The sequence below is a fragment of the Apodemus sylvaticus genome, chromosome 6 (genome assembly GCF_947179515.1).
Source record: "Apodemus sylvaticus chromosome 6, mApoSyl1.1, whole genome shotgun sequence".
In the NCBI taxonomy this organism is placed as follows: domain Eukaryota; kingdom Metazoa; phylum Chordata; class Mammalia; order Rodentia; family Muridae; genus Apodemus; species Apodemus sylvaticus.
The window spans coordinates 136,536,829-136,681,007 of record NC_067477.1 but is presented as its reverse complement, the minus strand read 5'-3'; the positions used below and the strand labels follow the sequence as shown (position 1 = coordinate 136,681,007).

At 44.6% G+C, this 144,179-nt stretch overlaps 3 protein-coding genes and 1 non-coding gene across 5 annotated transcripts; 2 read left to right on the top strand and 2 right to left on the bottom strand.

The window, feature by feature from the left end:
• Window positions 1-2,870: 2,870 nt before the first annotated feature.
• Ppp1r21 (protein phosphatase 1 regulatory subunit 21) lies at window positions 2,871-60,424 on the bottom strand. The gene is made up of 22 exons (XM_052186583.1): window positions 60,165-60,424; window positions 49,071-49,139; window positions 46,288-46,434; window positions 43,964-44,065; window positions 42,352-42,516; window positions 42,175-42,233; window positions 41,074-41,168; window positions 36,985-37,037; window positions 36,134-36,283; window positions 33,257-33,358; window positions 33,081-33,169; window positions 29,414-29,550; window positions 26,637-26,729; window positions 23,602-23,729; window positions 20,212-20,364; window positions 16,881-16,973; window positions 14,810-15,052; window positions 11,831-11,863; window positions 10,051-10,167; window positions 8,013-8,111; window positions 6,387-6,515; window positions 2,871-3,563 (listed from the first exon to the last, which is right to left on the bottom strand). Exons 1-22 carry the CDS (start codon window positions 60,219-60,221, stop codon window positions 3,534-3,536), a joined length of 2,343 nt encoding a protein of 780 aa, XP_052042543.1. The 5' UTR covers window positions 60,222-60,424; the 3' UTR covers window positions 2,871-3,533.
• Window positions 60,425-73,390: 12,966 nt separating this feature from the next.
• On the top strand, window positions 73,391-81,039 carry LOC127686775 (nuclear transcription factor Y subunit alpha-like). Its single transcript, XM_052184812.1, has 2 exons — window positions 73,391-73,551; window positions 80,174-81,039. Exon 2 carries the CDS (start codon window positions 80,198-80,200, stop codon window positions 80,894-80,896), a length of 699 nt encoding a protein of 232 aa, XP_052040772.1. The 5' UTR covers window positions 73,391-73,551; window positions 80,174-80,197; the 3' UTR covers window positions 80,897-81,039.
• Window positions 81,040-88,071: 7,032 nt separating this feature from the next.
• Window positions 88,072-137,892, bottom strand: Foxn2 (forkhead box N2). Of its 2 annotated transcripts, none has more exons than XM_052186582.1 (6): window positions 137,796-137,892; window positions 114,049-114,589; window positions 104,253-104,347; window positions 98,041-98,105; window positions 94,263-94,331; window positions 88,072-92,267 (listed from the first exon to the last, which is right to left on the bottom strand). In XM_052186582.1, the coding sequence occupies exons 2-6, from the start codon at window positions 114,586-114,588 to the stop codon at window positions 91,720-91,722; spliced, it is 1,317 nt and encodes a 438-aa protein (XP_052042542.1). In that variant the 5' UTR covers window position 114,589; window positions 137,796-137,892; the 3' UTR covers window positions 88,072-91,719. The 2 variants fall into 2 exon arrangements, with proteins under 2 accessions (XP_052042542.1, XP_052042541.1); XM_052186581.1 differs by lacking the exon at window positions 137,796-137,892 and adding an exon at window positions 137,571-137,669.
• Window positions 117,425-117,523, top strand: LOC127688265 (small nucleolar RNA U13). Its single transcript, XR_007978659.1, has one exon. It is a non-coding gene; the product is annotated as a small nucleolar RNA U13 (small nucleolar RNA).
• Window positions 137,893-144,179: the final 6,287 nt, after the last annotated feature.

Sequence of the window (144,179 nt, the reverse complement as noted above, 5' to 3'; positions counted from 1 at the left end):
TTCTTCCTTCTGTCTACATCTCAAGTAGACAGAACATTGTTGTGGGGGCTGAAGTGGGAAGCAGAGGGCTGACATGATACGGGTTTCTGGAAGTGAGGGAGAGACAGCGACTTCCCACAACGTAAAGCAGAGAACAGCAGATCTGCCAGTCAGGGAGCAACCAGGACAGACCCCCGTGAGTCAGGAGGCTCCTTGATATAGGCTCAGATGTTTCCTTAATAAGGAGTCCCAAACGTTGCCTAGTCTGACCTCAAAGTCCTGGACCCAAATGGTCCTCGGCCTCGGCCTGCAGGAGCAGGGACGCAGGCGACACCACCACACCCAACTTGAGACTTCTTGAAGATGAGCTGGTGAATGCCCAACTGGATTTGGCTTCACTAAAAGGAGAATTACATACCTGGGGAAAAGCTCTGGAGAAGCGCTTGGGAACAGATTAATGCACCACAAGCAATACGTTTTTTGTTTGCTTGTTTTTTTTTTAAAGGTCATTATTGGTTCCAGAGACAATGAAGATTTATGTAGGAAAAGAGAAGTCATACATTACGTGACTTGGATAACCATGTGCTCTTGAACAGTCACAGGAAAGTTTATATTGAATATCAACATGATTAAATATTGAAGTAACCGATTTAAGGAGGCAGTACTGTGTGAGAGGTGGGGGTGGGGAGGCGCACAAAACATCTCCCAATGCAGGACCAGGGCTCAGCAGGAAAGTCACAGGTAAGTACATGCGATTTGGGAATAAAAAGACCAAACCAGTGAGTGGAAGCGGTTTTCTCTCTACAGAACACAAGGTAAGCAGAAGATTAGGGGACTGCTTTTCTTTGTGTTTCCTCAGTAACATGTATTTTAGGATAGCCTGACTCAAACTGAAGTTCATAGCTTTGGCTAAAGTACAGACAACTTGGGAGCTGGAGAGAGGGCTCAGTGATGAAGAGTACTAGGCCGAGTTCAGTTTCCATACCCAGCTCAGCTCAGCTCCTAACTGCCTGTGACTCCAGGTCCAGGAGATGCCTCTGGCCCCCTGCACTCATGCACATCCAATTATACACACAGAGACGGGCACATAATTAAAAGTAAAAAAAAAAAAATCTTCGAAAATGAAATACAAACAACTTGAAGAAAAACCGCCTTTATGTATTATAATGTTTGGTTTCTTGCCGTGAGACAATCCCAGGACAGGATGAGAACAAGACAGTCGTGACTATGTCCTGCTTCTATTCCCACTCGGCTCTCCAGGCAGCTGACAGAACTGTTTCCCCACCACACTCCACACATGCACTGCTTCTCAGCACCTCAGCACACATGCTCCCAGAACTGAATGATCGGATGAATTAGACAGATGCGGAATCAGTGCTTATGCCACACACAAATATGTGCAGAACTGAAGCATTCAGATGAAATAACCCAGCCTTAAAACAACCCAAGCAAGAAAGTGTGCCTGCAGAAGGAAAAAAAACAAGAGTAGCCAAGTATTTCCAAAAACTGATAGGCACGAAGCTATTCTTTTCACGTCTGTTGTGATGGTTTGTACGTGCTTGGCCCACACTATTAGGAGGTGTGGCCCTGCTGAATTAGGCGTGTCACTGTGGTTGTGGGCTTTAAGACCCTCATCCTAGCTGCCTGGAAGCCAGTCTTCTGGCTTGGATGAAGATGTAGAATTCTCAGCTCCTCCTGCACCATGCCTGCTTGGATGCTGCCATGTTCCCGCCTTGATGATAATGGACTGAACCTGTGAACCTGTAAGCTAGCCCCAATGAAATGTTGTTTTTATAAGAGTTGCCTTGGTCATGGTGTCTGTTCACAGAAGTGAAACCCTAAGATGTATATATTTCAGGACTTTCATAATAACTGATAACAACCAAGTTAATGGCATAAATACACTCAACTTGTTTGGATAGCTGGCAAGATTTGTATGGGAGAGAATATGTATTTTAAAAAGTCAGGAGGCTGAAGAGGTGACTCAGTGGTTAAGACTACTTGCTGTTCTTGCAGAAGACCCGGCCTCAGTTCCCAACACCCACATGACAGCTTACAACAGGCTGTAATTCCGGTTCCAAGTAACCCAGTGGCCTCTTTTGGCCTCTCCAGGCACAAGTGTGGTACATGTATATACGTATCTGTAGGCAAAGCAATAATACACAGAAAAAAATAAAAATGAATTTCTTTTTAAATCAGAACAGAAAAACAATCATGCCAAGGGCTGGAGAGACAGCTAAGAGCGGCGGCTGCTCTAGCAGAGCCTGGGCCCAGCAGCAGCTCACAGCTGCCCAAAGCTCTACCCGGGGCCCAGCACCTCTGGCCCCCTCAGGCGTCTGCTCTCGCAGGTACATAAACACATACATAAGGTTTTTAAATGAAAAATTTTTTAAAAAGAAAAAACTATGCTAAAGGGAAATACTGTATCCAGCCTTGAAAGGAATCTAAGAAGCTAGCTAGCAGCTTACAGGCTTCTGAATGACAGTGTGAAAGGGGAGGCTGGATGAACCCGAGAAATGTAAGTTTAACCTCCAGATACAAAGCTCCTGGAGTGTGGGCCCCATCCAAGGCCTCTTGGTGAACAGGCTCAGGCCTGCTCCTGACTGCGCTGCTCCTGAGTGAGCCTCAGTTTCTCTCTGCAGGACAGTAGCACATGCTGTGGCCTTGGGAGGAGGCGGGGAGAGGCGCCCAGGGGTCTGCACGGAGCAGCTGCTTTCCACAGGGGAGGGAGAGCTGAAAGGGTCGGTCAGTCAGTCAGTCAGTCAGTCAGTTTCGTGTTTGAAGGGTGGTTCCCGGCAAAAGCCAGGGGCCTCCCACAGGCTCACCTGTGCAACTGCTCAGTCAGGAAGGTCACCTCAGTGTCTTTCATCACACTGTCACAGACTGAAAGGTTCATATGGGTATGAATTTATTGACAGAATTTCCTTTAGCAATTATTCGAACAGAGTGTACTGCACAGCTGCAGACATGACAGCAAACCCACAGGCTCGGCAAGGCTGTAAGGCTTGTCACCTCCAAGGGACAGGGGAGGGCGGGCAGCAAAGGGGATGGAGAGAGAGGGCAAGGGAGAGAACCTCTGAAAAGGATTCTGAGACATCTTTTCAATTATAGGAAGAAATGACAATACAGGAAGTAATGACATCTGACAATTTTAGCATTTTATCCAGAAACATATATCTATTCCATAGATACCAAATCCATTACCATATAATTGTTTGAAAATATACAAAATATTTGTTGTTCTTACATACTGAAATTAAATCCTAATTTTAAAAAGTACACAGTAAAAACAGCATAAGGAAACCTACAATATCCATGGATATGTCTATTGTTTTCCATTTGACTGGCAACATGAAATTATGTATTTGCCTTGCTGTTTACAAACATACTTCAAATGTCTCAAGGTCACAGACAACACCGGCTAGTCTACGGAGTCCGACAGCACATGGCTTCCCAGCAGCCACCAGCACTGGTGTCGGAGTCTGGCTCGAGTCTCCAGGCAGCAGCTGCAGCCGATCTGGAGGGGACAGTCACTGGCCAGCCTCGGTCACCAACTACCGACTCCTGTTCTTCTTAGAATTTCCCTGTGCAGAGAAAAGCGTCCACCGTGAGAACCGAGTTTCAGAAGCGTGGTCACAGCTTATAAAGCAAGCTGCCGGGGCCCTGCTGTCCCCGTACGGAGAACGGCTAGCAGACAACCTGCGCGGTGGCTGTTATTCAGTAACTACAAAGCTCTTTATTCCTTTGGACTCTCCCTGATCCCACCTTCTAGACCCAATCTCTCCCAAGGCCAGGGTAGATAAGACAGAAAAGCAAGTGAATGCTCAGTTTACTAAAATTCCTTTTCTTATGAAATTTCATGAAACAAAATAGTTTTAGCCCAAATATTTTTTGTGGTTGTTTAAATAAACAGGTTTTAGAGCAGTGGTTCTCAACCTTTGCCATGCTTCAACGCTTTAGCAGTTCCTCAGGCTGTGGTGGCCCCAAGCATAACATTATTTTTGTTGCAACTTCATAATTGCAATTTTGATATGGTAATGTAAGTTACTGTGTTTTCCAGTGGTGCATGGTGGCCCCCGTGAAAGGGTGACTCAACCCCCCACCCAAAGGGCCACAACCCACTGGTTGGAAGCTACCGATTCAGAGCTTGGAGTGGTGGTACAGAACCCTCTCTCACAGGGTGGTTTCACAAAGCTCTCTTCTCTTTGGAGAGGTTCACATCTTAGGACTATATTCTAATTAAGTCCCTAAATGATGAAGTCCACACATTATTTCTTTTCATAAATGGGCAACATTTGCAGAGTACAGATACTAAGACATTATGACACACATGGTAGAGATTATACTCAGCATCCAGTGGAAATGCTCACTCAACACGAGGACATTACAGCAATATAAATGACCAGTAAGTAGAGGTGTGTGCTGAACAGTTTATGTCAAGTTGGCACAGCTACAGTCATCTAAGAGGAGGGAACATCAGTTAACAAAATGCCTCCATAAGATCAGGCTGCAGGCAAGCCCACACAGTATTTTCTAAATTAATGATTGATGGGGAGAGCCCAGTCCATGTGGGTGATGCCGTCCCTGGGCTGGGGTCCTGGGTTCTATAAGAAGCAGGCTGAGCTAACCATGAGGAGCAAGCCAGTAAGCAGCACCCTCTGTGGCCTCTGCATCCGCTCTGCCTCCAGATTACTACCACATGAGTTCCTGTCTGGACAGCTGTGAAAATAAACAAAGGGTTCTAGTCCACTCCTGAGCACATACACAAAGGTAGTCTGTGATGGTTCGCAGGAGGGGCACTACGCCTGCTGGAGTAGGTGTGTCACTGTGGGTGTGGGTTTTAAGACCCTCATCCTGGCTGCCTGGAAGCCAGTATTTTGCTAGCAGCCTTTAGATGAAGATGTAGAACTCTCAGCTCCTCCTGCACCATGTCTGCCTGGGTGCCGCCATGTTCCTGCCTTAATGATTTTGGACTGAACCTGTGAACCTGTCAGCCAGCCCCAATTAAGTATTGTCCTTATAAGAGTTACCTTGGTCATGGTGTCTGTTCACAGCAGTGAAACCTTAACTAAGACACAGCCATATCCTACACCAGAGATACCCACACATATAAGTTCATCACTGCTGTATTCGCAACAGCACAGGAAGGAACCAGCCTAGAGGCACAGCAACAGACAGAGATGATGAAAATATGAGAGATATAGAATTTGCAATATTATTTAACTGTAAAGAAATGAGATCTGCAGTGAAATGGATGGACTTGGGAGGCATAACAATAGCTAATATTATAATAATATTATAATTAAAATAATACTAGAGGTAGCCTAAACTGAAACAGAAAAAGAACCAAGTCCCCGTCATGTATGGATCCTAGCTGCCTATGTAAACAGGGGCGCATGGACAGGTCTGAGTGTGGAATGGAAGACACAGAGAGGAAACCAAGAGGCTGACACTGAAGGGCGGGGAGGACACTGAGGGGCGGGGAGGACACTGAGGGACGGGGAGGACGCTGAGGGACGGGGAGGACGCTGAGGGGCAGGGAGGACACTGGGGGACGGGGAGGACACTGAGGGACGGGGAGGACACTGAGGGATGGGGAGGACTGTGCAGGCAAGGAGACATGGGATTCATGGGAGATCTTCAGCTAATTCTACTTTATTTTTTTGCTAGTTTCAACCCTGTCAGTTTCTTCTTCTATCTTGTGGTGGATAACTGAATAAAGATGTAATGGAAGGCAGGCCGTGATCCACACCTTCACCCTGGCACTCAGGGGGCGTGGGCAGGCAGATCTCTGAGTCCCGGACCCGGGCTGTGGTCCACACCTTCACCCTGGCACTCAGGGGGCATGGGCAGGCAGATCTCTGAATCCCAGACCAACCTGGTTTATATAGCAAGTTCCAGGGCAGACAGGGCTACATGGAGAAACCCTGCCTTGGAAAAGGAAAAGAAAAAGAAAAACAAACAAACAACAAAAAGAAGCTAAAAAGAACAAAACACAAAACAAACAAACAATAAAAAGGAACGGGTAGTGAAAGCGTAACCCTCCTGAGGCCTGTGGTCTCAGAAGGCAGAGCACTGAGACTCCGCAGGGATGGCGTGTTTGAGCAGCTTCCTGAAGCTGTGTGGGGCTTTTATTTGTGAATTAACTAGCATCAGACCGTTCTGAAGAAAGCACTCTGCTAAGGGTTTCCCAATCACCATGAGGGTACAGAGAGCGTGGCATCCCTGTCCTGAGGCCGGCTGCTAGTCCCGTCATGACGCCAAGAGGCAGGAAGTCAGCCTGCAGCCTAGATTCAGACAAAAAAACTTAATTTTCTTTTGGGAGGCCTCCCAGGTGCCTTCCTCTTACGCGCAGCACAGTGCGGTGTCCCGCGCGGCAGGCCTGTGTGTCAGGCTGCCCCACACACCTTACTGGACATCTTGAGCGTGTCAATCTCTTCCCTCTGCCTGGACAGCGTCTCGTTCATGCTGCACAGGTGGTCGCTCATCATGCTCAGCTGATCCTCGTAGCTCCTCTTGGTGGTCGTCAGCTCATCCTAAAGGGTAGGGGAAAGAGGAAGGGCCGTCAGAGACCCAGCCACCACCCAGAGGCTTCCTGTAGCACAAATCACTGTGTGAGCAGGCCATCGCAATGCCCCGGGTTGATCAGTTACCACAGGGATAAGGCACAGGCTGAATGGAAGTTAAAAGAACTGGGAGAAGAGTGCTCATTACTTATTTGAAAAAATTCAATGGCCAGAGGCTGTATCAGTAAAGTGTTTGCCTTGGGGTAGGAGGCCCCAAGTTCCATCCCTAGAACCCACATAAAAATGGGGGGGGAGGGTTTGGGCCGGAGAGATGGCTCAGCGGTTAAGAGCACTGACTGCTCTTCCGAAGGTCCTGAGTTCAATTCCCAGCAACCACATGGTGGGTCACGACCATCCATAATGAGATCTGATGCCCTCTTCTGTGGTGTCTGAAGATAGCTACAGTGTATTCACATATAATAAATAAGTAAATAAATCTTAAAAAAAAAAAAAGAAAGAAAGAAAGAAAGTGGACCTGGGGAGAGGGAGGCAGACCCCTGAGACTCACTGACAGGCTAGCCAGCCTACTGGGGCAAAGAAACTCAGTCTCAAAAACCAAAAACCAAAAAGGGAGCCAGCTCCTCAGGAGCAACGCCCAAGGTTGTCCTCTGACCTCCACACACACATGCACACACATGCACCTGCACTTACAAAGTCCAAGCCCTCTCTTTGTAGCTGGGAACAGAACTGTCAAACACCTGAAGGTGAAATGATCTTCCAAACCTTCCTGGTTTTGAAGCCTCTGCACAGGCCCCAGGCGTCTGCATCACCCAGAGGGCTGCGTCCTCTCCTCCCGCCACCCGCTTTCCTCAGCCTCTTGAATAGACTGCAGCATTCCTATCTGTCTGAGAAGAGGCTGCTGTGCTCCAGGGTTTTCTCATGCCTACCTCTTGTTGATATCAGGGTTAGCAGGTTATAGGCACCAAAGCCAAGGGCACCCATTCATTCATTCATTCCAAAACTCTCTGATGAATGCAGATGGTGGAGAACACAGGAAATGTGGCCCCACCCTCTTGTTTTAACAAGATGAAAGAGGCCAGCCGTCCAGCTCAACAGGGGTTTCCCCAAAGGCAAGTCTTGAAACTGGAATTTGATTTATCTACTTATGTATTTATTTAATTGCATATTAAATTAAATATGTGTGTTTTGCAGCTGCACTCTTAGGTTTATTTAGGTCAGTTTCTGAAACAAGACAGAATACGATGTATAGCGCCATCCTCCAGCCAATCAGAGTGTTCACAAGAAAGGGGAAAGAACTATGGGTAAGTGTAAATAACAAGCAGACTATGGAAGGATTTAAAACTAACTGCAAGTCAGATACAAATAAGAGGCCCGTGTCTGTCTGGGATGAGAACCTGTTACTCTAAGGTGACAGAACTGAAGTGCTATGTGTGCGTAGCCCAGAAGGCTGGCTTTGCTGCCCGCTCAGTGTCAGTGACAGACACTAATGTGCTGAGTCACACTCACCTGAAGCCTGCTGATGTTCTGACTGGCTAGCCTTGTCTCCTCTGTCAGCGTCTCCTTTGACTTCTCCGCCAGGGCCAGTCTCTTAGAGAGCGCTCGGCACTGTATGATCAAAACACCAAATCTTATCCTTGGAAGGTTAGCAGGTTATACTCACCAAAGCCAAAGGTCACTCATTCATTCACTCCCTCCCTCAGTTATTCATTCCAAAACTCTCTGCTGAATACACATCGTGGTCCAGCTCAACGCTGTTTTCTTAGCCGCAGTCCAACGACCAATGGTTACAAAGCACATCAGAACATTCTCCATTTACACAGGACCCATTTACACTGCTGATGGATAAAGGACAGTGGTTATCTCAAAAGTGGCCACAGGCTGCAAACCATGGTAGCCTTGGGTTCTAAGTTCTTCACTGAAGGTCTCAATCTGAGAACAAGAACATCCTTGTAACCTACCCAGCAGCCTCCCACATCCACCTGGGGAGAGCAAGTGGTTTCTCTAGGAGTTTTACTAAACTCAGATGGTGCAAGGCAGAGGGTGAAAGGAAGAAGAGGAAACCTTATTTCACACTATTGTTCAACAAGGAGGATCTGAAGAGACACGTGTGAGTGCTGTGGACACCAGCCGTCTGTTTGAGCAGCCGCATGAGGTGGTAGTACTTCCTGTTTATAGATGAGAACAAACTAGGGCACTCTAGAACTTCTTGTGCCATAATCGTGCTGACAACATTTACTAAAGTAGGCAGATCTCATGGAAAACAGACAGCCTAAAATCCCCCAGTTACTATTTGTTCTCAAGAGAGTCTCAGGACAGTCTGCACAGTCAACCCAACCGCTTCCCTCTGTGCTCAGCAATGAGCTCCCAGGAGACAGATAACATGAAAGACACAGGCCCCAAGAAGATGACAATCACAGCTGGGACACCAGCCCAGAGGGAAGACAGGGAACCAGAAACGATGGCAACAGTTGTAGGCATGGCTCAAGAGAGAGCAGTCCACCGTCAGCCAGCCCCCACTCTACACTGTGACGAGCAGTCACACACAACCAACCCACCAAGGGTGGGTGCAGCAGCTTCTCAACACTAAATAGACACAGTCTTATCTTAACAGGAAAAACACAAAGCCCTTCTCTTTCTCCTGCAAACTGGGCGGCTATTAACCTCATCATTGCTGCACTGCTGGAGGCAAGCCGAGATAAAGCTAGACCCCAATATAGTGTGCCATCCCTTTCTTTTTGATTTAACAGCTTAAGCAGTGTAATTCTCTGCCTGTCATCTGTAATTAATTCTTACTATAAAGTGTTGAATCAAAGGCTTAAAGACCCTGCATGCACCCACCCAACCTTCTATCTTCCTTATCTAATGATACTTAATAATGATTAAGATAAGTATTTAATAATATTTATGTCATTCACTTCCCCTCCAACACACACACACACACACACACACACACACACACACTTGTAAATATAAGGAAAGTGCAGTTTGGTCCCTGGAACCCACGCAGTGGAAGAGAGCCAACTCTTGTTTTCTCCCGTCTACCTGTGCCTTCACACACACACACACACACACACACACACACAGAGCAAGTAAACAAAGACAAACCACATCAGGGGCACCTGGCTTTTCACCTTGTGTTTGTAAAAACCCCTGTATCTGTGCATGTCCTCTACCACTAAGACAAGCAAGCTCTACTAACCCTGAAAAACCCACAGCAGGGACCAAGGAAAGGCCACAGGACTCCACCTGCACAGCCTGGGGCCATGGAAAGGCCACCGGACACCACCCGCACAGCCTGGGGCCATGGAAAGGCCACCTGACTCCACCTGCTCTCCTGCAATAACTTGGAAATGGCACAGAAGCTGTACCCTTGATTAAAGGAACATTCTGGAGTGGTGCAGACCAATCACCATGAGCTGCAACCAATGCAGCACACGTAGACGGAAAGCACAGGTGATGGTGACTGTCTTCCGGCAGATAACAGAACAGCCGTGTGAGTCCGGCAGGGTCAGGGAGAAGCTGCAGTCTCACCGTGTCCACTCACCTCGGCATAGAAGTGCACTGACTTACTGTCAGCCAGCTGCAGCTGAGATGTGAGCTCCGCGATCCTGGCCATGTAGTGACTCTTGATTAGGTCTTCACGGGACTCAGCCTCAGGAGCCTAAGCAGAACAGGAGTGAGAGGTGCCGGTGAGGAAGGCAAGTCCAGCACAGGAACCAGGGCCACGGCTCCGCCCTCTTCACTGGAACCTCATGAGGTTCTCAAACATCCGTCCTGGCAGGAGAACAGACCACATTTCCTCAGCCAGCCCCCGTGGGTCTGCGTCTTAGCGCGCCCCAGAAGACAACAGCACCGTGGAAGCCCCGTCGCTCACGCCTTCCCAGGCACCACGGTTTTCAATCATCTGTTCATCCATTCATTCTTGGTCTTTGAGGTGTTGGCTTGTTTTTAAGTTTGAGTGTTGCTAAGCATCCAGGACTAAATGCAAATTCACAACCTCCTTCATCAACCTCCCAAGTGCTTGGATTATAGACGCAAGGCACCACACACAGTCCTGACCAGCTTTTAGCAGATGCAAATCTAACTTTCAGAATCTCCATGTTTCTCACAAATATGTCCTCTTTAACTGGAAGAGGGCACGGAATGGGGGCTATTTATTGGGAACACTCTGTTTTGTATTAACAGAGTCATTATATACACAGCTCTGGTTTCAGTTCATATAAGCATCTACACATGTTGCCTGTGCCCCAATCCCCACCCTCCCCTTCTGCCCTCCTCCCATTCGTTCATCCTTCTTCCTATAGACACAGATATGCCTTCTGTATTTTCATATAATCTAGAACCCTCAAATGGCACAAATGTTGTGTGTAAATAAACACAACATTTATCTTTCTGAGCCTGACCTGATTTACTTTACATGATAATCTGTAGTTATATCCCTTTTCTTGCAAACAACATATCATTTGTTTTTTTTGTTTTTTTTTTGTTTTGTTTTTTGCTTCATGAAATTCTACTGTGTCCACACAGCACATTTTGTTTGCCATTTCTCTGCTGACAGACACCTTGACTGACTACATGACCTGACCCTCTGAACAGGAGGCAATAAGCTTCTAGTGTGAACAGTGCCGTGCTGTGTTGACTTGTATGTGGCCCTTTGGAACTTCTAAATTTAGAACAATATTTTTTTTTAATCCTTAAATTTTCTTCAGGAAAATGTACAGCTCTTAAAAATACTAATAAATTAAATAAAACTACACAGTTTTTTACTTATGGCCTTTGTTCCAGACTGGTATTTTTCCTGGTTGCACTACCAACGACACACAATTGATCCAAACTTAAAAACATACAAATCTCAATATTGCCTTTGACATAAATAGGGAAATCACAGAATCTGCCAGCCTCCTAGAACCATAGCATCCACACTAAGCAACAACCTCAGTTACTTCTGTTTCCTTTTTCTAGTCACTTGCAAAACCATGGTCTTCAAGCACTTCGAAATGCAGATGTGTAAGCACACATGGAGGCCTAAAAGCCAAGCCTTCCCAGCTCACACAGCTGGCACAGAGCACAGAGTGACAGCCCACGTCCAGGCAGAGAAGCATCAGTCACACTGTGACAGCTGGCCACTGAACACGACATGTGCAGAACCAGGCTCTAAACATCCTTCTAGCGAGGAAGGACAGCATGCAGGGAGTGAGGGCGCGGTGAGGACGCATCGATGAGAGGAAGGCACTCACTCAGAGACGAAGACAGGTCCTACAGACTCTACCCACAAGTATGCGCCACACACGCTACCTAGCATCACGGTCCTGAGCACACATTACCTCAGGGTCTGGCATCCTGGTTAAGATCCCAACCTAGAACATAAGGAAAGATGCTGTTAGGACCAGAGACTTACACCTCAGACACAGAAGCCAGTGGCCTATAGCGCACGCTCTTCAGTCCACGCTGGAGCACAGAACACTGATAACACAGCTACGGGTGTTCAGCTAGGCTTCTGCTCTGAGGCAGAACCACCACTGCCGGCGGTTCTAACAAAATGCTGACTCACCCAACATATTATCCAGGAAGCACAAGAGGATGATGACTCTGACCCTGTTATATCATTTCCAAAGCAGTAGCCAGAGATAGCTCTATAGAGACCACAAATCTATAAACGTGCTGAACAAAAAACACAACTAAACACTGTATAAAAACTCAAAAGGACCACTACCTTTGTAGAGATATGTGTGGTCGTTTGAATATGCTTGATCCAGAGAGTTGCACTATTAGGAGTGTGGCCTTGTTAGAGGAAGTGTGTCATTGTGGGCGTGGGCTTTAAGACCCTCATCCTAGCTGCCTGGAAGCTAGTCTTCTCCTGCCTGTCTTTGGGTGAAGATGTAGAACTCTCAGCTCCTCCTGCACCATGCCTTCCTGGACACTGCCATACGCCCACCTTCACAATAATGGACGGAGCCTCTGAACCTGTAAGCCAGCCCCAATTAAATGCTGTCCTTATAAGAGTTACCTTGGTCATGGTGTCTGTTCATGGCAGTGACCCTAAGGCAGACGGTTTCTGTGTAAAACCATGGCAGGCATGGACTCAGGGCAAGCCTCCTGGCCTAGGTAGCCTAGTGCCTGGCTTACAAGTGTGCCACTATGGCCAGCTTTCAAGAGTATTACTACAGGGCTGAGTGGTATGAACTAATGCAGTTCCACCCATCTAGCCTCAAGAGTCTTCCATAAGAATTTTTGGTTATAGAAGAGCTGCAATTTCCTCCTTATTGAAGCAAGAGTAGCAATTTCTGTTTCTCTTTAAGTTAAAAACTGCTTAGATTGATCATTTTATTTTGTGTAATCAAATATAATATTTGGTGAAATAAAATGCAAAGCTGTGTCCATGCCCATTCACTTCTCCCAGTCCTTACTCTCGGGCCTGGAAACACAGTACCATAGAGAGACCTGCAAAGGAACGGCCTACAAATGGAAGGGAGGCTATGAAATACATTCTTTCCATTTTTCTCATTTTTAAAGATTTATTTATTTAATCTGTGTATATGAGTTCACTGCTGCTGTCTTCAGACACTCCAGAGGAGGGCATTGGATCCCAGAGCAGAGTGAGCGGGGTGAGCACGTGCGGCTAGAAAGGCAGGTACCCAAGGACCTGAGTGCCCGAGGAACGGTCCGCACCCTACAGACAGCAAGAGGCCACGTAAGCACAGGAGCTAGAGGGTGGGCGGGAAAGCAGAGCTGGCCGTGTGACCTGCAGGGGAGAGGCCTTAGAGAGGTGATGCCCAGGATCCGAAGACGAGGCTGATGTGCACACACTACCACTTGGATGCAGTGCTGCCCATGCACTCTCGTTTCTGCTGTCTATAGTCATGGGAAGCACTCTACCCTCGCCTTCCCCTTCTGTGCATACGCTTCTGAACAATCTAGAAGAGCGCGCCTGGGCAGCAAGGTGGCTCATGGACAACATCGCCTGGCACCAGCCTGATGACCTGAGCGATTCTGAGTCCTACATAGGAGACAGTGAGAACCTCCTCTGTCCCCCCCCACGCACACACACACACACACACACGTGCACGCATGCACACGCACACACATACACGCACACACACACGCACATGCATGCACACACACACATGCATTCACGCACGCACGCACGCATGCACGGGTGCTGCACTGGACATAGGCAGGCCTGACACAGCAGGGCAGTGGTGGCCTTGGTGAGCCAACTGCGGCTGAGCCGAGCAGCTGAAGAAGCCGTGCTGCCTCTGGAAGGGCCCGCTCTGATTTCTCTTGTTCCTGACGTTCCTTTTTTTAAAAAAAAAAAAATAATGAGCAGACTGTAGTAACTAGAGAACTTTATAAAATAATTGTGAACTCTTCAGTGTCATAAGAGATGTTTTGTTTCCTTCTAAATCAGAGTTAAAAAAGAAGGCAGGGAGCACAAGGCTGTGAGACTGTCTGCCCCAGAGATCCCTGACAGAAAAGGCTGAGCCTGAGAACTCCGTTACACGTGCATTCTGGGCTTTGCACTTTCTAGGATATACTATGAAATTCTTCTAAAGCAACGTTAGTGGACATTCTTGAAAAGTTAAGTATTCGTGGGATTGAAAGTAATATAGTACTCACCAGCAAGTACAGGGCCCTGGGTTCAGTCCTCAGTGTAAAGAAGAAGGGAGTGGGCATAGAAAATTATTAAAAGACCAAAAACAAGGAAACTAGAAAGTTAGGTACTTGGTCCTTGTCTGGAAGCACAGCTCCATCTCAGAGCTATTCTCAAGGAGAAGCAGAAGCGCCCTGACCTGACTTTACTGCATCTTCTAGAGATGTAGCTGGCCACAAGGACATCTGGCGAAACCTCATGGAATCTAACGGAGTTGCTCTCTGAAGGAGACAAGCTGCCTCTACTGAAAGCAATAGAAACTGATATGTAATTCAGATGGGCTAGTTTATGTCTCTCTAAATTCACACGTGATGGAGCAGGAGGAGGCTCTTGGGAGACAGCCTGCCTCCTGGATATCCACAAAACAGAGGCCAGGCTGCTCACTCACTACTTATGCATGTGACAACATGGAGCAGAAGGACAGTCAACAGTGACCCGACAGTACACCTCGGTGAACCCGGAAGTACACCCCAGTGAACCCGGAAGTGCGCCTTAGACACACACCTACCTGCTCTTTGGCCTTCCCAGCCTCCTGCTATTCATAAGCCACCCAGTTTCTGCTGTTTTGTTGTAGGGATGGGAATGAAGTAGGCTGGGTCTTTATCAATTACCGATGAAATGAGTCGCCACGAGGGTGCAGGAAGGCACTCACCAGACTGGTGCTCTGCATGGGCTCTGCCGGGACCTTGGCTGCAGCCTCCTCCTGGCTGGAAGCCATGGGCACAGTGGCACTCTCCTGGGCTAGCCCAAGCAGCTGGGCACTGCTGCCGCCCCTCAGCCTGTCTGCAATTCGTTGGTTTTCTTTCTCCAGCTTGATTTTGGCTAACTGTGCTTCTAACATCCAATGTTCTTTTTCCTGCTCCAGCTTAGAAATCTTTTCCAAACTCTGCTGAACCTTAAAAAGCAACAGAGTTTACAGAATGATGGAGACAAAATGTAGTGGAGCAAAGACTCCACCAAATGGGAGCCATTGAAACAGCACTGAAGAAGAACACTGCCCAGAGGGATGGACACCAAGAACAACCCTAAACTCAAAACCTGAACCAAGTACTTAAAAGGCTGTATCCATCAACGGATGTCGTGGGAAGATGGCGTAGCCGGGAAGTGTGCGTCTGGGTTATTGGCTCAGAACTTATGTTAACAGGCTGGACATGCACACGTACAACCCAGCTCCGGGCAGTGGAGAGAGGCAGCCCACATGGTAAGTTCCAGAGCAGTGGCAGAGCTCTCTTGGAAAAAAAAAGGTGGGGATTGCCTGAGGAACAGCAATGGCTCGAGCCTCCTCCGGCCTCCCTGGGTCTGCACACAGACAGGAAAAGGGAGTTCAAAGCTGAAGGTGGTTATGAAAATCATCCAACACAGGCATATTCCATAGAACATGTGAAGAATCCTTCATGGACAGACATGTGCTTCGGTGATACTCAAGTCTTATATATTCTTCCTAAAATTCAAGAAAAATACACCAAAGCAGAAAAAAAAAAAAAAAAAAAAAACGAGCAAAAATGAAAACAAAGAGCCAGAAGCACTAGAATATACCACAGTCACACAGGCCCTGCTTGTCACCAGGCGGGAAGGAGGCACAGCCTCTCGCTGTGCTAAAACCAAAGCACAAAGGCAGGAGTCTGGGACACGTGGACTTCCTCTCCCGAGTGATGAACGCAGGTCAGGCCTGAGGGCGAGCATACGCGCTGCACAGCATGGCTGCATTTACAACGGCTCCATGCTGGCCACCAACAAAACAAGTCTACAGAAATGAAGTTTTTAAAAAGCCAACCTGTGGTGTTAGGATGTAAGACAAGACGCAATGGCAATTACAGGGACCTGCAGAAGGTCTGTGGAGGCCTTGAGTTGTTCCTGAGTCTTACCTTACACTGTGACACAGACTCCGCCACACCCCACCCCGACACACACTCTTTAGAACTTTAGGTTCTGGTTACAGTAGTGAGGCTACTTGTAAAAACTGTGGCATGCATTAGTGATCTGGATACTTTTCTATATTGTGGTTTTAATTTTTTTAAAGTAATTTTTGTGGGGGCAGGGTGGAGAGATGGCTCAGCAGTTAATAGCACTGGCAGCTCTTGCACAGTACCTGAGGTAGTTCCCAGAACCCACATCAGGTGCCCACAGAGGCAAGAAGAGTGCATCAGATCCCCCTGCCACAGGGGAGCTGGGGATCAGACCAGTGTCCTCTGGAAAGGAGCCCGTGAACCAGGGCAGTACTGTGGAAAAGCAGCCAGTGTTCTGAATTACTGTGCCATTTCCCAGTCCTGTAAGGAATATTCCCCCAAATTACAAATAAGTCAGACACTAAAGTAATTTAAATAAATATCTGACAAAAATCTAAATTGATCAGTTTATACCAATTTCTAAAAGAAATAGTGCTTTCCAAGCCATCTACGGCCCCAATTCAACTGACTGGAAAAGGAAAAGTTCTACTCATATAAAGAAAATAACCTGATGAGCACCGCCCCCCTTGCCCTGCCTCAGTTCTCTGACGTCCATCTGGTGTGTACCACTAAGCACCAACTATGACATCAACTGAGGCAAGAAGCCCTCGGTGTCGGTGAGTATTGCCTCTGGTCAAACAGCAGTCTTACATGCCACAGGTGGAGATCCAACTACTGGGGCCATCTGTCCCTTACTGCTCCATCTGTCTTTAAACCTCCCACAGGATTGAACATCTCTGCCTTTTACCAGACCCTAGGGTGTTCCCAGTGCCATACCTGCTGTGCAAGGCCTTCCCGACTCTCTGTAGAGCTGAGAAGAACCCGGCGGTTGGCCACAGCTTCCCCATAAGGCACAGACTCTGCGAGGGGCTGGGAAGAAAGCACTGTAGTCATTAGAGGTCCCACACACAAAATAAGAACGCCAAGTGGCACGTGATCATAAACCAAGATGGCTGCCAACGCAATGATTCCCTTTATTTCAAGTCAAAGGAAAATAAGACACTTGTCATGACAATTGCACACCTCTCCAGCTCTAACTCCACGCTCTTGTATCAAAACACAGGCGGTGACAGGGTGACAGGAAATGCAGAGCAGACAGGGCCCAGGGGCCTCTGCTGTGTGACAAATGCTGCACTCAGCTCTGTGAGGAAAGGAAGGCCTGACAGAGAGTAAGGTGCTTCTCTCTCATGGTGGTCATGACAGATCAGAGATGAAACACTTGAAGTTGGATGAGGAAAACTATTTGAAGAAAGCACAGCTCGTGTTTCTATAACCTTGGGAAGGGGCCTTGACTAAGAACAACCACCATGGAAGAAAAAGATCTACTGGAGGAGAAAGAGAGAGACAAAGAAAAAGAAAAAAAGAAAGAAATGAAGAACAGGAAAAGACCTGTTGCATGAGAAATAACATAAGGATCAAAACTGTAGAATGTTGACCATCTTGGTTGGTGAAGGCTTGGTGTCAGGCCTGACAACCTGTTCCAGCCAAGGGACCCCATGGTGCAGAAAGGACACCTTCGAGAGTCTACATGCATACATGGTTCCTGTGTGCTGCTCCTGTCACTCAAAACACATACAACCAAAAAGTTCTATTCTAAAAGTACTATACCAAAATAGTAGAGAATATTTTCTACATAAACATGATTAAAATTCTTAATATAGGCTATCCAGGAGGTATTGCGATGGATATGACCTAGATATACTACATAAATGTAAGACATTGTGAACAAGTAAATTTTAAATATTCTTTAAAATTCTTAATATATAGGGAACTATTTCAATTTTAGCTAGGAATATTTATTTTAAAAAAGACTTAAACAGAACAAAGGTAACCGTGAAAAGCTAGCCTACCTCACTAGTCAGCAGAGACATGCACATTGAAACAGTAAGGAACTACTCTCGGAGGCAGATGACACCAAGCTAATGCGTGATAGGTGACAGTCATGAGGTGCAGTCTGGAGCACTTGAGGTTGCAGAAGTAGAAAAAATGAAACATTTGTAATTTTTCTAACTACAGTAAGAATCCGTGACGATCACATAAAAAACGCAGGTACATTGCTTTACGCCCAATGTCACCATTCATGTGACTCTCCCATATTAAGACTGTCGACACGCAAAAACCTGACTGAACACATATGCTCATGTGCGCACAGAGACTATAAGACCTAAATGTATATCCTGTTTGAATATACTGTTAGAAGTTTACCCTCCTGGCGCAGTGTGTACACATATTCCACACGTATAGCATCTATGCAGGATATAAACTGTTACAGTGTCGGGAGGCATGTGCGCTGTCCTCGCCTGATGGCCACTGTTCTACTGACTCCCTAGTACTTCAGTCTAGGAATCAGCCAGGCTTTAAGCATTCCGCTGCTGGTGGGTGTGTAGCTTTTGCCTGGCTTTCACCCTTGTATGCAGTGCTTCAGAGAGTATAGTTTGTGTTTTAGGGTTTCAACTACAAAACACATATAAACATTCTTAAAGTACAACATTCCAGGTGATTAGCCCTAATTTCAGCTTCAGTTCAGGGGTAATCATAATTACCAGCTTGATATGTGTGTCTGGACCCTTGGCACATTTATAAGCACCTCTATAGATCTATGCATGCTGTGCAGAACTCCTTGTTGTTGTTTTCTTAAAGCTCAGTTTCACCGTACAATTTGCTCTTCACATTCAGAATGTTTAGGGATCTGTCACTGCATGTGGTGCCCACTGCACCCCTGTTTGAACACTGCACCCCTGTTTGAATACTGCACCCCTGTTTGAACACTGCACCCCTGTTTGAACATTGCACCCCTGTTTGAACATTGCACCCCTGTTTGAACACTGCACCCCTGTTTGTTTGAACACTGCATCCCTGTTTGTTTGAATACTGCATCCCTGTTTGAACACTGCACCCGTTTGAACACTGCACCCCTGTTTGAATACTGCACCCCTGTTTGAACACTGCACCCCTGTTTGAACACTGTATCCCTGTTTGAACACTGCATCCCTGTTTGTTTGAACACTGCATCCCTGTTTGTTTGAACACTGCACCCCTGTTTGAACACTGCACCCCTGTTTGAACACTGCATCCCTGTTTGAACACTGCACCCCTGTTTGAACACTGCATCCCTGTTTGAACACTGCATCCCTGTTTGAACACTGCACCCCTGTTTGAACACTGCACCCGTTTGAACACTGCACCCCTGTTTGAACACTGCACCTGTTTGAACACTGCACCCCTGTTTGAACACTGCATCCCTGTTTGAACACTGCACCCCTGTTTGAACACTGCATCCCTGTTTGAACACTGCACCCCTGTTTGAACACTGCATCCCTGTTTGAACACTGCACCCCTGTTTGAACACTGCATCCCTGTTTGAACACTGCACCCCTGTTTGAACACTGCACCCCTGTTTGAACACTGCACCCCTGTTTGAACACTGCACCCCTGTTTGAACACTGCATCCCTGTTTGAATACTGCACCCCTGTTTGAACACTGCACCCATTTGAACACTGCACCCCTGTTTGAACACTGCACCCCTGTTTGAACACTGCATCCCTGTTTGAACACTGCACCCGTTTGAACACTGCACCCCTGTTTGAACACTGCACCCCTGTTTGAACACTGCATCCCTGTTTGAACACTGCACCCCTGTTTGAACACTGCACCCCTGTTTGAACACTGCACCCCTGTTTGAACACTGCACCCCTGTTTGTTCGAACACTGCATAGTTTTACAATATGGATGTTCCATGGTTCATTTAAACGTCTTCAGATTGATGAGCACTGAGAGTCACAGTCTTGTAAATGTCTTCCAGGCACAGGTGTAGACCGCTGTCGAGCTGAATGTTTAAACTACCTAGTTTGCATGCTTTACAGTTCTCATGCCATCTCTCCTCTGAAGGACATCCCTGGCCATATACAAGGCTACCTGGTACCCTAGAGTTGTCTAACTGACCCCTTTATGACTGATTCTCCCAAAGAAAATTGCTGACTGAAAGTCTGTGAATGCAACGTTCCCAAAGAAAAACAAAAAGACATGCATGCTGTGGTGGACCACCCCACCACAAGACCAGTAAGGGTAAAGGAAGCACATAAACGACTGTGGCAGCTTCTCACAAACCTTTCTCAAAGACTTCATATAGGCAGCAGCTTTTTTCTTGTACTGTAGCATGCATTCCGCTGAAAGGGGACTAATGAATCCACTGGCTGTCTTGGGTCCATAGCTCAGAGAAGCAATGAAGTAGTCCACGTTGTTGCTGAAGAAAGATGCAATCTAAACAGAATGACACGAAAGCATTGTTTTCCAACAGCTTTGCAGTGGTGTGAATGAGAATGGTCCATGGGCTTCTATGTTTGAATGTTAGGTTCTTGGTTCATGGAACTGTTTGGGAAGGATTAGGAGGTGTGGTCCTGTTAGAGAAGGTGTGGACTTATTAGAGAAGGAGTGTCACTAGGGGTGGGCTTTGAGGTTTCAAATGCCCGTACCAGGCCCCGGCTCTGTCTACCTACAACTTTCAGATGTGCATTCTCGGCTCTTGCTCCAGCTCCACACCTGCCTGCCCACCCGACACGCCTCATGGCCTCACCCTCTCAACTGTAAGCAGGCCCCATTTCAACGCTGCCTTTCATACATTTCCATAGTGTTTCATCACAGCAATTCAACTACAAGCTCTCGGAGCATTTTGAATGAAATGAAATTGCAACACCTGCCCCAAAGCCTGCACTCATTTGAGACCTTCATGATGTGTGAAAAGAAGCCCGTGTAAACACAGACTTCAGACATGCCCTGCTCTTTACAGTTTCTGTCCCTCCTCAAAGCCAAGACTGATACAGAGTTAGAATGTAGGTGACTAGCTAACACTCTGTTTTTGAACTCAGTATGTAGCTCTGGCTAGCTTAGAACTGACCACATAGATCAGGCTAGCCTTGAATTCACAGAGATCCGCCTGCCTAAGATTAAAGGCATGTGGCATGCTCAGCTGAAGGTGTTTTTCACAAACTATAACTTCTGTAATGATCTTAAAGTATCTATGTTTAGGCTTTTTAATGTTAACTTTGAATATCTCATATTCCAACAGAATAGATATGACATAGGCTCTTAAATTCATAATCACTACCTAAACTTAGTACTGAACAATCTTAACTTATTATTTATAAACAGAACAGAAAATAAGACTAAGCACTCTGTAGATTGTCATTGGTAGACTTAGCATTTGTTCAATCTATATAATAGTTACAATGATCCACAATGACAATTTTGCTGAGCTATGATTTTGAATTCTACAGTGCTACATGGAATGGAAAAACAAAGAAAATGACTGGCTAAATGTCCTAGCTACAAAAAAGAAGTTCTGCGGGCTGGAGAGATGGCTAGTGGTTAAGAGCACTGACTGCTCTTCCAGAGGTCCTGAGTTCAATTCCCAGCAACCACATGGTGGCTCACAACCATCTGTAATGGGACCTGACGCCCTCTTCTGGTGTGTCTGAAGTTAGCTACAATATACTCATATTCATAAAAATAAATAAATCTTTTAAAAAAAAAGTTCTGCATATACTAACTGGTGTTCTATCTTGTAAATATGAGTCAGTGTTTGTGAGTGTTCAATCTTGGTAAATACTGCCCAAAACTAAGCAACCACACTCCAGTAGTCTACACGTTTTACTTTTTATCAGTCTTTTACGGCATCAAATAAAACTGCATGTTAGGTTCTACAGGACCCATGTGAGTGAGCACTCTGTGGCAGTTGATGGTGCTTGGGAGGATGTGTGTGTGTGTCTTGCTGGAGGAAGCAGGACACCGGGAGACGGGCCTCATGGTAACAGCCCTTCCCGTTCCGAGGGCTCTCTCTGCTTCCTGACTGCAAATGCATTGTCACCAGCTCCAATATGCTTCACAGCCACGGATCCGCCACGCTTTCCCCGACACTGCAGATCTGTCACCTCCAAGGAAAAGCCAAATACAACAACAGACATTCCAACATGGACACAGGAAAGACCTGAGGCCCCAAGTCTACACAAAGAAACACAGGCACCTAAGGGATGTCGAGTCCTCAGAGAAGAGCACACCAGTTAGTGATCCAAGACCAGACAGTCAGCCCTGAACACACACATACGAGGAACATAGACTGAGTGTTGTGGGAATCTTTCTGGAATAAACACCCTTACACTGATGAAAATGGAGGAGACAAGATGCCAGCAGCAGATTGAAGCCAAGACAGCTCCCAAAAGGCTTCAATCCCAAGTCCTGTTCCCATTCTCAGTTTCTGCTCAAACACCAGAAAGTAGGGCAGTGTTAATGTGTATGGCCTTCAGCAGGCTGCTAAGGGCCACACCCACTGTTCCAGCTGTTCCTCAAGGCCATTCTGTCCCCGAGAGCCAGTGAGGTCATGCTCAGAAAACAGACAGTGAAGGAGTGCTTAGGGTAAATCACCAATAAACCACTATCAATGTCTCATGATTGGTCTTTTCTTCCTTACTATACTTCATTAGGGGAGTGTGTGTGTATGTGTGTGTGTGTGTGTGTGCGCGCACGTGCGTGCGCGCATATGCATATACACACACGCTTATATAACAATTAATGAAAAATGAGGTCATGAATTTGAAAGATAGCCGAGTGTGGTATATGGGAGGGTTTAGAGGGAAGAAAGGGGAAAGAGAAATGACTTAATTATATCAAAATATCCAAAATAAAAGCAATAATTAAAAAATGAATCTCTCCTCCCTTTAATTGTTTCTTGCAAGGCATTTGGTCACAGATAAGGAAACTAGCACAGGCTCTGTCCAACAAAATCAGTACTTCAGAGCTAGGAAGATGGTGACTGCATTTGCTGCCAAGCGGCCAAGCTCAGTCCCAACTCCAGGGTCCACAGGGCAGAAGGAAAGACTAACTCCCACAGTTGTACTCCCACCTGTGCCTGGGCACAGGAAATAAAAATAATATACAGATGTTGTTGTATTACAAATGAGTAATAATATATTACTCAAAAATATGGGCTACAGATGTGTGTGTGTTCGCACATTTTTATTTGTGTGTGACATGTGAGCCAGAAGAGAATTGTTTAAGAGGAGGGAGGAGACCAGTGGGAAGGGAAGGGAAAGGAGATAAGGGGGCCACGGGGTAGAATATAACAAAGCACAGTGACAGATATGTAAGAAATAGTATCATGAAACCCACTGTTTTATATATGAAATTAAAACACTGAAAACTCCTTTGGTTTTGAAAAACAATGAGTGACCTGCTCATCCAGCACAGGGCCATGGTCACTGCCACAGTGTCTCTCAGTCAAGACGAGGCTCAGTGAGGAAAGCTGAGAGGGGATGGGCAAGACAAAGACACATAAGACTCTGTCTTAAAAAAGGAAAGGTTGGCGGGTCCACCCGGAGGCAGAGGGTGTGCCCACGGGCGCGCGCGCCTTACAATCCACCGTCCTTTGATCTATCCGGTTTCCCTGCCTTTTTTAAGGGGCACATGGAGAGCTGGCTTCAGCTGGGATAAGCTGGACACACTCACCTTGCCCGCTCCGTTTGTTAACGCCACTGCTGAGGACAAGATGCAGTCATTAGTCGTGACCAGCTTCTGTGTCGCTGTTGGAAGTTCATGCTCTATGGAAGCCTTCTGACTATAGTGTTTGGAAATATCTATAAGAAATGATGAAATGAGAACATTTCTATTCACACACAAGCTGCATGCAGCTAACCAGCCTGATTGATTCTCACAGCTAGCCTTCCAGATTTATTAAGTGCATTTGAAAACAATGGCCTCAAGAATCAAGACTGTGCTGTATCAGCTGATCACAAAGTGAATAGGAGGTGGTGTGTGTGTGTGTGTGTGTGTGCAGAAATGCACACATCTATGTGAGTATATGCACATATGCATGCACAGGTGCCTGAGGAGGCCAGAAGAGGGTACTGGAGTCTTGGAAGCTAGTGTTACAAGCACAGATGCCATCTGGCGAGGGTTCTTGGATTGCAACCCTGGTGCTAATGATTAGGCATCAAGAACTCTTAGCCACTGAACCGTCTCCAGCCCCTGTATGTAACTTCTAATACACTTTCCTGTTCAGAAAAAAGTTACAGAGACTTTCTATATCCCTAAGTAAGTTTTCCTTGCTACATAAGTTACGTTTTGTTTTATTTTTCTTTCAGTAGCAAGGCTCACAACTAGGGCCCCATGTGTTCTGGCACGTGCTCTGACCTCTGCAGCTAGAATGTCCATTTTTACACCATGGTGTGACTATTCTAGTTGACACTATAAAGAACCAGCAGGCTGGCACATGACTATTATGTTCCATATTTGTTTAAATAAACGGCTCACACATGCCAATGCATGTATGTAGGAATCAGGTGACACCTACAGTAGTCCTCTATCTCTCCCACAGCAGGGACTCTAGGAATCAATCAGTCTCAGGGGCTCCAGCCTTCCCGGAGTCCCCTTGCAGCCTTGGTTTCAATTTAATCCCACAGAAAGCACATCTGGTGACTCCCCCTGCTTTCCTTCACTAATACCCCACCAACTACCTACCCGGGCATCCTCCTGACACCCAAATTAGAGCAATCATTTATTACTGTTCAGGGCAAAGGAGAAGGGTAGAGGGCTACAATGAAGGTTCTCTTAAAACCCAAGATTCTGCCAGGCACTGTGGTGCAGGCCTGAAATTCCATATTTAGAGACTGAGGCTACTTTGAAACTGGCCTAGGCTATAGGGTAAGACCCTGACCAAATAAAACAAAGTGCCTACAAGACAACAGAGAGACACTTCTGCTAACGCCAGTTAATACACTCTGTATTTGCACCACACAACAGTCTTCTGAGGTAGACAAGCAGATAGACTGAAACTGTTGCCTAGCAACAAGGCCCCATAATCACGTCCCTGGACTCTTTCTGTTTCCCACCTTTCTCTTCTTTTGCTATATTCATTTTCAAGAGTAGAAACAAGCTTGAAAATGTCATAATGGAACCCATTATTTCCTCACTAAACTGAAAAAGAAAAGTAAATAAGAGGAGAAGAAACAGCACCAGGGCCAAGGAGCCCGGCTCTCCACTGCCCCAAGCAAGAGAAGGAACACGCTCTGTCCTAGACAACTCAGCAGTCTCGACTTCGAAAATGTGCAAACTAAAGTGTGTTAACGGCTTCAAAGCATTTTAGGCTCCTTAGGATGTAACTGATGAATTAAAATATCAATATACATAAAGATATTGTGTCATGCCAATCTTGAGGGGGACACTAATTATATCCCTCCTACACATTATACAAAATACTTTTACATCAAAAAACAAATTATTTCCAATAAACTAAACACTATCAAGAGTGCGGTGAACCATCCAGGAAGTTAAGCTAGTTGCGCAGTCCTGCAAACAGCTCCTTCCTCTTTCCCCTTCCCCGCAGTTTCAGAAGGGAAAGGGAGAGGGGACAGGGCATCTGGAAACAACACAGCTACAAATTGATTAGTACTAACAATCACTCAAGAAGCACAAGAAGAGCCTTAAAAGATGCTCCTCAACCTCTTGGCAATTACATTCTTTTGGGGGGACTCAAGGGGAGCAATACAGGGTTTCTCTGCAGGGCTCTAGATGTCCGGGAACTCATTCTATGGACCAGGCTGGAGTTGAACTCAGAGATCCACCGAGTCTGTCCCGAGTGCAGGAATTAATCTGTGCCACCACTCCTCAGCAGCCACGGAACCAAATGAAAATTGGACAGGCCCTTAAAACAGACATTTATTATTCAGTCATTTGCCTATTTATTTATTGACACAGGGTCTATCTATGTGTGCCAGGCTGGCCTAGAACTCAGAGACCATCCTTCCTGTCCCTACCCCTCAACACTGGAACTAAAGGACTGTGTCGCTCCACCTGAGATTTTTATTTCTTAACTGTTATAGCCATCAAGACTGAAGCCGGCATTTTAGATTCCAAAGCATGAGCTTGGGATGCAGCTCAGTGTAGACACTTACTGCCACCCTGAAGGTCCTGGACTCAATCCCCAGCACTGGGCATCAAGAAAAAGGATGCCAGAGAAATGCTGGGCATGGGGCATGGCACCCCTGCAGCCCCAGCGTTCTAGAGCAGAGGAAGGAGGATCACGAGCTTCAGCTATCTAGAGAGTTCTAAGTAGCTAAGACTCCATAGTGAGGCTGTCTTAAAAAGACAGATGAATATTCTCAGGGGCACTAGGATTCCATTTCTAGAGACACAATTTGGTTTCCTTAATTCCTGCATGCTTGAGTTCTAACGAGTATAACAAATTTTGCTGAATGCCACTAAATATCATGTCCGGTGTGGCCCAACCCACAGTCCATGCTAAATCAGCACAGTGTGCTTCTTGTGAAGCGCTGTGCACAGTTCTGCTCTTTGGGACTGTGTTTACTTTCAGAAGTGCAGCAGATGGGAGGGCAGAGGGCTGGAGCTGGCACTTCCACACACGCCAAATGCGGCTGCTGAGCCTTTTTCTGGGTCTGTAACCCTTGGCAGTGTCTGTTTAAGCAAATGCAAGCGATCTGAAGAGTGAAGGTTTTCACAGACTTGGGTTCCAGTTCAAGGCTCACCTTTCATGACATCATGGAATCCGTGCAGAGCAGCACCAACATTTGTAAAGACGGAAGCGTAGTTTGTTCGAAGGAGTCCATCTGGCTCTGTACCTAGAAAAAAAAAAAAACCAATCACAAGCCCATAAGCATTTCCCTGAGAGGCTGACAGTGTATGCACACATGGGTATACACATGTAACACTGTACTCATACACACAATAAACAAAGAAAAGAAAATCAATAACAACTACAGGAATAGCACAAGTCCGTCATAAGTGAGCCGAGTCTCTCCCCCACTAGCTCAATGCAACAGAAATCCCAACAGACACAGTCCAGTACAGACGTCTCTCTCCTGCCTCGGAGACAGGGCTGGATTTCTCCTCCTTCTCCCAGCCACTGGCTGATGAGGTGAGGTCCCGATCAGGTATAGCCAAGAAGTAGGGAGACACCCTTCCTCATCTCCTCTCCCACCTCTGACACGAGGCTCTACCTTGACCAAGCGCTGCTGAGAATATAGTGGCCCTTGTCACCCCCAGCAAGCCAAAAAGACCTGTGATACAACTGTCCCCAACACTTCAACTGTGGCTCTGAGATTGAGCTCTAGAAAAAAGCAGCAGGGAAGTTATCTCACCTGGGATACGTGAAGTTCTCAAGCCTAAGGCTCTCACTCAATAAACTGGTGAAGGCACAAAAGAAACTGGCCAATTTACTGAACCAGACTATCAGCAAGTGAAATATACCGTCCTCTAGCAGTCAAAAATCATGGACACTAACCTCAATATATATATTGATATATATTGGTTTTTCTAGACAGGGTTTCTCTGTATAGCCCTGGCTGTCCTGGAACTCACTCAGTAGACCAGGCTGGCCTTGAACTCAGAAATCCACCTGCCTCTGCCTCCCAGAGTGCTGGGATTACAGGTGTGCGCCACTACCACCTGGCGACCTCAAAAATTCTACCAGCTAGTTATATATGTTAACTCTAAAGAAGCCTGTATTTAATGCAATTGTCCTATACGTGAAACATGCCCCAAAGCCTTCAGAAAAGCCCAGAGCAACTACCCAGCAACCAGAGGAGCTTAATCCAGGGTCTAATTAGAGAAGGAGAGAGTGGAGAGTCTATCAAAGCACTCACCACCACCATGACTGTGCATGCCCATGCTCAGGCCCATGAGCAGCAGCTGGAGTGCATAAGTCCCAGGCTCCAAAAACTACACTGCTTAAAGAAATGCCAAGTTCATGGATCTGAAGACCTAAGAAGGCATATTCTTAGTATATTTCCTGGGGCTACTATAACAAAGTACACAAACGAGAAAGTTACATTATAGATACCCACAAGCTGATGCTGCAATTCATACAAAGGGGTCCTGAACAATCAACACACTCTTGACAAAGAAGAAAGTAGGAGGGTTCACACTTCCTCATCTCAAAACTTACTACAAAGCAACAGTCATCAGAATGGTGTGTGACTGCACAGGAGACACGTAGATTCAGGATCGGTACAGGAAGTCCAGGAGTAAACTCACACATGTATGGTCAACTGACTTTCCATGACGGTACAGGGCCCTTTGCCACAAAGAACTGTCCTCTCGACAAATGGACCTGAGATGCTGGGCAGCCACGTGAGAAGGAGGAGCCAGAGCCTCACTTTTCCCCACACGCCCAAATTAACTCAAAATGGATCAAAGACCTAAGTGTGACAGTAAAAACTGTAAAGCCCTCAGAGGAAAGCATACCCTCATAACTTTGGACTTGAAAAGGGGTTTTTACATATGAAAAAAGCAGGACCCCTGACAACAGAAAGAAATATCAGTAAGCAGAAAACGGAGCGTCATCACATTTAAAGAACGCTGCAACAAAGTGAAAAACAACCCCGAAGTAGAAGAAACCCAGCGGCTCACATCTCCAACAAGGGAACCAAGGGCTGTGGGATTTATAAAGAACTGCTATACCTCAACGATAAGGGAAACAACCGAGCTCAACTTAAAATGAAGAAGAGATCCAAAAGATGTTTCACCAAAGAAATAAGAAAGCATCTGGCAAGCTGGCCAGCAGGGAAGGGCAAGTCAAGCCACAGCGATGACAGCGACGAGCCAGCCACTTCAGAGACGTCAGGATGGCCAAGACCAAAGTCCGATACTAGCAACTGTTAGTGCGGACATGGGAAAGTAACTCTCACACATTGCTGGCAGGAGGAAAATGGTCTCAGTAACTCCTCAGACAGTTCAATACAGTCACCATCTGATCTAGCAGGTCTGCTCCTCGGAACAGGTGGGTGTCACCAGACCCAGAGTATGAACAGGTAAACCTACATAAATCTTACGTTAATATCTATAGCATCATTGTTAATAGTCAAGCAATCCCAATTTTTTGATAATGTACATGTACTATTTGGTACGTTTAAACAATAGAATAGTATTCTGCAATGAAGAGGTATGCGGCTATCTGACTCAGCTTCCTGGGTTCTAAAACCACAGATGTACCACCAGCCTCAGCTACAACCACAGTGTTCTTAAAAACATCATTGAAAGCCAGGTGGTGGTGGCGCATGCCTGTATTCCCAGCACTCTGAGAGGCAGAGGCAGTCGGATTTCTGAGTTCGAGGCCAGCCTGGTCTACAGAGTGAGTTCCAGGATAGCCAGAGCTACACAGAGAAACCCTGTCTCGAAAAACCAAAATCCAAAAATAACCCCCCCCCCCCAAAAAAAACCATCATTGAAACTGAAGTCCTCAGTATTTTTCTCTAATTAGGCCAAAGGGAAACAATCCACTCCAGCAGAGCTGAGTCTCACTTACTTGGCAAGGCTAGGAGAGCGACATAGGTCTGCAGCTTCTCAAACACGGCCGTCATTCTCTTCATGTCCCGGGACAGCTCCAGGTTCCTGGCTCTTAATGCAGGTGTGCAAAGGGAAGATTCACATTCTTCTTCTAGACTAGGAACAGCAGGGTTTCAAAGGTGAGGGAGCATCCGATGACTTTCTCTTCTTGTCTTTTTGATATGGGGTTTCTCTGTGTAGCACTGGATATCCTGAAACTTGCTCTGTAGACCAGGCTGGCCTGAATCTCAGAGATCTGCCTGACTCTGCCTCCAGATTAAAGGTGTGTGCCACTATGCCTGGCTTCCTTTTTTCTTTTATAAAAATACATTCTGTGTAAATGTTGAGAGAGAGAGAGAGAGAGAGAGAGAGAGAGAGAGAGAGAGAGAGGGAGAGATGCACACATACACACAATTTTTTATTTATTTTAAATGCTTTGCCTGCATGTGTGCTGTGTACCCCTTGTGTGTCTGGTTCATGAAGAGGCCAGAGGAGGTTAACAGCCCTGGAACTGGTGAGCTACCATGTGGAAGCTGGAAATCACACCCAGGTGCTCTAGAAGAACAGAATGTGCTCTTAATCACCGAGCCACATCCCCAGCATGAAAGTAATGGATTGTTAAGTATTAAAATTATTTTTTAACAGAGTTATTTATGTGAGTGCACACAGCACAGTCACAATATGGCAGTCAGAGGCCACCTGCAGGAAGGGTTCTCCCCTTCCATCATGTGAGTCCAACAGCCGAGCAGCACAGGTCGTTCCCTACTGAGCCACCCTGGGACTGTATGACCGTGGTAAAATCGACATGTTTCACTCGGTTCCTCACCATGATCTCTCACAGGACTTTGAGAGTCTAACAGTTCCAAGAAACAAAAGCAAAACTGTCCCATTTCCCTATGGATTTGGACGAACACTGGTAGGAAAAGAGTGTAAGACAAAACAAGAGAAAGCGTGAAGGAGGACCAGGCCACTTCTGTGCAGCTGACACCCGGGGCACAACTGCTCTGTGAACTACGTTGGAGATCAACGAAGTACACAGGGCTGGACGCTCCACGTCTGGAGAGGGGCGGGGCTGGACGCTCCACGTCTGGAGAGGGGCGTGGGGACATGGGTGTCTGCCTTGCTTTTTTTTTTCTGCTCTATGTAAGTGAGTTGGTTTGTTCCGTAATAAATACATAGAACCTTTGCTAAGGGAAAACCTTAAATTATTTATAGAAGACATTTCCTTTAACTGAATTCCTAAAGAGAATTAATTAAACAAAAACTGGTATTGCTGCTACTATATGCTCACATTTAAATGTCCCTAATATTATCAAAAATATATTTTACCATTTTCAACTTTAAGTGGGAACTTTAACTATAAATTTCTTTAAATGTAGATTCTTAATGATGTTTATTTAACAATGTATAGTAATCAAGTAAAAAGGTTCATACAAAACTAGAAAACATGCAGAGCATGCTGTGTGCCTACAATCCCACCATCAGGGGCAGAACGGTGAGCTTCAGGGGCAGCCTGGGCCATGCAGCCAAACTCTGTTCCCCATCCTCAAAACTACAAAAACTCAAAACTACAAAAACTCAAAACTACAAAAAAAAAAAAAAAAGTGAACATGGAGACAAGATTCTATCTCCTCCCTTCCTGGTCCCTTGTCATCTGCTTTATTCAATTCTGCTCCCACCGTGGTTATTTAAAAAGAGTTGGGCCAGCAAGATAGTGCAGCAGGTAAGGGCATTTGCCATCAAGAGAGAGAGGACTTAGCAAGTGCTTTAAAATAAAACCATAAAAAGCCAGATGGGTACACCTTTAATCCCAGCAGAGGCAGAGGCAGGCCGGGTGCTGTGAGGCTGCTGGTCTGTACGATACAGTGAGATCCAGGCTGGCCAAGGCTACATAGTGAGACTGCCTTAGATAGATAGATAGATAGATAGATAGATAGATAGATAGATAGATAGATAGGTAGGTAGCATAAAAATGCATAGCAATAGAGATGATAGATAATTAGACAGACAGACAAATATAAAATGCATAGTCAGAGAGAAAGAGAAAGAGAGAGAGAGAGAGAGAGAGAGAGAGAGAGAGAGAGATCATAAAAATGTATAGCCATGTGAAATAACAAATACCTCTGTGACAAGGTCTTTGCTCTGCAGCACACTAACTTAGAATGTACAATCCCCCTGCCCATTTCCCATAGGGTGGCACTCAGGGTGTACACTGCCAGACTGACTTTGCAGTACTTCTGAAACGCCATCTTCTCAAAGAAGCCACACCAGTACTGTCTATTCTGTTTTAAAGACTTTTTCTTTAAGTCTTTTTTAAAAAGATTAATTTATCCACATATTTTATATATATGAGTGCTCTGTTTTTACATTCACCAAAAAGAGGGAATCAAATGTATTGCAGATGGTAGTGAGCCACCAAGTGGTTGCTGGGAAATGAACTCAGGACCTCTGGAAGAGCAGCCAAGTGTACTTAACTGCTGAGCCATCTCTCTAGCCCGTCTTACAGTGTTTAAATCTTCTCATATGTATAAACTTTAGCATTTGCTTACCCAAATACCTGGATAGCTTAGAATTCAGAAATAAGATGTCACATAAAATGTATTAATTCTTAAAAACAAAACTCTACTTTTTCAAGAAACTTTTTTGTCCCATTGTATTATTCCTTAATTAAAAAAAACAATAAAGGTTTAAGTGAAACAGAAAGCTTTGTAGTTTTAGATCAAATATCAAAGCATTAAAACTTGCCAGGTGGGCCGGGTGGGCCTTAATCCCACCACTCAGAAAGCTGAGGCAGGTGGATCTCAATAAACTCATGGCCAGGCTAGTCTACAGTGCAAACATCAGACAGTCAAGACTACATAATAAGATCTTGCCTCCAAGCAAACAGACAAAAAATATTAAAAGTTACAATAATTTTATCAAGTATCCAGTACAGTTTTATGCCTTTCTAGAACATTTAGGGTAGAATATTAAAGGACCTAGGTCCAGAGCAGATAAAGACTTGACTTTATAATTTAAATAAGCCAACAATAATAACAATAAAAAGATATCATTTCAGAAATACCTAAGAATTAAGATTGAAATGCAGATATTAAATATTCTAATTCCCATCTAGACATAAACAACAAAGGAATAGCCAGGCGGTGGTGGTGCACTCCTGTAATCCCAGCACTCTGGGATGCAGAGGCAGGCGGATTTCTAAGTTTGAGGCCAGCCTGGTCTACAGGCTGGACAGAGTGAGTTCCAGGACAGCCAGGGCTATACAGAGAAACCCTGTCTTGAAAAACCCAAATCCAAAAAACCAAACAAAAACAAAAACAAAAAAAACAAAAACAAAAAAAACAAATAATAAATTTGTTATTTATTATTTGAATAAATAAAATAATAAAAACCCAAAGCCAAGATTTTTCTTCCAAAAAATGTGCTATTCCCAATTATTGAAACCACTGCTTATGACCTTATGCGATGTTAACATCGACAGACTAGAAAGCAGCTGAGTCCACAGCTGACTGACTGACTGACTGACTGACCGACTATTCAGACTAGAAGCAAAAGGTCCAGGCAGATGCACAGTGCCCTCTTACTAGTGTATTAACTCCAGGGCAAGTCAGGTCCCCAAGCTCCCTGGTCTCTAGGGGAATGAATACCTTTTTAACTGATAAGGAAGGATCTTCCTCAGGAAGCGTACATAGGAAGTTAGATGATCTGAAAACATTTTCAATTTCACAGTTGTCTCCTGGATAAAAAAGTAATTTTACAATTAAAAGTGTTAAGGGCCAATAAGAGCTCCCATTTTCTGTTGTAAAAGAAGGAGGGAAATTACCAGGACAGTCACAGTATCCTCTGTAATGCTCTCAAACAAATGCAGCATTCCTTCCTCAAGGGGGCGGACATAAGATGCGTTTTCATGAAGGTATTGGGAGAACTGGAAGAGAGAGAGAAGCATTTGAATGATTTCCCTGGAAGATAAGCATTGCATAGACTAGAGTGTGCTCACTCACTTCTGGAAGCCCCTCTAAAGCCCCAGATAATGTTCCGTGGCCCTCATCCCAGTCCGAACCAAGGACACTCGAGAGGGATGCCGGATGAGCCTCCAGGCATTTGTAGAAACAGGAGGAGACACAGCACAGCACAGCACAGCACAGCACAGCACAGCACAGCACAGCACAGCACAGCACAGCACAGCACAGTACAGCACAGAGGACCAGCATCCCTGAGAAGAGGGCTGCTCAGCAGGGCCCCGGTGAGGAAAACAAGAAACTCTCTGTTATGGACCTCAGTGTTCAAAACAAACCCGCCTGTGGCTTTTCATTTTACTCTATAACTCAATAACAAAATAACTCAATAATAAAATAAAATACTCTATAACTCAAGGTTAACAAATGCCAGGCCAGGACTGAATCAAGATGAGCTAAAACGTTTATTATCATCACTGATATCAGTATGCAAACACAGCCCAGTAGCATATGGTGTATACTTAGCATTTGGGAGGCTCTGGGTTAAATCCAGACATGGGGAGGGGGCATCCACCATATTTTAGACAATTCAGAAACAAAGGGGTTTCACTTACTAAATGTCTCAGCTGTCCACACATGTTTGAGCTCCTGCTTATAGACATACACTACTGTCCTGTCTTCTCCAACACTCAGGTGGCCCGGGGGAACTGCACGGTAGTCCTGTGCTGGACAGCTCAAGCACACTGGAGTCCATTGCCCACATATGTATGCTCTGAGTTCTCCCCTACTTTACAACTCTAGAAATGAGTTTACACATTTTGGCCATCTTTTAGCAAACCTTCAATATTATAGACTTTCTAGGAAAATCAGAGGGGCTTTCACAGGCTAAACAACAGAAGACGAAATGCATGAATTCTTCATAATAATGAGGTGTTCTGCACAAATGTGATTACAGAAGTTATTCTACTGAAGTAGACTTGTGGGATGAGAAGTGGCAAAGCAGCGCTGAGACACAAGGATGGTAATGGCTAACTTCCACCCAGGGCTCACTACGTACCAGCCACTGAGTACTTCATTTACCTCACATGGATCTGGGAAATGGGCATGCCCCTCTCCCATTTTAAAGACGAGGAAACCCACACAGAGGGATTTAAGTAAAGCTCCAAGGTTGACACAACATGACAGCCAGAGCGAGAACCCAAGAAGTCCGTCTTCAGGGTCCAGGTCTTTCTAAATTAGTAAACATTTGGGGTATCTGCAGACATGAGTATATCCAACCCCTAGAAGTACTACACTATGCGTATACACGCTCTCAGTCTCTGTCTCTCTGTCTCTCTTTCTCACGCTGCTCACAGGTCACAAGTCAGGCCCACACAGCCTGCAGCAAGTTCCTTGGCTTCCCCTGTGTGAGCCAGCCTCAGTGACACCCATGTATTCCTGTCTTTGAGCACTTCCTACTCATCCTGTCCCAGGGTAAGTCAGTGTGACTGACATTACAACAGGAATGCCAATGGGGCTAGACAAGGGTCCCAAAAGACTATGGCTTCCACATCTTTTGAAGTAAACTCCCTAAGGTGTTGTGTCATAAGAACATCAAACACCCTCCAGAGAAGGGCACATGAGGAACAGGTTTCAAGCCTCCCTCTAGCACTAACTGGCCAGGCTTGGGAATAAATGTCAGCCTCCTGAGGTAAGTCCCCTAGCCTGTGCCACCTTCAGTGACTACAGACCCAGTGACAGGGACGTTGGGAGCCCCACACTCCTTAGTCAGCCGAGGACACAGCCAATGTCTGCTGAAACTACTAAGTCCAGGGAGTCTTCCTGTCCACTCAGATAAACGATGTCATCAGCATTCTAGGTTTTTAGTTAAATAATCTCTTGCAGACATCCTCCTTATATCCTTTATAGAATTACCTGGGTAGTTGGGTAGACTCTTTTGGGCAAAAGAAAGCACAGGGACTAGGAAAGTAGCAGGCCAACCTCTTCTCCCCTCAGGTCAGCCGCACCGACCCTGAAGAGCCGCCACACTCACTGGCTATGCCCTGTCCCACTAGACACCTCGGCAGAAGGAAAGAGAGCAGGCAGAGTACAGGGGCTGCCCGGCCCAATGACATGGGACAGAAACGAGCCAGCCAATCAGCCCTCCCCCCAATACAACGGAAATGTCCACTGTGCCAACGCTGTCAAAAGGCTGCACAGGCCTCAGTAAGAGAAGGTCTCTGCCTTAGCCCACCCTCCGGGCCTCCAGGAAAGCTCTGCTAGCCTTCATCCCATTCCTCCCCTCCAGGGACTTCACGTTCCAGTCAGAAGTTCAGTCAGCATCTCGTACAAGCCCAACCCACCATGCTTTCCTGCCCCACGTTCCCACCACACAGCTTCTTCTGGGAGTTGAAACAAACAAAGAAACAACAATCACTACCTCTCTTCCTCTCTTTGCCCTTCAAATCCTGCTCAGCCTCCAAGGCTCTCAGATGAGAGCAGCACATGCCCCCTGGCCCACGGGCTCCCACTCGCTGACCACACTGCATACCGGCCACTCGCTCCCTCACTCAATCGGTGTGTCCCTTGATGGCTCACTCGGCAGTTTCCTAATAACTCCTCTAGCAATAATTTTGTAACACCCTGCATTTGCCATACTCTGTTCTCACAAAGACTGTGACTTCTGATTTCTTCCTCGTCTCCCAAAATACCCAGAAAGAATTCCCTATTTGTCCAGGGCAACAAAAGGCATTGTGAATATTTACCTTCTGATTCAATGGTGATATAGCGTCTATGGCAGAGTCAACAGGGAAAATCTGAATCCTCTGTTCGGTATAGGTGTGAAAGTTCAGGAGAGCCGGTACGAGATCCTGAACAAAAGCCAGGGCCTGCCCAGCTATATCTCGAATCTTCAGCTTTAAAATGCAAAGCACACATGGTCAGACAGTTGTTTTAAAGCACTTGAACCCCAGTGATACCACACAGGTCTACGTCCACTTGCTCCCACTTGGATATCAGCACCCTCCTGTCCAAGTTAACTCAGGAAGCCTACCACCCTAAACAAAATCCTGGCTCGAAAATGAAGACATCCCATAATTCAATTCTAATATGACAAAATGAAAAAAATATTTTAAAAATTGGTAGTACTACCATGTTGGCACATGCTTTTAATGCCAGCACCTGGGAGGCAGAGGCAGGGTGATCTCTGAGTTCAAGGCCAGCCTGGTCTACAGACTAAGCTCCAAGCCAGCCAGAGATATGCAGTGAGATACTGTTTCAATAAAGTAAAATGGTCGGTAAAGGTAAAGATAAAGGTAAAGGTAAAGGTAAAGGTGCTTGCGGCCAGCGCTGCCAACTCTGCAGAGTCCAGAACACAGTAAGAGGAGAAAACAAACTCCTACAAGTTGTCCTCGGGCCTCTGCATGTGAGCTTTCTCCACAATAACATAAAAAAAAAATTAAAACTTTTTAAATTCAGTAGCATCTGAACTCAATAAAAGCAATTCACACAATTTAAAGCAATGAGTGAGCGTATCATGTGAGCTGGCGCATGCAACAGACTTAGTGGACGCTGTGTGCACCGTGAGACCAAACACACACCCCCACTCCTTCCTTACCTGGTGTCGCCTATTGTGCAGGGGAACGTTGAGAGCGTTGTACAGACTATACTCTACAAAACAAAAGGGGCATTAGAGCACATCTCAGTCTCCACAAGAGGAGCAACTGCCAGTCAGCTCCCTCAGAACCCATAATGGCAGCACGGGGTGGTGAGGGGGGGAGGGGATATGTACAGGGAACGTGGTCTCTCAGGAAGCAGTAACTGTTTCCTTCTTTAACTCCTGCAGCTCTTGCAGCCTCGAGATTCCTTACAGGGCCTGTGATGGCATCAGCCATTCTACTAGAACCTGTCCAGACTGCCACACTGACCTCCAAACATAGTTTCCCTGACAGAGTCACATTTTCAAATCCACCTCAGCCTGATGCTGCTGGTCCCAGCACCTTGAGTCTCTGTCCCGGATGGTCCAGTGTCCTCCAGTCTCTTCCTGTGCAGGCGGCCACCTGTCAGGCATTGCCCAGCACCAGGCAGCACAGTGCTTGCGGCTGGCTGTTCCTGTGGCCCTTCACCACCTCTCAGCATGTAGGTCACTCAGCCAGACACCAGCCATTCTCAAAGTCCCTTGCTTTGTTCCTCAGAACCCCTGCCTTCTGTCAGTCCCCTGGAGCCTTGCTTCTTGTCCCTCTGATGCTGGCCTATCACTTCAAATATGCCCTTTGTTAATAACACCAGAGGCAGGTCTGCTGCATCCGTCACATTTCTTCGGGGGGCTTCAAGTGTGTCAGGAAATCAGTGTCCTCCCTACTGTCGGTTGGGACCAAGCCAAAGTGAAAGGAATTTTAAAAAAGAAAGTATCTGTGTATGTGAGCGTGATTATATATATCAAACATGTGCAGGTGTCCCACAAGGCCAGATGAGGGGCGCAGACTCTCCAGAGCTGCTGCTTGCCTGAGGTGGGTGCTGAGAGGCAAACTCAGGTCTTCTGCAAGAGAAGCGCATGCGCTTGATTGTGCTTGATTGTTAAGCTGTATCTCCAGCCCAATGGAGATGCTCTTCAACTCCCTGCCCCTACATCAGAGCCTGAATCTACAGCTCAGCTAGTCCTCTTCCTGGGCTCTATAGAACAGCTCCTCCTGGCTGACTGTGAGACCTAGGACATCTCTTCCTCTTCGCTCTGTTCCTCTCCCTCTCCTCCCCTCTGAGACAGGGTCTCTCTGTGGATCCCAGGCTAGTCTCAAACCTGTGCTCTCAGGGTCTCAGCCTCCCCATGCTGGTGTGCAGGAGGCATGCAGCACAAGCCCAGCCGCCCTCCTTTACCCTTCCCATAGCTGATCCCTGCTACCCTCGCCCTTTTCTCTACCCCCACTGGCTAGATAAGCATCGCTTTGTCAGTCCCTAACACCATCTACCTCTGAGTCCTTGTGCTAGCAGCTGAGGGGACATGGAAGTCCTTCCCTCAGACATTACTAGTCCTCTCAGAGTCAACAGCTGCAGTCAACAGGCTCAGCTGCCTTTCCACAGTCACTGTCTCTGCCTGCCCCACAGCCAGGCGCAGCAGTGACCATCTCCGGCTGGAAACACTCCCTTCATGAAAATCCTCACTGTTTCTCTGCCTCAGCCCCTCACTCACCAAGGGCCCTGCCTCGGCTCCTCACTGTGTGTCCTTGTTGTCCAGGCCCACACAGTGCTTAGCAGGGCCAGCAGGGCCAGCATCCTTCTCTCCTGAGCTATGTGAAATGGTCAACAAAAGCAAACCTTTGCATCAACCAAGGCCAAGGAGCACCTCACTATTCATCTCCTGCAATAGCTCAGACCATAGACATCTCCTAGAGGCCGGGGCATCAAAGGTGCTACTGACATTTTATAGTGCCATTGTGGGGGAAGGCACATTCTGGTGAGATCCCATGCTGAAAATGACATCACTGAAAAAGTGTTCTTCAGAGGGATATGGGGACCGTAGCCCCCACCTGTCTCTGCTTCCCTGTCGCCCTTTTGTGTGCCACCATCACGATGCTCTGCCTTAACACAGGCCCCAAATCAGCATATCTGAACCACAGACGGACACCCCTGACGCTGTGAGCCCAAATAAACCTTCCCTCTTTTTGACTGACAACTTCAAGTAGTTTTGTCGAAACAGAAAGCTGCCCATCTGCCTTTTCTTTCTGTCTACCGTAGTAACGCCTTCTCCTTGTACTGCCCCTCCCTCTCCCGTGCCTCCCCTACCACCAGTCTGCTCTTTCCTCTTCCACAAGATCCCCACACCTCCCTGCTCACCCAGGTCCACATTTCCATGTCAGCACCAGGGGCTAAGATCAGCTCTCCCCTCTCCCGCTCCATGCTCCACATTAACCATATGGGTACATAAATCCCAGGACAATGCCTCACTCAAACAGCTCTCCTTGTACGTAAGCCCTAAGTCCTTACCCTAAACCTGCCCGGCCGCTGTCCCGCACACGCCCTGGCCCGAGCCTCCTGCCGCAGTTAACCACTGTTCCTGAGACGTCGAGGCAGCTTTCATCCCATATATGACACTCACTGAAATCCCCTGCTTCTCTTCCCTCTGTTCTTCCCTGCCTCCTCAAAAACAAACAAACAAGCCAAAACAAAACAAAATAAAAACTGGCTCTGCATGCAGGTCTAGATACTTCCTCGGAGAAGGTTCCTCCAATCACGCACAAGAGTGAGCGCCTCCTCCCTCACAACTCCAAGTGGTTCTACATGGCAGAGTCGAGTCTAACCATCTAATGCAGCCAACCTATGGATGATGTGACAACAATCCAAAACTGGACAACAAGGAATATTGGAAAAGGAAGGGTAAGTGCATATGATCCAACAGTTATGATACCCTATCATTAACTGATACAGAGAGTACTGAGGAAATGACCCACAGGGCCTCCCAGCCCAGCTAAGGTACGCTGGCACCATTCACCTTAACGCAGAGGCTGGTAACAGGCACTGTTTTCAAGGGGAAATTTAGGCTGCGGGTACAGAAATGGCCTATGCTGATTTTAATTACTTTATGTGTATGTGTGTCTCGCCTGCATAAATAGTCACAAAACCAGTTACAATGCATGTCTGTGTACCACGTGCACACCCACAGCATCAGACGTCCTGGAACTGGAACTATAAACAGTAGTGAGCTACTGTGGACATGCGGGTCCTGACAGAGCCGTCTCTCCAGCCCCTCAGTGCCAGCGGCAGGGTGCCACCAAAGCACTGCTCTCTTCTCTTTCCTCTTTTTTTCCCTCCAGGCTTTTCTAAGAAAAATTTAAGGGAACTAAAAAATTAATTTCAAACATAGCTGTAGAAAAAGGAAGCATGTATTAACTTGATCATAGGTTTCAAGTTTCAAAGATATTTTCTCTTAAATTTTATTTTTCTAATTTTTAAAAACTAATTTATTTACTGGAGAAAGTGAGAGCAAGCCCTGAATGGCACAGGGATGGAGGTCAAAGGAACTTTCCTGAGTCGGATCTCTCTCTGCCCTGTGGGTTCTGGGGACTGAGCTAAGGTGTCAGACCTGGCAGCAAGCCCTTCTCCCACTGAGCCATCTCTGGCTTTCCAAAGAAATACTGTCTTTGCTTTCAAGGGTTTCACTTCATTCATTCTTACCTAAAGGCTAACTCTCTAAACGGCATACGAGTGCTGTTTTAGAGCACTGTTTAAGTTCTCCTTTGTCACTTCAGGGCGCATAAGCTACGAGGTCATCTTCAGGAGGAAACAGAAGCTAGACTTTGCAACAGCTTCCTGTCACTGGGGATTCCCTAGAAGCAGAAGCTAACAGGCCAAAAAGACACATCTTATTGTAGACACACATACCCCATAACCCAGTAAACAATTTCCCTTATGCGAATGTCCTGCCACGTCATAAGCAGGTAGGTTTCACCTTGGGATATGAGAAATGCAGTTCAAAGAACTCACTGGACATCTCCCAAGAAGCCTGGGTTTAGAGCCCTTCCGAGATTATTTAAGAAATGTAAGAACAGCTGATCAGGAGAGCCAGGCAGAACCCTCCACTGGGTCAATCTGGGTGTTTGTTTGTTTGTTTATTTGTTTGGCTGAGAAGATTAGAAATTATCTTAATGTATTGGCTACCACAGGTAGATTCAAAGATACAAATAACAGAAACTTACGTTTCTGTAATACTTACTTGTATCATTAAAAGGGACTTTTTCATTGATGATTGATAAGGATTCTTCTAATCTACCTGACAAATCTTCATGAAGATTCTTTAACTGTAATTGACTGAAAGAAAAAAGAACCCACAAAACCACATTGTTATCAGTCAGTGAATCGCCAGTTGCTTGTTACCCCAACAGCTGGCAACAAGCATTCAGAGAGCTGTGCCAACATCTGGAACACCCTGCTGAGAGGTGTTCAAAGATGACATTAGAGGCACCAGCTCCACTGCAAAGCCCCAGAGACGTCTAGGATCTGCCATAGCTCCAGTCTCTTACACAACCTCAGTCATAAATTTCCTCTTTACTACCCATGTTTATTCAACTATCACCGTACAGTTTTTAAGTACTATACCAATGTATTTTTTGTTTGAGTTCAAAGGCTGATGATTTCTGTTTCATTTAGCACAGATAAATCCAAAATGAAAAAGAAAAAGAAAATGTTAAGACTATGTCTTTAGTTCATTGCTATGCAATGCTCTGAGGCTTAGAATTAGATCCTATAACTTCAATTAGATCCTATAACTTCAATTTTATTCAAAATGTACCATAAAAAAGTTGGCATCATTCAGTCAGGCTCCTGCTGAGGAATATTAGGCAGTCCCTGTCCCAGGAGAGTCAGAAACACAAATACCCAGTCCAGGAGGCTGAGAGGTGGCTTTCCCAGACCCTCTGCCGAGGCCTAGCAGAGGCCACTTGGTCAAGATGCTGCGGCCCCTGCAAATGGAAAAGGACCCTGCAGGGGCCTACTCTAGTCTCAGCTCAGAGTAAGACAGACAGACAGACAGACAGACAGACAAGAGAGGGGAGAGGGGAAAGGGGGAGAGAGAGGAGGGAGAGGAGAGAGGAGAAAGGAGAGGGAGTGGGAGAGGGAGAGGGGAGAGAGGAGGAGAGAAGAGAGAGGAGGAGAGGGAGAGAGAGAGAGAGGAGAGAGGAGAGAAGAGAGAGGAGAGAGGAGAGAGGAGAGAGGAGAGAGGAGAGAGGGGGAGGGAGAGGGGGAGAGGGAGGGGGGTAAACAGAGCCTTGGACTGGTTCTGATTTCAGGGCCGCTTAGAGTCCATGTTCCCACATACCATTCTTCTGTTCGAAGTCGACATTCCTTGGCCTCCTTTTCTAGAGTCTGAGATTTTACCTGAATTTGGGGAGAAAAAGTTGACAGTTCAGGCTATGGCTGAACCCCCACAGAACACCCCAAATATCAAAGGAGCAGGAGCCAGATCTTAACACGTCACCCTGGGCAGTGGGCTTACTTCTAGCTTTGCCCTGTCATTCTGGAGTTTCTCGATGGTCTCCATGTACTTCCGGGTCAGGCCATCAAGCACTGCCTGGTGCTGGGCAGCCTCTGTTTCAAGAGTGGCCAGCCGACTCCTCAGCTCCGCTTCCACATGCTTGTGATGCTCGTCAGCTTCGGAAAACTAGAAGGAAAGGCATTGTCTCTTCTGAAGGTCCCGGTGCGACAGGGACAGCAGGGACAGCAGCGGCCACTCACCCACGGCCGCAGCGTGCTCACGGGAGGCGAGCTAACGGCGCCGGAGCACACGCTTACAGAAGGAACAGGGTCTGCATTCTTAACCCTCCTCGGCAGAGGCAGAACAGCCTGAACAGTGTGTTACTTGTCTCTGTCTCAGTGTTAAACACAACGGAAAGGACAGTAGAACACGGCAGCCCACCCCAAGCCTGCACCTCCCTTCTCTTAGGCGCCCAAACCTCCACTCGGAACAACTACCCACAGGTAGTTTGCTGGAGGCCCCGCCCGAACACATACACAGCTTTCTTCCTTAATGAGTTTGATACTAATTAAGAGTTATGAATACTTAGATTTAAAATGCTCTGAATCAAATTTTTCAAGATTTTTCTGTAATTACATGTAATTTATTTGTGTGTACACGTGTGGAGGTTAGAAGACAAGTGTCGTCTTAGGATCCCTGGGACCACATGAATTCAAGCAGTCTGGGAAGAAGTGCCTTTATGCACTGAGCCATCGCAGGGACCCTAAGATCTATCAAAGTTGGGCATGGTGATTCATACCTGTAATCGTAGCACTTGGGAAAGGAAACAGGGGAACTAATATTCCAAAAACATTCTCAGCTACACAGGGAGCTCAAGGCCATTGCTGAAATACGGGAAAAGCTGCCTCAAAAATAATAATAATAATAATAATAATAATAATAATAATAATAATAAAACACCAAAAACCTAACAATCCATGAACAAAGAAACGATACACCATAGATCATGAAAAACCCTACTTATTGATAAGGTCCCACCAAATGATCCATCTCATCAGCTCCTAGGTAAAGGACTAGTGCCTAGTATACTTCTGTTCCAAAGATTCTGAATAATGTCCATATTCACATCAAGCTGTGTGTGAGATTTAAGAGCAAATCACAGTCATAGTACATATTTAAGGACATAGAAGATATTAAAAACCTATGCAGATAAGGTAACTACATTAATTTTTCTACTTCTTGGACTAAAATCCCATTTTTTTACGATCTGTGTATTTGATGCGCATGAGTTTCCGTCTGCATGTTCTGCACCTGTAGCACATGCAGACAGTGCCCTCGGGCCAGAGAAGGGCCCTGGAGCCGGAGGTGGTAAGAACTGAACCTGGGTCACTAGAGAGCAGTAAGCACTTTCACCACAAAGCCATCTGCCTGAGACCCTTCTTTAGACATTCACTTATTTACTGTGGGTGGGGGCACATACAATGCACATGTGGAGGTCAGAGAACAACTTCTGGAAGTTAGTTCTCTCCTTCTACAATGTCAGACCCAGGGATGGAAGTCAGGCCGGCAGGCTCGACAACCAGTGCCTACCCACTGAGCCACCTGGCCATTTTGTAAATCAGATTTCTGTCACCTGTATGTGCAGCCGTTCGTTCTCCTCAATTTTCTTCTGCAGATCTTCATCAAAGACGCTCTTCTGCTCTTGACTCAACTGAGAAGAAGAGTCACCACTTTTCTGAAGGAAAGAACAAGTTATGTCCACACAGCTTTGACCCTTTAGAGAAGCACGCTAAGGCACACAGCAGTTCTATGACATTAGCGGTTTGTCTCTTCTATGTGTTCACCAGTTCCAAGCATCCCTACAGAAGTCACACGGTCCATTAATAGCATTGCCTGTGGGACCCAAACTGGAACAGCAAAGACTGCAAAGGTAAGAAAGCTTAAAAGAGACAGAGAAAAAATAAACAAGTTCATCACTTTTCACAGATGAACTCAGGAGTTGCTGGAAGACAGAACAGCAGAAAACCTTGACTCAACCTGACCTTTTAGTTTGGGAGAGATTACATTAGAGTCTGAGCTATTGTTACATTCCTTTAAGAAGTTCCATTTATTTATTTATTATTTTTTATTTACATTCACAAACAAATGAGTCCACATAAACTTCAATTGAGATAAAAAAAAAAGCCATGTTAAAATAAAGCTGCTATACACACAAGAAAAATACTAAGCTTATGAAAAAATTCCTTTCTTTTTTCAATATTAACTTTTCCACTAAGAAGAATGGCAGTATTTAGGAAATCTAAGAATGAACAGTTGTTTCGGGGTGACATGCAGAACAGAGGCTGCATGGGGCTAGCTAACAAAGACACTGTTCACACAACAGTTCCCACTCTCTGCCCTTTCTGCATCTCACTCATCACTTCAAATTAAGTCACCTACTAATCAAACACAAACTGGCGATGAAAGGGTCCTCTGAAGACAGCTATGTAAAAAAAAACAAAAGATACTAAATACCCATCACATTTAAAATACAAAAAATACATAAGACACATTATGGAATGACTTATTTGTAGTCTTCAGTGTTCCCAAACTTGGAAGCTTCAACAAGACTGACTCACAAGTCTTAGGCACTTCAGCTAAACAATTAGTCGGGTCTGTTGGCCAGGCATGGTGGCTCACACCTATAACCTCAGCACTTAGGAAGCTGAGGCAGGAGAATTGCTACATATTTGAAGCCATGCTGGCCCACGTATTTAATACCAGGGCAGTCTTACAGAGTAAGACCCCAGCTAGAAAAACTAAAACTAAAACACCCAATAGTCATGTCTCAAGTCTAGATGGCTGTCCCCCAGGGGTCACCTGGAATTCCAAGCACTTGCAAACTTCCTCATGACTCTAATACGGATGTGGTAAGCCCTCTCTGTACCCTCTCTACCTGAACACCTCAGAGCATTCTTCTAAACAGATGAATACATTTGGGAAAGGAATCACCTATCACGTGGTAATACAGCCTTAGGCACTTTGTGGGATCCCATTTAATCCCGCAAACCTAAATTTCTCAGACCTACTTAACTGATGAAGAAATTAAAGCTAAAAGATTAACAACTTTTCCAAAGCCATAGATTTGTAAACAGCAGGCAGAGGATTCAAAGTACGTTTAACTCTAGAGGAATTGTTCTTGTAGAACTGTTCTTCCCTCCACACATCCTTCTTCGGGGTCTCTGTGTGCTTCTTCTGGTCAGCACAGCCTGGTACACACTTATCGAACAGAGGTCTGTATACCTAACACTTCAGAGGCTTCCCACTAGCCCAGCAGCTCCGTGCTGTCTTAAGCACAGGAACAGCAGTGCAGGGAAGCACTTGATGGCAGAGGCCTGGCTGCTATACCTCAGCAGCCACAGTTGTCACTCACCATGCAGGAACTGAGGTGACACAGACATCAGTTTTGAGCAACATGACATATTCCACTGATTTTTCTCACCTACTACCTCAACTATGTACGTGTTTGTTGCTAATTTAAAAACTAGCTTTTCTATGCAAATACCTTGAACTGCTCATGTGGCACTCACCCGCCATTCTAGCACCAGCGAGGCTCAGATCAGAGGTGAGGACCTGATACCAGCCTGAGATACATGAAAAGATCTTGTCTCAAAACCAGAAGAGAAGAAAGGAAAACACCTCCACATGCTGTGCATCAATAGCAAACACCCGCCCTCTGCACTCGGGTGCCAGGTACAGTGAGAGCCGGGCACCGCGGCCGGGAGCTGCCCGCGGGCTGCTGCTGAAGCCAGCCACACCTCTCCTCAGCCTCACAGAGGATGCTGCTGAGTTTACCTGGGCCACACCTCTCCTCACAGGGATGCTGCTGAGTTTACCTGGGCCACACCTCTCCTCACAGGGATGCTGCTGAGTTTACCTGGGCCACACCTCTCCTCACAGGGATGCTGCTGAGTTTACCTTGTTCTTCTTGCCTCGAGGCTCACTCAGTGCTAGCTCATCTTGGAGGAGTTCCACCCTCTTGGCAAGCTGCAGATTTCGAAATGTCAAACTGTCCATTTCCTGTTGCAGTTTCCTCAAAGACTGGTCCTTCATTTTCAGTTGTTCCTACATCAAAGTCAAACAGTTCCTCACACACACAGTTTTTCTTTTTCAAGTCTTTGTTCCACCAACACAAAATTAAATACCCTTGCTTCAGGGAGTGTAAGTTACATGTTTATCATTTCAGTTATGTTTTTAGCTATTTTGCATACACAAAAATATCTCCAGTCAAACAAATAAAATAAGAAAATATATATATTGAAATAGCAGACCATGGGCAACTTACAGCAAAATGCCTGCAAGTCTGTGTTGCTAGGTCGGTCACGGCAGTGAGCAGATGAGCCATGGGTTACACATTTATAAATGTGGATTTTACAGGAATCCCAGACTTACTAGCAATACCTCTGAGGGACCAAGACTTGCAGGGAATCTCCTTACATTCCTTTGTCTGTAAATCCTCTGAATTTAAATGAAGTCTTCCCCCAGCTCACCCCTTGTTTGTGACAGACCCTAACCTGGCACCTCCTCCACAAACAAGCGCTCCTGCTGGGCTACACTCCCAGACCAGCAGCGCAGGTCCTCTCAGCACACTCATGTCACCTAAGTCTTTGGTCTGTCAGATTTTAAGGCCAATACTAACACAGTACAAGAGCACTTTCAGACTCTGGTCCCCAACAGCTCACTTTCAAGCTTGTGAAAACAGACTTAAAACTCTAAACATCCTAAAAATCTCAACAACATCCTATCTACTGACTGTCCTCTCCTATGTATAAAGAGGTAACAAGGAAGCTGCTGAGAAGTGGTAGTGCACGTCTTTAATCCCAGCACTCAGGAGGCTGAGGCAAGCAAATCTCTGAGTTCAAGGCCAGCCTGGTTTACAGAGTGATTTCCAAAATAGCCAGGTCTACTACACACAGACACCCCATCTTGAATGCATACCACCAAAAGAGAGAGAGCAAAGAAAAGAAAAAAAGTAGAAAGTTAAATAGGCATATTTAGTTTTACCTTATTTAAAGAATATACTATTTTAACTATATTTTACTTACAACTTTGTATTCACTGACAATCATGTAAGTGGCCAGAGTCTGCTATTTAAAGAATTATTTTAATTAATCTCACTCAAACAATTATAAGACTAAGAAACTAACAAACAGATATTCTAACTGTATAGAGCAGCAACCCGAATGGCCTAGACTGCTATGTGTGCTGTTACAGTGCTGTGTGTACTACTGCAGTGCTGTGTGTGCTGTTGCACTGCTGAGTGTGCTGTTGCACTGCTGTGTGTGCTGTTACAGTGCTGTGGTGTTGTTACAGTGCTGTGTGTGCTGTTACAGTGCTGTGTATGCTGTTGCAGTGTTGTGTGTGCTATTGCACTGCTGTGTGTGCTGTTGCAGTGCTGTGTGTGCTGCTATGTGTGCTGCTGTGTGTGCTGTTGCAGTGCTGTGTGACAAGGGCAGCTAGAGAGCCCACGCCGCTGTGCCCTGGTAAGAGAAAAGCAGTTTCTTTTCCACTGGTTACCAGTAAACCCTTAATTTTTACTTGAAGAACAAAGGTACAGATAGGTCCAGCTCAAGTATAAATTATTATAAAACCTCAAATGAAAGTGAGTCCAATCAATGATATTCATCCCCAGCAGCTCCCTCAGGTGCAGATGCAATGACATCAGTCAGAGGACACCCTAAGGCTTGCATCTGGCTAGCTGGCAAACTGCCAGCAGTGCTGTAACCACAGCAACCTCGAAATGAACAGGTGAGAAGCCACTTCTGTACACTGTTGCTATGATACCACTAGCTGAATGATGCTCCCAATGTGCTAGCCATAAACAGTGTCAGAAGAGCTCTGTGCCAACACCTATCTAAAGATCTAAAGCCCAGCTCTGGCAACAGGAATGGTAACACTACTCATCCTGTAGAGTTGTTGGAAACAAGGAGGAAATGGGTGTAGTAATGTGCTCTCTGTACAGTGCCTAGATGTGGATTTCTCTAGTATCTCAGTACCACGGCCATAACCATCCACACATCCCTCCCAACACAGTTATCTGCAGGACCAGCATCAGGAGTTGCCACACAGGACAGGCCACTTGGAGACACTTCCTTAGAAGTGGGTTTGAGGCATTCTGAGAGTCAGTGGTCATTTCTTCAAAGGTTTCAGGAAAGTCTACACGTAACCTATCCATTCAAAACCAAGCCAGCATTACTATGTGCCAGACAGATGGGGCAGCGGTCTCTCCTTTGTTACCCCACTATGCCTCAGCTAACGACAGGCGCTGATGGAGAACCGACCGCTCGAGCAGTGTGCGCGCCAGCACAGGGCATCACTGTCAACTAAGGCAGGCGAGCGAGCGTGAGCCGCAGGTCACACATTTGTACCCCTGGGCGCTGCGGTTGCAAATGCAGACACAGCGCTCAGAGCGCGGCCTGCAGGTGGCGATCAAGAGCTGCATCCGCCCAGAGTCCATGAAGGACCCCGGCTACAAGGAAATGCAGTAAATAAAGTCAGGATTTCTCTACAGTTTTGTTTTTTTTTCCTGAGGAAACACATAATATGTGCCTGTAAGCACGAAGGAACGTGACACAGGGAACAATCCTACCATTCCCATCCCTAGTAAATCAGTGTCAAGACTTGGGACTTTACCCCCAACCATCTGCTTTCCCAAACGTGGAGCAGAGCGACCTTTGCAACCCCAGGTTGCCGCTGCATACCTTCAGAGCCGCAGAGCTGGCCTGCTCATCCACAACACCTTTCTTCAGAACCTGATTCTGAGCCCGAAGCTAAAAACAGAAAGCAAAATTACTTTTAAAATAAAGCAACCACTTGCAGAAAAAAAAAATCGCAGTTACTTCGTAATGAAAACTTTATATCGAATAACATTTTCTTACACTATATACATATTCTTCTGTGTGTGTATGCGTGCGCGTGTGTGCATGTGTGTGTGTACATGTGCACACACACTTGCCCACACACACACACTTGTTTGTGTGAAAACAAACACTATTTGCCCCAAAGGGGGAAACAGATTTAATAACTTGCCCAATGGAACACAGAAGATACGTCTTCCAGTCACATAAACCAAGTCACCAGCAAACGGGTATCCCCTGGCTGAGGCCCAGCGGCACGCAGAGAGCTTGCCTGAGGTAAGTCTCAGGATTTATTAAAAAGATATACAAGTAAATAATAAAACCTAGGTCTCCTGGTTTTCAGTATATCATTCTTTATATGGATTCATATTCTTTATAAGCCGTGGTCCTGAATTTAAAATGATACAATAGAAGAGAAAATGTGGGGCTGGGGAGAGCACTGGCTGCTCTCCAGAGGACCTGAGTTCAAGTCCCAGCACACACACTAATATGCACTTGCATCCTTGTGTGACAGTGCTCGCAGTCCTCACCTCCACTTCAGAGATGAGGACACGGAAGCACTGAACAGCACTGGAATGCTGAGATCAGAATCCCGGCAGGGTTGGCTGTTGCTACAATGCTAGCTACCGTTTGAGTTTTTGAGGTAACAGTGGGCTGGTAAAATGGACCTTCTTGTTGAAATGAAGTAGAATTTGAGCTTCTTCTCCATAGTTACTTTTTAAAATATATGAATAACTATATTATGTGTGTCTGTCTGTCTGTCTGTGTCTGTCTACCCACAGACAGCTTGCAGGAGTCTTTCTACTACGTGGGTCCCAGGGATAGAATCCAGGCCCTCGGGCTTGCCAGCAGGCCCACTTGTCATTACGTGCTGGGCTATCTTACTGGCCCTGTCATGTTAAATATCAAATAAAAAATAAAACTGGTGGTAAATGTTTACTCATATCGCCGGCTGTATAACCCTACCGCCTGGTTCTAGAGGGTAAAGCCCATAGGTTTTTTCCTTCTTCTCCCACAGTAAGAAGTAAGTATTCTCAGTGAAAAAGACTGCGGCACAGGTAAGTGGGAGCATAGGAATCAAACATGGCTGAAGCAGGGGCTGGCAGGCTAATCCCCACAGCTCAACACAGACCTCGATGACTTCTCCTCTGAGAAACAGAAATAGGATAATTTTATCTCTGAGCTTTAAAATAAAATCTATTTCACCAGGTATTCCGGTTCACAGATCTCATAACCTGAATGGCCAAGGATGGAGAATCACAAGATTTAGGGCAACTTGGGCTACACAGAAGGTCTGAGGCCAGACTAGTCTAGAGGAAGACCTTGTCTCAGCTCTATCTCCTGAGAAAGGAGAACAGAAGTGACAGTGTTCTGTGGGAATGTTGAATGCTAACTCTTCATGGGATATTTAAAACACAACAGGAAGCTTACAGTCAGAACAAAGAGACAAGCATCTTTGGCTTCTCCTGTTGGGAAGTGAAGAATCACAGCTCAGAGCTACAACAGGAAGCGCATCTAAATCCATGCCCACCATTTACTAGGCAATATAAACGGGGTCTTCACTTAGACTTCTGAGCTTCAGTAACACAGTCTGTAATACGGGCAAACACATCTTTCCAAGGACGCTACGAGAACCAGATAAGATGCCTACATCAGGACACAGAATGCACAGTGTTCGCAGATGGGAGCAGAGACCTCAGCATCAGAGAGGACCGAAAGATAAAGAGCCTATTCTTTCAAGTGTGTTTATTAGTTTGCACACGCATGGCATTGTTCTAAAACAGTGGTTCTCAGCCTTCCTGATACCCTGACCCTTCAATACAGGTCCTCATGTTGTAGCGACCCCCAACCATAAAATTGTTTTCATTGCTACTTCATAACTGTAATTTTGCCAGTGTTATGAAGTACAATGTAAATACTGGTGCTTTCAGTGGCCTAGGTGACCCTGTGAGGAGCCAAGAACGTGTTGAGAACCATGGTCCTGAAGAATACGAGAAAGAGAAGGAGGGAAACATCTGGCTAGTATTCAAAAACCATTTACACTTGCCAGAGGTGGTAGCTCCCACTGGGACCCCAACACTACAAGGCTGAGGCAGGAGAGCTGCCTTGAGTTTGAGGCCAGCCTACTGTATGGTAGTGAGTTCAAGGCCAGCCTAAGTGAGCTACAGGGTGAGACCTTATCTCAAAAACAGAATTTTGTGACTGAACAGATGTCATGAAATCAGGAATGAGTTCAGATCCTAAAGTGCACAAAACAAGCCAGGCAATCCATACACACCCATAACCCCAATTCTAAGGGAGGGTCACAGGCGAATGGCTGTGGTTTCCTGGTTTCCATTCAGCTAAGGAAATGCGAGCCTTATGTTCAGGGGAGACACTGCCTCAAAGGGTAAGTGGAGGGGCTGAGATAACTGACGTCCTCATGGCCTCCAGGCAGCACCTGCTCACACACGTGTGCAGAGATTCACATACACAGATATAGAGATATATAGGTCCTAAAGTAGAAATCACTTCAAAGGAAACATAAAGTATCTTAAGGTAATTTAGGAGTATTGTACTTTGTTGCTCTTTTCTTAAGTCTAGGCATAATCTTTTAAGAGGTTGGAGAGGTGACTCAGCAGCGGCTGCTCCCCCAGAGGACCCAAGTTCGATTCCCAGGACCGTGCCATGTGAGAGTCCTAACTACCTATAACTCCAATGCCCAGAGGATCTGAGGCCTGCTGGCTTCCAAGGGTACCAGACATCACAGCATTCACTCACATAGACAGAAACCTAAGATATTTAGAAATAAAATTATTAAAAATCAGGTGTTTTAAGGGCTCAGCAAACAAAGGGATGAGATCCGTTGCCCGCTGCCTGATTGAGGTTTTACTGAAATGCAGTTCTTTATTTATGCACCACATGAAGTAAAAGAGATGGGCAATAGCCACAGGATCTTACAGCTTCTTAGGACTAAATTATTTACTATATAGTTCCTTACGGAAAAATCCGGTGGCTCTGCGCGGAAGGTCCAAGGACGAAGACTCCTGTAACATTGACTTTCATTATGTAGCCGCTCACCTCACAAGTCAGGCAGCTAGAAGATAGACTATCATGTGGTCAGCCTGGCCTGGAACTCGTTTATAACTGAACATGGCCTTGAACTCCCGATCCTCCAGCCTCTGCTGCTAAGCACTGGGATCAGCACACCCGCTTTGGTCTTTAGATCACTCTGACTGGTGTGGCATATCTTCTCTGTGCAGTGTTTATAAGTTCCTAGTGAGTACTTTAAAGTCTATCGGGCTTCACCTCTACTGGACTCATCACTACAAAAATTAAAATGTGGTACAATCTTACCATTCATTCTAAGGTACAGTGAAGAGTATTTAGAACAACTGAATAGCCCAATTTGTTAAAGGGGAACTTTCAAGTAACTCTTTGGATTCCAATCTCACCAATTATAACAATAACAACAAAAATACGGGTTTTCCTTTTAGAAACACTGCTTGCTAAATTGGCAAGTCAAAGCATGGCTTCTGTGAACCTAGTCAACGAAATTCCCATGAGAAATCTGTATCTAGAAGGCCGGTGGGGACGCTTCCGGCACTGCACGCTCTCCTGCACCCCAGCACCCGGCTGCAGTGCGCTCGATGGGCCAGTACCCTGATAGCTAGGCTCAGTCTGCTGTCAGAGTCCAGCTTTCCCCTCTCCAGCAGTCACCACGGAGAGGAGGTCACTGCAGCTGTTTTAGAGAGTTACATGTTGACCATCCAGACACCGACACTTCCAGGAGACAGGTATGGAGACTGATTCGTATTGACACAACTGAGAAGCCACTGCCCTGTGTCTCCATGACACAGAAGATGACCCTAAGGACAGCACAGCTGCTCTAGCAGCCGAGGCTCTTCTGTGCTGTGCCGCCAGGAGCCTCCCTCCACTCCTGCTCCTCAGTCCTCTGCACCTCCCCTCACTGCCCACCCAGTTCCTAGCTCTTCCTCACGGTGGCCGAGCGAGCACATCTGGGCGTTCTGGGAGGCCGCTTTTCACTTCTGGTCACACTCATGCCACCATCTTTTCCTGACCACACCCGGAGGCCACAGCGAGCTCGCGAGCTCCTTGGTTCCTTTGACGCTCAGTAGTAACAAGATGGATTTTGTTTATGTTTTGTTTTGATTTTATTTTTTAAAGTTGGAAAGTTTACAGTTACTAATATATGTATGCTGCTGTCGAATACACAACATATCAATTTAAACTTCTTCATGAGAGAAACCATAGTACACCCCTGTACAATTCCTGCTCATGACAATAGATCAATGCCATGGATAGACATAAATGGTTAGCTAAATATTCATATAAAAATAACATACACAGGGTGTCTAAATGTAATGGCAGTAAGAGACTGACATCACTTGCACAGGCCTTTCCCAAGAGGCTTCTCCTTGTCCTGTTGAGGATTAAGAGCCCTCACTCTGCTAACCAGCCTCAGCCCTCAGTCAGGCCTGAGACACAGATGCTCCTCTCGGGCAGTAAACCAGCTATGTCCTCACATCACTCCGGCAATCTCTGTTAGGATCACAGGCCCAAGACCAGGGATGTGTGACTTCACAACCACAACAGCTGCAAGACTTTGAGGGAAGGAAAATTGAGTCATGCACACCCCTTTCCATCTAAACCCCAACCGCCATCTGCATTAGAACCATTCTTACGTGTCTATTTTCATGCATTAAACGTCCTGGCATTTACAAATGTTTACAACACTATAAAATGAGTATTAAATATACAGCTTTTCTTAATCACCAAACACTGTGTGTGAGAGACAACCCTAAACCTCACTATAACCTCAGTTCAGTTTCTGAATAGAAAAGCTGTCTGTAGGTTCTAGCTGCAGTGTCTGGGCAGGATGATCCCTAAAACTCCATCCAGTTCTGAAACATGCTAACCTGCTACCAAAATCTGCTGCTCTTTCTCTCAGACGGTTCTACCACAGGAAGTAGAGACGGGGGCAGGCTACAGACTGAGGATCACTGAGGAGCAGAGGTTATTTTGCCCCTGATAAAGGAAAAGCCTTCTCTCAGGCTTCTCTGCCTTCAGACAGGGAAGAAAGTTAGCTAAGACAAAAGTCCACCCACAAGCCCTGCAAGTTAGCTGCCCCTCAGCAACTAGAGGGAGACTCAGCTCAGCCAGAGAACCATCTGCCAAACCTTGCCTTTCAAGAACAACAGTTCTCAACCTGTGGGTCTCGACCTCTTTGGAAGTCACATAATCCTGCATATCAGATATTTATATTACGATTCAGAACAGTAGCAAAATTAGTTATGAAGTAGTGATGGAACAATTTTATGGTTGGTGGTCACCACGGCATGAGGAACTGTATTGATGTGTAACAGTATTAGGAAGGCTGAGATCTACTATTCCAGAACATTTGATCTTCAGACAGCTAGGAAGGCAGCTTGGAAGAAAATTCCAGGCCTCACCCTGGAGCCACTAGGACAGAACCTGCAGGTTAGAGAGGTCTGCTGACTTACTCAGACATACACAAGGTGCTAAGTCAGGGTCTCAACGAGCACTGTCCAACAGGGTAGCCATGAGTCCCATGCAACTGCTTTAATTATTCAAGAGTAAATAAAATGTAAAGCTTATTTCCTCCACCTGGCTAGCTTCAGCCTTCAGTGCTCATCTTCTGTACATGGGACTCGGGAGTTGGTTCAGTCAGTAAGGTCACTTGTCACCAAAACTCAAAACACAAACTCCATCTGAGAACCTCATGTGATAAAGTGAGAAAACCAAAACCCACAAGCTGTCCTCTGACTTCCACACATCCGAGGCGGCACAAGCATGTGTATTCGTGCGCACGTGCGTGTACATACACATTGACACAAGCACATAATAATAAGTTAATTTCCACACATGGCTGCCGTACTGAACAGCAAAGAAAAAAAGAAGACTGCCCTCCAATGCAAAGTCTTACCCACAGCACTGAACAATGACCAGTCTCACTTGGCTACTGAGATCCACACATCAGGAATAAGGAAAACATGCAATCTGGACCAACCCTATTTCTCTTAGAGCTGGTGATTCATGGGCTCCACGAGGCCCCATCACCTGAAAAGCAAACTGGACTCAAACTGGCCCTTTCCCAAGTGGCTCTGAAAAGTTCCCAAAGGCCATCCATCTTCATAAGTACATGTTTTAATTGCAAAGTAAACTTCAAGAAAAATAAAGAATGTTTGGCTTCCCTACTGGTTCCTAAGACCACAGAGAGAGTCCTGACAAGACTATCTTTATCTGAACAAGAGCTACTTTACTGATAAAAACATTCCTAGAGCTAGGCAGGGGATAAAAACATTCCTAGAGCTAGGCAGGGGTGGCGCACGCCTTTAATCCCAGCACTTGGGAGGCAGAGGCAGGCGGATTTCTGCGTTCAAGGTCAGCCAGGTCTACAGAGTGAGTTCTAGGACAGCCAGGGCTACACAGAGAAACTCTGTCTCGAGAAAAACCAAAAAACAAAAAACAAAAAACAAAAAATAAACAAACAAACAAAAAGTTCCTAGAAAGATGACCCTCAAAGTTTATCACATGGTCAGGTTTAGATATTAAGTGTCCCCTAAGGGTCCATACATAAATCTGGTGTCTAAGGTAGCCCTGGTTTGGCTTTGGTTGCTGTTGTGTTTCTTTTTTGGCTTCTGGTCGTTTGTTTGCTTGCTTGCTTTCTTGTTCGTTTTGTTCTTTGTCGGGGTGGGGAGGTGCTATGGACAATTAAGTGTGAGGGGTTCCTAGGCCACTAGGGACATGGGATTCTTCCTCCAGCTATACTCCCACCAAACGCCTGCTTCTGCACTCATCATCTATGAGGACTCAAGAGGTGCTCACAGTAAGCCTGTATCACTCTACTCTCTGGATGCTGACCCTCCAAAACAGTGAGCTCAATAAACCTTTGTATTGTCACTTGTTCCCTCGGGAGCTTTGCTGTGGCAATACAAGTTTACTACTAGCTTGTGTATTCAAATCCCAGGGGTTTACCACAGCACAGATGGCTGGGTCCCACTGTTGGGTCATTTCAGATTCCATAAGTTCAGGGTAGAGTCTGCATTTCTAACCCATCCCCAGATGGTGCAACTGATGGGACTCAGGGCTCAGACTGCAGACCATTCACCCAGGAGAGCATTAATACCAGGAAGATCCTGAAACTTGCTCACACACTACCATGGTGCAGGCCAAAGTGCTCTGTCAAGGCGAACAGGCTGAAATAGAACAAGCCAGAACAGCACTTTTTACTTGGTTCCGTCATGAGCTGTTCCAGAGAACCCGGAGGGCAACTGGAAATGCTGAGTGCCACATGGTCTTTGATTTTTCATATATACGGTGGCAACCGGGGCCTTCTTTAGCTTTCCCTCAGATCCCAAAGAGGTAGCTTGCAATTTTACCTGCTCACTTCAAAATCCCTCTGGAAACCAACCTAGACAGGCCTTTTCCGGCCCTAAAACTACTGAAGGTGAAATGTTAAGTCTCCAGTGACCTCCACTTGCACAGCCCCTTCCTTCTACCCTCTGTTTTAACAGCCTGCCTACCTGTGGCTTTCAGCTGCTCAGATAACACAGTTAGCTCTTATCTAACTACATTCTCTGTCTCTTCTTACAGTTACTTTGTTGTTTTAAATGCTTACAGGGACAGCCTCAAAGCCCCAGCCACAGCAGAGGAGCACCTGATAACTGTCAGGAGGGGGGAGCAGATCTTCTCTGGAGAGTGGACCCTGGAAGGCTGCTGGGCTCCAGTGATAGCCAGCACCATGAGCATGCAGGCAGCTCTAACTGGACTCAGTGAGGACTCAAAAGAAGACACAAGCCGCAAGGGGGACAAGCTGTGGGATCAGAGGAAGAAGAACAAGGAAGCGGGGTAGATATGATCTAGACACACTTCATAATGTATGAAATCATCAATGAATACAAAGTATTTTAAAGCTGGGTGTGGTGGCACATACCTTTAATCCCAGCACTTGGGAGGCAGAGGCAGGAGCATCTCTGAGTTTAGGCCAGCCTGGACTACACACAGTGAGTTCCAAGACAGCCAGGTCTACACAGAAAAAAAAAAAAAAGCTGTCTTGAAAAATGAAAAATAATAATAATTAATTACTTAGAGTTTTAAAAAATCTGCTGTAATCCTCTGCACTTTTGTTATTGACAACTTTACCATACCCCAATCTCTCTGAATACTCCCATAGTTTACTATCTGTGTTCATTTCGATGCCAGTCTAAAATTAACGTCATTCTCGGGGGGGAAAAAACAAAACTTCTCAGCAGAAAAATATCTGCCCGTGTTATTGAATAAGGAAAGGCCCTTCCCAAAACACAGGCTGAGGTCTGCTGAGAAGGGGACTAGGAGGAATGCAAATGTTCCTGGTTCAGAAATCATGCCTGCTTCTCTCCTTATATATTAACAGGAAACCTTTTCCCTTAACAACATCCTAAATAAGGTGGGAGAACAATACAAGTACTCTTCAGTACCAGCCCACAGTCTGTGCACCAGGGAAGGGGATTAACAGGTAATACATCGCTTCCACAGCACAAGGCTATCAAGGGTAGAAATCTAATCTAGAAACTGCTTTACAGTACAGCTAACAGGAAATAAAACATGAAGTCTTTGACCAATGTGTCTGTCTGTGTATGTGTGAATATGCAATTGAGCAAACATGCATGTGTGTGTGTGTGTGTGTGTGTGTGTGTGTGTGTGTGTGAACACACGCTCCCTCGGGTGTGTGTTTGAGCACTGGTCTTACATTATAGCACAGGCTGGCCTGGAATTCTCTATGTAGCCAAAGCTGGTCTACAGAGAGAACTCACCGCAATCCCCCTGCCTCAGGTTTGAGCCACCTCACCCAAAACAGGTCAGCTAAAACACAAAACGTGTTCTGTTAAACCAAAACTCCTGAAGGCGGCCTCCCCTCTCCATTCCAGTTACACGCTTTACTTAAGCTTATATTTTCTTCCCAGTGTGGTCCAACAACCTAAAATCTCTATTCCAACCTATCTACCACATGCTTACCAGTTTCCTTCCAAAGAGTAATATTACTCCCTTGGAAGCTGGCAAGATGGCTCAACCATTAATGGCGCTTGTCACCAATCCTGATGGTTTCAGTACAGTCCCTGGAACCAACATGGTGGAGAAAAAAAAATCAACCCTCAAAAGCTGTCTCGTCCTCCTCACCGTCACCATCACCCCACCCCACCCCACACACATACCTCACACACACACAAATAGATGGATTGATAGATGGATGGATGGACAGACAGATGAGCGGATGTACAGACAGACAGACAGATGAATGGAACAGTTTCTACGACCTTCCCACTGCACACATCTTATTTGAAATCCACAGCCTTCATGATCTAGCCCACTCTCCCTTCACCACATTCTATCTGCCATGTATCTTAAGGGGTTTTCATGACAGCAAACACAGGCAACTCGATTTACATGGAAAGCTACAACTTTCCGCAGGCCCAGCATCAGTAACAGTCACTTGCCACACCACACCACACTTTAAGAGCTGATTAAAGGTGACTGCAGCTTGAACTCTGGCCTACTCACCTGTGACTGGCACACGGTCTGCAGGGTGCATATGATAATGTGACTTATTTGTTGAACACATTTACATACCCCAAAGAATAAAACCTTTCGAAGTCTTTTATTACTTCAGGAGGCCACTTCTGGAACTCCTCACTGGCCGTTTGGAACAGCCTTTCAAACTTGTTTACCCTCCAGAGATGGAAATCAGTCCCTTATTTTATATGCATGAAACATTTTTAACCAAAAATAGTAGTGGCAAATTTGGGCACTGCCATCCTCCGCCCACCCTCCCTCATCATATGGAACTGTTCCAAACTTCTGGCTCTTTCAAACAAGGGAATCCTCCCAAAAAGACAATGCACTATCTCAGACACTGAGCCACAGAAGCCTGTATTTCAAATGGAAATACAGAGGGGGGTTGACAGTGGTGAATGGGGTAAGCATCATCATGGCTCCCATGTGATGCTGAAGACTTCAGGGTGCATGTTTTGATGCCAGATTCATTTCTTTACACATTTCACTTTACCTTCCCAAATACATGCTTAATAAAATCATAAAGGGGTACATACACTTGATTTTTCCAAATCAGAAAAGGAACTAAATCTTTTCATTGGATCTGTGAATGCCAAGATAATTGAAAATTAAACATGACTATCAAATCATCTCCAAAGGCGTGAGATTCTGCTTTAATAACTTCATTAGAATATTCTTAAGGCAGAAATCCCTACCCAGAAACTGCACCACCCTGGTCCAAGGGAAAAGGTTTCACCATTTGAAAGACTGACACTTCAGAAGGCCAAGTCCCTGTTTTGCGTAATTTAAGGAGAACCTGCTGTGTGCACTGCCCCACTCCAGGTAAGGAACGTACAAGAGAAAATGACATTGGTTCCACCGCCCAAGCTGTCAAAATCAGTGCAGACAACATCTGTATTCTAAAGCACCCATCCCAACGAGGTAGTTTACCCTCCCAAACTGATGTGGAGGCAGTTAGGTCTTTTTATCTTTAAAGCATGTCCCCGGGAAAGGAGATGGTGATCTCCCCATCAATGGGCTGGGCAAACTGAGAGAGCAGAGAGCAAAGGGTGGTCCCACATCCCCCGTCCCCTAAGGCTAGCACCAAAGGCTGAGTCCTGGATTTCTGTCATTCCATTTCTAAGCCTGCTGGTCCAGCGAGAAGGAAGAATCAAACTCCAGCTCCTTTCTGCAAAGACGCACACGAACCCAGACACCGCCCGGCCCTATCTCCATGGAGCTGCAGGTGGAGGCATCGTAATGGTGGAAGCAAGAGGTGGAGAGGAGAGGAGGAGCCCTCAGCATCCCCCACCGTCCCAAATCGCTGCCGTGGCTAGCCGAGGCCACAGGGCCAGGGACCCCTGTCTCCCCACCCACGATGGGTACCTTCGAGTACTCCTGAGCCAGCTTCTGGTACTTCCCCTGCAACTCTGCGGAGGCCATGGCCTCCCCCGCCCCGTCCAGGCCCGGACGCCCGGGCTGCTGAGCCCCGCCCCCCGCCCCCAACCCCACACTTGCTCCTGGGCAGGGCTCAGCCAGCTTCTGCGGCTCCGCCGCCGCGCCTCCTCCTCCACTTCCGGGTTTCCAGGCGGGAGGAAGGTGGAGCGGGCCCGGGGGCGGGGCGACCACCGGGGGCGGGGCGACGTCTTGACATCACTGCCCCACCCTCTGGTGCTCAGGTTCACGCATGTGCCGCCCCGCGGATGTGTCTGTGCGGTGCCTTTGCTCGGCCTGTGGCCCGGGACGCCATCTTGGAAGGGGTATTAAGATGGCGACCGGTTCCGGTGCGAGCCAGAATCAAGCGGGAGGAGAATGAGTCCCCACGGAATGGGTGGAACACTGAGGAGAGAGACAGGGGATGCAAGGAGAAGCATTCTAAGAGCGTCAAGAATTCTGGCTACCCAGTCCCCTGGTTCCCATAGCAACCGCCTGGCTGTCAGTTGCTTGAATCTTGGAAGCTTGTTTTCCTGCTGTCCTCGTTCATTATCTGGATACACAAGACTCGCTCCACACTGTAAACTATCAAACCCACCACATATTTATACCGTTTGCTCTTCTCCTCTTCTCAGATCTGAAAACCTTTATTGTCTTCTGTGTTTTGTCATTGACCTTTCTCGACTCAAATGCCACGTGCCCACTCCTGACCCTTATTCATACATCAGGAACGTTTTAAGTGGTAAAGAACATTAAGAAATTTCTTAGAATTTCTACCACGCATTGAGATGTAAAGAACATTTAAAAAAAAAGGCTAAACTAGATATAATGAAAAACTCTCCTCTTTTTTCATTTAAAATATTTTTGGCAGTTCTGTTGGGAATTAATGTAGCTGTAACATTGAAGTATTTCTTGTTAGAATATTATGAATGAAGAAAAATATGTTTGTTGAGTTATGATAGTTGAAACTAATGAACTACATTTGTACACAAACATAAACATCATGTTAAATGTAATAAGGCAATTGCACTGGATGTAGCTGTATAAGCCTTTAATCTCAGTACTTAGAAGGAAGACAGGCAAATGGATCTCTACTGGTCTACATGTTAAGTTCCAGCCAGCCAGTGAAACTCTCTCTTTTAAAAAAAAAATTGAATTGTAATATACTATAAATACATCTTAAAAATATGAAGTGGAAGTAGCCAGACACGCTTAGTCATACCAGCAGTCCTAGAACTTGGGAGGCTGAGCAGGAAGAAGTCAAGTTTGAGAGCAGTCTGAACTACACACACACACACACACACATATATGGTTGGTCGGTGCCTTTAATGAGAAAAGAAGGAAATGAAACAGACAGGATGGGAACATCAACTTTATTTCTTTAGGGTTTTTAAAGTGTATATTATTACATTTATTATGGAGGAAACACATCTAGGAATGCTAGGCCAGCCCTGTACGTGATTCAGAGCTGTAATTAAAATGAAAGCTGTGCTGACCTAGCTTCTCCTTTATCTGTAGCAATTCCAAAATTGTTCAGCAAAGAGCTCACCTGTATCACTTTCTGTACAAACTAACACTTTCGACTTGCTAATAAACAAGCTCTGTCATCCAAACTTTCAGAATAGTTCCGATGAGTAGCGTTAGTTTTCTGTGGCACCACCAAGTGGCAGAATTAAATATTGTAATGCATGTCCATGGTTTGGATGGGAATGGAAATTTTTTATTGTTTTAAAAATGTCATTCCAGAAATAACATTCCAAAGAAATAATGTAGCACTTTAACCAGAGGGTCTGTATGAATTCATATTACTGAATTTGGAAATTTATTTGGACTGTCTGGCTGTTTGATCAGACACATTGTTTTAAAACTCTAGTTGGTAAATATGAATAAATTAAAATTCTCATTCTCATTCTCAACTAATATTAAAAAGGCAAACCACGAAGGGGAAGACGTCAATAGCGGCAAAGGTGCCTAACAGCAGGCTCTTGTCCAAATCTGTAAAGAGCTCCTATAAATCAATTTTAAAAAAAAAAAGCCATATCTACTTGTTTTACTATTTTAAAGGATGACTGAAGCATGGGGAAAAATTAATTAGCAAGTGAACTTTAATGAGCCATGGTTTAGTGGAAAACTCTGGATTACTGAGATTGAAATATTGTGAAGATTGAATTTAAATGTTCTGGCTGGCAAGAAGGTGGCTCAGATGGCACCCGCCATAGAAACAGATGACTGATTTCAGTCCCAGGATATACCTGGTAGGAGAGAGCTGACTCTTGCAAGGTGACCTTGGACTTCTCTACACAAGCTGTGGCACAGACATATACACACACATATACACATACAATAAAAACTTAAATATGTAAAATGCAATACCATTCTGCCAATCGTTGGTTATCAAACCTAATAAGGAAGGCATAGATCTCTAAAAATTCATAGAAATGAAACAAAGTTGCTGACTCTGATTTGCTGTGTTCATGGTTAGTACTCATTATCCACAAAATGAATCTGAAAATTTGCATAAAATGTATGTGTAACTCAAAGATAGCACTCACTGGGGCATCTGCCTGCAAGTGTGCACAGAGTAGCAAAGATCTGACTGACCCAAGCCTGTGTTCCCAGCTGACATCCCACAAGATGATACTAGGTGAATACTTCTGCATTATTTTGTTGAAAGGTTTGCTATTTCAAATGTCCCCAAGCACAACGATGAAGCCCATTCTAGGCCTAGACAATGTTCCTTAATGCAAAAAGGCTAGTTTTAGCTTTACGAAGATTTAAGTGTGTGACAAACATTGTTAGACTTAGATCCAGAATGCTGGTTGAATATGGTAATGCATGCCTTTTTGTTTGTTTTGTTTTGTGGATTTGGTTTTTTTGAGACAGAGTTTCTCTGTATAGCCCTGGCTGTCCTGGAACTCACTCTGTAGACCAGGCTGGCCTCGAACTCAGAAATCCTCCTGCCTCTGCCCCCCAAGTGCTGAGATTACAGGTGTGTGCCACCACTGCCCAGCGATGCAAGCCTTTAACCTCAGCACTGTGAAGGCTGAAGCAGGAGGATCTCTGTGAGTTTGAGGCCAACCTAGTCTACTTATTGAGTTCTAGTACAGCCACAACCACATAGAGACCCTGCCTCAAAAAGAAAGAGAGAGAGAGAGAGAGAGAGAGAGAGAGAGAGAGAGAGAGACGGAGGGAGAGAGAGAGAGAGAGAGAAAGGAAGAAAGGAAGGAAGGAAAGAAGGAAAGGAGGAAGGAAGGGAGAGAGGGAGGGAGGAAGGGAGGGAGGGAGGGAAAGAGGGAGGAAGGGAGGAAGGGAGGGAGAGAAGAAAAAAGCAGAGAGCTGTTGACCACTGATTTAAAATTAATGAAGCAGGAAATATCTATCAAATAACATGCCTTTAACCAAAGTGCACTTAAAATGTGGTTATGTGTGGAATAGTTAAGGAAAATGTAACCAGATGCTGTCAAGAACCTCTGAATTTTCCCCAGGAATAATGCTATTTGTACATTAATGTTTGCAGTAAAGTATAAGACATATCTACTATGTGTATGTACAAATTCAACTGAGTATATATTGAGAACACTGTAGAACATCTCTTGATTATATAGATAAGCAATTATGCCATGACAGAAAATAAGAGGGCCACGGTGAGTCTCTGGCCCACTGTCATTTCATGGTAGAGTAGAATCACCCGTGTTGTCTTCGTTGTGGGAAGGTTCTCATGTTTGCCCGTGTTCGAAAAGCAAAATCTTCATTCAGACTTGAAAGTGCTTCTCAAGCCCTCCAAATCAGGCAACCAGAAAACAGCAGGGAAAGATTAAGAAAGACAGCTAGCTGGCGGACCTTTATTATAGAGCACACTCTCCTTGCCCAATTTGTCTATTTCTGAGACAGTGTCTCACTTTTGAGTTCTAGGACATCCACAACTACATAAAGAGACCCTGGCTATCCTTAAACCAGAATACTCCCGCCTCAGCTTCTCAATGCCCTGTGTTCAAACTCTAGTACTGCAAAACAAAATAATCCATTACTGACCATCTGGCTTGTTCCCAATTAGGGATGTTGTAAATGATGTATCTATGAACACAGATGCACGGATATCTGTGATGGTTCGTATATGATTGGCCCAGGGAGTGACCCTATTAGGAGGTGTGGCCTTGTTGGAGTAGGTGTGTCACTGTGAGTGTGGGCTTAAGACCCCCTACCCTAGTTGCCTGGAAGTCTGTCTTCCACTAGCAGCCTTCAGATGAAGATGTAGAATTCTCAGTTCCTCCTGCACCATATCTGCCTGGATGCTGCCATGTTCCTGCCTTGATGACAATGGACTGAACCTCTGAGCCTGTAAGCCAGCCCCAATTAAACGTTGTCTTTTATAAAACTTGCATTGGTCATGGTGTCTGTTCACAGCAGTAAAATCCTAGCTAAGACAATATCTATTCGAATCCCTGTTTCCACCCTGCTGTAGAGACACCCAGAAATTCAATTCTGGGTCATGTGGTAACTTTATATTCTAGCTTTTAGAGCCAACCCTCCTATTTACCACAGTGTTTTCCTATGAGTTGCACATCTTAATTCTCTGCATCTTCATGAGCATTTGTCATTATCTATATTTCTTGTCCAGTTGTCCTAATTATTAAAAAGCAGTGTCTCACTCTGACCTTAATTTGCATTTCTCTAATGGTTCTTGTTTAGCACCATTTCCTGTATCTATTGCTATCTTTGGTTTATTCATTCCCTTACTTGCCTATGAACTGCACTTCTTGCCTTCTGCCCATGCAACAGGACACAGTTCTCCGTGTTTATGCAGCTCTCCAAAGTCAGGCTAGCACGGCCTTGATACACAGCTACACCAATAGAACCAATCTTGAGGTTTCATCAGAGGCTGCTGGGCTGCTGCAAAACAGGCCTCCCTATCGCTTCATCTGTCCACTCTCACTTCAGGCCCCTCTCCTCCTCCACCTCCTTCCAGCTTCATAGAGTAAAAGTGGATTCCTATTCCCATAAGAGAAGCCCCTAGCCCCCGGCTCCTCTGCACTGAGCCTCAGTAGGTCTGGGCTCAGTCGGTTCCCCTAGCAGCTGCGGCCCAGTGAGCATCTTTTCCCTTGCTGGCAATGCCTTCTCTGGTCCCTACCACCTCACATCACCTCCCTACCTTTCTCCCAGTGTCTTTTTGTAGTTGTCACCACTGTAGAATTGTGACATTACCAGTATGTGTTTCATGCCCTGTGTTCCATATCATGCTGGGTTCACTCCTGTGCCCCCAATAAAGCAACAAAGATCTGCAACCACTGTCATAGTTTGCATATGCTCAGCCCAGGGAGTGACACTATTAGGAGGTGTGGCTTTGTTGGAGGTGTGTTACTGTGAGTGTGGGCTTTAAAACCTTCATCCTAGCTGCCTGGAAGTCAGTTTTCCACTAGCAGCCTTCAGATGAAGACATAGAACACTCAACTCCTCCTGCACCATCACTGCCTGGATGCTGCCATGTTCCTGCCTTGATGATAATGGACTGAACCTCTGAACTTCTGTGTATTTCACAGCATATGTGTAAGTATATGTATGTATGCTTTGTGTATTTGCATTTATTTGTGTGTATGTATGTATCTGTGAGTATGTGCATGTATATGTCTATCTGAATATATGTGTATGTGTTTATATGTAATAGCAATATGTGCATATGTGTATGTATGTGTATGTATATATGTATTTGTTGTGTGTATGAAGATCAGGAGATATCTTTTCAGAGTCAGTTTTTTCCATCTACTTACTATGTGGGTCCCAGGGATCAAACTCAGGTCACCAGCTTTGGTGGCAAGTGCCACTGTACCATCTGGCTGGCCACAGAATGGCTTTTTTTTATTAAAAGTATTTATTAAGTATTATTTATTAAAAGTATTTTTATTAAAAGTATTTATTCACAATATAATACTCCCAATAGTCCCTCATGTAAGTCCTCCCCCCATTCCCCTTAGAAGGGGAAGACCCCTTCCGGGTGTCAACCCCCTCACTCCTTCACCCCACACCCCACGCTCCCACACCTCCATACCCTACCTCCACTCTACATGTCAAGTTGCTGTGGGACTAAGCGTATCCTCTCCTCTGAGGCCAGACAGGCTGCCCATTTCGGGATGAGGGATCTACAGGCAGGCAGGTAAGGCAGGCAGGTAGGCAACAGGCTCAGGGACAGACTCCCCACTGTTTGGTGGTCCCACACGAAGACCAGGTGGCTCATTTGCTACGTATGTGCAGGTCCAGCCTGTGCTCACTCTTTGGTGGGTGATTAAGTCTCTGGAAGTCCCCAAGAGTCCAGGTTAGTTGACTCTGTTGGTTGTCCTGTGGAGTCTCCCTCTTTGGGTCCCTCAGTCTTTCTCCCAACACTTCCATAAGACTCCCCAAGCTCCATCTACTGCTTAGGTGTAAATATCTTCCTCTCTTTCCATTGGCTGTTGGGTTGGTACAGGAGACAACTTCCTGAACAGAACATCAATGGCTCAGACACTAGAGTCAAGATCAATAAATGGGACTTCATGAAACTGAAAAGCTTCTGAAAGTCAAAGGACAAAACAACAGATCTTCACTAACCTATGTCTGACAGAGGGTTAATATCCAAATTATATAAAGAACTTAAGAAGTTAGACACCAACAATCCAAATAACCCCATTTAAAATGGGGCACAGAGCTAAACGGAGAATTCTCAACAGATCAATCTTGAATGGCCAAGAAGCACTTAAAGAAATGTTCATCAGGGAAATGCCAATCAAATGGCTCTGAGATTCCACCTTACACCATGAGAACAGTGAGGACTTTAAAAAAGGACAGCACATCCTGGCAAGGTTGTGGAGCAAGGTGGATACTTCTCTACAGAACGATCTTTTAAAGCATCAGTATTCACTAAAAGCACAGTGATTCCCGGGGGTCACTCAGAATAGAACGCAGCCCCATCTTGTGGAGGCATTACCCCAGTCAGAATAACTGCCTTCCACCTGCTGGTTACAAAGGTAGCCCAGCTTTTCTCATGGATCGTCACTGACTCTCACCTCCCAGCTCTGAACATCTTCTCCAGTTTGCACAGGTGAGAAAAATACCTCCAACACTTACCCATAGTCTACCCCTGCTACCTGTGATTACATGGTAGGTTTACATGGTGTTGATTCCAAAAACACTGCTCTCACACTAACGGGAATAGAGATAGTTCATTCTAGAGGCAAACTTGAGTAACCAGGAACCAAGATTTAGGCTACCACAAATTCCATGTTCCACTATAAAAGCAGTTTCATCAAGTTTTTATAATAACAGAACAAAGAGTCATAAATTAAGTCAATTTTAAAATTCATTGATGGGTACAACTAAAGTTACAACAAGATGGGAGAATCTCTCACATGGGCCTCAGAGGTTATCTGTGGGCATTCTTAGCTTTTAGGTTGGTGGAATCCAGCAGTGAGCTAAGTTAGTTGACTATAAAAGGTTGCTATCTATTAGTCATAGGATTCTAGTTCCAACACAGAAGAGGGCAAACAAGGATATTCAGGGGGCTAAGGCCCGGGACAAGGTGCCGTGGCCTGCAGTTCTAACCAGTCAATCAGTCTCTGCTAATTCTACAGCTTCTTTCCAAGAATTCCCATTGACAATGGCTACAGATGGAATTATAGTAGCTAATTACCTTTCAAACAAAAGAGATGACAGTGGAAAAATACTTAGCCCAACACAGCTAACTTTGTGGACAGAGGAAGAAGGTCACAAGCCAAGTGATGCTTTTATGGGGGTCACCTATGACCATTGAAAAACACAGATATTTTCATTATAATTCATAAGAGTAACAAAATTACAGTTATGGAATAGCAATGAAAATAATGTTATGGTTGTGGGTCACCACAACACAAGGAACTGGATTAAAGGGTGGCAGCATGAGGGCAGTTGACAACCACTTTTCAAAATGGAAGTGAAACGTTGTATCCATTGAGGAAGCTCAGTTAAATTTAGGATGTAAACAATTCAAAGGCTTCAGGAAGTTCCTGAAACTGACCAGATACAATAGGTTCCTCTCTCCTCAAGCATTTAAAAGCAGTAGGGACTTATGGGAGGCACTTCCAGATTACAGAACCACATGAAAAGACGTTCCTCTGGGACTTGAGAGATGGCTCAGGTGAAGAACACTGGCTGCTCTTCCAAAGGACCTCAGTTCAGTTCCCAACATGGCAGATCACAGCTGTCTGTAACGCCTGTTCTAGGGTACGTGACAGCCTCACACAGACATACATGCAGTCAAGTCATCAATGTCCATAAAATAAAAATAAAATAAAAATAAGAAAAGGCGCCCCACTGTGCAGCTGCCTGCAAGTTGTGCACTGAACTCCAGGGCTCCGCTCCCCTGGGCGGGCCCTGGTGCTGCAGCTGACTTGGAATCACCTCTGTTGCTGTACGTAGGCTCTCGCCCGGGCCTGTGAGAAACCCAAATAAAGCACAGGCCGGAAGGAGGCTCGGGGTTTAAGAGTACGTGCTGTTCTTGCAGGGAAGTCGGCATCTATTCTCTGCACTTACACGGTGGCCCAGACCTACCTATAATTCTAGTCTGACGCCCTCTTCTGGCCTCTGCGGGCATCGGGCATTCATGAAGTCCGTGAGAAGCATGCAGACAAAACATTAACACATGAAAATAAAGACGTCATTAAAAACAAACAACAGCGGGCATTTCCACTAGCAATTATAGACAGCAAGTACCTCCTTGCCTCCCCTAAATGCCAAGAAGCCGAGAAAGGAAGTTGGGTTTTTAAAAGCAGAACCAGGAAAAGTGGTAGCGTTTTTTGTTGTTGTTGTTGTTGTTGTTGTTTGTTTGTTTTTGTTTTTTAAGACCACTGTTTCATAATTTTTAACAGAATAATCAACTAAACGCTAAGGTCATCTAAAACCTCTGCTGACAAGTTCACTAGGGAACAGGGCGTTGGGCAGGGATTGGGCACCATTCTGGCTTATGAATCTGTGTCTGAACTGAGGAAGAGCAGTGAGGCCATCTGTGGTGGTCTGCATGGAAACAGCCCCCACAGGCTCTCAGGGAGTGGCACTCGTGGGAAGTATGGTCTTCTTGGTGTAGGTGTGGCCTTGTTAGAGGAAGTGTGTTACTGGAGTTGGGTTTTGAAATCTCAGATGCTCAAGGCAGGCCCAGTCTCTCTCTCTCTCTCTCTCTCTCTCTCTCTCTCTCTCTCTCTCTCTCTCTCTCTCTCTCTCTCTCTCTCCCTTCAGGATGCAGAACTCTCAGCTCCGTCTCCAGCAGCATGTCTGCCTGCACGCGATCATGCTTCCCGCCGTGAAGATAATGAACTAAATCTCTGAACTGGAAGTCAGCCCCACTTAAATGTTTTCTTTTATAAGAGCTGCTGTGGTCTCTTCACAGCAATGGAACACTATCTCAGTCAGCACTGAAGGGCTTCTGATATGGGAAAGAACTATACAGCATACCTCTTGTGCTGTCACCAAAGGGTTGCCCCTGGACTTCAAATCTACAGTTCACAAGAAACTCGGGGTTAGAGGGACACCAAAAAGGGGTTGATCTGTAGAGCAGTAAACTACTGCTCAGCTGCAGTGGAGGAAGAACAAGAAGTGTCTCAGATGAGGAAGAGTATAGGGTTTTCTTAGAGCGTTACAGACACCATGACCAGCTGTCTGAGAGGAGCAGGAAGACCAAGAGAGATAGGAACATGTGTCCACAAAAAGATACAAAAACACTCAGGTGCTTTGTTACAATAAAACAAGATGTACACACAGATGTGCATGCACACAGACACACAAAACACGTGTGTGCACACGTGCACACAAAGACAAGTGAAAAGACGGAGCAGTTTGATTGATATTATGACAGCTTCGCCTGGAAGCAGTCTAAATGCCAACCAGTGGACTCCACGGATAGGATACAATGCAACAACAAAGAGAATGACCCATGGTGTGTGTGCGTGGCGGGGGGGGGGGGGAGACTCAAAAAATCATGCGGAGTGTGAAAATCAGCACACAGCATCTGTAATTACCTGCTTATCATGGGATTCAGACCAGGCAAGACACCCACAACAAAGAGCCAAGCTCAGGGCTCACTCAGAGGCACGGGGCCACTGTAGGAGGTCACGGCCATGTTCCTTAGCCTGGGCAGAATGAAGATCAGTTGCAATACACTTGTCAAAATTCATCCAACTGTGTGTAGAATGACTACGCATTTGTTTATTAAAACTTATAGCAATTATTTATTTATGTGTCTCTGTGTGGGAATGAGCTATAGGCTCTCACGTGGAGGTCAGAGAACATCTTGCCTGAGTCTGCTCTCTCCTCCCACCATGTGGCCCTCTGGTGATGGAGCTCCGGTTAGCAGGGTTGGCAGCAGGTAGCTTTACCAGCTGAGCTGTCCTGCAGACCCTAGCTGGGCATGTCAGGGTAAGTGGGGGAGTGTTATTTGAGGGAGGGAAGGATGGGTAAAAAGAATGGAGAAAGGGGCAGGGCACAGAATGAAGAGACAGAGCGACACAGTGTTGTATGGACTTCCGGGAGCCACAATCGAAAAATATTTTGAAGAAAATCTCAAGGTGAGCAGCATGCAACACCCGTGGACCACTGGAAGAACTGTGTGTCCTCGATGTGGCAATGGTAGGAAGCACTATAGAAAGGCCCTCTGCTCCAACAACGCGTCCCACCCACAGCCTTTAGGTAAAGTGACGTAATACTGGTGTGGGTTATAATACTGTACAGGGAAGAAGGAAGCACGGTAAAGGGAGTGGCAAAATTGGGGTGTGCTAAACTCCATGTTCTGACACACAGGCACAATAGTTCTTTCCACTCTGCTCTGGTGTATATTGTAAAAATTTCACAGCAAAAAATAATAATAATAAAGTCTTTAGAATAGAGGAGAGAGTTCAGTACAAGTAATGTCAATCAGACCAGAGACCCCCCCCATGCTTCTGCCTTGGGCAGATTATTCATTTTTTTATTAAAATTCATACACTTCGCGGGTTAAGTTGCTTTTTTGTTGGTCGGCTTTGAGTTAGGGTCTCATGTAGCCCAGGCTGGTCTGGAATTGCTACAGAAGCCAAGGCTAGTCTTGACTTCCTCTCACTCTATCGTCCAAGATCCACTCCATTCCCCAGCCCAATCAACAGATATTTATTAGGAAATAACCACCAGCGTCCCACAAACTTACAGCTCCCCTCCCCAAGTCTTATTTTCCATTGGCTTTCTCAAAGTGCTTTCTGCCTGGCATAGCCTCGTTTTGCCACCAGGCGGCGCGCCATCACCAAATTTGCAGCCACTTGAGGGGACACTCCTGAAACTGGTTACCAATCCTGGGGCACGCCCATGACCACTGGCAGCAACTGTTTGGGCACGTCTCTAGTGACTTCATCCCACTAGCCGTGAGTCTTTTTCAGGAAACAATTAGCCTGTTTGAACAGAACAGGTTAGGCAAATTCGCAGCTGGGAAATCAGTCAGTCCTTCTGCGGGGCGTGTTGGGACACTTTGCTCTCCTTCGGCTGCGTTAGGGTGCGGACCTATCCTCACGTGGCGGCTGGGACGGGAGGCAAGTCACCCTCCTTTGCAGGCACAACTCTTTCTTTGTCCTGGGCGGTCTGGGCAGCCTTGGTGGCGGGGAGCACCTGTGACTGGGATGGACAGACTCAAAGCAGGCCAGGGCTGCTGCCCCTCAGCCGGTTCTTTCTGGAACCCAGCGAGTTCCAGGCCACCTTCAGAAACACAGGCGAGGCTTTTAGAGCACAGGGGGCTGGAGGGGAGGGGCAGAGTTGAAGCGCCCATCTCAGTGCGGTTTGCCCGGGCTGTTTCCCTCTTGTTCAAGAAAGGCCTTGGAAAAAGGGGCGCCGCTGGGAAGCCTGACCGCTGTCCTCCAGATCCCAGCATCCAGTCGGTGTGGATGCCCAGCCCGCACCCGCACCCCACCCCACCCCACCCCACCCCACCCCACCGACGGGGCTCGCACTGAGAAGCAGCTACTCCAGCGCTGTCCTCTCTCCAGCCCGAGTTCAGGTCAAGAGTGTTTGGCGGACCCCTCCACAGCGCCTGACTCGCGCTAGACTCGGAGGGACTCGGTGTCTTGTTTGCTTTTTGATGCACTCGTGTAGCCCAGCCCGGATCTCTAAGAATATCCGAGGCTGATCTGGAACCTCGGGCTCCACCCCGCGAGGCCTGGGACCCCAAGAGCTGACCCTACGCCGGCCCGGCAAGCACTGAACCCCCATAAAACCATTTGAAATTTCAAAGTTCCCCCCATCTCCACCATTATCTCCGCCGAGACTGTGCAGCAGACCCCAGGAATGCAGCGCTGGGATGCACAGAGTATATGAGAACAAGAACCACTGAGGCACTGCCTCCCTCCGGGTAGAAAACAGCCAGGGCAGTAAGGGAGAGGGGGGCTGCAAGAACCACCGCTGAGGAGAGCGCGGGAGCGGCCGACAAAAAAATACTTTTTTTTAACCTTCCATAGTCACACCTTTAATCCCAACACTGGAGAGGCAGAGACAGGCCAGCCCGAGAGAGAAAGAGAGAGAGAGAGAGAGAGAGAGAGAGAGAGAGAGAGAGAGAGAGAGAGAGAGAGAGAGAGACAGAGAGAGACAGAGAGAGAAACAGAGACAGAGAGAGACAGAGACACAGAGAGAGACAGAGACACAGAGAGAGACAGAGAGAAAGAGAGAGAGACAGAGACACACACAGAGAGAGACAGAGACAGAGAGACAGAGACAGAGAGAGGCACAGAGAGAGACAGAGAGAGAGACAGAGAGAGAAAGAGAGAGACAGAGAGAGACAGAGAGACAGAGAGAGACAGAGAGACACACAGAGAGACACAGAGACACAGAGAGAGGGGGGGGGGGGAATGCCCAGCCCCAGCATGTTCAAAGCTGAGAATACAGAAGACTACCATCTTTTGTGCCACACCCAATGGGCTGATCTCTCTCCAAAGCCCACCTCAGGCCATCCAAATAGCGCCGTCGTGAGGACAGTGGTCAATGTGATCATTAAATTCTGGGCACTGAGGTGGGGGCTGAAGAATTCCTATACAGCCACAGTGGGGTTCGGGTCCTGAGAAGTCTGTCGTGGCGGAGCGAACCCAAGAGCTGGCTGTGCACATTGCAGAGCATTGCGCACTGACCTGGTGCCGTCCGTGGTGCGCGCTCACCACGCCCTGTGCTGAGCTGTGGGATGCGGCTGTGCAGAGGGCAGTCAGGCGCTTGCTCTCCTGCAGGCGCATTCTAGCGGCGCAGGCTACACTGGGTCAGAATGTTGTTGGCAGCAGAAAAGGCAAGGGGTCAGGGCAGTTGGAAAGCGACAAGTGACACTTGAACGGTGACTCACAACTGAGAGGTAGGTGCCTGGGGCGGGGTCCTGGGCATGGGAGCACTTTTGGGGAACAGCAAGGGAAGGGACTCGTGTGGCTCGGGCAGGGAAGGGAGAAGCAGAAGGCATGGGCAGAGAGCCGCGGGCCTTCCGGGCTCTCACCAAGACTTGTCTGCGGGGTATGAGAGAAGTGGGAGCGGCCAGCTCTGGGGAGCGCGCGCGCTCGCGCGGCTCTAAAAGAGAAACCAAAGCTTGCAGCCTCACTGATTCCACAGGCACCAGTGCAACATCTCTGAGCAGAGATCAAGGAGGGAGGGGAGGGGAGGCGAGGAGAGGGGAGGGGAGGCGAGAGGAGGGGAGGGGAGGGGAGGGGAGGGATCAAGTCTCCGCTTCAGCTGCTCAGGACTGGGCTCTCGGCTCAGCATCTGACTCAGGCTAAAGGGTCACACTTGCTGCAGAGCTGGGGGAAGAGTCTGGGGGTACTAAAGGAGACGGTGGGGAAAAGCCCGGCTCCAGGGACGCCTGGCAGTGGTGGGAAAGCACAGTCTCGGAGGTGAGCGGGAGTGGAGGGTGCGAGCAGCCAGCACGCTCTGATCACGACTGAATCCGCCGGGATTTCGTGGCAGACTGACGGTGGGGTACAAAGCAGAGTTTTTCAGGGAGGCTCCAAGGTTAAAGGAAAGTTTTGGGAAGAGTAAGAGGCTCTGAGAAGAAGAGAACAACTGTGGAAAGCGGGGCTAGTAAGCACACCCATTGTGGAACAACAAACAAAGAGACGCAGCCGCCAAGGCAGCATGGGACGAACCAGCAGACAGAATAGGGATCTAGGACAGGAGCCTTGCAGAGAGAGCTCAGGGCTTGAGAGAGAGAGAGAGACAGAGACAGAGACAGAGACAGAGAGACAGACAGAGACAGACAGAGACAGACAGAGACAGAGAGACAGAGAGAGACAGAGACAGAGACAGAGAGACAGAGAGAGACAGACAGAGACAGAGAGAGAGACAGACACAGACAGAGACAGAGAGAGACAGAGACAGAGAGACAGAGACAGAGAGAGACAGACAGAGACAGAGAGAGAGGGGGCATGCCTGTTTCTGGAAGTATAAACTTTGTAGTGACTGCATTTATTACATAAAGCCAGCTAGGCATCAAAAACTTGCTGTTATTATAGAAATCCCGCAAAATCCCTGTGGAAATTTTGATAATATTTTTACACCTTATTTGTTTGCGAAATGAATTTTACAAATTCCCTCCTGTTTAGCTTTTATGAGATTACAGTTCCTGTTATTTAGACTGTGCTATATAGAATAAATGAGCTTTAAAAGGGAACTCTAAGCACCTATCTGCAGCGAAGTGTTTGGGATGGATGACAATGCCCCTGGAGCGACAGATCTCAGCCACATGGTTTGGCTAACAGGAAATGACCATGATTAAGGCGACTTGGGCTGAAAACATATCAACAATAATAGCAGTGTAAGTTATAAATGCACTTTCTGCTTGCTCCCACAATTTGTCCTAAAAACCCCTTTAAGAAAATCATTTACAAACTGCCTCTATTACTCGGTCAGTAAACAGGGAAGCAAAGGCTGGCCCACAGTCGCACAGCTCCGTCTCTTCCCTCTGTCCGTTTACCGTGCTGGGAAAGTCTTACAGGCAGCAAGCCCCAGACCCACGGCCAGGCAGGGCTCTTGGCGGGTCAGAAGGAAATCGTCCACTAGCAGCTCCGTCTGGGCATGGATGGGACACTTCTGTCGTCCCGGCACTTAAGACACGGAGGCAAGATGATCAGGCATCCCAGACCAGTCGGAGATATGCAGGAATATCTCGTTTCAAAACCAGAAACGGGTCTCTGAGACGGCTGCCGGCAGGTGGCTGCAGGCCGGTGGCACTCGCTGCTGAGCCTGGGCCCACATGGTAGAAGGACAGAATCAAGTCCTATGCGTTGTCCTCCGTCGGGAGCACAGCACGGAAGTCTTTGCACTCACAGATCCCCAGAGCATCCAGGAATGCCAAGCACGCAGGAGACTTTCCCATGGGAAAGATGAAACCTGTTCTTCAGGGCAGAAAGCTGAGAATTGAAAGTGATCAGCAGGCTGGTGCACCTCTTTACCTGTTGGGCCAGGCCACAGCGAGCTCCCACAGCCAGGGCTGGAGGGGGCAAGCAATCTAAAAGACCCTTACAGCCCAGGCTCCCCAAGATCCCACAACCAGGACTACAATACCTAATAATCTAAATGACCCTTACAGTGAGAGGCTCCACCCAGTTCTCCATCCAGGACCAGAGGTGGCTAATGGCCCGGACAGCCTCGATGCTGTCTGTATGACTGAGTCCTGGCCACTGCGTATCTCAAGAACCTATCTTCTAGGAAGAAATACCACAGACTCTGAATGAGTAATTATGACTACTTATGTGCACCATGGATTCTATTATACCAGGAGATGTTTTCCCCCCAAATTATACTGGGCTTAAATATGTTGGGAATAAACCATCCAATAGCAGACTCGGTTAACAAAGCTGAACTGAATTTCATTCTCTTCTCTTCCCACTTGCTTCTCTGCCTGACCCCTGCAGAGACCCCCTCGGTCATCTGACGGCCACAAACATGCGGTAGGACACATGTGACACATACATGGGAATGGGGGAGGGTAAATAAATGCTAATTTAAAACTTTAAAAAATTAATACACCAGCCTGGTCTACAGATCAAGTTCAGGAGAGCCAGGGCTATGTAGAGAAACTCTGTCTCAAATCAAACCAAACCAAACCAAAAAAATACAACAGAAACAAGAAATGTCAAAGCAAAAACAAGAAGCAAGTTTAAGCTAGAAATGACTGAGGCTGAAGGCACACACAGGGCCTGCTGGGTGAGTAGGGGTAGCGCAGTCTTTGCAGAGTAAACAGAAGGCCCTGGGTTTGTTCCCAGCACTAGAGCAAAATAAAGAGAAAAAAAAAGAGCTGTGGCTCTGGAGAAGGCTTGCACACCTGCCTCGCGCGCGTCTGTGGCGGGCACGTGCTGGGGAGCAGGCACCGTAGTCTTCCCTTCCTTTCTGCACTTGAACACAGCCCACAATGAAGGGTTTTCCAGGAATAAAGGTTTCAAAAAGAAGCTGAGGGCCAGGCAGTGGTGGCGCACGCCTTTAATCCCAGCACTTGGGAGGCAGAGGCAGAGGCAGGCGGATTTCTGAGTTCGAGGCCAACCTGGTCTACAGAGTGAGTTCCAGGACAGCCAGGGCTACACAGAGAAACCCTGTCTTGAAAAACAAATGAAGAAGAAGAAGAAGAAGAAGAAGAAGAAGAAGAAGAAGAAGAAGAAGAAGAAGAAGAAGAAGAAGAAGAAGAAGAAGAAGAAGAAGCTGAAACTGTGCCTCTGTCAGTCACAGGGTTGGTCATCAGGCACACATCCTTGTCCTCAGAAACGGACATCTCTGCTGCTGCTGCTGCTGTTGCATTTCTGTTGCCCCAGCAATGGTCAGCTCCAAATGGTCACTGTCAGGACAAAACGCAGGGGCCTTCTGGCCATGCTTCCCAACCTGAGCAGAAAGAACTGGTGATTTACTGAAGACGGAGCCTGCAAACATAGATTCCTGTTTGTTTGTTTGTTTGTTTGTTTGTTTGTTTGACTCTCCTCTTCTAGGTTCAGAAGCAGTCTGTAGGTGCAGACCCTGACATGTGTGTCACTGTGTAGACATGCAAGCAACATTTGTGGATCGCATGGAAGAGTATGGCAAGATTTTAACATATCTGGGGATTTTGACAGAGAGACAGATACCAAGAGGTTAACTGGTGTGTTCAAGGCAAGGACGCAGCTTCAGCCGGGAGTGCCCCTGGCCTCCTGGCCTTGTCTGCCCGGCCATTGCCTGGTTCGTGTGCTCCGGAGGCTCCTGAAGGGAACGAGATGCTGGCCTTGCAGCACTTGCAGCCCCATGCTGCGCTGGGGCCAGGCTGCGTGGGAGACACTGCTTCTTTGTGCTGCCCTCCTTGGCACAAGATGAAATCAGGTGGTCCCCCTTCTTCCTGCTCTGCTTCGCCAAATCCATCTGAACACATTTCCTGTGCCCAGAGCCAGCTCACCAATTATCTGCTCCAATTAAGGACACTGAGCATACCATTAATTCAGCCGTTCCAGTGCTCGACCACAGCGAAAGGCAAGACTGATGATTCCGGCCTGCGGGTCTTCCAAGGGCCCTGGGCATGCTCCCCCTGCCTTCTCTGTAGCCCTCAGGACTACAAGCACCATAAAGGCCTGCGCTCGCCCTACCTAACCCTACCTAACCCCTTGAGCAGCTATGACCGTGAACTGAAAAGCACAGACAGTGCAGCCTGCCCATGTGCTCTGACCTGTATGTGCTTCTCTAGGGAGATCAAATGAGGGCGGAGGGTGGGGTGGGGAGTGGGGTGGGGGGGAGTGAGGGGGTGGGGGGTAGGGAGGTGGTGGCCATTTCTAATCCAGCGAAATGCCTCTCATGCTCACTACCTGTAAGACAGGATAAAGGATTTGACCACTTGCCCTGATTGGGCACTCCAAAGAGAGATTAACATACGTGTGTTTTATGGGAGCCAGTTAACACTGCCAATGTAGACATCACTTTGTGGGTGGGGAATAAATCCTAATTAAGATTCAAAAACAAAATCTAAGATTTCTTTGGTTTATATTAAAGTCAAATTCCCAGAAAATTAGACGTCTGTTATCATACAAAAATTATTGTGCTTATGCATATATAAAATGCTAATATGGCATATTCATAAATATATATCACATATGTGTGTTAGATTCAAAGTACAGATAATTACAAACATTTTGCTGTCACTGTTGTCTTTAAACCTACATGAACATAAACAGGATATCCTATATTTACTGAATGCAGGATACTTATTTCATTCATTGTGACAAAAATTATATAACCTTCCTCCTTCACAAAAATGTCCAAAACACCCTTAATGTTGTCCTTCGGGGAACAATTGCTTAGGCAAGGTAAGGGCTTGCTTTTCTCACAAGAAAATCAACCTAAGAATGGAGGTCTTCATCTGGCTTATCCAAGCCTCTCACCACTTCTCTTTCAACACTCCTAGACTCAAAGTCCACCTTCAAGTTCGTAACTACAGAATGGCGGCTAAGCTCCAGCTGCTGTGTTTGTAATGTAGATTGGAAGAAGGAAAGAGAAGGAAGGGAAAGAGGAGGGTGTGGGAAGGAAGGAGGAGGCTTGGAATTCTCACCTAAGAACTCTCTCTATATCCCATTGGCAGTCCCTATGCTCAAGGCCAACCTGGAGATGTGGTGTTCCACTTGGGTATTACTGTCTTTAATATATTGGGTTCTGCAGCAAACAAGATACTGGGTGGGTAGCTGGTCCCTCTGTGGTAGCAAGGGGATACTGGGTGGGTGGATGGTCTCCCTATGGTAGTGAGAGGATACTGGGTGGGTGGGTGATCCCCCTATGGTAGTGAGGGGATACTGGATGGGTGGCTGGTCCCTCTGTGGCAGTGAGGGGATGCTACCTACCCTCCTATTGTCAGTCCCCATGCTGCCCAACCTGGAGATGTGGTGTTCCACTTGGGTATTACTGTCTTTAATATATTGGTTTCTGCAGCAAACAAGATACTGGTCCCTCTGTTGTGGTAGTGAGGAGATGCTGGGTGGGCAGTTGGTCCCTCTGTGCCATGAATGAATGCAAGGAAACTCGTGTAGCTGTGGTTACCTACCTAGGTAGTCATTCATTTAGTTCTTTACCTATCCATCCATTTGCCTATCCACCCACTCACCCACCTACCAACCTACCTACCTACCAACCAACCAACCAACCTACCTACCTACCTACCAACTTACCTACCTACTAACCTACCAACCAACCAACCAACCTACCTATCTACTAACCTATCTACCTACCAACCTACCTACCTATTAACCTACCTACCAACCAACCAACTAACCTACCTACCTATTAGCCTACCAACCTACCTACCAACCTACCTACCTACCTACTAACCTACCAACCAACCAACCAACCTACCTACCTACCTACCAACTTACCTACCTACTAACCTACCAACCAACCAACCAACCAACCTACCTACCAACCTATCTACCTATCAACCTACCAGCCTACCTACCAACCTAGCTACCAACCTAGCTACCAACCTACCTACCTACCTACCATCCTACATGAATCTTTTTAAGGTTTTTATTTTCTAGAATCTATATGGCTAATTCAAACCAATCATAGAATCTGTGTATTTCTGACCTGCTTATGAGTTTCAGTGTTCAACCACATTAGGACAAATTTAATGACCCTAGATGAGACAGGGGGCAAAGTTAAAGGAAACACTCTCTGAGCTCCACATGACTGTCACCTTCATCCATCTGTGCGCTGGCAGATCACAGAGAAACCTGCCTACACCTTTTAATGAACTGGGGGTTTACTCAGGTCTCAATTTCCTAGGTGTGAAACAGGCGGTGTACTAGCCTAACTCTGAGGTCTCTGACAGGCTGGTGCTTCATGGTGCTTTCTGAGATAGTTCCTCCCACTGCATGGCCGGGGCTGGCCTCACACTCTTGCCTGCCCTCACCAAGGGCTAGAACTGACTGCCGGAGCCACGACTCTTTGCCAGGCTTCTGACAATTTTAAGATGTTGCTTATCTGTCTTTTATTAGGTCTCTCTGGACAGAACACCATGAATGAAATCACTTAACCAGCTGACTCATTCACGCATACAGGTCTGTGCTGTGCCATGCACTGTTACAGAAAACAGGATAGGCCCTGTTCTGGAGGGCTCCACCCCCAGCGGCACCCACCGGTCAGTTTATGATCTGAACAAAAACCACAGAGGAGTTCTCTTAAAGAGATCATCACCATACTATGAAAACGCTAATCAGAAGGAAATAAAGTTAAATGACAAGGGCCCTCAAAAGAACAGCAACAACAGCAGCAGCAACAACAGCAGCGGCAGCAACAACAGCAGCAGCAGCAGCAACAGCAGCAACAGCAGCAGCAACAACAGCAGCAACAGCAGCAGCAGCAACAACAGCAACAACAGCAGCAACAGCAGCAGCAACAACAACAACAGCAGCAGCCACAATAGCAACAACAGCAGCAACAGCAGCAGCAGCAACAGCAGCAGCAGCAACAGCAACAACAACAGCAGCAGCAACAACAGCAGCAACAGCAGCAGCAGCAACAACAGCAGCAACAGCAACAACAACAGCAGCAGCAACAACAGCAGCAACAACAGCAGCAGCAGCAACAGCAGCAGCAGCAACAACAACAGCAGCAGCAGTAACAACAGTAGCAACAGCAGCAGCAGCAACAACATGAGAGCCCAGTCTCAAGGGAAGCCTCACCCTTGGAAGTTCCAAACCCTAACCAAAGCCATCTGAATAAGGTGTTTCTGGGACTCCAGTGTGAAAACAAGATGAGTAGTTCACTCTGGGCCTGTCGAGTCCTGTGCTAAATTCAGCAGCAGAGAAGGGAGGAGGGGCAATTTTGTAGAACTTTTGTTGGGGGGAGAGAGAGAGAGAGAGAGAGAGAGAGAGAGAGAGAGAAGAACAAGAAGAAGAAGAAGGAGGAGGAGGAGGAGGAGGAGGAGGGAGGGAGGGAGGGAGCTTTTTGTGGGCTTCAAGCCACATGCCTAGGCAGCAATTTTGTGCAAGTGAGGAAAAAAAGTACCTCCCCTGGGGGACAAACTGCTCAGGGCACCTCAGGAAGCAATGCATTGGAGATGCACCCCTCTGTCTCCACACTGCCCTAACCATAGAATTTCTCACTAAGGGTGTGCAGGCTGATTTCAGAGACATTCCCTTCTGTGACACGGACAGCCAGCTATGCAGACCAATCAAGGAACCATGAGGAAACACCAAGGAGATCCTATCTGGTTTATACAGCCACTCTTGTTTAAAAGGGTGTGTGTGTGTGTGTGTGTGTGTGTGTGTGTGTGTGTGTAGGTATGTGTGTGTGTGAGAGAGAGACAGAGAGACAGAGAGACAGACAGAAACACAGAGAGGGAGAGAGAGACAGAGAGACAGAGAGAGGGGGGAGGGAGGGAGAGATTTCTGCTGCCACCAACCATTTTGGATGGAGGAGGGAATTTCCCATGTGTCTTCGAGGACCTCTCAGGCTTTTGTGCTGAGGTTCCCAGCAGTCCAGCATCAGCCTGCACAAGGGTTGACCGCTTTAGCATCCTCATCCACTGAAGGCTGGCTCTTGTTGCCTAGTGACTGCTGCGTGGCTCCCTGCTGTCACTCACCTTGTCTCCAGTTATCCTCTCCTCTCATACAGGAAGTTATGATTGGACAAAGGTGACATCATAGCAGAAGGAACTGCATTGCTTTGTCAAGGCAGCACCAATAAGATGACCCAAGGGCTGGTGGCAGTGTGTTCAGATTCCTTTGTTTTAGTGTTTTTCACACTGAGCTAACAAATTAAATGGACATTCTCCTCTGTGTCTTGGAGTATTGCAGTTTTGTGTTAGTATTGCAGGTGTTACTGATAGATTTTTGCCCATAAAAATATTCCTTAGCATCGTGCAGATTCTCTTTACACCCATTTAATCAATGCTGGTAGCGCAGCCAAGACCTTCCCTGCCAAGGTCTCGGCCAGCATTGGGGAAGCTGCAGAGCACAGGCAGCAAATGACTGCCCGCGGCTCGTTACCACAGCCCCGGGAGACACCTGAAGTCTCCTGAAGCATCCATATTAAGGGTGGCTTCAGAGTACAGCTCAGGGCACACACAGGAGGCGTCCAAGAGGACGCCAAGGAAAAACAGTGATTAAAGACAAAAGCTGAGCTACTTTAAAACCGAGCAGTTGGACACATCACACACCGATTAGTTAATACACACAGCTTTGATTACATCTGCATCTGACATGGCACATGTCGGTGCTGCTCTGGGAACCGCGCCTTGTACTCCTCATTCTATCCTGCAATGGACACCATGTGCACTAAATGCAGGTGTATTTCAGCTACCGAAGATGCCCTCTGTGCAATTGCAGGGTTTCTTGCAACCTCACTGTGCTTGGCAGCTGAATTAAATCCTTGGTTAAATGCTCTCTTATCTTGGTAAACATTTAGTATACAGCATCGTCACTGCTGGTATAATTGGATAATTGCTTCCAATTAATGCTCTATTTCAGAAGCTCCAATTCCATAGGAAGTTTGTTGAGCTGTAACAAAGGCAGACCCCCATGAGGAACTAAAGAGAACAATTCTGTCTTGTAAGTGAGAGTGGGAGGGGGGAGAGAGAGATGGGGGAAACATATTCTATACAGCCCTGACAATAACATCCACAAATAATGAAGGGCATGTGTCAGCTGAAACCTGACAGGACGCTCTGCTCTAGCCAAAGAGGTCTGTAAGTAGCTGAATATCGTTATTCCTTGTTTGAATAATCAGCTTCTTCTTAATGGGAATTAAAGCTAGTCATGCATTTCCTGAGGACATTCATCTAAAAAGAGGGGAAGAGCATTTACACAGAAACCAGGTCACAGAAATGCACTTACACTTTGAATTATGAAGCATTTTCCGAAAAAAATCATAAAATTTCCTTTAAAAATTATATTGGAGGGGGTTATGCTGCATTCCTTTTATCTCAGTGCTCTGAAGGCAGAAGCAGGAGAATCTCTGTGAGTTAGAGGCCAGCCTGGTCTACAGAATTGGTTCCAAGACAGCTACAGCTGCACAGAAAAATTATGTCTTGAAAAACCAAACCAAACCAAACCAAACCAAACCAAACCAAACCAAACCAAACCAAACAAGCCAAACACCCCAAACCAACCAACCAACCAACCAACAAAAATACCAGCCAAACAACCAAACAACACCCTCTACCCTTCAAAAAATAATTCAGATTGGGAGTTGGAGAGATGTCTCAGTGGTTAACACCACTTACTGCTCTGTCTGCGGCCCCTGGTTCAGTTCCCAGCACTTACATAGTTCCTAGCTCACAAAACACCCAGTAACTTGTTCCAAGGGATCCAACCAACGCCCTCTTCTGACCTGCAGTGAGCACCCACATGCACATCTGTGTACAGAAGCATATACATACATACATACATACATGCATGCATTCATACATACATACATACATACATACATACATACATACATAACAAGTCTTAAAAAAAAATAAAGACAGGGACTGGAAAATGGCACAGAGGTTAAGAACACCTGCTCTCTCCCAGAAGACGAGGGTTCAGGTCCCAGGACCAGGGGAAGTGGCTCACAGGCATCCTTACCTCCATTCCGAGGCACCTGACCCTCTCTGGATCTCCACGCACCAGGCATGCTTGTGGTGCACTGTGGGAAAACTGATAATATAGGCTGAAGTGCATCATGACTGGGTAGCCTCTGAGCTTGGTGAAATATAAGAGACTCCCTTCTGGTTAGCGGGGCTTCTCTTTCTCTGACCTATTTGTCTTAGTCAGGGTTTCTATTCCTGCACAAACATCATGACCAAGAAGCAAGTTGGGGAGGAAAGGGTTTATTGAGCTTACACTTCACGTTGAAGTTCATCACTAAAGGAACTCAAGCAGGCCAGGAATCAGGAGGTGATGCAGAGGCCATCGAGGGATGTTTCTTATTGTACTGGCTGGTTTTGAGTGTCAACTTGACACAGGCTGGAGTTACCACAGAGAAAGGAGTTTCATTTGGGGCAGTGCCTCCATGAGATCCAACTGTGAGGCATTTTCTCAATTAGTGATCAGGGGGGAGGGCCCCTTGTGGGTGGTACCACCCCTGGGCTGGTATTCTTGGGTTCTATAAGAGAGCAGGCTGAGCAAGTCAGGGGAAGCAAGCCAGTAAGAAACATCCCTCCATGGCCTCTGCATCAGCTCCTGCTTCCTGACCTGCTTGAGTTCCAGTCCTGACTTCCTTTAGTGATGAACTGCAATGTGGAAGTGTAAGCTGAATAAACCCTTTCCTCCCCAACTTGCTTTTTGGTCATGATGTTTGTGCAGGAATAGAAACCCTGACTAAGACACTTGTCCAAGGATTCGAAGCCCCTACAGTTGCTTCTACCTGAGGAATGTCATGTAGCCTCAACTACTTTATAAGATCAATTTCCTTTCTCCTGACAAAACCTGTTCATCCAGCACCTGAGGTTCCTCAGTTGCTTCCCTATGCTGAAGAGACATTCCAGGTACCCTAAGCTCCCTGCCAATGACCTGTGCCAATCCTGGATGTCCTTATTCTTGGTTCCCCCAAAACATTAGAGGCCTTCAGTCATCCTAAGTAAAGTGGATCTGCCTGCTGACAAGCGATCCCAGTGTGGTACTCACAGAGCTTCCAGACCTGTCCCTGCACCTCACTGTCTCTGCTCCCTCTGCCTTTGAGGACTGGACTGGCAGACCACCCACAAGGATGAGGAGACCCACAGCGTACATCCACACAAAACACTCTTACACATAAAAATCTTTAAAAAGAGGGAAGATGGGCTGGAGAGACGGCTCAGCAGTTGAGTGTGTACTTCCACAGGATATGAGTTCTGTTCTTCATGACAACTGTTCTGTTCACATGACAGCTCACCACTGTCTGTGATTTGAAGCCCTTTTCTGGCTTCCTTGGGCAATGCATTCACATGGTGCATAGATATACATGCATGCAAAACACCCATCCATAGAAAATAAAAATAAACAAATCTTAGAAAACTGAGAACGGGGACAAAGCAGCACCCCAGAAGTCTTCCTTCCGTGTGCTTTGGTCTCCACCCTCCTGGGCCCCTCAGACCCGGGCCCTAGACAGTTGCCTTTCTGGTGTCTGTCATGTTAGAAAGGATTTGTGTTAGATTTGTGTCTTTAAACATTCCACATGTGGAGGCTGGAGAGAAGGCTCAGTGGTTAAGAGCACTGACAGCTCTTCCAAAGATCCTGAGTTCAAATCCTAGTAACCATATGGTGGCTTTCAACCATCCGTAATGATATCTGATGCCCTCTTGTGGTGTGTCTGAAGATAGCAACAGTGTACTCACATATAATAAAGAACTCTAAAGAGAGAGGGAGAGGGGGCGGGGAGAGAGAACGGCTCCACATAGCCTCACAGGCAGCAGGGGCTTAGCCTCCCTTTCTCTCTACCCCCCCATCCCTTTTTCCTTCTTTCATATTGGGACTTGAACCAGGGCCATGCTGAGCCAGCACTCTAGCCCTGAGTTCTATGTCTTTATTTTGAGACAGTCTCACTGTTTCCCAGGCTGCCGTGAACTCACTCTGAAATGTGGGTAGCTCTTGCATGTGCCTCTCAAGCTAGGCTTACAGGGCCGGTTCACCAAGCCTAGTTGATTATTTTTCATGCCTAGATTCTGGCTTTGGGAAGGCAGAGCAGACGTGGAGTCCATGTGTTTGGTGTATCAATAGTCAGTGCCAAGAATGTGGCCACGACTGCTGAAGCGTCTAGACAGCCTGTTTGAAGCGGTGCTGGTCAGACTTGTGCACTGGGAGGATGTTCGCTCCCAGCCCCATTCCTTGGCCCAGCAAAGGCTTGGGAAGGAAGTGACGGAACATAGCTTTCAGTCAGGAAACCCACTCTGCTTCCACCGCCCACACGATTCCATGGGATGCTTGCCTCTCATCCTCACTGGTGAGTTTATCCAGTTGTTTGTACCAGATGGACTCATGGACACTTGTTTATACTCCTTCCATCCCCCAGTCACTGATCTTACCATCTTTTCATAGCTGTGCTTTTCCCAGAATGTCATATTATTGGAACACAGCAATAATCCTTCCAGATTGGTTTCTTGTACTTAGTAGGATATATTTATTTTTCCACCATGTCTTTCCAAGGCTTACTTACTATTTTATTTAAAAAGACCCAAACTTAAATTATGGTAGAATATATGTAAAATTTTCTAATTTGTTCAGTTTGTTTTGTTTTTGAGACAGGATTTCTCTGTATAGCCGTGGCTGTCCTGGAACTCACTCTGTAGACCAGGCTAGTCTTAAACTCAGAAATCTACCTGCTTCTGCCTCCCTAGTGCTAGGATTAAAGGCAGGCGCCACTACTGCCCAGCTAATTTGTCTTTTAAAAAAGCATGATTCAGTAGTGTTAGGAACATTCCGTGTTGTGCAACCAATCTCCAAAACTGTTCCCATTTTGCAAAACTCAAGCTGAGCATATGAAACAACTCTGCCCTTTTACTCTCTCCAAGTTCCTAGCAACTATGTTTCCGTCTCTGTATCCTCTACAGGTACAGCATATAGGTGGAATTACTCAGTATTTTATGCTGTAGCTTGCTTATTCAACGTGGCACAACTTCACATTGTCCCCAGTCATGTCACATGTCCTAGCTTTTAAGGAAGAATGTTTTGCTGCATGTTTCCTCTTTTCCGTCTTTACTCATCTGCTGGTAAAATAGTGGACAATGTGGCTCTGTTTATTAGTGTCATTATCAGTGTTGCCAGTGTTTTAGGGCAGAAACCCTGGTTTTGGAAGTCTCAACAGATGACTCGTACCCACTTGTAAGAGTACATCGGACATGAGTAGTTATTAAATGCATGATTTGGTCAGATTAGGAAAAGCAGGGAAGGGGTTTAGTGACAGCCTCCCAAGTCTGCCTTCAAGTTGCCAACATTAACAGACTTTACAGAAGGAGAGGTGAAGGGAGCCGGAGCAGGCACTCCCGCTGGAGCGTGTGATTTTGCCCAGCACAGTGGTCAGACTCATCTCGGTCTGCTTCTGCAAGGGGATTGATCAAGGCAGGATGAGCACCTTTCACTCGCTAAACATCTTTTGAGTACGTGCCGCTGGGCTCAAGCTTGATCACGTTATTTTTGAATTTCTAGAGTAATGTTCATATTGCTTTTCAAAGTGGCCATGACCATTTGGAATTACTCAAGACCACCAGTTCCCCTACATCTTAACACAAATGCTAATAATCTCAATCCCTCTCACTCGCACACATGTGCACACATGCTAAAAGTAATAAAACTTCAGCCTAGAGTAATGGCAATACCTCTGTAAACCAACATGCACGAAGATTTTGAGTTCGATAGTAGCTAGGTCTACATAGTAGGACCCTGACACACACACACACACACACACACACACACACACACACACACACACCAAACAAATAAGCTAAGGATTCACCATCTGCTCATCTGGGAAAAGCATTTGCCACAAAAAATCGACGCCTGAGTTCAAGCCCCTAAAGCCACAATGAAATGACAAAACCAACTCCCCAAAGTTGTCCTAATTTACACACACACACACACACACACACACACACACACGCACGCACACACACGCACATACATTCATACATACACAAACTACTTAGAGATCAAAATATAACATTAAATATATATAAATATATAAATATTAATAAAAGCCAAAATAGTTAACACTTAAGAACTCACAAATAACTGGGCAGGGGTGGCGCACGCCTTTAGTCCCAGCACTTGGGAGGCTGAAGCAGGCAGATCTCTGAGTTTGAGGCCAGCCTGGTCTACAGAGTGAGTTCCAGGACAGCCAGGGCTACACAGAGAAACCCTGTCTGGGGGGGGGGGGGGAGAAAACCAAAAAACAACGCAAAAAAAAACCGCACAAATAACAGAAAGCACAAAAGTGTTATAAAACGACATTTATTCTGCAACTTTATCATAATGAATTGCATCTCTTTGGTAAAAATAAACTTTATAAACATTTAATAGTCAGAGATTAGATACAAAAACTCTGTAAGCTGCTTGTTCAATGAGCAGCGCTGGCGACTGAGCGGTGGCTCATGTGTGGCTGGTCGTCTATATTGGCAGTTAAACTCACAAGTTTTTATGCTACATCAGAAAAGAGAAAACAATAACAATTTTTTTTAAATCAAAAGGTATTCTTATACTTCAGTTTAAAAATAAATAATAGTTACAATGAATTGGCAATTTTACATTTTATACACTATATGATGGCAACATAATACTTTAAAATTAAGCACTCTGTTTAATAAAAAAAAGTACAACAATTTTGAAAACAAGTTTGACAATGGCACTGGCAGTTAGATGCAAAGAATAATCTTGAAAAATGGCAGGGATAACATTAAAATATTCTATTTTGCCTTTCAATAAATATTTGATTACATCATTAACACATTGGAGTAAACTTTAATCAAAACTTAAACATTTCAAAATTAAAAAAAAAACCCTTCACGTATCTGTAAACCAGAAAGCCTCAAATGTTGCTTTACACAGTTTCAAAGGGCGTTAAGCTGCTGTCCATCTGAGACAACAGCCTAAGCTACTCTCCAGTCTACAAGACACAAGCTTTCCCTCAACACTTGCTCTAGCTTTGAACTCTGCCAGTATGTATTTGACTGACCATCTAGTATGAACTCTTTACATAATGCCTCAGAAAGCAGTGAGAACATATGCTAAACTTTACGATATACAATGACTCTGAGTTAGGAGAAGTGGAGCTGCCGGAGACCAGCAAAGGCTCCGAGGAAAGTGGGTGATGCACCCCCTTGCTTTTCTACTGATTTAGCCAACGTTTCATTCTAAATTTGAAAGCAAAAAAATCAACTATTTTAGTAATATATTGCACAAACAAATTTCAAAGACATACTCAAGAAACACTGATTCTCTTGGCAAAGTGGAAAATAAAGTTAATAGTGCTAAGACATAACTTTTATTAGGAATCCATTAGAAATGAAAGTGGTTCCAACAAAATTCTTATTTTGGTGTAAGACAAAGTATACCTTAGTAAAACCAGTTTTAAATTACTGACATGTATGTTGTCCCTGGATTTCTAAGCTGTGTTTATTACACAAAGCTTGTTATTTACTAGGAAGTTCGCCCATAAACTTCAGGACGACCCCCTCACCTGTTGGGGTCCCAGCCACACTTCAATCTGAGCACACCAGACAGGAGCGTAATCTCCAAGAGGATTACAAGGGGCCAAGTCATAAGGGCTCTCCCCTGAGATGGGTGTCTGCACACAGCAGCCAATGAAAAGGGAGAACTCCATCCTGTAAGAGAGCTAAGTGCGAGCTGTCAGGACCTCTGCTCCTTAGTGCAGTGCACAGGCACAGATGACCCTTAGTGCAGTGCACAGGCACAGATGACCCTTAGTGTAGTGCACAGGCACAGATGACCCTTAGTGTAGTGCACAGGCACAGATGACCCTTAGTGCAGTGCACAGGCACAGATGACCCTTAGTGTAGCGCACAGGCACAGATGACCCTTGCTAATAGCTGCCGCTTTCACTAAGAGGCCACTGAAGAAGGAGGGAAAGGAACTTTAGGTTACTGCCCACACACACTCTGGGAGGGCTTTCTCTTGGAGCTGAGAACAACTCTTTCCTCTTACTTCAGATCATTTCCCTCCATTTGCACAACAGCTTGCAAGAACGGGGACGTAAGAGACAAGACGGACTGGCGGTGGAACATGGGATGCAGCGGCCCTGTGAGGGGCGTGGGGATGAGCCTCACAATTCTGGGCTACCAACTGAACTCGACCATCTCTTCCAGACTTGTACCACAGTACGACAACACTTCTGTTTGGTGTTTTATTCATTGTCTGCAGTGAAAACTAATCTCGTTTAACTGTTTTCTGGAAAGATAACATTTATGAATTAGAAAAATTCCAAATTCCCCATCAAGCATTATCAATAAAAGAAAAATGTCTATATTTTAGTAGCACCAATTCCATTAATTCGGCTATCCAGATTCAATTACAACTACCATGGAAACAGGAGTGTACCAATACTGTTATAGCTTAAGTGTTGTCAATCAAGAAACAACCTATTGTTTTAATTGTCATTTGACAGTATTGCGGAGAAAAAAAATTAGAAGTAAAAGTAAAAACATTTGTCTCTTTAAAAAAGTCCAAGAAAATGCTTTATAGTCATAAAAACATTTGAAAGCAGGGAATTAACCTGAGCCTGTGTATGTGTGCGTACAGCAAGTGTATGTATGCATATAAATGAGAAAAAGTCAAAGGTCACTGTCTAGAATACAGGACGTAGCATGAAACAAGACTAAATTTTCCCAAAGTTTCTCCCACCACTGTAAAAATATATATATGAGTTACAGTATTAGCATCCCTGTTCTAAATACTATAATCAAACTATAAGTGATATGAAAACTGTCTCCTATAATCAGTTCCATTCAAATACTTAAAATATCTTAGCCAATGCAGTTTTGAAATAGTAATATAAAATTTTTTAGTGTGGATTAATGGCACATACAGGTATTACATTGCCTTCTCAAAAAGTTTTATTTAAGATCCAATTTTTATATGTATTTTGAAATCCCTGAAGATATTTATCTCTATATTTTCCTTAGTAGGAACATTTAATAATGTTTTAAATCTAATTCATTACACATTTAATTTTAAGAATACAAAGCTTGGAAAATCTTGCCGTCGACGACCTTCCTTGACTACCGATGTCATAATGTATCTTCATTACAGTGCGTTTAGAAAACAAATGCAAGATTCTCGTTCTTGCGAGTATGCACGTGTGTCAACATGAATGTTATTCTATCACACACCCTGGCCATATCCTTTCATCAGGCAATTCTTACTTAACCAAGACAGCTAGCAGCTAAAACTTAAATACCTGTAGAGTGCTCTGGGAAAGGGTAAAGGCCCCAGTGATGCTATGCATTAACTGTGAGGTAAAAACATTTCAAAGATACTATTGCAGGAGGAGTTAGTCTTGAGATGAGCCCCATCCCCATCCCCAAATGGCCTTTCCTGATCCTTAGAATGGCTGTCTTCTCACAGACCAGAGACCCTTGCGAACATCTAGGGTCTTCCAACTCATATGGCCATGCTCATGCCGCAACCAAGACTGAGGACAAGACAAAGGTCCCCTCGCACCTTCCGCCCTGAGTCAGGGGAGAAGCATGTGCGGAAGGTGCCAGGAACTAGGTAATGGCGGAATGGGAAGGAGAAGGAAAAGTTCCAGTTACCAACTTTTTACCAATTAACAAAGAGATTTTTTTCCTATAAGTTTAAGACAGAGGCTGAGAATTTTCCAATACAAAACTTTCCAAATCTGGGAGACACTTATTCACAGAAATTATGTTTTGGGGTCCTTTATATCAGATTTACAATTAGGCATGATCCTAAGAGCAACTGTTTAATTAAACAAACAAACAAAAAAGCAACCAAAAAATACTTAGAAAGAAAACAAGTGGCACCCCTGCCTGCCTCAGCTAAGGAGGCCCATCCGATATGGCTCTGGTATCCCTTGTAAAAGTTACGTAGGAGAGTACTGCCACGGCTCAGAATCCGCCACCCTCTGAGTCTCTACTTCCTCGGAGTTTCTGGCTCTGCGCCTTTGCAGTGCTCATCAGGGAGCCCAGGCAGGTGCGGACCCCAGCAAGGTGCAGCAGAGAGCCCGCCGCTTCTTTCAGCTCCTCATCAATCTCGTGGCAGAACTGTTTTGGCATCTTTCTGCCTGGCTGTCCTTTCAGAGTGCTGTCTCCATGAGCTTGTGGTGCATAGCCACTGTCTCCAAGAGGGTCGTCCTCCTCCTCGGCCTCCGTCTCCTCCTCACTGTGGAAGCTTTCGCTGCCCTCACTCCCTCCGTGGCTGCTCTTTGGGGTGAACTCATCCACCTCATCCACAGAAGACAGGGAAGACATGCTGGCCCTGGATGCGCAGCGCTGGGCTGCCACACTGCGGGCACTGTAATTATGGTCTGCTTTTGGGTCGAGGCTGGAGGCTGGAGAATGGCCCTCCTGCAGCTGCACAGCACTGGGGGCACTGAAGGCGCTGCCGTAACTCCTCTTTTTCTGCAATGATGTTTTAAGAGGCAGAGGCTTCTCACCTGTGCGAAACAGAACTTGTATCAACAAGTCAGAGGTATTTGCTTGTAAGACCAGACCCCTGAAAACTCTCTTCTGAGTAGTAAGAGTTGGAATTAGTAGTTTTGTAGGATTTCCTCAATATTCTATTCTCTCTAGTCATTAGTCTAAAACATTTAAAAACCATTTGAAAGAAAACCTGACCTAAAAGTTACTAAAAGTTACTTTGAGCTAATTGCAAAGGATGTCTCAGTATGACCAGCCACTGCTTAACAATGTCCTGTGGGTATTGACATTGTTTCTAAGTGTGATTTGATACAATCAGGTTTGTTGGATAGCCTTTCCACACAGGCAGAACTTCTAGGAGGGAAGCAAATGCAAGTTCCCAGTAAACAGGGAGGTCTGTCTTAAATTCAACGAGGGTAGAGTAACCCTGGGGGATGGTGGTATGAAAACAAAACTATTTTCATATTACAATAGCAATCATTTACATTTGAAAGAGTAGCTTAAAAATTATTTTGCATCTTTCCATAGTTCTTTTAAAACTCACTTTCAGGTATTTTACTAACTTTTCTTCTAGGCTATTCCTAATTTTTTTTTAACTTTAAAATGTTGGTATTCAATTATTTTGAGTACTTTATGGGTTTAGCACAATCCTGATTCCTCCCTACCCATCTCCCTCCTTCCCTCTCTACTCCCTCTCTCAAAGAATAAAAGCAAAAGACAAAAACTGAAAATCAAAATAGATTAAACTAAACAAATGCAATATGATGAAAAAAAAATAACTAAAAGCAAAACACTACCCTTGGACATGAGGCCTACAATTTCCCCTTTCCAGCAGGAAAGGGCTTCTTGGTTAGGAGTGGGCCTTGGTGCCTACTTTCCTTTAGTGCGGGGCTTTGTCTGTTTTGAACCTGTACAGCCTTTTCAATACTGCTGTCTGAAGGATGCCACATTCCCACTACCTCTGGCCCAGCCGCTCTGCCTTCTCTTCCCACAGACCAGCATGGCGATTGTGAGTCCTGTCTGCTTATCTCTTACGTGTTACACCCTTCAACACACAGGCAGGATATTAAGCTTCTGTCTCTTATACATGGTTAAGAAGAACTCTCCTGTATCCTGCCTTACTTCTCTTAGTTTATTTTTTTGTGGTGCTGGGGGGCTAAACTTGCCCAGGGCCTGGCATGTGTTAGGCGAGCCTTCTAAAGCCATGTTCATCTCTGCAGCCTCCCAGACTCATCTGTTCTGAAACAGGATCTCAGGAATGTACTCCAGGGTCATCTCAGGCTTGGTGTCTAGCCTGAACCCCTGCTTTTCTCACCCAGGCCCCAGGTGTGCGGATTACGGGGTTCAGCACGACTCCGATTGTGATGGTTTGTTGTTCTCACACATACTCTCTTGTCTTTAATTAAATTTCTCCATCTTTTCCTTTTTGTTTTTTTTTTTTTCAAATAGGGTTTCTCTGTGTAGCCCTGGCTGTCCTCGAACTCAGAAATCCACCTGCCTCTGCCTCCCAAGTGCTGGGATTAAAGGTGTGCGCCACCACTGCCAAGCCGTCCATCTTTTCTTAATAAACTGCAATTTGTAACTTAATACTCCTATTCCAAAGTTTAACCTCTTAAAATTTTTTTTGTGTATGTGTGTACACTCTCCTGAAGTCCGAGGCCTCAGCCCCTGAGAACCGGTCCACACAGGGTTAGCTCTTCACGTTCATCTGAAAAGCATTTTCCTCCCTACATCTCTTGATCAACACATGATTTCTCACAGCTTTAGCTTCACTTTCTCAAATGTTCACAGAACTAGAAACCGAGTCATTGTGGAGGGGCTCAGAGAGCAGGATGCAAAGTGAAAAAGTAAAATAAAATTGAAAAGAAAAAAAAAAAGAAACTGAGCCATTCAGATTAAAACACAATTTAGTAGGAAAGAATTCTATTATGACACTTAGTCATATTATATCTTAAACCATTAGTTTAAAAAGGCATTTATAAAATTTATTTTAAAAAAGGATGATTGCTTACATTCTAAAATCTCTTGTTCTATTGAAGTATTTAAAAGTATCATTGCAGTGGCAGCATCAATATCAGATTCTGAAAATGGAAAAGAGAGATAGCATTAATGTTCTTCATGAGAGGCTTTTGTAAACACTGCACGTTTAAAATGGTGAGCATTAAGACTCTGATGGCCCAGAGTCTTGACACATACCTTCAATCCCAGCTCTCAGGAAGTAAAGGCACAGCATCCACTAAAGAAAGGCTAGGTTTTCCAAAAGGATAAAACTAACCTGTTCTACATATCAAGTTAAAGGCCAGTAAGAGCTACTTAGAGAGACCCTGTCTCAAAACAAAAAACAGCACCCCCCCCATATAGCACCCCCACATATACACACAATTTTGAGACAAAGTCTCATGCAGCTGACCATGACACAGAACTCTGGATCCTCCAGCTTTAACCTCTCGAGTACGAGAGTCCAGGCGTGCACTACTATTCCCAGTTTAAATGGAGACAGAATTCCCACATGCTAGAAAAGCACCTATCAACTGAGCTATAGCCCAAGTTCAGATTAGTCATATAATTTTGCAATTTGTTTTCCTTTAGGACTATGAACAGGTATTAGGTCAGAGACAACGGAGAGCTGTAGCAGTAAGAGCGCCTTTCTTCACTCAGAACGAGTGTGAACAATCACTGCCTTTCAAGGGTAACCTCTAAACTAAATTACTTAGAATACACAGTACTGCTTTTTAGCATTTACCTTGGATAACCTTATTGTTATAAAATATGTTTATTACACAACAGCCGCAAGATTAAAAATATATGGTAACTGGTCACTCTATGACCTGAACTTTTAAGTGCTAAATGAAGTAAATTGTAGGATCAAAATATTGATCATGTTCAGTCATACTTATACAAATGCCTGTAAGCACTACAGGTCTTGTGTGTGTACACATACATACATGCTCATGTCAATGCTGCTGTGCATGTGCATGTGTGTAGAAGCCAGGCCCTGCTTTTAGGACACTCACTGTATCATACTCATTGCTGATACTCATGGTGTAGCTTTGTTTTGGAACATCTATCTAAATTTTTGAGGCTCATCAAAATACAAAGGCAGTCATCTTGGCATATTTTTATATAAGATATTTTGTATATACCATTATATTAATTTTAGAATCTCAGTTTTGACACAGTAAGAATTCAACACAAAAATCACATAGTTATTACTCAGAACTGACATAGCAAACGAACTTGCTAATTTTGTTAAAAGGCACGGGACCACCACGTGCCTGCCAATTTCTAAACTCACTGTCAATGGAGTTTTTAGGACAGACTTGTCTCATCACTGTAAACTCACATTTATACATTAATGCAAAAATTTCAGATATAAGAAGCCTTACTTCATAAAGGTTTATTACAGTGACTGTATCAAAATTTTCAATATCTGTTTTCCTTGAATGAGTATTAAGGCCCCAATAAGATTTCTTTTTCACTCAAAAAAAAAAAGCTACCAAACCCACACAAATAGTCAAAGTACAAAGGCAGTTCTTAATAATAATTTATAGACAGAAGTATTTTATGTTATGTATATGGTGCCTTTCCTGGATGTGTGTCTGTAACATCTGTGTCTCTGGCACTTGCTGAGAGCCCAGGCCAGGCCATCAGAACCTTGGTTTTTGCTTGGGGGTATTTTTTTGAGACAGAGCATCTCCTTGGTCTGGAACTTGTCAAGCAGGCAAGCCCAAGGCAAGCCCGCCCAGGTACCCTGCTCTCCTCCGCCCTAGAATTGCAGGCCACTTGCTGGCTTTTCCTATGGTTCTAGGGCCCTAGCTCAGGTCCTTGTAAGGAAGCATCTTACTGACTCCAGCCCCAATACTATATATTCTGTTTGTTTGCCTGTTTCTTTGACTAGAGCTGGGCCTCACTATGTTATATAGGCTAGCCTAAGAATCCTGAATGCTTCCAGAAAAAGATTTGTTTTTAAACATAAAAGAATTCCCTCAATACTGAAGTTGCTAGAGGAAAAAGCAGGACAAACTCCAGGAGATCCAGGCATAGATAAGGACTTTCTAATAAGGACCTGCCCAAAGGAAGTAAGACAATAGACAAAAGGAAACTCTCCAAATCAAACAGCTTACTGTACAACAGTTAACCACTGATTCTGAATAAGAAGGGATGGGACCTTTCCCTACTATACACACAGAGAACTTGTTCCCGGCAAGCACATCCTTGGGGTGGAATGGATGCATGTTCTGCACAACGTAAAGCCGCATGGCGGTGCAGCCTGCTGGGCCAATATTCTACGTGGAGGCAGAAATGCAAGGTCCCAGCAAGTTGAGAGGCCAGCTGGGCTATGAACGACTGTTCCTTTTGTGTTTTAAAAAAGCCTCTGAGATCCCCTCTCAAGGATGTCAGAGTGGCTGCCATCAAGAAAACAAGTGACACGAGGTGACCATGGAAAAAAGGGTCACCATTATTCACCCCTGCAGCTACTAGGAAAATCAGTGTGGAAATTTCCCAAAAGACTAAAGGGAGAAGTTTGTATGACCCAGCTATAGCACTCAAAGGTCTCCATATCTTACTGCTGAGATACTTGTATGTCTCTGTGTTCATTGCTGATATACTCACAACAGCAAAGCAGTAACACTGTAGATGTCCACAGGCAGACGAACGGATAACAAAAATGTGTATACACAGAACAGAATTTACTCAGCAGTAAACAGGAAATTATGCAACTTGAGGAGAACACATGGGAATGGAAAATACTATTTTCAGTGAGGTAACCCTGGCCCACAAAATAAAATAAAATGAAATAGAGTATGTTCTCTTCTACATGTGGCAGCCTCTGTCACATATGAATATCCAGGTGAGAACAGGGACACTGGTAAGGACCCCGGGAAAAGGGAGAGTGATAGGGAGGGTAATGAACACACGTGACATCAGCATAAAGGTAGATAAGCACACCTGTAATCCTAGCACTTAAGAGGCAGAATCTGGTGGATCTCTGTTAGTTTGGGGCTAGCCTGTCTACCTAGAGTTCCAGGCAAGCCATGGTCACATAGACTATCTCAAAAACAAACAAACAAATAACAATAAAAACCAATAAACGAACAAAAACAAAAAAGAAGTCAGAGCACTGGAGATGGAAGAGTTAGGTGGGGATAGGGACAATGTTGGACTGAAGGGTTCGGGAAGATCAGCCAGAACCCACAAGTATGAAAATGCCATAAAAATTAAAGTACGGGGTAACAGCTTTAAAAACAGTCAATTTACTAGTCTAAATTAAAGCCCTTTAGTCTTAACTTGTAAAAAATATTCTGAGCTATATCCTAAACTAAGGGATGCCAAAATTCTTTAGCACAGGGTCACAAGTATTTTATGATTAAACCAGTTGGCAAAATCAAAGCAGTAATATGTAGGTCTTTGCTACAGCTAATCCTGCAGCTATAGCAGATACCATGTCTCAAAATTTTGTTTTATTTTTTCTTCAACCTTTTCATAAATGTAACGTTTTCACGGGCCACATAATAACAGGAAGAAGTAACTCCAATGATAATATTACTAAGAAATTAAATGCCATGCTCAAGGAAAACTAAACATAAAACCAAGGAAGATAAGCATAAATGTCTGTACATTATGAGTTATTGGAGGAAAAACATGTATGTATCATACCAAATGTCGATAAAAGATGACTTTTACTTTCTCTCTAGAAATTTATTCCTTAATCTCCTACAATTAGAAAAAAATTAAAACTCCTAGATCTTAACATATGCTTCATGACCCAACAGGACGGTTCATACCTACCTTTAAGAGTTGGCACTTGACTCTGCTTGAGAACAGAGCTTAAGTAGTGAGATGATGAAGAAGCACTAAAAACAGGAAGAGAAGACAGATGTGCTGATTAAATATTATTTCATTTCCTACAGAACGCAGCCACAAGTACATCTCACACATGCCGTGGAAACCACAAGTAACATGTGCCTGCTCCCTGCTAACAGCACGCACACTAGAGATCTGCTCACGTACAAAGTGTGTAAAGGTCAAGACTCAGAATAATTATTTGGTCATTGTTAAGACAAATAAGTTTTCTCACATAGTGTTTCTGTATCAATTACATATTAATGCATTTTAAATGCCTTGAACAATGAATAAAAAAATTGATTTTATATTACATATTTAAATTTGGTATAACATTAATCGGAATTAAATTCCAAGAGATTTTTAGTATAAAATTTTAATTAAAAAAATTAAACATTTTTAGTATAAAAGTTAAAAACTTTTGGGGATTCTTTTTGTGATTATAGAGCATAATCCTTTAAAATAAAATTAATTGCTATTTACAGTTTTTACATAAATGTCATTCTTTTTTCCATAGTTATAAATTATGGTAGGGTGACACGAAAAACATGTCAGAAGGAAACAACAAAATGGAATAAAATGCTTTCATTTTATTAATGTTTTAAAGTCAATAAGTAATAACCCCCACGCTGTTATGTAATCTCTGATTTAAAAAAAGGCAAAAATTACTTCTGTTTGATATGTAAAGTTTGCTGTTTTCAAAAGTCTGAAAGGTTATTATTTTGTACTAATTTGTATTTATGTATTTAATAAAATATATTATAATGATAAAGATAACAATGTAAATAGACAGACATAGTGAAATGTATTTGTGATGGTTTACAACAGTGCTGGTCTCCCACTTTATCTTTAATTAAGAGCGTGGCTAAATATCATGTAAGTAAGCATTAAAGATATTTCCTTTAGCTCCAAACTGCTAATTGGAATAGCCCACAAGTACCAATATTAACTAAGAAGAAATCAACTCCAAATCCATGATCTCATTCTCTCTCTTTTTGGTTTTTGTTTTTCTGAAACAGGGTTTCATGAAATAGATGAGGCTGGCCTTGAACTCACAGAGTTCCCTTTGCCCCCTGAATTAAAGGCATGCAATACTACTCCTGGCTCCAAGCATTTCACTAACACTTTTGTTTTGCAGGGATGCGCTCCTCCCTGCCTCCTGGCTCCTTTTACAAAGAAGCCACAGGGCCGCAGAGGTGAGGCTGCAGCACACACTGCAACTTTACTTCCCTGGCTGTTTACTACATTCACTATAACTTTTCCTTGAAGATGCTCAAGACTTCGAATGAACCACAATAGGAAATTCTCAATTTGCTTCAGTGAGGTTTCACTTTAGTTTTCTCTCTATGTATGTATCTGAAAATTAATAACCTTTCAGACTTTTAAAAAAACAAGCTAAGCATCAAAGACAACTCTTAAGTTTATCTTAATAAGGCATATTCCAACACAAATATATATACATAACAGAATTTTAAGATTCTTAAGGTTTCTTTAGGAAAAAGAAAAAAAATCAGACTTGGGGAGATCATAATGTCCAGATGTTAAGTCTGAGAAAATGAAAAAAACAAAAACAAAAACAAAACAAACAAACAAAAAAAACCCTAAAGCCAGAGGAAGTTGTAAGAAAATACATTACTAAAATGTTTTCAGAAAATGACAACATAAAAACCTTTAAAGCATTATTTTACTTAACATTTAAATTTTTAAACTTGAACTTAAATTAAAAATCAGCTCAACCTACTGGAGCCTACTGCAGGCACTTTGAGCCCTGGCCCTCCTAAGCACACACAGACTCCCCACCTGTATGTGGATGAGGGAAAGGGCATAGCAAAGGGGGTGCTCACCAGACCTTAGGACCATGGACGAGACCTCTAGCTTACTCATCTAAGAAGCTGGACCCGGTGACCCAAGGACTGCCTGCTAGTCAAGGATGACAACAAAATAACCATGGGGCAGGAACTTGTTATCCCCACCCCCATGGACCCTGGAGAATTCACAGGCGATGGCTGTCTAACATGAGACTGGTACGCTTCCAGGCTCTACGTCGGAATCCCCCTTGAATAAGATATAACCCAACCCCATCATCTGCCCTAATCCCAGCCACCTGCTACCTGACCTGCCACCCTCAGACTACAGCATGATTGTCTCGTTCTGTGGCATATCCAGAGCATCAGGCCAGACTTGACTGACATGCCCTGGCCAGATGCAGAAAGCATCTCCATCACGGATGGAAGCAGCTTCATCCAGAATGAAATCAGGTGTGCAGGGGCAGCAGTAGTGAAGCTGGGCTCTGTTATTTGGGCTTTGCTTTTTTCATTGTTGTTATTTTGTTATGTTTTTTATTTCTTATTTTGCTTTGCCACCAGGAACTTCAACCCAAAAGCTGAAGTAAAGGCTCTAAGCTAGGCTTTAGAACTGGCAAAGGGGCCATAGGAACATCTACACTGACAGCAGATATGCCTTTGCTACAGCTCGTGTATATAGGTCTATATACCAAGAGAGGGGATTATTGATTGCTGAAAGAAAAAACCATCAAAAATAAGGAATACTTGCTTTATTGGAGGCACTGTGGCTTCCTCTCAAAGTGGCCACAATTCAACTGCCCCGGGGATCGGGAGGGACAGCAGAGGTAGTTTGAGGAACGAACAGGCTAGCTGAGGAAGCTGAAGGGAGGACACCTAAGCTCCCACATCAACATCCTGCTAAGCTTTGCTGCCCCTGTGCTTCCAGCCACCATCCCTGAATATACTGCTGAGGACAACTGAGCTCAGGTGAATCGCTAAGGAGTTTGCGGAAGAGAAGGATGGTTGCTGACCTCTGCAGGCTGCACCATCCTACCTAAGGAGTTGCTAAGCAACTCATCCATCAGCTTCATCAAGCTTCATCACACCTGGGTCACTGAAAACTGAAGGAGCTGCTCCAGGAACCACAAACAGGGGTCAACGGCCAGAGGCTAACTGGGAAATACACAGAAAGAAAACCAGGAACATATGGTTATAAGTATTTGCTAGGTTTTTTGTTTTTGTTTTTTGGATTTGGATTTTTGGAGACAGGGTTTCTCTGTATAGCCCTGGCTGTCCTGGAACTCACTCTGTAGACCAGGCTGGCCTCAAACTCAGAAATCTGCCTGCCTCTGCCTCCCAGAGTGCTGGGATTACAGGTGTGCGCCACCACTGCCCGACTTTCCTAGTTTTTTAATAGATACCTTTTCAGGAGACTGCCAATGTAGCGGCAAAGAAGCTTCTGGAAGACATCATACCCAGGTATAAGGTTTGCCTAGTCTGCTGGGTCTGACAATGGACCAGCATTCATCTCTCAGGTAATTCAGTCTCTACCATAGGTTCTCGGGACCAATTAGAAATTACATTGTGCATACAGACTCCAGAGTTCAGGGCCAAGTGGAGGATAAATAAGACCCTGAAGGAGGCCTTGACCAAAGTAACCTCTGAAACTGGCAGAGACTGGGCGTCTCTTCTATCTTATATAGTGTTAGGGACACCCCTTATACTTTAGGTCTCCTCCCCTTTTGAGATCCTATATGGGAGGGAGGTCCCTCCCATGCCGCCTAACCTCCAGTCTGATATCTTAACTGAATGACCAACAAAATTATTTAAAATCCTTGGAAGCCCTCCATAGGGTCCAGCAGCAACTCTGGCCTGCCATCCGCCAGGTTTATGAGTCTGCTCCTCCCCCTAACCCTCACTGCTTTGAACCAGGTGACGAAGTCTGGATTAAGAGACACAGCCACAAGACTCTGGAACCTCGCTGAAAAGACCTCACACCATGATCCTGACCATGCCTGTGGCTGGATAGGATCAGGGTGTGGCTACACCAATCCTATGTTAAGTGGGTGGGGGAAGGTATGGGGGGGAGATGACCTAGAAGTTGAGGTCTTGTCAGAGGAGACTTCTAGACAAACCACCACACAAGAGACTTGGGAAGTCCTCCACAGCCCATTGAGACGCACTGAAACTGAGACCTCAGCACTCCTGACCCTGCTCCCTTGCTGCTTATGCTTTGCTGAACCAGCCAGTAGCTGCCCATCAAAGATGACCTCATCACTGTGACCTGGTTTGGTGATACAGACACTTCAGGCCAGTTCCTTAATAGAGAAACTTGTGGGCTGGTTTGAGTCTCCTTACTATCTGGGTACTCCCAGGGGTAACAACCTTATCATCAAGTTCACGGCAGCTGGCAGGAAGGCTGGCAAGACATGGGGACTAAGACTTTACATCTCTGCCTATGATCTGGGACTCCTCTTTACTGTCTAACCGCTCTAAGGTAGCCTGTTGAGACCCATGGTCCCCTGACACTCCAACAAGGCCCAACCAACCACCCTGAAACCTCTGCCTCAGTCCACCATTGTTCCCTCATCAGAACCCACCACCCTTCTGCCCCAGTGGGTTCCCACTTCATCAAACCAACTGCTTCCAAACAATCAGGTAAAAAGGATGGCCATTTCCACTGTGTTACTAAGTTCTTTCCTTGGCATAGGGCAGGCAGGAACTGCTCGTGTAGGAGCCTCAGCCCTAATGACTCAGGATACAAATGACAAGGCCGTATGGATGGCTATAGATGCAGATACACAGGAGATGGAAAAGTCCATCGAGACCCGCAGGATCGTCCTCCCTGAGAGAAGTTCTTACAGAACGCGAGGCCTAGGCCTGCTGTTTCTCCAGTAGAGAGGACAGTGCAGCCTTAGCTGAGGAACTTTTTATGCTGACCGCTCAGGGATGGTCAAAGAATCCACAGCCTTAGTCAGAAAGAAAGTATAAGACAAAAACAAACAAAAAAGCCTCAGTGTTGACTTGAGTCCCTCTCCAGCTGATCTCCACAGTGACCTCAGTGTTGACTTGAGTCCCTCTCCAGCTGATCTCCACAGTGACACCGTGGTCTGTATCCTGACCTTCATCCAGACAGATGTTGGCCTTGACTTGTGATCCCAGCATAATCAATCCTTTAGTTTAGGTGTGTGAGGGATCAGATTTTCACTGTTTAATTGATGATTCTGAAACAATAATACCAGTCCATAGAAACATCTCAAAGATTCGAAATGGCCCATTACAGAAGGGGGAATGGTTTAGCCAACAGTGAGAGGACGGAGATAGGCTGACTCCATGACAGGCTTCACACTGGCATGTCAGGAGACTAGGCCTAAATCTCTGCTTCCAAGAACTGAGAAAGTCCAGGCAAGTCAGATACTGGAAAAGTCCCAGGCCTCCTGCAGCTAATCAGAAACTGCCCTACCATCAGTGCCCCACCACCAGGCCTGAGGCAAGGGCAATGGGTCATCAATAGTTTCCAGGCCTCCCCAGAAAGTTTCCAGCCCCCACAACCCCCAGCAATAGTCCTGGAAAGTCCCTAGATGTAGAACCAATCAATTAAGATAAAGATCACCTACCCCTCCTGGAATTGCCCTAACAAGCATTAAATTGGGCCCGTGAGCTCAAGCATCTCTATCTTGGTCAAGGAAGACCCCAGCACGCTGGACTTCTGTAGAATAAAACACTCTTTGTTTTGCATACTATTTGAGTCAGGGTATCATTCTTTAGTGAATCATGGACCCCTGCAAAATGTTATGGCTGCAAATGATGAATCATCTTATTCAAAAATTTTATTTTGTTGTTTGTTTTCTTTTTAAAGATTTATTTATTTTATGTATGTAAGCACACTGTCGCTGTCTCCAGACACAACAGACGAGGACATTGGATCTTATTATAGATGGTTGTGAGCCACCATGTGGTTGCTGGGAATTGAACTCAGGTCCTCTGGAAGACTAGACCATGCTCTTAATCACTGAGCCATCTCACCAGCCCTCAAAAATTTTAAATATGAATTTAATTTATTGTGTCACTGTTAGCATGCAAACAATTAAAATGAGTTAATGTTTTTGCAACTGAAGTCACACAATTAATTTAGCTTACTTATAATATAGTTTACTGACTTATTTTCTGAGAGTTTATATTAAACTACCCAGCATTTTATTTTCTAGAAAAAAAAAATTAACCAGAGGAAAATATCTTAGGTTAATGTTAGCAGTAACTACTTCTCTATACAATTAGATAAACACATACATAAAACAAGACAACTAAAATAAAATCTATAATTTTGTTTTCTTCAGTTGACATAATAAATCTAACCACATAGAGGGCCCTTACCTTTGTGGAGAGGAAAAAGGTTGCTTCTTCAAGGCCTGCATAAGGTTGGGCTTATATTCTGGATCAACACGCCATAAGGAGCCTTTTCCATTAACCTAGAAAAAAGTTGTGCAAGAATTAGTATCTTGGAACTATCTATCCTCTGACTGCTCTGAGAAGCATCTGGGGAAAGCTCCCTCCCATTGCTGAGTCCAAGCCGCAGCTGAGGTGAAGGATGGGGTGCAGCCAGTGGGAGAGCGCCTCCTAGCGTGTATCTGCTGCACTGCTCACACCCGCTTCCACAATCCACTACAAAGTGGAAGTGAGCCTGCTATACATGACTGGTTGCAGTCACCATGAATTAATAAAACTTGCTCTGACCCAAGATGAGAGAGGTTGAAACTTATTTATACCCAGGCTTAAATTTTATTCATCTGTGGGGAGAGACAAGCCGTGCGCCTGGGGGCCGGTGGGGAGGAATCAGAGGAAAGCACACACGCTTCTCACTGCTCTCCTCTGTCTTCATGGACCTGAGAACTCAAAGGCGGCGCCTCTGCCTTGGCAGCAAGTGCCTCTGCCTTCGAAGCCATCTCCCTGACTCTATGCCCTTTATATTGCAAACAGCATGGAATCTAAATTATACTTCACAACTAACTACATTAGTAATTCTTTGGGAGACAATTAAATTCACTTATTCCTTTCCCCCACACTCCTTCCTTGCATAAAACCATGTATGATGCAAGGTTTGATGCAGTCAATTCCACATCGCTTCCACTTTCCATTCTCAATCACAGCAATATCAGGCAACTAATGAGACCTTTTATCTTTGCATACTGTTTCATTTTTATAAAATGGCACAATGAAAAAAATATTATTCCACAAGTTAAACAACTAAGATCTAGGACTGGAGAGATGGTTTCAGCAATTAACAGTACATTCCAGACTTGCAGAAACTTAAGCTTAGTTCCCAACACTATTATCAGAAGGCTTACAACCACACACAACCACAGGGACTAATTAACACCCTTTGACCTCCAATTGCATTCACACACAGGCAGACATACTCACACACACAATATGGAATTAAAAAAATTCTTAAAAACCCAAGATACTCATCATTACTGACTGGTCATGTGAAACTGGACAAATTGTTGATTCTGAAAGTTAAACCTCCCATATGTTACTCATAAAATAAAGATCCAAGATCATTTCAGAGAACTGTAATAAGATTCAGATAAAGTAATAGCTAAGTGACAAGGCTAAAAAGAAATGAAGATTAACTTGTTACTCTGAAATTGGCATAGGGAATTCAATGATACCAACAATAAGGATGGAACTCAAATTTTAAAACAGGTTAGGTGATAAATGGTAAGGTATAAAACTAATTTGGGGAAAGAAAGCTGCTTATCTGTGGAAAAGTCCAGCCACTGAGAACAGAACAGTTTTAAGCACCCTGGCAACTGAGGCATGCAGAAAAAGTAAACTGAGTGCGTGTTTTAACACAGCTGCACAGGGAGAAATGGTCTGTCTGTATTATCAGATGAGGTATCTCTGGCATTCAGTGGCAAGGTACCCCAGAAACAACAGGAATAATTAGGGTCAAGTGTGGTGTAACCCAAGTACTTCGGGGGTCAGAGGCAAGAGTATTGTCCTAAGTTCAAGGCCAGCCTGTTCTACATGGGGAGATCTGTCCCAAACCAACAGTATATAAATCTGTGTGTATCTATGTGTCTGTCTGTGCCTGAGTTTGTGCCTTGTCTCAAAAACCTAACCAAAATAACTTTTTTTCTGTGGGTTCCAGCCTGCCTGGTCTACATACTGAGTTCTAGGTTAGACAGGGCTACATGCTGAAACACTCTCAAATTGAAAGAAAGGAAAGGAAAGGAAAAAGGAAAGGAAAGGAAAGGAAAAAGGAAAGGAAAAAGGAAAGGAAAGGAAAGAGGAAAGGAAAGGGGAAAGGAAAGAGGAAAGGAAAGGAAAGGAAAGGAAGAAAGAAAAGAAAAGAAAGCAAGAAAAGAAAAGAAAGCAAGGAAGGAAGCAAGGAAGGAAGGAAATCTTTAACTAGTTCAAGGCCACTATGGTGGTTTGAATGAGAATAGCCTCCACAAGCACCTATCTTTGAATACATGGTCCTTAGTGATGGAACTGTTTGGGAAGGATTAGGAGGTGTAGCTTTGTTAGAGGAACAGTGTCACTGGGGGGCGGGTTTTGGAGTTTCAAAAGCGCACACCATTCTCAGTTAGCACTGTCTCCTCTCAGCCTCAAGCTTGTGCCTCAAGATGCAAGCTCTCAACACCATACTTGCCTGTTTGCTATCACACCCCTCACCTCTGAAACTATAAGTCCCCAATAAACTCTTTGTCCAACAAATTGTCTTGGTCATGGTATCTTTTTCTTTCCACAACCTATAGTTTATTCAGGGCTTACAGTGAGAGGGTTAGAGTGCATGATGGAAGAATGGAGGTAGCAGGCAAAAGGTGACAGGAGCAGCAGCAGAGACTTCACACACGTCTCAATCCACAAACAGGAAGCAAAGAGAGAACTCACTTCAAACTGTAGGAATCTTTTTCTTTTTTTAAATTTTATTTTATTGGATATTTATTTACATTTCAAATGTTATTCCCTTTTCTGGTTTCCCTTCCAGAAACCCCCTATCCCATCCTCCCTTCCCCTGCTTCTATAAGGGTGCTCACCCCCACACCCCACTCCCTCATTCTGGTCTCCCTGCCCTGGCATTCCCCTACACTGGGGCATTGAGCCTTCCCAGGATCAAGGGCCTCTCCTCTCACTGATGTGCAACAAGGCTATCCTCTGCTACACATGCTGCTGGAGCCATGTTTCCCCTTTGGTTGGTGGTTTAGTTCCTGAGAGCCTTAGGGGTACTAGTTGGTTCATATTGTTGTTCTTCCTGTGGGCTGCAAACCCCTTCAGCTCCTTCAGTCCTTTCTCTAACTCTTCCATTGGGGACCCTGTTCTCAGTCCAATGGTTGGCTGTGAGCATCCGTCTCTGTATCTATCAGGCTCTGGCAGAGCCTCTCAGGAGATAGCTATATCAGGCTGCTGTCAGCAAGCACTTCTTGGCATCTGCAATAGTGTCTGGGTTTGGTGTCAGTATATGGGATGGGTCCCCAGGTAGGGCAGTCTCTGGATGACTTTTCCTTCAGTCTCTGCTCCATACTTTGTGACCATATTTCCTCCCATGAGTATTTTGTACCTATTTTTATGAAGGATGGAATCACCCACACTTTGATCTTCCTTCTTCTTAAACTTCATATAGTCTGTGAATTGTACAGACTTGGGTATTTTGACCTTTTAGGTTAATATCCATTTATCAATGAGTGCATACCCTGTGTTTTCTTTTGTGACTGGGTTACCTTAGTCAGGATGATATTTCCTAGCTCCATCCATTTGCCTAAGAATTTCATAAATTCATTGTTTTTAATAGCTGAGCAGTACCCTATTATGTAAATGTACCACATTTTCTGTATATCTCTGTATCCTCTGTTGACGAACATCTGGGTTCTTTCCAGCTTCTGGCTATTGTCCAGTTTCTGGCTATTGTAAGTAAGGCTGCTGTGAACACAGTAGAGCATGTATCCTTACTACATGTTGGAGAATCTTCTGGGTCTATGCCCAAGAGTGGTACAGCTGGGTCCTCAGGAAGTACTATGTCTGGTTTTCTGAGGAACCACCAGACTGATTTCCAGAGTGGTTGTACCAGCTTGCAATCCTACCAACAATGGAGGAGTGTTCCTCTTTCTCCACATCCATGATAGCCTCTGCTGTCGCCTGAGTTCTTCACGTAGTCATTCTGACTGATGTTAAGATGGAATCTCAGGTGGTCCCTGCATCTCAGGGAAATTTGCATTTCCCTGATGACCTAGGATATTGAACATTTCTTTTGGTGCTTCTCAGCCATTTGGTAATCCTCAAATGAGAATTCTTTGTTTAGTTCTATACTCCATTTTTAATAGGGTTATTTGATTCTCTGGAGTCTAACTTCTTGAGTTCTTTGTATATATTGAATATTAGCCCTCTATCGGATGTAGGGTTGGTAAAGATCTTTTCCCAATCTCTTGGTTGTTGTTTTGTCCTATTGACAGTGTTCTGCAATTTTATGAGGTCCCATTTATTGATTGTTGATCTTAGAGCATAAGCCTTTGGTGTTCTGTTCAGGAAATTTTTCCCTGTACCCATATTTTGTGGCTCTTCCCCACTTTCTCTTCTATTAGTTTCAGTGTATCTGCTTTTATGTGGAGGTCCTTGATCCACTTGGATCTGAGCTTTGTACAAGGAGATAAGAATGGATCCATGTGTGTTGGCAAGATGGCTCAGTGGGTAAGAGCACTGACTGCTCTTCCAAAGGTCCTGAGTTCAAAGCCTAGCAACCATATGGTAGCTCACAACCATCCGTAATGAGATCTGATCCCCTCTTCTGGTGTTGTCTGGAGAAAGCTACCATGTACTTACATATAATAATAAATCTCTCTTAAAAAAAAAAAGAAAGAACGGATCAATGTACATTCTTCTACATGCTAACCTCCAGTTGAACCAGCACTATTTGTTGAAAATGCTGTCTTTTTTCCACTGGATGTTTTAGCCCCTTTGTCAAAGATCAAGTGAGCATAGGTGTGTTGGTTCATTTCTGGGTCTTCAATTCTGTCTCTCTGATCTACCTGTCTGTCACTGTACCAATACTATGCAGCTTTTATCACTATTGCTCTGTAGTATAGCTTGATGTCAGGGATGGTGATTCCCCCAGAAGTTATTTTATTGTTGAGAATAGTTTTTGCTATCCAGGGTTTTTGGTTATTCCAAATGAATTTGCAAATCGCTCTTTCTAACTCTGAAGAATTGAGTTGGAATTTTGATGGGGAATGCATTGAAGCTATAGATTGCTTTTGGCAAAATGGCCATTTTTACTATATTGATCCTGCCAATCCATGAGCATGGGTGATCTTTGTAGGAGTCTTTATGAAACCTGAAAGCCCACCCCTATAACATACATTCTCCAGCAAGGGGGTATCTCCTAATCATCTTCAAAAAACCACCGAGGACCAAAAGAGCAAATGTTGGAGACTTACAGGTGATCTCATTCAAGACACTATACCAAACCATGCCTGGTTCTATACTGCATCAAACCTCTCCTGAAGGATGGGAGATGCCAGGATGGGGGCTGCATAGTGTATACCCATGGAATCCTTTCTTCTATCTCCTACTTTCCAATGCTAGACTGTGTGAACTTCCCATTCCTGACCTCTGAAAATAAAGCTTTCTTTTCTGTCCTGTAATATGTCCTTCTCCGTGTTTCCTACGGGGAGACACTAAGCCTCTCTCCCTTTTCAGCTTTCCTCCCCGTCCTCTCAGGGATCCCTCCTGGTGGGGCCATTATACCCCCATCTTCCAGCCTACACTGTAGCTGCTTATGTAGTATATAGTTCCTACGACCTCACTTTAAGCTCTGGGTGGACTGCACTACTAGCCCCTGCCCAGAGAATGTTGGATCCATGGATGAAAATCTGAAGACATACAGACACACACGCATGTGCAGCTCAATTTCAACTTGCCCCTTGGCTCAATGGCTGGGCGCTTCTTATCTCCTGCAGCTAGCATGCCCTTCCCAAAATTCTTAGCTCAGCACATCTTAATCTGCCCTTAGCTTAGTGTCCTGGTTACCTTCTCCTTGTTCAATAACCCCGAACTGCCCGCAGCTAGCTGCGTCTCTAATCTCCCACCTGGGGAAGTGGCCTGTGGCCGCTCCCCCAGGATCTCACGTGGCTGGTCACGTTTCTCCCTCTGAAGCATGGTCAAATTCTCTTCCTCTTCCTCTTCCTGCGCCTCTTACCTGCCTGCAGGGACCCAGAAGTAGCACCTCTTTCCTTTGCCCAGCAATTAGCCCCTGGCATCTTCTTTGATAGATCAAGAACCAATTGGGGAACATGACATCAGAACCACCCACTCCCTACAGCTGCTTGTATTACGAATGCTAATTATGTTCCCCCCAACCCTGTTTGTATGAGAGTATCTGTACTTAACTTCTGGGAGACTGCCCCCAGTTGGTTCTGATTGGGAATAAAGATAACAACGGCCAATAGCTGGGAGGGAGACAGAGGCAGGATTTGAGGATTCCCAGGCTTGGGGCCAGAAGAGAGAGGGATGAAGGAGAGATCCGCTATGCCACAAAGTGTAGAGGGAGGAGAGTCAAGATGCCAGAGAAGAGTTCAGGACAGAGCTACGGCTGCTGTGTGAAGGAGCTGAGAGAGTTTGGCCCAACTGATCAGCCCTCGGAGTCCAGAGCAGCCAAGACAGAACATAAAATTGGTAAATACCGACTTGGGATTAACTGCATGGAGGTTAGGCAGTGGCCCAACTACTGAGCTGTTCAAGGCACATCAAAATATATAAAGACTATTTCATTTGGGAGCATGCCTTGGGGCGGGTAGCAAACCCACTGTCAGGGTTTATTAATTAGAAAATACTACATCATACCTTCTAAACATAAGGAGCTTCAGCTGTCAGACTCTCTGGACATCCAGAGCTCCTAAGAGCTCCATGATAACCACATGAATACACAGCATGGCTGGTTCTTGTTCTACTGGGACATTCAAGCATTTTTCTGAGCTGCACTTATCCCTGCCTCTGGGGCCCCTTCGGCCCTTCCTTCTGTCTTTCCTAGGCAGCTTCTCTCAGAGATCTTACTTTCCAGAAGCTGCCTTGAATATCTGTTTACAGCTTCTGTATCTCCAAAGCATTGGCTGAAGTCTAGGTGATAACATGCCCTGGGAGGCCAGGGCAGAAGAATCATGAGTTCCTGCCTAAGCCAAATAGAGAAGCCCTCTCATGAGAAAACAAACAATCACAACTTCAATGTTAAAATAACAGCTTTATAAACGAGAAACTGGTTTTTGGCATTCTTTTTTTTTTTTTTTTTTTTTTTTTTTTTTTTTTTCAGAATAGGAACTTTATCTCCTACTTCTCCCTATATATTATAGGGGTGCTTTCTATGTAAGGTTTAGAGATCAGGTTTTTGGCATTCTGAGACAGCAATCACCTTCTCCACATTGATTTTGGGGCTTTCATGGGCAATACACAATAGCCTTGGAGAGAATCTAGAGGAGGGACCAGCCCTCCCACAGGAGTATTACTGGGCTGTCCACTCACCCTCCTCTCGGATCCCAGCATCCTCCCTCTGCTTGAGTACCTTCTTGTCTCTTCCTTGTGGGTGATTTGATGAGCTTGGAATTCCCTTTTCATTTTGTTTGTCCTTAAAATCATAGGCTAATCAGAGGCAGATAACTTGCCTATCATATGGAAAGCCCCAGATCTTCAATCTTATCACAGCAATTTAAAAGTAACTAAGACGGCCACCCTTAGCTACACACTGAGTTTGAACTCAGCTGGGCTACATGAAATCCTAGTTCTACAAAGAAAAGGAGAAAGGGAAGGAAAGGAGGGAGGGAAGCAAAGAGAGAAGGAGGGAGGGAGAGCAAACTCATTAAATAAAAATCAAACAAGTAAAAAATGTATATAAAAGAACTTCCAATGTAGTCATGTCTTTAAAAAAAATAGAAACTCAGATGCCTAAGTATTATTAGATAATGTGAAACAAATTATGCATTAAAATGGGAAATACTGAACATTTTTTTAAGGTTGCAAAGTAATTACCTGCCCCCCCCCCACCACACACACACTATAGTCTATTCTCCCTTTTCTAATTTCAGGGAACAGAACCCGAGAATTTCTGCCTACCTTCCTGAACATTCACCAGCAGTTTCAAGGTTGGTGGAATCATGGTCCCTATGACCAGTTACTACATAAAGCAAGGATAAGTAGGTAGATATCCATGAGTGATTACTGCACAAAGATTTTTGACTTTAAAAGAGTTTATACCCTTCCCAGTAGGATATAAAAAACTTGTACACAGTTGTAATATGCACTGTAAGAAACAACAAAGGGCTACAGGAGCCGGGAGGGTGGGATTACATAAGAGAACACTAAACTAAAACGAAAGCAATGAACATCCGCTTTAAAAGGAAAAGTTATAAAGTTAAAGGTTGCCAGTTGGTGAGGCACATACCTTGGTCCCATCACTTGGAGTCAAAGGCAGGCAGATCTGAGTGTGAGGCCAGACTAGTTAGTCTACAGATTGAATGCCAGGGATACACAGAGAGAGAAACCCTGTCTCAAAACCATGCCCCGCCCCCCCAATTAATGGTAAAGAAAGAGAATCCAATCAAGTATGAACATGGTATTCTATATTAAGGCCGGTGATTCTCAATGATTCTAATGTTAAGAGACCATTTAATACAGTTCCCTCTAGCTGTGGTGATCCCCAAACATAAAATTATATCATTGCTACTTCATAACTATAATTTTGCTACTGTTATAAATCAAAATGTAAAATATCTAATATGCAGGACCCCTAAAGATATCAAGACACACAGTTTGAGAACTACATTATGCTTATCAAGAAAAAAAAATTTCTAAAGGTATTCTTAGCATATATAGACATGTATGCACATGCATGCGTGCACACGCGCACAAACATGCAAACACACACACACACACACACACACACACACACACACACACATGTCAACTGATGAGTTGAACATTTATAGGTATTTTATTTCCTAGAGTCTAACCTTGGTTTTTGCAGGCCAGAATCAAATAGTTTTACCTCTCTGGGTCTTATTTTCCTGGTTATGAAATAAGATAGTTCATCAGGATAATGTATAAATTCCTTTCAAAATTTATATCCAAGTAACCTGGCATCCTTTAGAACAAATATCAAGCTTAGAATCTGGGATCTTAGAAGAACAAAAAACAAAGTCCCAATTTATCTCTAGATTAAACACTTAAGTTGTAAATTAGGTCTGGTCTTTAGGAGATGGACTTGAGATCAGAGACAGTAGTATCCAGATGCTATGTGAAGCCACAGGAATGGATAATATTACCCATGAAAACACAAAACTAAAAAGAAAAAAGTGAAAACAAGTTTCTAAACAAATATTTAAAAAGTTATTAGTAAAGAGAGCTGGGTGGTGGTGGCTCACACCTTTAATCCCAGCACCTGGGAGGCAGAGACAGATGGATCTCTGTGAGTTTGAGGCCAATCTGGTTGGTCTACAGAGAGGAGTTCAAGGGCTACACAGATAGACAGATAGGAAAGGAAAGAGGAAAGGAAAGAGGAAAGGAAAGAGGAAAGGAAAGAGGAAAGGAAAGAGGAAAGGAAAGAAGAAAGGAAAGGAAAGGAAAGGAAAGGAAAGGAAAGGAAAGGAAAGGAAAGGAAAGGAAAGGAAAGGAAAGGAAAGGGAAAGGAAAAAATAAGAAAAAAGGAAAGAAGGAAGGAAGGAGGAAGGAAGGAAGGAAGGAGGAAGGAAGGACAGAAGGAAGGAAGGAAGGAAGGAAGGAAGGAAGGAAGGAAGGAAGGAAGGAAGGAAGGAAGGAAGGAAGGGAGGGAGGGAGGGAGGGAGGGAGGGAGGGAGGGACTTAGGTGGTCTGGGGATAGCACAGTGGTAGAGTGCTTTCCTACCAGCATGCTCAAGGCCCTAAGTTCAGCATCAGGTAAGGGCAGGGGTAAGTAACAAGGTGGAAAAGGAACATCAAAGAATAATCGAGGTGCCAAGGCAGGCTGAATGTAATTTTAGTAAGTTTCTTTCAACACTAAGAAATTTTAAAACACCATAAATTAAAGCAAATGAAGACTATAATTAACGTCAAGCTAACCTGACATGGCTTTATATCTCTCGGTCTTGAATTTTACAGGACTATATTAATTCTCTCACCACACAGAACAATGTTTATAAACACTCACCTTGCCATGACTTCTCTCCACTTTCTGGAAACATTTATTCAGAGATAGATTATGCCTAACAGAATTCTTCCAGCCTGTAGGTGCAGTGGCAAAGTATGGGAAGCGATCCAGAATCCAGCTGTAAATGTCTTTGACAGGCAGGCATTTATTTGGCGAGTGTTCAATAGCCATATAAATGAGAAGACTAAAGGAGTACGGGGGCTTTGCCGTGGCTGATGGTTGCTCTGGGCTCTTGTAGCAGGACGGTCCAAAGGATGGCATACCATCCCCCTCTATGTCATACAGCGGGCTAACCACTGGGAGGCCTGCACTTCCCAGCCTGAGGTGTGTTAGAAGATTACTACTCTCATGAAGCCAGTTCAAGTTTGTTAGCTCGTCGTCATCTGCTGAGTCACTGCCCACTAGAGTGGCCTTTGGTCTGGCAGCATCCCCAGCTTCTGGCAAACTTCCCATTTTGTAAATCTGACTCAGTCCTGCAACCTTCTCAGCTCCTGGGGTCTCAGCTCTCTTATCTGGAGTCATTCCAATTACTGGACCCATTCTACAATAAAAAAACAAATTACTAATTAATGTAAATCTAAAACTCTAGAAGAGCAAATAAACATTTACATATACATATTCAAATCAAGAAAATTTGCAATTGATTATGCCATACAATAATTAAATAAATATGCACACATACATATTTGGGGTTTTGTTTTAGTTTTTTGAGGCAGGGTCTCTCTTTGAGACCAGACTGTCCTCAAACTCCGAGAGCCTCCTGCCTCTGCCCCCTGAGTGCCCAGCTCCCCATATAATATTTAAATACAATATAGTTTTGACAGTTATAATTCATATAAAGTACTAGCTGCTTTACATTATTTGAAAGAACAGTAAATAAAATGTAACTTTACAGCATCATATGTATGGCTGATAACAAAATTAAACAATATAGCGTAAACAGCAAAGTTCCTAGTTCACAATATCCAGTATTAGCAATTATTAAACACAGTGGGGTTAGGGAGATGGCTTAGTGAACACAACCTAACAACTTGAGTTCAACTCCCAGAACCCATCAGGTAGAAGAGAGCCTATAAGTTGTCTTCTGATCTCCAGAGGTGCACAGTGACATGTATTATATAGCGGTTTCCACACATAAATAAGTATAATAAACAGATTATATCATGATTTTATAATTTATTCTAAGTATCTATATTTTACTGTAATAGTCATACATATTGTTCAATCTTTAAAATATTCAAACTTGAAAGTGTTTAAATAATAATTCCAAACAAGTCTTCAAGTCTTAAATATTTATCATTAAAAAAAAAGAGAAAGAAAAAGAAAACCATTCCTAGGCCTGCAGTGATTGATGGCTTAGTAAGAGCACTTGCTGCTCTTGAGGACCTGGGTTAAATTCTCAGCATCTGCGTGACAGCTCAACCATCCATCCATAACTCCAAATCTAAAGGATCCAATGCTCTCTTTGAACTTCCATGGGTACAAGGCACATGGTGCCCCATTACATGTAAGCAAAACATTCGTACACACAAAATAAAATTTAAAAAAAAGTAAACTAGTTTTGTTTTTTTATATGTCATACTAAAAACAAATTTCTCACATTAATTTTAATTGACAGAATAATTATATAACATTGTACATGTATTCATTGTGGAATGATTAAAATAGACTAATTAGCAGAGGATGATGGTACATTCCTATAACCTCATCATTTAGAAGGCAGTGCAGGACGATGACTCCAGGTCCAAGGTCAGCTCGGTCTACAGACCAAGTGTGTCATTATCAGGACTATGTAATGAAATGGTGATGCAACACACACCCACACACATGCACACATATACTTCCACACACACACACCAAAAAAGCCCACATAAATGAAATAAATCATTTCACATAGTCATTTCTCTATGTGGTAAGAACATATTTAATATTTATTGTCTTTCCAATTTCATATTCCCTAAGTTCATTACTGGCTAAGTTAAATTCAGAATTTGCTGGGGTTTTTTAATCCACTGTTTTACTTAACTCTGAATTCCCAATCATCTCAGCCACAACATATCCCATTATTATAGGATGTCTGAATTGCCATAACAAATAACTCCTCCCAGAGCACAGATGATCAGAGGGAAGAAAATACTAGAAAGAACTAGCTACTTAGTTCATTTCAGTGTACATAAGGATGCCGTATTTTTAAAGCCAGCAAAAAGCCTATAACCTATTTGACTGAGTCATGCTTAAATAAAATTGGGAGAAATACCAGTACAGCTTCATTTTGCTAGAGCAGTCAACGGGCCATTCAGGAACTATGAAACAGATCTCAAGTAGGGATACCATCAGCCATGACTGTGAGAGCCAGACACCTCGCAATTGCTGTCAGTTAGCCATCAATTAAAATTGAGGCAATTATGAACCTTATTCTATAGATGAGGAGAAGGACTCAGGCTAAACATCCACACCCACACTGGCAAACTCAAGCAAACTCAAGGAACTTCCACACAACTGATAAAGCCAAAAGTGTATAGAGATATGAAAAAAAAAAAAGATCTCATAGCAAGAGTGCTAAAATACTACATGAACTCTGCTCACTCAAGGCCAGAATGTATAGCGTCGAGACAGGGTCTCAAGCCCTCTGTAAGCAGGTATGGCCTTGATCTTCGGGTCCTGCAGTCTCAACCTCCCCTCGAGTGCTGGAATTCCAGGCCTGTGCAGTGCTGGCTCCAGGCTTGTGAGGTACTGGGGAAGGAACCTCCCAGAGACTAGCACTCCTTTCTCATTTTAACCAGGAACACGATTAAATCAATTTACAGACAAATTCTGAAAGAAAGATATATGCAGCAGCTTATACAGTTCTACTTAATTTAAACTTCACATCTACGCTTTGATTAATCTTTAAACCTCGTAGATTACAACCTTTGAGACACAGGATCATATGAACAACCATTGTAAAGAACCTTAAAATACTGACTCCTGGGAAGCCTACCATGTTTGGGGACTGTTTACCGCCTCCTCCCCAGCCTGTATCTCTTCCTTAATATTTAATGAACTTGTTATCAAACTTAGAGGGTACAAGCTGTGACTCCTCCTGTGTGATAACAACCTCACTTCATTTCACTCTGACTCTCCCTAAAAACCTTTCCTGTGGTGCAGCAGTCGAGGAGAAGGCTTTTCCTGAGTAGATGTCGAGCAGAAAAGGAACTGCCTGGCTGCTCTTGGCAGCGCTGGGCTGTCTCTCTCTGCTACAGACAACACAAGTGCATTAATGTAACAGGTACTCAAAAATCAAAATCTCTTGACTAACTAGTACCACACACTAATTTTTATGGGGGCAAATATGGTTTCCTTCTAAAATATCAGTTTATAAAAATTCCTTTCTTAGCTCTTTTTGGGTTCATAAACATGATGGCTGGTGTTCACACTATTATGATGTGTGTATCCCTCAACCCTGTTACAAATCTGGCATAGTAGCACACTGACAGGAACTTTACAAGACCATTATTTTGGAATGGAGTATCAATGGCAGCAAATGTGCTTCAGTGTTACAGGAAAACTGAAGGTGACATTGAAGGCTGGCATTTCCTTAGCAAGATTGGCAGTATTTTCAAGGAGAAACAAGGAATTGTTTTACACTATCATTTTAGAGTACTAAAAAATCACTCTCTATCCAAGCACTGTCTGCCATAGCATATATAAGTGTCATAACAAAAATACATGAGAAAATATCGTCACTAGCAATCAAGGAAATAAAAAATCTGATGTTAATTTTTATGTGGCACAATCCATGGTATATAGCAAGTATAGATATTAGTAATTTTTTTTTAAAAAAATCAACATTTCTATCCAAAAACATATAAATTAGATCATGCACACCTATAACCCCTCTACAACCTTCCCTCTTTCACCTCCATCCTTACAAATTTCCAAAGTCATTAACAGTGGAAAACTACTAACTTTCATGTCCTGCAATAAAAAAATTGCAATTACCTATTCAATCTACTATTTGGTAGCCACTAAAATTGACCTTCTAAAACAATAACTGAAATAAACCAAAGAACTTGTAAAAACTACATGGAAGAATATTTAAAAACTGTTCATATTACTAGCTTGGTAGTGGCCTTTGTTATTAGTCTTTCCAAGTTTTCTTTAATATGTTTATTTTTAGAATTTAAACTTAAGCTCAAGGTTCTTGAGAAAAATGTTGTGCTAGATTGTTTTATTGTAGCAGTTACACAACTAACCCCCACCCCCACACACACAAACACACCACGGCAACTCATAGACTTACCAGAAAACTCCAGGTATACACAGAAAACACCCCTTAGATGATCAGAATAGCCTCTTCTATCACAAAGCTCTTTCTATAACATGAATTAGTCCATCAATTAATAGAGATTATTTTTTTTGTTTTGAAATTACAAACTAGATTCTCTGATTAAGTCTGCCTCTCCCCCATAACCAAGACCACGCATGGGCATGGCAGCCAAGACCTCAGGACTTCTCAGAGTGCTGCAGTGACTGTCTCCCCGTCTTCCAGAGTGCATCAGTCACTTCCTCATTCGGTTTGTTTCATGTACTGTATTTATAACTGGACTCTGTATCACTTAACAGAACTCTTCCAATCTCTGGGAATCAAGCAGTTTAGAATAATTTAAATCTCAAAACTTTTAATATTATATTTACGTAAAAAAAAATCCTTATTGCCAGCTGTACCCTACACCAACATTCTCAGACATAAATTTTTAAAGAGAACACCACAGTGGCTCACAACCACCTGTAGCTCCAGTCATAGGCACATACTCGAGTATAATGAAAACAGTTATTTTTACATGTACAGAATTATATTCATTCATATTCAACTTCTTAGAATCTACTGTCCTCTTTCAGTTTTTTTGTTTTTGTTTTTTGAGACAGGGTTTCTCTGTATAGCCCTGGCTGTCCTGGAACTCACTTTGTAGACCAGGCTGGCCTTGAACTCAGAAATCCGTCTGCCTCTGACTCCCAAGTGCTGGGATTAAAGGTGAGCACCACCACTGCCTGGCAGCTCTTTCAGAATTTATATCAAGTTAAACAAAAAAATCTATCTATTACCTACCAAGATACTTCTGGCTGGGTTTGATGGCACCCACCTTTAATCCCAGCACTCAGAAGGCAGAGGCTAAAGGATCTCTGAGTTCAAACTCTCCTGACCATTCTGCCCCCTCCCCCTCTCATCATGATGTAGCTTTCCCCTGCCTGCACTGCATACTGCCTTGCCCCCTGTCATGATGCCATGATGATAAAGGAGCTCTAAAACTGTCAAGGCCCCAAGTAAATGATTTCTCTCATAAGAGTTGCCTTTGTTATTACAGTGTCTCTTCATAGCAATAGAACAATTACTGAGACAGGGACCATAAGACAGCTTTTCCTAGGGTTTTAACATTATATTCTTTTAAGGTTCTCCATTATAAATAGTACCCATTCCATAACACCCAATTCTGAGACTAGAAGACACATTTAATGTAAGGGCTGAAGAGATGGCTCAATGATCACAAGCACTTACTGCTCTTGCAGAAGACTAAATTTGGATCACAGTGCCTGCATGGCATCTCACAACCACCTACAGCTCTAGTTCCAGAGGACCCAACGTCCTCTTGTGATCTTCTCAAGGTCCTGAATGCATGTGGTACAATCCATAAACTCAGGTGTACATATATACACACAGAATAAAATAGATTTCTAAATCCCATATATACTGCAAAAAAAAATGTCTATTTGAACACAATGCTACATGATGTTATGTATCTAGGACAACTGAGGCATTATAGTCTCTTAGGGATAAGACTGCCTCCTGGTCCGATCTAGGTGACAGAGCATGAGAGAGAGCCACTGTCTCTGCTCTGAGTAACTACAACAGAAATGTGTGCAGCTGCACTTTCTAGTTCAGAGTCAGGGACAGAGTTCTCACGGAGAAACTGCTTCTGAAATAATTCTGGTAATAATAAGAAAAGAAATTAAAACTGATGAAAGGTGGGAAAACCATCTTCAAAAAGGCTAAAAGCAGATACCACTGAAATTAAAAAAAGCCATATGGCAACTTCTCTCCCAATCCACTCTTCTCTCCTTAAGTCACCCAGATACACTTTGTAACCTAGAGTTTATATTCTGCTTCTATGTAAATAATTTGCACAGTATGGTATTCTGATACATTGTTTCAGCCTATCTTCAAAAACACCTGACAGCTGTTGGTTTCTTGAAGTTAAAATGATGCAATATTTGATAAGGTAACACATGAAACACATGTAACAAGTACACAGCAAGCCAACCTGTTGCTGTCTGTATAGAGACATAAACACTGAACCTGCCAGCCTGCCTGCCTGGACTTGGGAACACTGCGGTCCACGGGTATCTACTTTGATGTTTGAAACACCTTGGGTTTTGTGTCAAGGCACTAGGTAGGACCTTAGTTGAAGGGTCCTTGATACAATTGGGGACAGCAGCTTGGATACTTTAGAACCCAGGAATGCACCATGGCTGAATGAGAATATGGCAAGCTTTTCCTTCTGACAGTACCTTCAAGTCCACACAGCTGGACAGTCTTCTCAATGACATCATCAAACTGCTAAATTATGTGTGTCCACTACAGTGCCACATGTACTGCTCTCTTGCTTATGATCATCTCTTCAACTAACTGGTAAGTTCTGTTGAAGAACTCAGTTTTTCACACTGAAGCTCATAGTTTAAAATTCAGGACTAGTGAAAAAATATATGTATTTACTTGTCTATGGGTTGACTCATTCTTTAAAGACAAGGGCAAATCTTACCAGTGAATTTTTAAACATTTAATGACTTTCAAAACTAATTTCAAGGCCATAAATAAAATACAATCCTGTTAGCATCAATATGGTAATAAATATTCTTAAAGTGCAGGTGCTAGACATCTCTGCAGTTAAGAGTACTTGGTGCTCCCCCAGAGAGGACCCACCTGACTGCATCTCATCTAATTGTAGGACATATGCCCTCTCCTGACTCTCGTGGGTACCAGGTACACATGTACTACACAGACTTACCCACACATATATAAAGTAAAACTTTTAATTAAAAAATGTTCTTAAAATATACTAAGATCTATTGAATTTAAGGAGAAACCCTCAATATTTTGTTACAAGAAATCTCTTTCTTAGCTATAAAAAATAATTTCAAAGTACAATACCATTAAGGGCCGCCAGTATGGTGACACATTATCTTTATCCCTTTAAACTCCAGTATTCAAAAAACAGGGTGGGCTCTCTGTGAGTTCCAGGTCAGATGGGGCTCCTAGTGACACTGTGTGTCAAAAACCAGCACCAGTTGTCACATGGCTGGAGAGCCCTCAGCAGTGCACTGCTGCTGCTGGGGCCGTCGTCTGCGTCCTAGCACTCCCGTCAGGCAGCTCACAACTGCTCTAACTCTAGCTTCAGGGAGATTCCATGTTCCCTTCTGATTTCCTTCCGGCTCCAGTACTGCCCTGTCCTTTCCCTGGCCCCCTCATATACACATACTTCTAAAAAATAATACAAAAATAAAAATAATAAAAATTTAGAACAAAACCAAAAAGCTTAATTGAATGAAAAGTCCCTCCCACCCAACAAAGAAAGTGAATGTTTCTATTTTTAAGTTGAAAACAAAACAATTTGAAAACATTCACTATTATCTAAATCATGGGACTAGTTTATTTTAATTGGCCTTTTGTTTTGTTTTGTTTTTGTTACCTAGACCATTCAAAATATACTATATTGAAATGGAAACTCCAACATACAGGAACTCTAATAATATGTCCCTAAATTAAGTTTCCTTGTATACCTGTGCCTTAAAACTGTTTATATATAACATATCTCACTCTAGACAACTGCTATTCATCCTTCACATTTTGCCTTAAAAACTGTAAGAATGGTCTAACATAAAGACTAAGAAGAGACCTTCTACTCTTCCACAATTAAATAACAACAATAACAACAACAACAACAACAACAACAACCCTGTAATACCTGAAATGGCTTAATACACATCTTCCCAACAGGCTGATGTTTCCCTAAGAGCAGAATTGTGTGTTTTGTTTTCTGCTCTCATGTTTGCTGTATGACGAATCAAAGTTCTGCTATTATGCTACTTTGGTATCTGAGAAATGGTATGATTCAATTTTACTATAATAATCTAATAATCAAAACTGAAATTCAGGTGGTGCATCCTTGCACTTAGGAAACTGTAGCAGAATTTTAAGGTAGACCTACACAACAGAGCAAGGTGTTGTCTTTAAACACACACTCAAATTCAGGTATCATTGGCTTTTCTGAAGATAAGTGTACATACGCGCATATATTAATAAAAGAACACTTGTTGATGCTGATCGATAATAGATATCATTTAAAAATCTTTACTAAAACTACCTCATGCACTTTGTAACAATCCTACCCGACAGTTATATCATTGGGCTCTACTTTCTATGTGGAAACAGGGAACTCATTAGAAGTGCTGCTACAGAGCCCACCCTGCTCTGGCTGCCCTCCAACTCCCAGAGTTAAGTAAATCTTCCTGCCTCTGCATCTCAAAATATCTAGGAGTATGTGCAATCATATCTTTATTAAAAACTCTCTAAATACATAAAATCCAACAAGGTCCCCAAACACTAACCCAGCAATATTGAACTACTTAAATCCAACTATTTCTCTTTAAGTTTAGAATGCTCCTCACCACAAGGGGCGGCTAGTATACTACTAAGATTAACTACTAAGAGTTAGGGCAGTCAAGGAAATATCTGCGACCAAAAAATAACCCTCAGGCCACCTCTCGATTCCTAGATCCTTAAATGCTAGATCAACTAAGAAACAGAAAAAACAAACAAACAAACAAAAACAAAAAAACAACAACAACAACAAATTTGGGACTTTTTGTTATATAAATTACTGCAAAAAAAAAACAAACATGAAGTGGTAATAATTTTAGGGGAAAAAATAGGATTAACCAAGATTTTGGGACAAAATGATGTGATCATCCCTAAAGTTAAAATGATCCTAGAGAGGATTATCCAAGATAGCAGCTACAGTGCCCCGGACTTTGGCTTGTTCACAATCAGCAGATAAAGACAACAACTAATGCTGGAGTGTTGCTCACTGTTAGAATATTTACCCACCTTCACCCACCATGTGCAAGGCTCGGTCTCAATCCCCAGTAACAAACAAACAACAGAAAGACAACTACAGAGCAGATCCTCAAACACATTAACTCTTACAATATAGCAAAAGCTAAGAAACAAAGGTCTGAATGGCCACAGCCTTGTTGTCTATACAGAGAGGGACAAAAGAGAAACAACCAACTTCCTGATGGAGCTGTGAAGAGAGACAGACCAACAAGCACTCAATTCTGGGGAAGCCCCAGAGGAACAATTTGTCAACAGAAGCTAAAAGGCTCCATAGTAGGTAAGTGGTGACCTCCACAGTGTGACCTACAGAGCCGGGCTGTTCTAGACCGGCTCCCCAATCCCACTCATCTCCCTGTCCCTTTGTATGGCCCTCTCCACCAAAAGAAAAAAAGAAATTAAAAAAAAAAATCTTCTTGTGGAAGCTGTAGTGAGCAGGGTGCGTCACACAGTATACCTTTTGTTCACACAATTTTACTTGCAAATGTTCACTGAAATGAGCCACTGCTCGGCTTCAAGGTCTCTGACTTCTGCTATGCTATCAATACTGAATCCTCATGGGGACAATTCTGGGATATCCCATTGTTACCCTGAGTCATGGAGATCCTGCAGCTTTGGATCAGCAGGAATGAGGTAGATTTTGCAGTGGAGCAACTAACAGCCCAGATCTGGATCTGAGCCTGGGTGGTAGCTGAGTTGGTCAATCCACCAGCTCTCCTGCGTCCACACCACAGGCACTAACTACCCTGGCTGGTTCACCCAAAGCTGCAACTGATAAGGGACAAGCCCAGCTCTCCTACTCTCATGCCCGAAGGGGACAGCTCACCCACATCTTTGTCACCCACAGTAGCTGGCTCTACTGTGTTGCCAAGGCAAGGTTCAGGGTCAGTGTTCCTGAATGCTGCAACCACTGACGGGCCAGGGGCAGGGCCAGCAAAGCAGCAGTCTAGACCAGGGACAGCTGCATGGCTGCTGGTGGGAACAGAACTTCAACACAGACCCTGCTGCCACAGGACTACAAACCAGACATGGGTCCTGGCAGTAGCATGGTCCTCTGGTCCATGGCCTCAGGACCATGCTGAGTGGCAGCACAGGCCACTCAGATCAATGTGCCCCCTCGTGTGTGTGTGTGTGAGGGGGGGGGAATCTCTTCCCCACCTCCCTCCCTTAACAAAGACATCTGCATGGTCTCCCAGAGGCAGCTTAGACCGTGACTATTCGACTGGCCTTTGTAGTAACTCAAGCCACAGACACTGACACGGACTTCAGTGACAGCAGAACCAGAAACACAGGCATGGTCCTTGGTGGCAGGACCTTACCATGAGTTCCTCCTGTGTGCCTGTGCCTGTTCCTTCCCCGCCTGAGTCTTCAGTGAAGTATATGAAGGAGGGAAGGAGGAAGGGAGGGAGGGAAGGAGGAAGGAGGGAGGGAGGGAGGGAGGGAGGGAGGGAGGAAGGAAGGAAGGAAGGAAGGAAGGAAGGAAGGAAGGAAGGAAACAAAGGAGGGGAGGGAGAGAGGGAGGGAGGAAGGGAGGGAGGGATGGAAGGAGGAAGGAAGGAAGGAAACAAAGGAGGGAGGGAGAAAAGGAGGGAAGGAAGGAGGGATAGAGGGAGGGAGGGAGGGATGGATGGATGGATGGATGGATGGATGGAGGGAGGGAGCTGGGAGTTGGATTGCAAGCACTGAGAGGCAGAGGAAGACAGACCTCTGTAAATTTGAGTCCAGTCTGGTCTATATGGGGATTTAAGACCAGTCAGGGCTACACAGTGAGAGTGCCTCTAAAAATATATTTTGTACCTAAAAATCTTAGAATTCAACTTACATAATGTTTAATAATACATAAAAAGAACTTAATGAATTTAAGAACTTAAAAAGAACTCCATGAAATTAAAAGTATTAAAGGCACCTCCTAGAAATTTAGAAAAGCTTCATATTTTTTTTAAAAAAGGCTAAAATACTGATAATTCTATAAAAAGTCACAATTAAAAAAGAGGAAACTTACACCCTTTTAGATAATAAAACACACTTGAATAAGATACTCAGGTCGCTGGCTTGATACCGCACCCGTAAGTCCCGGCACTAGGGAGACAGTGGCAGAAGGCTGGCTTCACTAGAGCAAGAGCGAAGCCCTGTCTCAAAAACAACCAGAGGGCCTGGAAAGGCAGCTGGTGGTGAAGAGACCTGGCTGCTCTTGCACAAGTTCAATTCCCAGCACCCACAGGTGCTCCACAACCATCTGTAACTCCAGTCACAAGGATCCAATGCCCTCTGCTGGCTTCCTTGGGCAATACACACAAAATAAACGAGCTATTTCAAAATGCACGTTAAAAAACAACTCATCAACAGCAGAAGCAGAAAGGAATCAGAGAGCTTAGAGAAGCTTGAAAATGAAGCAGCAGTGGCCAGAGCATGCAGGAGAGCAGCCCGCACATCACCTGGGTATCACAGCGAACCTTCCCTGAAGACGAAGGCACAAGTCAGCCAGTCCGGGGTGGGAGAGCTGGGGAGCTGGGACAGCTCCTGGCAGGCCTTGGCACTTGAAGTCGACCCTGCTTCCTACAGAGGGCAGCACCGTATGGCCTAGCTGGAGCAGTGCTGGAGAACTTGCCCTGGTAGCACTTGAGGGAGAACGGGTGCACTGACCACCCAGGTTACTAAGCTCTGTTTGTCGTGACTCCAAAGAGAAAATCACACCAAAAAAGTTCTGGTGGTGTTCTGGTGGCTTCTTGCCGTTTCAGTGGACACGGACCACTGACACACACTCGTGGAGCTTTGCTAAGACAGACTCACATGCTGAGAGACTCATGGAGGCCCGTGATATCTGCAGTGAGCATCAGCAGGATGACAGACAGCGGTGGGGTTAGCACAGCTAGCTGTGCAATGCTTTGCTTCAAGTCTTCACCCATCTTCCCTTCGTGGGGAGGCACAGGACTTCTCCAGCCGGCCCTGTTAGTCCTGATTGCTCCTGCTGACTCATTCCAACTCAGAGGCGGCCTGGCTGTTTCTGCTGGGTTGTGCCACTGTTGCTGATTCATGGTTGCTATCCTGACACTACTGAACCGGGCGGCTGGTATAACCATGAAGTGTCTGCAAGTGGATGGAGGTGTGGCTGCTGATTTCTGTGAACTGAACTTCTGATACCCTGATATCGCAGACTGGATTTGTTCCAAAGAACAATTTCTAAACAGGTCCACTTCCTCCATATCCTAATAATCTTTCTTTTCCACTACCTCTGGTGGGTGGTAGGCTAGAAAGCATTTAAGAACCCATATTAAAAGCAGGGTTTGAAAAACCAATCAGGAGATTGCATGAGTGCTGGACTTACAATAATTCATTGTTATACATTTGTTTTATATGGTTTTCTGTAGCTATATTTCATTTTATAGTACAAATAAAATATTTTTAATAATCTTTAAAACAGTTTAATAAAATGAGAAGGCAAACCGGAAACTTAATGTCTCGATATTTAATCATGTTTGGCACCATGTGATAAGTTAAATCTATAGTACCTACTTGCTGTTCCTCAAACGTAACCTACTTTAAAATCATCTGACCCTTTTAGAGCAAAGTACAACTAATGCTTAAATTATGTAAAATGTATCTTTCTAACTAAAAGTATTCTAGAACTGCCAATAACATTTATTTTTTGAGGCAAAAAGCGAATAATCCAAAAAAGCATTACATGTGAGGTCCTGCAGTTTAGTTGAAGGGACACACAGGTCGCTGTTACAGGACAACAGATTTAGTAAGTGCTATGAGAAAGGCACAGAGCACTGTGAGCTCAGAAGGGCAGAACAGGGTAACTCACCCGCTCTGCTGCATTAGCATTCTAACCAGGCTCTTCTCAGACTCCCGCAATGCACTCCCACCCGATCACCCTCATGTTAACAGACCCACAGCCCACTTTCAGCAAAGTACAGTGCTCAGAAAGTAAATGAAATGACCAGGTAGGCAGCAGTAAGTACATTTATAGCTAAGCAGGCAATAAGTGAGTAAAGATGGACTGGTATATACGACATACAGGGCGATGGGGCCTGTCTGTCTAAAACGAGGGCAACTGCTTTCTTTTTGTCACTTATCACTCTGAACCCAGCACTGTCACAGAAATGATAGATAAAATTATCTACTTTGATTCTAGCATCTATTTAAGAAACACTAAAGCCTTGCAGGTAAGGGACACCTGTGTACCATTTCATATGCTGTTATACATACACATATGTTTATGTTATGGATACATATGCACACATACATACAGAGAATATCTTATGTATTGTATGGATGCAACACCTGTCAATTAAAAACCCTATGGTCTATAGTTTAGGCAGGAAACAAAAGGTAAGACATCCGCAGAAGGAGAAAGGATTCTGGGTAGGAAGATGTGAGGAAATGGACAGATGCCACCTGAGCACAGGGAGCCACCCATAGTAAACTGCGGCACCTTAAGTTCTCATCTAGCCGTCCAGTCTGCGCTGGTGCCCTGAGCAGACCTTGGGTGCAAACTCCATAGCCAGTCCCACAACACCCAGAGGAAGCTCCACTCAGGCGCTTTTACGTACCCAGGATCACAGGATCACAGGATCACAGGATCACAGGATTACAGGAGCTTGGTTACACCAGGATCTCAGGGTCCCAGAAGCAACTTGACTCTGATGAGTTCTGACACAACCAGGGTCACAGGAAGGACAGGCTGCAGTCAGATATAGCGAGGGCAGGTAGCACTAGAGATAATCCGATGGAGGGAGGCAAGCGTAAGGACATAAGCAACAGAAACCAAGGTCACTTCGCATCACCAGAGCCCAATTCTCCCACCATAGCAAGTCCTGGATACACCATCACACCGGAAAAGCAAGACTCAGATCTAAAATCACTTCTCATGATGATGAGAGAGGACTTTAAGAATGACATAAATAACTCCCTTAAAGAAATACAGGAGAACACAGGTAAACAGCTATAAGCCCTTAAAGTGGAAACACAAAAAGCCCATAAAGAATTACAGGAAAAAATCAAACAGCCGAAGAAAATGAACAAAACTATCCAGGATCTAAAAATGGAACTAGAAACAATAAAGAAATCATAAAGGGCGACAACCCTGGAGTTAGAAAACCTAGGAAAGAGATCAGAAGTCACAGATGCAAGCATAACCAACAGAATACAAGAGACAGAAGAGAGAATCTCAGGTGCAGAAGATAGAAAGATAGAAAACACTGACATAACTGTCAAAGAAAAGGCAAAAAGAAAAAGCTCCTAACCCAAAACATCCAGGAAATCCAGGACACAATGAGAAGACCAAACCTAAGGATTCTAGGTATAGAAGAGTGAAGATTCTCAACTTAAAGGGCCAGTAAATATCTTCAACAAAATTAAGGAGAAAACTTCCCTAACCTAAGCAAAGAGATGGCCATGAACATACAAGAAGCCTACAGAACTCCAAATATATTGGACCAAAAATAATTCCTCCTGTCACATAATAATCAAAACACCAAATGTACTAAACAAAGAAAGAATATTAAAAAGCAGTAAGGGAAAGGGTCAACTAACATATATAAAGGCAGGCCTATCATAATTATACCAAACTTCTCACCAGACTATGAAAACCAGAAGAGCCTGGGCAGATGCCATACAGACCCTAAGAGAACACAAATGCCAGCCCAGGCGACTATACCCAGCAAAATGCTCAATTACTGTAGATGGAGAAAACAAGATATTCCATGACAAAACCAAATTTACAAAATATCTTTCCATAAATCCAGCCCTACAAAGGATAATAGATGGAAAACACCAACACAAGGAGGGAAACTACACCCTAAAAAAAGCAAGAAAGTACTCTTTAAAACAAACCCACACAAACATAATTCCACCTCTAACAACAAAAATAACAGGAAGTAACAATCAATCACTTTCCCTAAATATCTCTTAATATGAAAATTAATATTACCAACATATCCTAATTGATTGAAATATAAGGAATTGGAAATTTGTTGGCTGTCATCCAGTGGTCTCTCTAATTGGGTAATTGAAGAAATATGTCCAATATTGTACAATCCATATACACTTTCTCCTTGTTTGTACATGACAGTGTCTTGTTGTGTACCACAAAATGGTCTTGAAATCACACACTTCTATCTCAGCCTCTCTATTAGTAGGATTGTTTATTTGACATTTTTACACTATATTATGGTTTTCAGAACAGCTTACATATTTCAAAATTATTTATACAGCCAAAAGAAACATTGACAATTAATTTGGGAGGTAGCTTGTAAGAGGACAACAAAGAATGAGACTGAATGTGTTGCTTGATATTTATAATTATTGTATCAATTTTGAAGAAGGTGACCTTATAAGTTACTCTTTTTCTGAGATGAATGCTTTTCAAAATCATCACAGCCAATGAACCAGAATTTTACCCTCACCTAATATCTGTGCCATCCTCTAAGCAGAACCATTATTCATTGAAACAGTTGATAACTTCATGGGTAGACCATCTTAATAAACACACCATTTCTTAAATGAATGTAACCAGTTCCCCGTGGCTGAGAATGATGACAATCACTCAAGTCAGATAGCTTTGACCATAGCAGGAAATTCGTATCCAATAATTGTGCCTACAATTCATTCCTTGGCACAGCAGAACTGTCAACTCTTAGCTTACCTCCTATGGAGGTAAATCCTTTGGGGATGTGAGGGACATTGAAGTACAGCCTTATTACAATGAACTCCAATGTCTAAAAATTGTTCTTATTTTGGGTTTGTACCACAGTAAGAGCCAAGATTTTAAATTCTACTAAAAACAAAACAAACAAATATACTTTATCTTTTTATGTTCATTTAATAACATGCCCATCATTTTTATAATTGGTATAAAATATATATTTTGTTGAATATAATAACAATAAAAAATAAAAAATGAAAAAGTAAAAAGTTTTGACCTAGTTAGAGTGGAGCCTAGCTACATGGCTAAGATATTTGTAAATACATTGAGTCTGGGTCTTATTCTATGACCATGGGGGCTGAGAGGCAGAATCAGGCCTAACTTCTAAATACACACACACACACACACACACATTGGGTATGCCTATCTGTAAAAACAGCGCTTGAAGGTCATTTTTTCCTGCATAGCTAATTCATGGCCAGGCTGGACCACATGGTGCTCTGCCTCAAAAATACAGAGTCAGAGAGGGAGAAATGTGGGTAGACAAACAGACATTAGGATTTAAATCACTGTAGGCAGACTGCAATGTATTCATTTTTTATGCTCTAGCAAACCCCATAACATTTATTGAGCAAACATTTAAAAAATAATTATAGCAGAATGTCATGCTAGGTAATTGCACAGTAAGATCTACAAACCCACCGGCCACCAACTCACCTACAGTCTAGTCTGATGACTCAACCTGCCTGGGTCCCAGGCAACAGCACCTATTTAACTCACAGTAACAAAAAAGTAGTGGTATTCCTGCCAGTGTAGGCATTTGAATAACAGTTTTCTCTATCAAGCACTCTTTACTGCTCCTGCTTGGAACAGATCACTATATAAGCATTTCATTCTGACAACTCAGTTTCCTAAACTACTAAATCTAAAAAACTTCAGATTATAATACAAAGAACATGGATTTTTACTATGACAGATTTGTATTCAAAACTCAGCCGGCACTACATTTACATAATGTCTCATATTTGTTATATATATATATATATGCAAAAACACAATATTCCCTGAAGGGCTGTTGCTGAGAATTATATACCCATATGTCTTGTAGCATAACAGCACGCACACTAGGACACAACAGACAATAAGAGTTAGCAATTATTGATATGATTATTAATAAATGTCCAATCAGTACAAAAGAAAAGAGTCCTTCAGACCGGAGAGATGGCTCAGTGGTTAAGAAGAGCTCATATTACCCTTCCAGAATATATGAATTCAATTGCTGCAGCCATGTCAGGTAGGATCCATACTCTGATTTGGGGGGTGAGGGGACAAGAGGCAGGAGGGCAGGGTATCGTTCAATTAAACTTTTGAGGATGAGGATGCTGGACAAAGCCATAGTACAACAAATTCTTAATTTAAATGAAACTTTTCCCCATTTTTCTTTGTACTTCTTTTTTAACATAAACCACAGGGCATGTTTTTTATCAGTTTCCTAAATCCTTTGCCTCTAAGGTTATGTAAAAAATTCAAAGTAACTATATTAACAAGCCATGGTAAAAAAACACCTTTAATCCTAGTACTTAGGAGACAGAAGCAGATGGAGGTCTGTGAGTTCCAAGCCAGCCAGGGGTACATAGTAAAGCCTGTCTCAAAAAACAACAATTACTATTAGCATCATATCACTGAAGAATCTAATATTAAATTCTACTTGATGAATCCACAAGTTAAGAGTATTTCTACAAATTAGAAACTTTTTTTTCAAACCTGGATACATATCTGTGATCCTAAGATTCAGAGGACTGAAGCAGGAGAATCAGCAGTTTGAGACCAGTCTGAATATACAGCAAGATCTTGTCAGGTGAAAGGACCTGCCTCATTCTTCTAACTTCTGTTGATTCTTGAAAGCCAACTCCCACAGAGTCCTGACCTCTATCTGTGCATGTGCATCCATCTTTTCTTTTCCCAATGTGTTTTCCTATACATGTATTTTCATACATCAATTTCAATTCAAAGCTCCTCCTCCTCTTCTCCTCCTCCTCTTCCTCTTCCTCCTCCTCCTTCAGTTTTTTTTTTGGATTTGTTTTTTTCGAGACAGAGTTTCTCTGTATAGCCCTGGCTGTCCTGGAACTCAGTCTGTAGACCAAGCTGGCCTTGAACTTAGAAATCCGCCTGCCTCTGCCTCTGCCTCCCAGAGTGCTGGGATTACAGGTGTGTGCCACCATCAGCCGGCTCAAAGCACTTCTCAAACAAATAAAACAGGCTTCTGGTGCCAAAAGAACTAAATGTGTATTATCAAGAAAGAACTATCAGGAAGGCAGAGAATGGCTGGAGAGACAGTGTTTGCTAACCTTGAAGAGGAGCGGGGTTCGATTCTCAGCATCCACATTGGGCAGCTCACAACTGTGACTCCAGGTACAGGTATTCTGACACCCTCTTCTAGTTTCCTTAGCACTTGCACACGTGATCTGCACACACACTGACACACATATACATGTAATATTCAAATTTTTTAAAAGGCAAGAAAATTCTTGCCTTCTTTACACCTGAAAACTCTAGTCTAGTATGGTGCCTCACACCTGTAATCCCAGGACTCAGGTCAGAGGATCAGAAGCTCAAGTTCAGCCTCAGCTATGCAAGACTTTGAGACAGACACACAGCACACACATACAAAGCACATACCCCTCAACACTATGAAGATAGTTAACAGCAAATTAAATTATTCTGTTAATTTATCAGAATATAAGTACTTGGGAAGAATGAAAGCGTGTGTTGACAGCAAAAGGTCAGCTATTTTTATAGCACACATATAAAGTTGTATGACAGTAGCTTACAAATGGCTACTCAAAGAGCTTTATTTAGACTTCCAGGGCTTTGGTAACTTTGTATGTATAAATACTAATGAAATCAAGACACAGTAAGGCAATAAATTCTACGTCATGATTATAGCACACATACCTCCTGGGATACGTCTCTCTTGCTCACAACTCCAGTCTCAGCACCTAAGTACAGTAAACGCTCAAAAGTATTTGCTCAAGTTTTTTGTTTGTTTCTTGTTTTATGTAACAGAAAATTAGGTTGAGGGAAATAAAAAAGAAATATCAATCAAAATTGGGTCAAGACCTGTGAGCATGAACTGTACTTAGTGCTTTGCTTCCAAATAGATCTGAAATGGGTAAGGCATGTAAAATCAGGACAGCGAAGATCATGGTCAATGATGGTTATGCATTTTATGGTTCACCAGCATCTACCCTTAATATACTATACAGAGACTTTACCTGTTAACCTGGACTAAACCCACAAGCCAAGCCTCGTCGTGAGAAATACATTAGGTAAGTCTCAATTTAAGGAACTCTATAAAATTTCTGATTGGTCTTAAAGCTCTCATGTCATCAAAGGTCGTCTAAAAACTAGTTGTGGAATAAAAAGGGACAAAATCAGGGAAATCTGAATGACTTGTATAATTAATAGTAATACTGGAATCTTGTTTCCTTAATTGTGACAATGTACCAGTGTGTGTAAGAAGCTAATCAGAGAAACTGGGTAAGGTTTTGCATGTTTTCTGCAAATGCAAAATTATTCTAAAATAAAGTTTGTTTAAATAAACCTGAGGATAAATGTTCTTTTGGTCTCTTTTGGTGGCAAGACAGTGACAACATTCTACTGTTGTGGAACTAAAAGTATCAGTAAAGTATCCCCAAAAGAATGATAAAATCTAAAGTATCTATTACAACCTCCTGTCACCATAGCTGATGCCTATAACATTCTAGTTTCCCAAGCAACATTCTTAGCTCTCAATACTAACTACTAGCTCTTAAGAAAACTCACACCACTAGCTGTCACCTCAGCACTGCCCCCAAGCTCCATGGGCCACTCCTACAGGTCACTGCCAGGGCTCCCATTCATCTACATTCAGCTAACTAAACAGCATCCTGACAATTAGCACCAGCTCCAACTTCATCCCATCCTTACTTTCTCCTTCAGCAGTACTCTTTCCAGTTCCTCCCAGTCTCTCAAGTGCTGGACACACTGAGACAAAGGAGTCTTCCTCATAAGAGGATTATTTCATTCTCCAACTCACTCTGGAGGAAATGAGACCATATTTAAATTCAAAAGTAGTTCTCCTCTTCCCACCTTTTCTTATAAAAACAGATCTTTCTATTCAACTTCACACCTCACACCACAAATCCTACTTTGACTTTATTCAGACTAGGCAGAGTATATATCTAAAATAAGGCTCTAAGGGCATCTTGCTAGCAAATATATATATTTTAATTAGGATAATAAAACCTAAAAGATAATAAAACACCACTCACTGCTCTTTTGGTAGAACTTACTTAGCACATGGTATTCAATTTTTTTGTTTGTTTGTTTGTTAAATCAAAGAGGAAGCAGAGAATGCTACAGCCTGAAAGAATTATATGCTGCTACAAAAGGAAAAGAATTTATGGTTGAAAGTAAAGATGGATCTAGAAGTCTGTGATTCCAAGACTCACAGAACAATCAGTATTTCAGCCAGGCCTTAAACTTGAGTGTCCAAGTGTATTTCCAACAGATAAAAAGATACTGTCAACACAAATATAAACTGTAGCATCATGCTGAGGTATAACAATTAAGTTTCTGCAGAACAGAAGAAGATTAAGATGAAAAAAGAAGATGGGAACCAAAGTGTGAAAGTTAACAAATTTCATATACATGCTTAATTTAAAGGGGGAAGGGAGCTAGAGGTGCACGCCTTTAATCCCAGGACTTGGGAGGCTGAGGCAGATGGTTCTCTGAGTTTGAGGTCAGCCTGGTCTACAGAGTTCAGGAACCAACCTAACTAACTAAATAACTAACTAACTAACTAAATAAATAATAAACAGGGTGGCCATTTGGGTGACATTATCTATTAGCATGAAAGTTCTCTGGTAGAAAGCAACAGCCCATCCTTTTCTAAGAAACCTCTCCTACAACTTCCTTCTCACTGACTCTTACACTTAGTCTCTTAATCCGACTTTTATTACAGTTTAACTCCTGTACTGTCTCAGTTGTGTTTTACTTCATCAACCTAAAGCCCCGAGTGCTCAAAACTATAACTGGAAGACTGTCTGCATTTACATAAAACCCAGTTATTAATACACAATCTAAAACCAACAACAAAAACAGACAACAAAAAAATATCATTCTTCAGTTTAAAGAAAAGATGATGTATCTGTGTGGATAAAGAGATACGGGTGGATCTGGGAAGTTCCACTGTATCACAGTCTTAAAGAATAAAAATATTATTTTAAAAACCACCATTCTTTTGAGTTGTTGAAACAAACAGCAACAAAACATATTCAAGCTAACTGTGGTGGTGGACACCTATAAAAACAGCTGTCATAAACCCTAAATAATGCCAGAATGTGATTATTTCAGATTCATTAGAATCACTCATTAATGGCTTTGTGGGGTAATTCTTCTATAAAGACATAGTCCTATCGCTCTTTGATGATACCTAATACTGTTGAAGTTTTAAGATGAATCTACACAAGAGGCTGATCTTGTCAAGGTCCTGTCTTGAACAATCAAACCAAAACCACACGCAAGCCACCCATGGTGATGTGGTGATGTACACTACAATTCCAGCATTCCTGATGCAGAGGCAGGTGGTTCTCTGGGAACTGCAGACCAGTCTAATCTACACAGCAAGTTCCAGTCCAGCCAGGACTACATAGTGGAAGCTTGTCTCAAAACAAAAGAAAGAGGCAGAAGCAGGAGGGTCACTCCAATTTTGAAGCCAGCCTGTACCACATAGTGAGAGCCTTCTCAAAACACACGGACACACACACACACACACACACACACACACACACACACACACACGCAGTTTGAGTAGTATTTTTAAGTTTCACTTTGCTTTAAATCTCATCACAAACTGTTTTCAGTCTTGCACTCTTCCGGCTTTATGTAAATGCCTCTTCACTACTCTTCAGTACATTTTCTTCTCTTCCTCAACTATGCGCTGTTCTCAGTGGTCAGTCCACACTCATTTTCCAGGCTATCTTCTTTTCTACAGAAAGCTTTATGGCACCTCTTCAATACCTTCATTAACTTCATACCGTCATTACAGAAAATTCAAAATCCCAGTAAACGGAGTTGGACTGATTTATCCACAACTCTACAAATGCAAAAGGTGTCTCCTTCTTATGGTTTAACAATCAACTAAAACTAAGTAGTAACAGAAACATGTTACAGAAACAAATTAAAATTGCCAAATAATCAAAAAATGACGCATGATGCATTGGTAATCTGTGACTGTAAAGACATTCTAAAACTTTATTCTCCAAAAGTTTATTTTTTAACTTTAATCATTTTCTCTTTTACTTTTATAAACTATAATTTCCATTTATGATAAACTGCTCAAATTTGACTGCGTACAAGACTACCATTATTATAAAGATTATTTCATTGCTAATCTATGTAAAAAGAAGATGAGTTTTTTATAAAACCTAAATAACGCCAGAATGTGATCATTTCAGACTCATTAGAATCGCTCGTTAATGGTTTTGAAATTCAAACGACTTTTTAAAGAGACCGATAATTTTTCTATAAAGACATCGTCCTATGGTTCTTTGATGATACATACCTAACACTGCTGAAATTTTAAGATGAATCATCAAAGTTGCAGAAAATGGCAAAAATGGCAATATAGACCTTACCAGAATTGCAAGGGAAAGCCTTTATACCATTCAGGCGAAACAGTTAAGACACGATCGGTTCGGCTTTTCCATTTCCCCTTATTAGAGGGCAGAACCCGAGACTATACTATTACAAAGCCCCTGCTGACGGAGAAGACTCAAGCCCTCTGGCCGCTAGAGCACTCTATTGCACTCAGCCGGCCACGTGGCTGTCACAATCAGAAGACAGGAGAAAGAGCACCAACTAACCTGGAAATAATTAACCGCTCACAGCGGAGTTGCAAGTAGGAAAAAAAAAAAGTCTGTCATTTCTCTGCACTTACGACTCCTCCTCCCACCACCGCCCAAAAGGTGAAAAAGGAAGGCTTTAAAGCAGAAACGAAGTGCAAGAAGATCTCGAGTGTACGGTTTCCCAATGAAATTGCTACCCCAACTCGCGTAAGGTGCGGTGGCGACCCAGGCATTTTGCAAGAGGGCAGCCGGGGGCGGAGTTTGGAGTGCAGACCCAGCACCTCGCACGTGGACTCCCGATCCCTAAGTCCCCTTGGCCCGGCTCCGTGCCGCCGGCGGCCACTGCACTCGGGCTGGCACCGGAGCTCCAGGCCGCCGACCACCGCCCACCCTTCCCTGCCCCGGAGCAGGCCGGAGGGCAGAAGTAACCTCGGCCCCGAAGGAGATGGCGAACAGGAAGTGCCCATATTGCAACGCTGAAACAGTCCAAGTCCCAACCCCCTGGGCCAGCCAGGCTCCGGGGCGCCGGCCCGACGAGCCGCGGGAGCGGGCCGGGGTCGCCAGCCCACATCCGGGCCCCGCGCCCGAAGTTCACGCGGATCGCGCGCGGCGCCTCCTGGGCACTACTTATCGGGGCCCAGCCATCCCGCCCGGGCCGGACCGGGGCTCCACGCAGCGCGCGTCCCGCTCCGGCGGGAGCCCGAGCGGCGACGTGGCGCGGGCACCCCGGGCACTTAGCGCAACTCCCCGGTCGCAGGTTTCCGCCGAGTTTGCCTGGCCGCCCTCTGCCCACTGTGGCTCCGGCTGCGCGACGCCCCCTCCGGACGGTCATTACCTCTGGAGAAACTCCTAACTCCTCGCGGGGCCGTGCTCGCCTCGGTTCCACACCCCCGGCAGCCCACGCTCCGCCCGAGCCGCGCGCCGGGAACACCCCCGCGCCGGGCGCCAATTCTTCACGGGACAAAAATGTCCCGGCGCGTCACGGGACAGCCGCCTCCGCGCCCCACGCCCAGCGCCGGCCGCACGCGCTGCCTCCGCGGCGCGCGGCCCAGGGACTCACCGTCAGCTCGGCCGCCGCGAAGGGGACGCGAGGGCCGGGCCGGGCCAGACACAATATGGCAGAGCCCGCAGCTGCTCCGCGGCTCCCAGCAGCCGCCTCCGGGACACCCAGCCGTGAGCAGGCAGCGGCAGCTGCGGTGGCGGCCGCCGCAGCACCACATCCCCCTCCCGCCCGCTCGCTTCCTCCCCTCCTCCCCGCCCCGCTGCCATGGCAACGCGGCGCCAAGGCGCTCGGCCCCGCCCCTCCTTCCGTCCCGCCTCCCGCGGCCCGCCCCTGCCTCCCTCCGGCCTCCTACCAGGGCGGCGGCCGCCCCTCCGGGCCGTCCTGAGGGCGGGTGGGGGAAGGTGGCGTCCGGAAGGGCGGGGCGGGCTCGGAAGGCAAAGCGGGGGACGCCGAGGCAAAGAGTAGGGCGAGCGGGCGGGAAAGTGAAAAGACCTCGCCTGTCCCCGGAAGGACCTATGGGAGGGCGACCGAGGCGCGGCGCGGCTGCTGAGTGGACGAGTTTGCGCGGGACGCGGGAGCGTCCGCCCGCGGCGTGTGCTGGGCTGCCGACGGTCCGAACAGCCCTGGGCTTTGAGAGTGTGGGGACCCGGACGCTTTATTGAGAACAGCGCTACCTTCGTCTGACTGAAGTGCAGTGGAAACTCATACGGAGCAGTTTTTAGAGGGGAAAATGGGCTTTGGAATCAGATCCAAATTTTACTAAAGATTTACTGTGAGTCTGTGTCCCAAATTAAAAAAAAAACAGTAATAAAAGGCAAAACAAAAAAAATGTACAGAGCTCTCACTAATTGCTTTGTACAGTATTAAGGATTTAATATGCATTGTACACGTATTGCCTATACTGTATTGCAGGTATAAGACGGGAGTACCCGGTTAATTCTGAATTTCAGACAAACGTAGAATAATTTTTAATATTAAGGACATTGCCTTTGGGGTATACTTACTGGTTGTTTTAGGTTTTGATGAATCTGCCAACTCTATACTTTCAGGAATTTCCTTTACATATAAGGAAACTGAAGCCTGGAAGTAGCTATCAAGCTGCCCTTGGTCGTGCAGGTTTATGTATCAGTACTGGATAGGGTGAGACTGGAGGAATACCATGATTTAAAGGTCACCCGGGCTTCATAAGGAGTTTCTGTCTCAAAGGGAAAGAGGGGTACAGTGCCTCATTCCAGTAATCCCGGAACTTGGAAGGTGGACATAGGAGACTCAAGTGCCATCGACATAAGGAGTTAGAGAGAGACAGAGAGAATGAGAGAATATTGCATCCAATAAAAGAAAACTATAATTTGAGTTTACTGTTATTATGAACCTGGAAATTAAATCTTTGAATTTCTATACCCAGTTCTTTTAAAACCACCTGTTTCACACAGGTATTAAATGGATTAAGAGAAAGGGCATCTAAAACGGATACGTTGCCTGCCTGCTTGATCAACAGAGCTTTATTTGGTTCCTGAGGAGTGGATGTTGACTAGATGTTGGCTACTCAATGTCTTTGCATATAAAGTGACTGAGTATGAAGCCAACTGTGTCTGACAACCTGCTAACGGGAAAGCAGGTGAGCTGTGAGGGCAGCATCCCGATGTACAGGAACAAAACTGGAAGTATCTGATCCCCTCATTCCACAAACAAGAACATTTTCCCTGTGGTCCATGGAAGCTCATCTACCAGGTCCGTTTATTTATTTGTTTGGTTGTTTGTTTTCCTTTCGATGTCCTGGAGAACCGCGGCTTTCTTCAGAGTAAGAAGTCTCAAGGCAAAGGTAAGATGTGCTTCAGCTGGAGGAGCAACATCCACTGCAGATCTTCTTACAAGGCATCACTGTTGCCCTCACATGGACAAACTAAAGAAGAGACAGAAGAGAAAGCACCGAGAAGAAGGGAGGGAAGGGCAAGAAAAGGCGGCTCTTAATAAAACCAACTTCAGCCACGTGGGACGTATGCCTTTCATTCCAGCACATGGGAAGCAGAGGCAGGCTGATCTCTGTGAGTTCAAAGCCAGCCTGATCTACAGAGAGAGTTCTAGGACAATCGGGGCTACACAAAGAAACCCTGTCTCAAAACAGAGAAACAAAAAAGAAACAATAACAACAAAAGAAGCTACAACTTCAGTGCCTCAGCCAAGGTTACCTGCTAGTCTTTCACCTCTTGACAGAGATAGACTAATATTACTAATACCGTATTGATATATAGAATGAACTTTATATTCTATGTACTTCTCTTTCCCATTCATCACTGCATCTATTTTAAACTCAAGTAGCTAAATGTTCTTCCTGAATTTTGGAAGAATCATAGAATTTGAAAGCTGGAGATAATTCATAGATAAATCACCCCAGGAGCTAGCCTACCATAACACAGATAAACCCAGAAGAAATATATACTTTATCCAAGGTCAAGTAATGGATCTTCTGCATCTTCATCCATTGAGCCTTCTCTGCTGGACCTCTGCAACCTCAACCTGTAAAGCTCAAGAGTCTTAGCAAATCTGTTTCACACATAGTTCAAAGTCTGGGGATTCTTGTATACCAGAGGCTAATCTGGAGGACTTTGAACATCCACCAAGGAAAAGCTCTGATTAACGGTAAGGGCGATGCATAGGGAGCAGTTTCCTCGAGCTTACAAGAATAAGCAGTCTAAAAGAGAACTTTAACTCCTGACAAAAAAAGGAGCTTTAGGCTTCCGATTTCCTGTGGCCCTTTATTCCCCAGAATACTTGTGTGTGTGGTTCAACGCCCTCTGGAGACATGAATGAAGACCTACTCACCGCAGAGAGGGGACAAATGCAAGCCATCAAAGTGCAGCTTACTGAGCCAAGGTGTTTTGTTGTGGTTTCTAACAGGAGTACAGGGATGGGGAGAGTGTGCTAGTGGAGGGACAGAAGTGACTCGTCACCAAAAACCCACTCCAGCATGGTGACACCTCATAAAAGTTGGAAACTGGGGACCCAGGGCACAACCTGCAGGTAGCTCTGCAAGCTGGAGATAGCTCTTTTAGACAGTTCAGTGAGTCTGCTTCTTCCAGGTGGTTTGGCTTATCTTTGAGCAGATTCTAGGCAGCTTGTTTGGTCTGATAGTGCATCCCAGCAGTCCTTACCACTTACTTATGCTTGGGCTGGGAGGAGCCTAGTTCTTCTGGTCAATTTCAGGGACTTCCTGGAACCTTAGTTAGCCTATTTCCCTATCTTAGGCGCTTCCCCATGGGATGGAAGGAACGTTTAGCTTCCCTTTAAAATACCCTGCATCTTACTGAGCTTTCCTCAAAAAAGGAATGTTTTTATTTTGGAGGAAACAGCTACACAATAGTTTTGTTTTTTTTTTTAAATCCTTTAATATATGTGTTTATTTGAAGACACATCTATAGTTGTAGGTTTCCATTGTGTTTTCGTTATTGAAAAAGGAAGTAAAAACATTTTATGATAAAATTGAAGATTTACATGGAAAATATCTCTGCTAAAATTGAAGAAATATATAGAGAAACATGTTAAGATTGACTATTTCATGGAAAAATTATACAGATAAAATGGTAGGCATAAAAATATTCCTAAGTTGACTGAAATACACAATAGTTTTAAAGAAACTTACTCAGTATAGGTTTACTGGAAAACAAACCCATTAGAAAATAAATTATTTAAGAATAGGCAAAAGAGGGAGAGAGGGAAACGGGAGAGTGGGAGGCAGAGATGTAGGATTTAACTCAGTACGGCTTAAAATTTGGATGTTAGTTGTTGCATGCAGCGATTGAGTTACCATTGGTTCAGAACTAGAAAAGAAAAAAAAAAGGTAGGCAAGCATGTTTGCAAGCACTTGCAGTCCAAGCACTCTGAGAGAAATGAATGGGATGATCACTCCAAGTTCCAAGTCAGCCTGTATACATGACAAGTCCCACGGTAGCCCAGAATATGGAGTTCAGCCATGTCTGAAAAACAACCGGGGGTAGCAAGCATGGCAGTGCACACATTTAATTCCAGAAAGGAACCTAGCAAAACCCAACGCTGCAGATCCACGGCTGTTTACAGCAGAGGACAGCCAGTCATTTGGAAAGTGGGATAGATAAGCTTGCTCAAGTTATCTAGTAGTGGCAAGAAACAGAAATGCAAGCCAATTGGCTACATAGGAGATATCTGATACAAAAATAGGCAGGGATTATGGGAGAGCCAGCCCTGGCTCAGCCAGAGTTGCAATAGCTTGCCTCTCTCTCTCTCCCTCCCTCTCTCCCTCTCTCTCTCTCTCTCTCCCTCCCTCTCTCTCTCTCCTTATCAGGTTAGTCTTGACATTTCTTTGTGAGCTTGCTTCACTCTTGTGGGTGGGTCTCTCTGCTCACTTATCCGATTCCATGTGTCCTAATAAAGCTGCCCCAAATAGCAGCACCCACATTCCATGTCTACCTGGTTTGCCTAGCAACCAGCAGTCATTACCTGCCCGGGTCCCAAGGACCGGCAGGAGTCCTAATGAGTGTCTGAGTACTTATATATGGGGCTCAGCAAACCATTGTCCCGATAGCTAAATCCAGCCTGTTTCCTGTAAATTAAGTTAAAAATGTTACTGTCTTTGATCTGCTTTGGGGTGGGGGAAGGGAGGCATGTGTCACAGCACAAGTATAGATGTGAGTGAGGGAACAACTTGTAAGTGCAAGAAGAGTCAGCTCTCTCCTTCTATGACCTGAGCTCCAGGGACCAAACTCAGATCAGCAGGCTCCTCATCAGGCCTTTATGAACAGAGCCATCTCCCTGCCTGTGAATGAAACATCAGCGGGCCATCCCTGATCTGCCTGTTGCCCAAGGGTCCTTCCACATTACCGCGACATAGCTGGGTAATAGCAACAGAGAAACTACAAAACTACAATCACAAAAGGGAAACTTAGACCTTTACAGCACAGAGTTGGCCGAGCTCTGCAGTAAAGCAGTCAGGTGTAGATATGAGCACACTGAAAGGCTCAGGGTGGGCTGTCTGAGCTCTGAGGGTGGACAACCTCCCACTCACTCTTCAGGAAAAGGACAGCGTCAGGGAAAGCCTGCTGAGAAAGTATTCTGAGGGAGGAGCTGATTGAAAGTTCTAACATGGGAAAGAAAATGGTCAGTCTCAAGGATGAGCTGAGTGCTTACACAGAGGGTGTAAGGGTGTGGCAGGGAGGAGCATGTTAAGGGTGTGGCACGGAGGAGTATGTTAAGAGTGTGACACGGAGGAGTATAAGAGGCTAACTTTAGGGGAGACTGCCACCCTAGGCACCTTTGAATAATTCACTCATAGCAAATTTCGTGAATCCTCTATAGTTGGTTCTTGCTGAGATGAACTGGCTAAAGTACGAGGTTTGTGATACATGAAGCCTTCTTAAATGCCCAAAAGTTTAAACATAGCTTAGAGAGACAGACAAAAGAGAACGAGACAGACAGATGCTAAGTTGCCTGAGACTTCAGGCTGGGAAAATACAATGAAGTCTAGAATTCATTGTTTTGGTTGACATTGTGGGGAAAATATTTCATGAAAATGTCTGTTCAGGGGCCTGGAGAGATGGCCTATTGGTTAAGGGCATTTGCTGCTCTTTCAGAAGGCCCATAGTTTGTTTCTAGAATTCATACCAGGTAGCTTACAACTGACTGCAACTCCAGCTTCAGGGGCATCCAATGCCTCTGGCCTCACGCACACACACACACACACACACACACACACACACACACACATATGTATATATACACACACACACATACACACACACACACATATATATATGTATACACACACATATATATGTATATGTATATATATATGTATATATATATACACACACACACACAAATATGCACACACACCGTTTAAACGTCTCCAAGGCTGGATGTGTGGCTCATGCTCCTGGTCTTAGCACTCAGGAGTGACAGAGGGAAACTTTGGGCTCAGGTCTAGCCCAGGTTACAAAAGTCTGTTGAATCAAAGGAAGCAAAGAGTTCTAAGAACTTTGCAGAACCTTCAGTTCTTGCTATTCAAAGTTGGCTGAGAACAGTCAGCCACTTTGGCACCATGGAATGTTCTGGAAATATAAAATCTTAGGTCCTGCTCCAGACCACTAAATAAAAAATCTCCATTTAAAGAAAAAAAATCAGCTGGACAATGGTGGTATACATGCCTTTAATCCCAGCACTCCAGAAGCAGAAGCAAGCAGATCTCTGTGAATTTGAGGCCAGCCTGGTCTACAGAGCAGGACAGCCAGGGCTACATTGTTTGGAAAACAAAACACAAAACAACAACAATAACAACAAAAATATCATGGGTAATTCTGTAACAAGAGAAGAATCGATACTATAAAAATGTATTTATCTCTTGGGGAAAGGGGTGTCAAAGGCACCTGTGGAGGTCAGAGGACGACTTGTGAAAGTCAATTCTTCCTTCTG

Excerpts from the sequence above, each read along its gene's own strand:
- LOC127686775 (XM_052184812.1), top strand. The coding sequence starts at position 80,198 with ATGAAATCACTTAACCAGCTGACTCATTCACGCATACAGGTCTGTGCT.
- Foxn2 (XM_052186582.1), bottom strand. The coding sequence starts at position 114,588 with ATGGGTCCAGTAATTGGAATGACTCCAGATAAGAGAGCTGAGACCCCA. Across the intron at positions 98,106-104,252 it reads CCTTTTTCCTCTCCACAAAG|TGCTTCTTCATCATCTCACT; the intron begins GTAAGGGCCCTC and ends TCCTGTTTTTAG. Across the intron at positions 92,268-94,262 it reads AGAACAAGAGATTTTAGAAT|GTGAGAAGCCTCTGCCTCTT; the intron begins GTAAGCAATCAT and ends TGTTTCGCACAG.
- Ppp1r21 (XM_052186583.1), bottom strand. The coding sequence starts at position 60,221 with ATGGCCTCCGCAGAGTTGCAGGGGAAGTACCAGAAGCTGGCTCAGGAG. Across the intron at positions 23,730-26,636 it reads ATTCCATGATGTCATGAAAG|ATATTTCCAAACACTATAGT; the intron begins GTGAGCCTTGAA and ends CATTTCTTATAG. Across the intron at positions 15,053-16,880 it reads GGGAAGGCCTTGCACAGCAG|GTTCAGCAGAGTTTGGAAAA; the intron begins GTATGGCACTGG and ends TTGCTTTTTAAG.